The sequence below is a fragment of the Cebidichthys violaceus genome, unplaced genomic scaffold (assembly GCF_023349555.1).
Source record: "Cebidichthys violaceus isolate CVI_PGR_0920_01 unplaced genomic scaffold, fCebVio1.0.p SCAF_12, whole genome shotgun sequence".
Taxonomy (NCBI): Eukaryota; Metazoa; Chordata; class Actinopteri; order Perciformes; family Stichaeidae; genus Cebidichthys; species Cebidichthys violaceus.
Window position 1 is genome coordinate 13,127,356 of NW_027176285.1, and position 121,896 is coordinate 13,249,251.

A 121,896-nucleotide genomic window follows, 5' to 3' on the forward strand; every position below is an offset into this window, starting at 1 on the left:
ACCTGACTTAGTAGTTCAAGATCTTTTTCTAAACCTGACTTAGTAGTTTTGTGGTCTAAACCTAACCAAGTGGTTTCCTGTGAAGACAGAAGTTTATTTTGAAAAGACTGTATGCATGTAACGAGTGGAATTGACATGTGTTGCTTTAAAATGCACTTTTATTTACATATCTAACCGTTGTATGAGGATACGTTGACCTGTATCATATTACATTTCTGCCAGTAGACGCCCCGAAAAGCTACACTGCTCCTTTAAGTACATCACTTTGGTAAAAATACTTTCCACCACTGACAAAAAGTGCTGAAGACACCAAAGACTCCAACACCATGGATGCAGGTCCACCGTGATGTAAATCACAGACCAGTCAAAGAGCCCACAGGTCCACTCCACTGAGAGCCAATGAATGACTTATCACTAGTACTGATTCCATTTGTAGAGCTCAATGAGCATTGGAGGGCTTGAAATGACTGGTGCACTTATACGGTCGTGTTCTTTTACAAATGACCAAAACTAATATTTGAAATTATAGATAATACTATGAAATATCAAGGAATGTGTCAATAGAGAGAGAAAGATAGAGAAAGAGAGAGAGAGAGAGAAAGAAAGAGAGAGAATACAAGGGCATGTGTTTCAGTCTTGTGTGTGAGCATGTGGCTCCTTCATAGTTTTTTTTTTTTTTTTTGCATTGATGTATATTTCGTTGTCCGTCGGCTTAATTTTGATTTATAGTCCGTCCATAAATTAGAAAAATATGTTTTAGAATTCCATCCCACAGAAAAAAAAGAAAAGAAAAGCGGCCTGTGATGTCATTGGGGATTGGGTGATATTTAAGATGTCAGAAATACATATTGGATTAGTGCGCTTTGTTCCCACCCCACCCCCACCCCCACCACCACCCTTTTTGCAACAGCAGGTGTTTAATCATAGCTGATGGCTGGAGCGAAATGCGTTAGGACAGGCCAGGCACCAAAAAACTGGAGCTGCGTTCCCATTGCGATAAATCATACGGCCCATGTGTTGTTACATTCACACTCAGATGCCTCCCCCCACACCACACACACACACACACACACACACACACACACACACACACACACCTCTGTCTCCCCCCCCCACACACACACACACACACACACACACACACACACACACACACGCACGCACAGGTATGTGTACTCCCATCATGACGCGCTTCCCTCACACCTTTCCACCTGCGGGTTAAACCAATTGATCAGCGGTGTAATAGAAGCAATAGTCCATTATCTGAGCCCGACAGTGAAACAATTAAGCTCTAATATTCATTTAGAGCCTAATAAACAACGCCCTGCTTTAGATAAGGTGCTTTGAATATAGCTTGTTTTTCTTTTCTTTTTTTATTGACAGTGAACGCAGCATTAGGGCTTGGCTGTCATTTCCTCTTATTAGCATGCATGATCAGTTGAGGACAAACCAAACTTACAGGCCTCTTTAAAGCTGACATAAATCAAATCCATCATGCAAGAAAAGAACACGGACTCACGCTTTACTGGAGGCGTAATTGATTATTTTAGTTGTTGAAATCACTGTTGTTGTTTTTTTTTACCTTTTATGATTATTAGAACTCCTGTGTTAGACTCCACCTGTAAACCCATCATATCGTCCTGATTGTAACCGTCTTGGTGCTCCTCCCCCCCCCCCAAGCTTCTTTTTTCCCCGGGATTAGCCGAAAAATGGATGAGGGGGTGAGCAGCCCGGGGGAGAGAGAGGGAGACGTTTAGGAGAGCAAACATCTACAAGGTCACCCGGTGGACTGGAACGAGAGGAGATGCATGGAGAAAATAGTGCGTTTTGACACCCGCGCGCCGCTTGATTAAAAGGCAAAGTAATGGGTTTAAACACACGCACCGAGAATGTTGCCCCCCCCCCACCGCACCACCCCGCAAATTACTTAACGGTGCAGTGATGGAAATAAGGTTGTAATGTTCGGTAATGGAAAAGAAAGCCTATATATTCTGCATTTTCTTCTTGTTTTCTGACACACAAAAATAAATTGCCCGAGCTAATAACCATGGCGGAGGGATTTATTTATTTATTTTTTCTGCCCCTCCAGTGATGTTTTTTCTGCCGTTTCATTTATTTAAATGTGTGGCCAAAATGATGAAACATCTTGTAATATAACATTAACATTTGTGACTGTAGAAATAGTAACTATAGTAGAAGGAAAAACACACAAAATGTGTCAAGCTTGCAGTTTCAAAAGGAAGAAGCTGTGTGTTACGGGGAGTCTGTGAATGCCTCACCTGCAGACCTGCAGAGCAGAACAAGAGAGGAATTTGAGAAAACACGCGGGAGGATAGCTTGGGCCACGTGCACGTGGGGAAAACAACCTCAAGCATATTAGCTTCTAGAGAAAAGTGCTAATCATGCATGCTCGCCGCGTGGGAATACTAAATATAGACTTTATTGAACATGGAAATTCAATAATCGAAATGACTCGAAATAAATCCACTGAGGGGCCTCGTGCGTTCCTCTGTCTGTCTGTCCGTCTCTCTCTCTCTGTTTACCCAGGAAGCAGCTCTCCAATGAGTCTCTTAATTCCTCCCTAATTCCGCGTGTCAGGGCCGCGTGCACCCGCTGTCCCGCCCTTTGTCGGCCCCGTTCTCAACCCTCCCCAGCATTACTCAGCTCAATGACACACGGCAAATTGCATTTAATAAATTAGCTTAATGGATTCGACGATCGGTTAGCGCGAGCTCAGTGTTTCCTCTGGTTAAGCAAAACATTTATATCCCACAATCCCTCTCTCTCTCTCTCTCTCTCTCTCTCTCTCGCTCTCGCTCTCTCTTTATCTCGCGCACACACACGCGCTCTCTCTGTTACATCACACACATCTCTGCTGCGATATGAACGCGTGCGTTTTGGTTTCGCCGATTCTGAAATTCACACGTGCACAATAAAAGGTGTCAGTCTCGCGCTCCCTCGTTGTTGTTTTTTTAAACGTCCGCGTCATTTAAACCACGTGCGTAAAAGTGATTCCAACTTTTATTACAGGCTATAAATCACCATCATCATCACCATCGCCGCGAGCGTCATCACCCTCTCGCAGATAGGCCACGCTGACTGCACGCGGTTAAATGTCATGACATGCAGCCGCCTCTCCTCCTCCTCCTCCTCCTCCTCCTCCTCCTCGCGTGCGCGCCACAACAATCCTTTATGGCCTCTGCATGTTTGGTTGCGCAAAACAATCTCATCGGACATTATTGATGTTACAGATGTTATAGTAATCAAATTATCGGCCTGTGAAGGGCCCCGCTGTCAGCGCGCCGCGTGATGAATTATAGTAAAGGTCACAGCCTGCCGGTGCTTTATGGAGGTTTGTACGGTGACGCTCAGGTGAGCGCCTCCAGGGCCGCCTCGCGCAGACACATACACACATACACGCACGCGCACGTATACATGTACACACGTTATTCGTTCAGGTTTAAGGGCTTCCTGCATCTCACGGGAGGAGGGTGGAGGGTTGTTGTTTTTTTTACAACACAACTTTGCATTTACAGGTAATGGGAGCTTAACTTCCCATGAGCCTCTGCGTGCCGAGAGGAAAGTGAAGGCAAACACATTGTTGTTGCTTTTCATGCTTTGTGATCACTGAGATTTTATGTCTTTTTTTGGAAAGAAAACATCCAAAATATACAATTCAGGTGTATATTTTACTACTCTGTCTGTTTACGTCTGTAGGTTTCTACAGAGGGGTTTGTTCATATATCATTCAGAGCCCGATTTATACAACATGTTATTACTAAAAACGTGGAGAACATTCTTATTTTTTATGGGTGTTGACAGTATTTTTGTGGTTTATGGAGTAAAACAAACAGATATCCAATATTCCCTCTTTAAAATCCTTTGACTCTAATGTGTCAACAGAATTAAACCTGGTTTTATCCCATGTTCAGATTGTTCTGGAAATGTATGAAAATCTGTACATATTTAATACAGATAATGCCTCATTAGTATATTAAAACATAACATTTCCGAAACTTGTTATAGAAAAAAATAATTGTCTTAGTGTCAGTAGACCATAGACCTCCATTAAAACACATCAATGAGCCTCACTGTTGTTCCTTCATCCGCTGCTGAAAATAGTCCCCAATAAATGCACTATGAAGGAAAGCTTGTGTTTGTTCAGCCTTCACATGAATAATATAAAAACACACACGTTTATCGGTGTGTTACGACATCAATGCATTAACAGATTAGGCAAAAATGAATCGCCAATAAGTCTGATAATAGAGTTATCGAGTCACTATTGAACATCGCTCAATGAAGCTTCTCAAATGTGAGGATTTCGTGTGTTTTCCTACAAAAACCAGCAACACATGTCAATATCTGCTAGTTACTGCATAAAGTCTTTTCAAAATAAAGTTTTGTCTTCACAGGAAACTACTTAGTTTTAGGAACAGATGGTGGTTTGGGTTCAAATAACTAAGGAAGGGGAGTTACTGTATGTTATTTATCACGATATCTCCATATATGATTTAATCAGGATATGATTCCATTGAAAGATGATACCTTACTATATTGAATTATCGGAACATGCAATGCTGTTTATTTTAACAGCCTATAAAGGCTTAAACCACCTCTCAAATAAGTGAAACATTAGGAATATGAATCAATTACATATTCACTGTCAATCCAGACCACATTAATCCATACCCAATTAGTGTCAGAGAGAGGGAGACAGAGAGAGGGAGACAGAGAGAGAGGGAGAAAGACAGAGAGAGAGGGAGAGAAAGAAAGAGAGACAGATGGAGAGAAAAGGAGACAGATAGAGAGAGAGAGAAAGAGAGAGAGAGACAGAGAGAGAGGGGGAAACAGAGAGAGAGAGAGAGAGAGAGAGAGAGAGAGAGAGAGAGAGACAGAGAGAGAGAGAGAGAGAGTCCTAATCAGGAGAGTAAACTCCGCTATATTTCAATTTGGGAGCGCGCTCTTCCGCTCCGGGGGTCTGTGGCACCGGTGATAAATAAAACGCCCGTTTACTCCCCCTTTTACTCCCCCTTGTTCGCCCGCCGCAGACATCCAAACCGCAACTCGCCACCGGGGCCCGTAATCATAGCGCGCGTGCGGACGGCGAACATAAATCACACGATTGGAAACGCCATGATTAGAGATGCCAAACTCAAAAAAACAAATGCAGCGTGTAACCTTGTCAGCCTCCGTACCGCCCCCACCCCCCACCCCACGCACGCACACGCACGCGCAGGGGGCTGATGCGGGAATCATCTTCAATGAGAGACCAAACCAAAAAAAAAAAAATGGAACAATTGAGGCCAAATATTCAAAACTCAAACCTGATCCCGGTTTTAAACCTAACAGGATTACAGCCTCCTCTCGTGTAATCCCCCTCAGTATTATGACACGTCTGTTATTAACACATGTGACAAAAAAAGAAGGTCTCACGAGCCTTTTCAAATGTTAACCGGCATGTTCCCGGAGCCGGTCGAAGTGTTAATTGGCTGATTGAGTCCATTTATCTAATCCCTCCGCCTCTCCTCCAAACCGCCAGTGGATTTGGGTGAAGTGCTGCACACGATCTCTATTCAAATATCTCCATATGACAACTGCTCCAATTAAAGGCCGCTCGCTCTTCTATTTAAGTCGCCTCAAAAGAGCGCCGCTGTGTGCGTGGCGCAAACAAAAGGATCGTTCCAGAGCATTTAACTCCGCGGAAAGTGACTCCGCGGCTCGACCCGGGGCCCCTCTCAAAGGCTGGCTGTCTCTGGGGGGGGGGGGGTAGATGGTGGATTTAGGGTTTGCAGCACCGCCTCTATTTCTTTTCTCCCGTGCGCTAAAGAGGGGGCTGCGTGTGCGCCACCGTGGAAATGAGATGCGCATTTAAAATCCTCCTCCTCCGTGCGTAAAAGGAGGATTTTTAAATAGCAAATTAGCATTCAGATGAGAGGCCGGTGCGTCATGGCGCTGCGCCTTCAGAGCGCGAGACACAGTTACAGATCATACTTTAAAAAAGTCTAGGATGTTGATTCACTAAAGTGGGACAAAGCACGAGTCTCACGGTGTCAAAAGATGCTGCGTTCACTGACTGAAGGAAGAACAAGATCTCACTGAACAACCCAGATAAATAAATATTGAAGTATGTAGTATTTGTACTGCTAATCAGGCTTTAAGTACAAGTATTTCCATTTTCTGCTGTCTACTTCTCAGAGGTGAGTATTGTACTTTTTATCTGACAGCTTGTGACTTTTCAGATAAACATTTCACATTAAAAACATGGTATAGTATATCAAATAAAGCATATTATTAAAGAATAAACCAGTGGCTACTTAGTTCTTTGGCTTTCCTCTCACACAAACACTTCACAGCTTCTTTTCATGTTTCAGTTCTTTAGGAGTCGTTGATAATAGATAAACTTATCCTTAAAAAAGCAGTTCTAGCTCCACCGACAGTAACATGCTAAACATGTCATATATATCAGTATATCGGTCATAGAGGCTGTTTTTCTGAGTACTTTTAGTACATTTTGCTGCTCAAACTTCTGTAGTTGTCTTCATTCGGATTCTGAATGTTGGATTTGTAACGGAGTACTTTACATTGTTGTATTAGTACTTTTACTTTGAGTTCTTCCTCTGAAGATATTTGATTTATGACGATACAAAACAGGGAAAAGCAACAAATCCTGACAAGATTTTTGAAGCTGGAGTGTTTGATATTTCTACCGTTAGAATCTTTAAACGTGAAACTAATTGTCATCTGTAAATATCTCAGGACTGAAACTATTGATTCTTTTCATTAAACATTTAAAGAAAGTCATGAAACATGAACACGTTTCACGAGATGAGCTCTTCAGATGGATTCATTTGTCCAAAATCCCCAAATATAAAATGTACTGTTACATAAGACAAAAAGAGCAGAAAATTCTGTTGAATATTTCTCATTTCTGCTTGAAAAACGACTGAAACGATCAATCGATTATCAAAATATCTTCCTATAAATCAACTAATAGATTCATCGACAGATCGCTGCATGTGATCTCAAATTTAAATCTGCTGATAATATTTCAGACTTGTGTTGCTTTAAATGTGTCCTGATGAATGACTGAAGACTCAAACAAAGAAGGAACTATTTTAGTATTATAAGGCAGAAAGCTTTGATTATTTTCATCATCGATGAATCATTTGGTCATTAAATATCAGAAAATAGAGACAAATCTAAATTTATAAGAGCTCAACGTGACTCAAAACGTCTTGTTTTGTCCAAAAAGTCAAATTGACTGTCATGTAAAGACTAAAAAACAGCAACAAATCTTCAAATTTGGGAAACTTAGAACGCTCAAACGACCAACCGATTAGTCGACTTGTCCTGCAGCTCTAATTACTCTCAGTCTTTAATGAGTAACGGCTTCTGAGGGGAAATAAAACTCAAGCAAACATGGAGGATCCAACAAGACGCGGCTGTGCTGAGTATGCAAATATCAAAAAATTAAAAAATATGAAGATTTTTTTCCAAACGAGAGTAAATTCCCTGAATGAACAATAAGTCCATTGAAAACCACAAAAAGACACAAACACACACACACACACACACACACACACACACACACACACACACACACAGAGAGAGAAGCACTTCTGATTTCCAGACTCCTCTCTGTCGTTTTATGATGGCTGAGAGCACGCCGAGGCTGATGCAAAGTGTTTGTGGGCACTTTATTGTGCGCTCATCGTCACATACAGGTCTTCATTAGGAGCGTCTCGGGACTTTGGTGAGGGGGGGGGGGGGGCTTTTGTGTGCGTGAATCACTGAGCTTTATGTCTTTTTTTCCCTGCGCCACTAATACGACCACTATGTCAGAGGGAGTCTGTTTTAGTGCGACGCTTTATGGGGCCGGCGGAGCACTTTACCAGCACTCACCTCCTCCTCACCCCTTTTAACTTATTAACTTGCATTAACTCGCTCTAAAGCCGTCAACAGCTCCGCGTCTGTGTCACAAATAAATCTCAGCAGCGGGGCGCTGAATGTGTGAAGCCTGGTTTTGTTTTTTTTGTTTTTTTTACCTCCTCACTATTAATGAAGCCCATCTCCATGTATTTATTTTTTGGGGACCGCGTGATCACTTTTTAATGCACTTGAGTGTTTTTTAAAGTGCAATCAAACGGTAATTAAAGGCTGGCGGTGGGTGTTGACCATAAATGCTCTTTTGTGCTTTCACTTTGGGAGGAACAGAAGCACGAGTCAATTGTTTAATGCACCTGCAAGATGGCCTCTTTTTAAAAAGGTAAACAATGCAATGAAAGCCTCTTAAAAGGGTCTTTTTTGCTTTGCTCTTTGAGTGACAGCACAGAGGCTGTAACGTTACATTTGAAACTAATTACTCAGACGTTATTATTGCAAAAAAACGTCACATATCATAAATACTCTTGATCTCAAGATGCATAACGTTCTCGTGTCACTGAGGAAATGTGGACTCAGAGCTTGAGATGTACGTTTCCGGTTGCCCACAGGAGCCTCATCTCCTCCGGACTGTAGATTGATAAATGTTGGATGCCAAAAAAAAAAAAAGAGGAAGAAAGTGAAAAATCAAATCAGCAGAGCTGAATGTGTCTGTCCCTCTAATGAGCCGCTGATTGAACATTTCAGTGGGGAAACATGGAGTCATTAGTCTCCGTGCTCCGAAGAAGCATTTAAAAAGAAACTTCAGTTGAGGAAGAAGGAGAAAAAAAAAAATCTAATTACAATACAGGAGAAACAGGAATAGCTGTGAAGCATCAATTTAAGCATAATCACTACAATTACTGCTCCCACGGGTCTGCTGGAGTTACTCAGTGATTGTTTTGGGGGAATAAATTGTATTTGTGTGGATATGACACCTTTCTCCTCAGATGTCATGCATCTTCCCATTACCTCGCAGGTCTCGCTCCTGAGTGAGGAGCGTTCGGCTCGTCGAGGGAACATCAACTCCGCGTCGCCGGAGGATTAACTGCGTTAGCGATTTGTGAAATGATCAAGTTGCAGAATCTGTGATCTATTTATTAGCTCCTCGGCAATCAGTGTTAAGAGAGAAATCGGTTTCGGAGACGGATTAGACGTCTTCTTTTGTGTGTTTGGTTAAACTTAAGAAGGGCCAGTTCAACCCGATCTAGTTTTCTAGAAACACCGTCGTGATTCATCTCAACTGGAAGACTTTGATGTTTAGATTTGAGGTGTTTTCTGCCAAAGAAATAGTCCCTGAACCATCGGCATGACTGGACACCACGAGGAGGCCAATGAGGACATGCGTTTTATGTCGAATTGGATAAAAGGACCATTTATGGAGCTCTTAAAATCTGTGCAGGACCCTCTGTCCTCAAACCCTCTGTCCTCAAACCCTCTGTCCTCAGACCCTCTGTCCTCAGACCCTCTGTCCTTAGACCCTGTCCTCGGACCCTCTGTCCTCGGACCTTCTGTCCTCAGACCCTCTGTCCTCAGACCCTCTGTCCTCAGACCTTCTGTCCTCAGACTCTCTGTCCTCAGACCCTCTGTCCTCAGACCATCTGTCCTCAGACCCTGTCCTCAAACCCTCTGTCCTCAGACCTTCTGTCCTCGGACCCTCTGTCCTCAGACCTTCTGTCCTCAGACCCTATGTCCTCAGACTCTCTGTCCTCAGACCCTCTGTCCTCAGACCATCTGTCCTCAGACCTTCTGTCCTCAGACCCTCTGTCCTCAAACCCTCTGTCCTCAAACCCTCTGTCCTCAGACCTTCTGTCCTCGGACCCTCTGTCCTCAGATCCTCTGTCCTCAGACCTTCTGTCCTCAGACCCTCTGTCCTCAGACTTCCGATTCTCATTAAAAAAACGAAATTCTTTTGGATAAAAAACATGTAATGGGGAAAAAATAATGGACGAAATCACAGGAAGATGAGAGAAAAATTGGTTATAATTCTAGTTTCATCATTCTGAACAACAAAACATTAAAGTATTCAAATCTGGAGACATGAATAATGTTCTCTGTATCAGCAAGGAAAGAAAGACTTTGAGCTGCGTTGGTGCAAAAAGGTGATTTCTTGAACAAGCTGATTGAAAAGTAGTTTGAATCAAGTCGACTTTTGGATGTTGATGTTCAAGTCGCCACTTAAGAGTATAATAGGATTTGATATTGAGTTCATCTGTTAGTCAACAGATCTCAAGTTAAACTGGATATCAGTGAGACGAACATTTACCAAAGCAAGAAGGTAAATACAAGACGCTAAGATTACAGAAAGAAAAGGGAGAAGAGAACTGAACTAAATGTAAAACGAGCCGACTAACGAAGAGTCTAAAACTGAAACTACAGTACATGCATACAATATCTTGTTGTGTTTTTTACATAATAATCTGGTTGTTTGATGTGAGATCATGTGACCAACACGTCCCCATGCAGACGGCGTTTTCGTTGCCAGAGGACGTGTATCAATACAACAGTTAAGAACGACACTGTGGTTAAAAGCAAAGTCAAATTCTTCCTAATAACCGGAGTAAATCCATAACGTATCAGGGAGCTGGCAGGTCTGTAGCTCGAGATGCTGATCAGAGACACGCTGGCTAATGAGAAGCTGCTCTCAGTGGTAAGGTCAGACAGGCGTTTCCTCAGCTGGGGATCCTCTGCTTTTATCCCCCCCCCCCCCCCCCCCAACCCAACGTCCCCTCCATCCACCCTCTCTCCTCAAACACAGACCGTGATAAGACCAACTGAACAGGCCCATCATGTCACTGTGCTGCAGCCCAGAGAGGGAAAGAAATCAAGCTGTCACTGGGAGAGGTGAAGGGGAAGAGAGGCAGCACCCTCCGCTCTCCCATTCCCTCCCCAGAGCCTATTATAGCAGGTGCCAACACCGGGAGATGGATCTCTCACACACCACACACCACACACACACACACACACACACACACACACACACACACACACACACACACCCTTTGTGCATCTATCGGCATGAGGACACCCTGTGTTGAGTTCGTTTAAACTCTTCTTCTCTGATCTACACTTTAAAACTTGACAATAAAAACAAGACTTACAGCCGGGCTAGAAGCTCTGCAAGACTGTACAGCTAAATGCTAACATCAGCATGCTAACACGCTCACGATGGCAATGCTAACATGACGACGTTTAGCTGGTATAAACGTTGGCTTAGTTCAGCGTGTTAGGATGCTAACATTTGCGCTAAGCACTAAGGCTGATGGTTAGTTATTGAAGTGTCTTAAAGCTGCATTCTCTCTAGTGTCCATCAGGTGGCGACTCCTCTGGTTGTATAGAAGTCTAGTCTAAAATGACTCTACTTCTCTCTTGATTTATTCCCTCAGTAAACATTGTAAACATGAGTTTATGGTCTCAATCTCTAGTTTCAAGTCTTCTTCAATACAGCATGATGTTCATTTAGTAAATTATGGTTCATTTAGAGTCAAACAGACCATAAAGCAGGGTATGCTTTTGGGGCGGGGCTACGCGGTGATTGACAGGTCACTACCAGAGACTTATTCGGCGTCTCTACGTCACTCCTCCTCAGTCCAAATATGGTCACTTCCTGTTCTCATCAGTTGGAAAAAAGTCAAGATGGCGACGGCGAAATCGCCAAACTCGATGCTTCAAGATGGCGGACTACAAACCGACGGGTGACTTCTTATTTACAGTCTATGGCTCCAGCAAAGGCAGCACAGACAAGCTCCACTACCTACATTCTTACCTTTCACAATAAAAGCCCCAGACATTTATATATACTGTCTACTGTAGAACTAAAATCCACTCGCTAGAACTACAGTCAATAAAATAGCGTAGAGTATTTTAGGCTGTAGAACAGTTCACCTACATTGGTCCTCTGGATGCACGAATCGATTCAAACCTTTTAATGAAAACGTGTCGCTGCTGGTTTTAATAATTATTTATATATTTCTAAATATTTAGCTTTGGTTTGTTTCTAGAAGAGTCCAGATGTTTTCTGTATCAAAGCCTTATAATAGTGAAACAGTGTGTGTAGCTGTTTTCCTTCTCCATTTGAGAAGTATCTTGTAAAATGTGTAAATAAGTTTGAAAACCTTCCATGTGGCAGTGGATCTGTATGATGTGTGTGTGTGTGTGTGTGTGTGTGTGTGTGTGTGTGTGTGTGTGTGTGTGTGTGTGTAATGGGAACAGCTGGCTGAGGGAATGAGTACAGAGGGAGAGGTGATGGATGCGAGTGGAGCTCCTGTGACAGATGAGCTAACAGGTGTTCACCACAGCCCTCAGAGAGACGCTATTTATGAGCCGGAAAAGACAGCCAGACGCAAAGCACACTCCGCCACCGGCCTCTCAGAGCCGCAGCGCATCACGTGTACGTCTGCACAACTTCAGTCCACGGCGAGCAACAAAGCAGGGCCGTCTTTAGGCTCTGCAGCTCTAAGTCCTCATTCATCGTCTATGAACATTGAATAAAGCTCAGAAACAACCCTGCTTTGCTGTGCTGTTACTTCTCTTAATAGCAGCTCTGCAGCAACAACACACAGATGGTTATGACTCTCTTGTAAATATTAATGTTGTTAGTTTATATTCAGCAGATTCAGGTGGGGCTTTACAGGCACAAACCTTCAATGTGTTTATGTCTTATAATAAAACAGATTATATAATGGTTTGTTTTGAAAGGCTGTAACTCAGGGCAGATATAATTCCGCCCATATTCCATGTACTGTAGTACTCCACATTAAAGTCTATTATTCTATCCATTCTATTTACAGTTTTACTTACAGTCCGTCTGTGGAAAACCGTAAACGGTGGAGGTGGAAACTCTTTTAATGGGCCCCGGATCACGAGTCTCTTCTTCACAGATTCATCCAAATCATGATGTCATGAGTTCACGGCCAATTAGCAGAGCTCGTCACTAACGACGTCGTGTTTTAATGACGATAGAGCACAGCATGTTGTGAGACACCGTCAGGTAAAAGATACATATATAATATAGACAAATATTTGTTTTAATAAATTCACTCTTTATTGTTCAGGCAAAGCGGTACAAATAAAAAGACCTTGTTGATTTAAGTCTAACATATAAGTTTTGGTTTTTTCTAAATAACATTTTCACATAGAAGGCACTTCAACAAATGTGGTTGGGGGGGGGGGGGGTGTAAAGGTTGGAATGTAAAACTACTTCAGGGACAGAGGCTCGTGGAGAGCGACTTATAAACTTTACTTGAAGACTTTTCACAAAGTTATTCCTGTGATTCAGGACAATCCTTCCCAAAAAAAAAAAAAATAGTTTCCAGTTAATTCTCCGTGAGTGACACAAGATCAAGCTCTGTATTCCGGATAAAAGTGCCTGAAACGTCCTCAACCACAGAGATAAAATACGTGAAATCTGTAATGAAGTGTGGTTCCCTTTACCTTTACTAAAGGGAGGGAGGGAGGGAGGGAGGGTTCTCTACGCCAGGGCGAGGGCTTGTTTGAGGTCTCGGAGCAACATGGACGCCATGACGCTCTTCTCTGTGTTGATGGTGAGCAGAGCGGCGGAGGACTCCTTCAGCTCCAGCGAGACCAAGACCAGGGCTCCACTGCTCACCGTCCGCCCGGCAAACCTGCAGGTGAGGAAGAGAACGAGGGTCAGTTTAAAAAAAAACAACAACAGAAGACCCAGATCCTCCAGCAGAGACCTGGTCCACCGTGGACAGACCGTGGGAGAACCAGGACTGAGAGGGTCAGACTGTCAGACCCTGCTGCAGTAAGATGAGAGGTTTTCTAAAGGGACTCTGCTGCATCTTTTGCTTGCAGTAACTTTCCTTTCGTAAAGATGGTCCGGTGTATCCTATGCTAAAGGAGATAGGAAAGGAAGCATTGAAGCACCTTTCTTTAGCATTTAGAAAATTCAAGCAGCTGGATACATCCGGGTCATTTCATTCATCTAATGCGTTTAGAATATCTGCATTAAACATAAATGTGAAAAAGTTTGTCTGGGTTCAGCTCGGTTGAAGTTATCAAACAGGTTTTATAAAAAAGAATAAACATATTTCGACAATTGTTCATTACTGGACAGGATGCTTTTATTTGTAGACTGAACTAAGCCCACTTCATTACTTCTACTATATATTTTGATTATTATATTATATTTCTATTCCTGTTACACAGACCATGAAATGAAATAAAATTCTCTTTATCGATGAAACTTTTCCACATAAAACACCTGAACGTGAAGCCAATAGTTGATGCTACATCAATGAACAGTTAACGTGTAACAAACAAGAGATAAAGGAGAGATAGATGCGTTGCCCAGCCTTCACACTTAACTCACATTTCTCCCCCAAAACCCGTAAATCCTCACGTTGGAAAATTCTCCAACACCTCACACCTTGTAATGACTCTAAATGAGTGAGTGAGACAAAGAAGGAAAACGATGTGACAGGAAAAATAGAGAGCCGAGCAACAGACAGTCCATTATTCCAGCTGACTAAAGAGCCATGAGGGGCGGGACACGCCCTCCCTGTCACTCAAACTGTATTTAGTCTGTTTTTTATGGACTGTGGACCGTCTATGAGTGTGTGGGAAGCCTCTGGACCAGTGTGTGGGACGCCCCCCCCCTTTCCCCGTCCCACCGGCTCCCTCCGGACCATCGGGAGGATTCTTGGTCCCCTGTTTCCTTGGATACTGTCCCTGCAGACCGGGGGTAAATGTGGGCACACATGGTCCCCATTGAGAGCGCTAACAAGAGGCAGACAGGGGCTATGACCCGGCGTGACCCTCTTTGAGGAGCGATGGAGCCGAGCGGAGCCCCCTCTGCATCTCCGGGGCCTCACGTGGGCCGACTCCCAGCCATCTGCCTCCATTTAGCACTACATCCCCGCAACAAAGACCCCCCCCGTGGCAGCCTGCTTAGGCCTGACAAACAGCCCACAAAGAGCCCCACTTAGGCCCGACTAAAGCCTGTGAAGAGCCTCCCTGCAGGACGGCCTGTGGGCAGAGCGGCGTGCTGCGCGGCAGGAGCGGCTAGCACGTCCACCAATTAGCACGCACACGTTAAAGAGGGTGGTGGTGGTGGTGGGGGGGGGGCATGCATACACAATGAAACTGGCTCACAAACCCGGTGTGTCTGTGTGCGTCTCTGGGGAGCAGCTAAATTACCATCAACAGAGGAGAGGGAGTTTATCAGAAGGCTCTCAGGGAGGAGAGAGAGAGTCCTCCTCGGGCTTAATTAAAATATTAGCCACTTCAGCAGGAAACACAAGCCATTCAAGACGAGGATTAATTTCTCTCAAAAACATCCAACCTCTTTGCTTCTTTAAATAATTCAGAGGTTGCATATCAATTCAAAATTACTAATTGTGGGAGAATTAAAGAGGCGTCCTCTGTCGTACTTTAAAAAAAAAAAAAAAAAAACATTTGAAAATGTTTTATCCCCATTCAGCACGAACATGAAACACTAGTGTGTAAACATGAGGAACATCCGGTTCCCTTCGCTCTGCCCCCGCTGTCAGCAGCTTAAGGTGTCTATGTGGTCCCTGTGGCTTTGCTAATGGATTTAGGATATAAATCTATCATTTACTCGGCCAGTTAACACTAGCCCGAGGCTGCTTTCATTCCGTCTCAGGAGACGCCGCTCTGGGCTGTTGTTCAACGTGTCGTAATAACAGCGAGTGAAAGAAACTAACTCTTCTGATCGCGTTTGATTTCCGAGCGCATTTTCGCTCTTGCGGGTTTTTGTGGTACGAGCAGATCTACGTCACGATCTAACACAACATCGGTGTATTTTTTTTTTTTTTGGGGGGGGGGGGGACTAGAAAGGGGGACAGATTAAGGACAAGCGGGCCTTAAACGGGTCATTGGTATTCTCCTGCACTCTTCACATGCTGGGCTAAACACTGGATTAATTGCAGTGTATGGAAAGAAAAGCAAAGCATAACCCCTGGACTTAGAGCAGGCGGATTGGCATCGATCGGCGGGGCTGCGGCTAAGCATCGCTCTCCAATTATCTGTGATTCTCCTCAGTGCAGAGAGCCTCTGTGTGCCATCTGCCTTCCCCTCCACCCTGCCACTGCAAACACAAAGTGGGCTTCCACCTTTACATTCGCCCTCACATCGGAGACGACGCAGAGGATTCTGCAACCAAGAAAGCAGGACTTAACCCGCGACGAGTAACCCCCCCCCCCTCGGAGCTGGTTTCAGAAAAAAATGATTCTTTTTTCACAGAAATCAGGAGCTCGGGAAGGCTGAGGCCAAATGCGCGGCGGCTGGGTATCAGTGTTGGATCCTGGTGTTCGACCAGGTGGACAAGTGTCCTTCAACCGAGTGGTCAGTGAGGCCAGAGCGGAGCCCCCGACACATGCGAGAGCAGACTCAGACCAGGCAGATGGCCAGAGCTATTAGCCCCAATTAGAAGCAGGAACCCTCCACGCATCTCCAGAGCTCGGCCATACGGACGGACTGCAGCGACCGGAGGACGAACAGACTGCAAGGGATGATGGGAAATAAGACGGGGGACGAGAACTTAACTCAACGAGGACTCGAGGAAAAACACGTTAGCGAGCTCGACGCGTAAATTCCGTTTCTGCGTCGAGCTCCCTCTGAAGATGGATCATAAGCCACACTGTCTGCTGAAGCAATCCATAATAAAGAGAGCAGACGTTTAATTAGTCAGCTTATAAATGATAGTCAATTACATCTTAAACAGGAACAAGAATTCAACTTCCCCAGAAAAAGGGGAAAATACAGTGTTTCAAGAAGCATCGTTTAATTATATCAAAGTGTAAAGTAAAGAGAAAGCATAGCTTATAAATCAACGGCTGCAGGTTTCTTTTTTTCTTTCTTAAATTAGGCTCTAACCAGAGGGATTGGCAATGCATGCAAAATTCGATCAAATTTGCTTTCAAACGGACTGAAAAATAGAGCACATTTATTCTATTCCGCCTGTTTAGACATAAACAAGAACAGCGTTTTCTACATTTGCTTTCCTGCTTGATTTATTGCCATCCTCCTTTCCAGCAATCAATTTCTGTGTTTCAGTGGCATCCCCCCCCCCCACCACCACCACCACCACCCCATCACCACCCCATACCCCACCACCCACCTCCCCGTCTCCGCTCGGCCTCGACGCCAGTTTGGGAAAAGCAGTGCTGCACCCTGCTGATAAACAAGAGGAGTGCAGGGATGCAGAGGTGCAGGAGGGAGGCCGTTGCTTTGTTAAACAGAGCCGGTGTCATCTCCAACACCGAGGTCTGTGACACTCAGAGTGCCGGAGGTCAGTTCAGAAGCACCGGCGACGTGCGTCGGGTGAACTGCATCATTCATGTCGAATCCTTCATTTCTACATTAAAGCCAAACTCTGGCTCCTCCGAGGACGGACGCACTTTGTGGGGTTTTTACCCGGATTAGAGGGGAGCTTTCTCCGGGGAGATCAGAGGAGAAAAAGAAGGTCACACATCACATCTAATGCAGAGTGACCTCCACAATAAACTCTCAGTGGGTGCATCCGATCAGATCGATCACTGTGTGTGTGTGTGTGTGTGTGTGTGTGTGAGATTCAAAGTGTGCACACAAAAACACCATGACTAAAATTACCGGCGCTAAAACGATTAGTCGACTGGCAGAAATTTAATCAACAATAATTAATAGTTTCACTCATTTTATCAAACAAAACGTTCTCTGGTTGCAGCTCCTTCAATGTGAGGATTTGTTGTTCTTCTCTTGTTTTGTTATGATTGTAAATGTAATATTTTGGACCGTTTGGACATTTGAAGACGTTGACTGTTTTTTTTAATGTTTTCTTACATAAAATTTTCGTAAAAATAAAAAAGAGAAATAAAAAATGGATATAATCGTTGGTTGCAGCCCTAAATATTACACCATTCTTGTTTTCCAAGACTCGTAAATAAAGCCTAAAGTACAGTAAGAACAGTTAGTGAATGTTACTGTTAAATTCTTTGGTCTGGAGTTATGAAACAAATAAAAAAGAAAGTAGTTTCCAAACAAAATAACTGGCCGATCGTCCGTCAAACCAGCCTCCAAAACTCACAGATAATCAGTTTACTGTGATGGAAAAGTAAGAAAACCAGAAATATTCACATTTGAGAAGCTGAAACCAAAGATTCTTGCTTTTAAAATGAGTTAAATGATTTACAGATGAGCAAAACTGTAGCAGATTAACTCCATTGACTAATCAAATAATGGCAGCAGCTCTAATCTTAAAAACACAACAATCACATGAGGTTATTGTTTGAACATGTTCGGTCACTGGCTCCAGATCAAGAGCACAAACGGACCGATTTAGAGATCTCTGCGACAGCATCTCAAAGACGAGGCTGTCAGACCTGCCGGCTACGTCTTCTCCATCATCTCTAATAAATGGACCTCCCAGGGACAGCGCGGGAGAGCCGGTCATCACCACAAGACAATATGGAAGACGGTGTCTTCATTACTATAAGACCACGGGGCAACGCTGGTGGGGGGGGGGCGACCGTCTTCCTCTTTAGCCGTCACAGAGGTGGGAGAGAGAGATTGATAGCGTGGCGTCGTTTGAGCCATCGGTTATTCTGAATGAAGTACGGGCTTATTGGACGCAGGCCTCTCCCGCTGGCCTGCATTGATTTCCACTCACTCCTTTCGTCTCTCTGTGTCCTTGTGCTGCCGTCTCCCCCTTTTATTCTACCTCCCCCGACTTCCTCCCTGTCCCTTCCTTATTCCTACACGTTTCCTCTGTTTCAGAGACATGTAATAAGAGCGAGGAAATAAAAAGGACGGACGGAGAGGGAGGGAGGAGGACACGGAGTGAGAGACAAAGAGGAAGTGAAAGAGAGACAGCGGTGCGGAGGGAGAGGCAGATGGGGGGGGGGGGGGGGCAGGGGGGCGAGGTGAAGGAGAGAGACAGAGCAGGAAACAGAGGGAGAGAGGGAGGTGTAATTATCTATCAGGTGTTCGGGTGTGCGTGACAGAGGAGGAAGCTCATTAGCACACTCTGTGTACACCAATTACACAGCCAGGCTTCTCAGGGCATTCCCCTGGCATGTCTGTGTGAGGCTCTCACTCTGTGAGACTCACCGTACAACACAACGGCAACGGACAAACGCACGCAGGTACACTTCACATTATTCATATTAAAAACTAGAATTACCGCCTCATGACTCGCGTGCTTCAACTAACCCGTCACGTAGCAGTTTACGCCCATGTCTGTCCAATGTGTCATCGTTTTATCTGCTTAGACACGTGTGTGAAATTGCCATAATTAGCTTAAGAATTCTTGAGTTACGGCCAAAAAAAAATGGTGTTTCTTGTTGTCACGGTGACTTTTGAGCATCAAAATCTCATCAGTTTTTAAGAAATTCCCCCCAGGCGTCGCTGAGATATCACGTTCACGAGAATGAAATGGACGAACACGATGAAATCAAATATATATATATTATCTGAGATTTTAAATTCACGAGGAAAAAACAAAAACAAAAAAAGATCTCATCACACAACAGACGCCGCCGTTAAACACTGCGGTAAGGTGAGCCGCCGAGTGTAAAATTAATGAATTATATTAGTATTCATTCATGCTTATAAAACACAACAAAAGAACATGAAAGAAAACGCGTGTACGTGTCTTTCGTCCATCAGAGAGGACATCTGCAAACTTTAGGATTTATCTGATAACTCGTTGGTAAAATGTATAAAAGGTCTAAGATGAGGATGAAGTACGATACATACTGATGTCAGTATTATAGTTGATAAAAGGACATGAAAGAAAACGTGTATATGTAGCTTTTAGGACCTTCGTCTCGCTCAGGATTCATCCTTAACATAAAATTACTTTTCACTAATCTTGGACAATATTCAAGTTGGTGAAGGGAGTTTTTTCTCTGAATATTACTCTCCTTATTTTGCCTACAATGGCTCTAAAATGTACGATACTATCACGATACAATATTATTGTGATTTTAAATTGGATTATTGCGATAACACATATTGCGATTTATTACCCTTTTTTTTCCAATTACAAATACGCAGTTTGTCTGTTTTCCACACGGTTCATCTCACTTCAATCATTCTTATTGCAGATAAATGAGTTCGTCAGTCAAGCAGACGGACTGACCGACACTCCATCTTTGTTTTGACCAACTTCCTGCCAAACCCGCTGACTTTACACCCACGACAGCACCAGAAAATCAAAACTCCAAAGCACCATGTAGGACACTAAAGGGGCGATCGGTCCCCTAAGGTTTAATCTGTGTCTCCGTCGGTTGGACGTGTGTAAATGAGGAAGTAGGACGGTGACGGTGAGGCGAGGACGGCTCACCTGTGGAGGATGTTTTGGCCGGATGAAACCACTCCTACGTTGGCCACCGACAGGACCTGCTTGTTGACGGTCAGGCTGGAGGTGTTTGCTGTTGCCATCGTGACGGTTGCCGAGGTCTCGTTCATGCCCAGGAGCTTACCTGACGGGACGAGAAACCAATCAAACAGGAGCTCAATTCTGTCACTACTGTAGATTCAATGTGTCCAGTTTAAACTAAATACATAGCAGACATGTTTATCCTACCACTATCAAGTGTTATGGATAGAAAAAAGAATATTTTGGGATTAAAAAAAACAAGATAAAACTGATTTTGTTGGTGACTAAAATGAGGAAGAATCTTGAATAAATGCAAACAGATTGAGAAAAAAAACCTCTCAATTGAAGACAAATGGCCAGTTCATGTGCACTTAGTAATGAACAAGGACTTTAGAGAAAGAATGGAGATAAATATGCACAAGTTAGGCAGAAATAAAAGAGGTCTTGAAGGCAAATATAATGAAAAAACCTGTAAACTGAAAGAATTAATTGACTTCACTCAATTGGTTTAAAGCAGCAATTTGCGAGAGAGAGAAAAGGTCCGTGGAAGCAAGTTGTTCCACTTCTGTTTTGTGCGAGGTGTACTCAGCAGAGCTCAAAACACAGCGAATGAAGATTAATTAAGGCAGAAGCAGCATTAAGCGTGCACTTAAAAAGGTACGAGTGTGCTCTCAGCTCTCAATGGCTGCCTCACTGTGGAGCTCTACAGGTGTGTGTTTGTGGAGGAAACACCAGTAAGTGCTTCATAAGAGGCTTTGAGAACAATGGTGAGGACATGTTTATTGTTAGAGGCAGGCTACTAGGATTTAATTTCACTTTATAAATATAACTTATGAATACTGCACGCAATAGAAAACTCTAATTTAAAGATTTTAAAACCTCCATGTTTGTCACCGAGCTGTTAATAGCTCTTTAACATTTAAATCAAAGTTAAAGGAAAGCTCTGGTGTATTTATACACGTCACAAATATAAAACTGTAGTTTTCTTGGAGTCAATCCCACATTGACTGCTGCTGTAAATACTCGCTGTGTATTAATCCGCAGCTGAAAATAGTATTATATTATTATTAATATTAATTAATTAATATTATTTAAATAATGTCAGCTGTTTCCTGTCTTATGTAGGGATGGACTGACAAATATTTTTTGGGGAATTTGCTGATAATAACAAAAAATATTGCCTATGCTTTACTCACAATACTCTTAATTTCAGAAAAGATTAAGGTTACTTTTGAAAATACATGAGATAACTATTATTTCACATCCATCAGTATTGAAAATTGTATTTTCAGACAAAATGAAATCAAAGGAATCAGTTATTTTATCACTAATCTGACTAAAAAAGCAATAATACACACTTCTTAACTTTAATGACAACAAAAACTGCAGCAAATCTGCCTTTTCCAGAAACATTTCACACCATATATATATATATATATATATATATATATATATATATATATATATATATATATATATATATCGCCATGTGCATATATGGTCAACGTGATTTTATCAGCACAGCTCATGTGCATCAGAGACGTATTAGCAGGGCAACATGTGACGTTTGTATGTGGTGATGGTCACTGTGCTCTAGGCTTATAACGAGAGGGTTCATGTCTGTTTCTAGAACACTGAGGGAGCCCACCTTGCTCCTTGCTGAAGTCCTGCTCCGTCATGGTGCTGGGCATCAACAGCTCTCCCACAGCGGGCTGGATGGACACACTGAACTGGTCCTCCTTGGTGCTGAGGGAGCAAAAACAACAGTCAGAGAAAAGAAACTTATTTACAGGACGTCTAACGTAAAGCGTACGATAGAGTCCTAACTTCAGGTAAATGAACGACCAGCGTAAACATGATGAAGGCGCGTTCATGAGAATTGGACATTAGCATAATTAACGCAACCAATAATAATAATAACATAAGGGTGCGCGTCCTGCCCCATATGTCCTCGGCTTTCATAGATCCATAGAGGAAATAATTTTAGACAATATTAAATGCATACGACTCCGATGAAATGAATAAATTGTGTTTGAACCGAAGAGAAAATTTTAAATACGAGAGTTTTAAACATGTTGAATTAAGAAGGAGCGCTTATTACCTGACCTTTAAACATAAACTAAAGAGATAACTTCAAGTAAATCAGTCATACTACCGTTACATAATCATTGTTTTTACGTATCTGCTACTTTTACATCATATCGTATCATTATTGTGTCGTATTGTAAAGGAACTACAGATGAACATTAGCTCTCTAGAGAACTCATTTACGTTGAGGTGTGAACTGAAATATTGATAAATGTGTACTGTCCCTGGTAAATAGGTAAATAGAAATAAATAGAAAATTGGTGAATCACTTATGAACAAATCTGTTCTTGCATGAGGCCCAACGTTCTGTAACTTAAATGTATCTTAACGTGAGTAAACGGACGATGACGTGTGACATAGTGTGTGTGTGTGTGTGTGTGTTTTGTGCACTTGTGTCTATTCGTGCTTTGTTTGTGTATTAAATGTTTCTCCTCTGATTGCCATTCACACGGTTTGCAAGGCATTTTGGGTCGGATTGATTCCCCCCCCCCCTTCATCCTGAACAGATTTTCTGATAAGGTTATTGAGCGGCTGAGCGGCGGCGCCGATGGCATTCAGCGGCTTGATTTGAGCCGGGGCTGATTACTGGCGTAATAATTGTTATCCCAGTGAACCCGGATCAATCGCGGCTGATGTCTCACCTGGGAGTGCCGGCACAGAGCCGGTAGGAAAAGGAGAATTACCACAAAACAAATGAGAGAGAGAGAGGAGGAGGAGGAAAAAAAGGATGCAAATGAACGTTAGAGAAAGAGGGAGGGAGATGTGAATCTGGAGGGAAGAGGGAGTGAACAAGATGTATAACTGAAGGTTGGAGAAGGAAAAAGAAAACGTGATATGAGCGGATGTCAGGTCGTCTCACCACAACTGGAAGTTGGCTGCTTGTGTCGAGTCGCTGAAGTCAATACCCATGGAAACCGTCACAGAGGCCTCTGGCTCCAGCCGCTCTGAGAAAAAGAAAAAAAACAAAAAAAAGAGGGAAGGAGAAGAGGAGAAAAGGAATAGTGAGTGACAAGGGCACAGTGTGCAACGTGAGGAAGGATGGAGCAAAGGGGGAGGAGGGAGGGAGGGAGGAGGGAGGGCAGCAGCAGAGTGGAACAGACAGGCATCCACACCACTTGTGTTTTCTACTTCACAAAGCAAGGCCACCGTGTGTGAGAAATCTATCCTTCAATCTCACCCCCCCCGCCTCCCCACACCTCTAGCCTCGGGAAGGAAAACACACACACACACACACACACACACACACACATATATATGAAGGACTAGCATATTTTCGAAACAACAGGCTTGTCAAAGAGAGCATCAACATCAAGAAGAGATGAGGTGAAGGAGGAAGACGGAGAGTTAAGTAAAGAGCCCCAAAAAAATGTGCTGAAGAGAAAGTCTGGACAGCTGAATGAGAGAGGAAGAGGAGGAAGAGGAGGAAGAGGAGGAGGTGGTGGTTCAGGATGAGAAGAACACAGACAGACAGAAACATCCTCCGTGGAGCAGAGCTATTTCACTGTACAACTCTTTCCACGGACGGAGAAGAGACTCCAGAGGAAAAACCCTCAGAAAACAGAGTCATCATAGACTCACTTCCAATCCAGCCTTCAATCTGCTCCAACAGACATTTCCTGGCCTTTATTCTCATGTTTTATAACAGCCTAGAGGTCGGTGTTAATATAAATCATCAGATAAACTATTTGAAATAACATCTGGAGAGCATTTCAACTGATGATTTACCACAACAAATTGTGGGCAAAGATGCGACGGATGTTTAAAACGGATCATTTTACTGTTGTTAGCGGCTGTTCAAATACGTTCGTTTGATCATTTGACCGCTCACGTTTCTTGCTCTTTTAACTTCTTGCGATGTCAACATGTTGACAGGTGAGCATAATGTTATTATCACTGATAGGAATGGCAACGCAACAGAAGACAACCAACGCTGCAATAAACCGGAATAGTCCTTTAAACCACATTAAACTCACAAAGCTACTTGGTGTTTAATGTATTCATTTTGGTCCATTATCCTTTCCCACCAAAATTTGCACGTATATGCAAGTATTTACGGGAAAACACGCAAAACATCGGCGATTGACTCCTTTCCTTTTTGCCTTTTACAATGATTAGCAAAGTAAAATGACTGTTTTCGTCAACGGAGTCCGGTGGCTTTGCAGAGCGCATATAACGGCTGTTTCTTTCCACATCTAACTCTGTGAACGAAGGGTTTATTTTGACAAAACCAGACCTGGTGTTTGTTTGAACAGCGGAAAGACAAAAACGGTTTTGATAAGTTCTGTCTTGTTTCTGTCGAGTTTGAATTAAGTGTGTTTCGATGATCAGCGACTTGTTAAAGACTGAGGTTATCCAGTAAGTAGTTTCTAATTTTATATATATATATATATATATATATATATATATATATATATATATATATACACACGATTTAGGGAGACGTCAAACAGCGAGCAAATCACTAATACCATTTCATTTTAAACAGCTAAATTACTGGTTTTAAGTAAAGCAATGTGCAATATTTCTGACTAAATACAAGCCGTGCTATTTATCATTCCTCGACAAACAAACAAACACAAAACAGCATTATACAAACGCTTTGTCTGTCATCCTCTGCAACTTATCAAAACCAACTCCAGCCAGCAGCTCACAGTAGCCGGGCTTCGATCGATCCGAATTACCCACTGTTTGGCTGCTCGAGTTCCTTCAATGCCCGATCAATCGCCTGCAATCGACAGTTTTAACGTGCTCCACCGCACACCGGCGTGAAGGAAAGAGGGAACATCTTGAGGGAGCGCTGCTCTCCGTCTTATATTATACGGAGTGCAGCAATCACGCAACGGTGTGACAAGAAATATGGAGATGGCGCATGTTTGTTTCGGCCTGATCGATACTAATGAACAGGGATTAGCCCGAGTAATATTGGCTGTTTTCAGGTTGGGGGTGGGGGGGTGGCTGAGCTGATAGCAAACAGGCTTTAAAATGATCATTTAATATCTGCCTGAGAAAACTATCATGGAGCTGTGGAATTTTCAGAAAGCCATCATGAATGGATGAGACGACACATGTTGCACAGATGGTAATAAATGTGGTTGTTTACATTATAGAAAGGGGGAAAAGAACAACCGAGGCGTCCTGAATCTAAACATTTTATAACAATAATGCGTTTTTAAATCTGACTTTCTTGTGAACCTGAAAAATGGAATAAAGAATAATAAAAATCAGAAGATCCCTAACAATTATTTGTATTTGCACAGCAAGTAAATGACAGAGAGATTGAGTAAATATAGAAAAGACTTAATATCAAACATCACAGGTTGGATAATGTTCATAGAATGTTGCAGGAAAGAGCCCGAAAACCAAGCTGAAGAGATTTTAAGGTTTTGTTGGACTGAGGAGGAGTGACGTAGAGACGCTGTATAAGTCTCTGGTGGAGTCCTGTCAATCACTGTGTAGCCCCGCCCCTAAAGCACACCCTGTTTTATGGTCTGTTTGACTCTAAAAGGACCATAATGTACTAAATGAACATCATGCTGTATTGAAGAAGACTTGAAACTAGAGATTGAGACCATAAACTCATGTTTACAATGTTTACTGAGGGAATAAATCAAGAGAGAAGTAGAGTCATTTTAGACTAGACTTCTATACGACCAGAGGAGTCGCCCCCTGATGGACACTAGAGAGAATGCAGCTTTAACACACTTCAGCAATATTATTGTTGGTTTGTTGACAGTAAGACAAATATAAAATATTACCAGTCTAAAAATGTTATAACACAGTTACCTGCTGTACATTTACAGGAGTGGCCCTCGTACTCACCGATGGTGTTGAAGCAGTGGATGTTGAGGCTTGCAGGGCTTCGGTCTCCTATGTGGATCTCCTCCAGGCTGTGGTCTGAGCCGTTGGTCAGTATGACCTGTACAGCCACCATACTGGGCTGGTACAAACAGGGCTGCCTGGGGAAATGGTACTTGGCTGACAAACCTTTTCCAGTCATATGGTGAAGCAGCTCGTAGGTTTTCACAGGGCCGAAAGCCGGAGTGGTGACCTGAAGGGAAGTACGACAGACGGGACTCAGCAAACATGGACTCTATTATCCCTTTCCCACCAAAATTGGTGATTTGAGGAGAGCATATTAACTGTATGTTTTGTATGTTAACAAATTATAATAATTACCCAAATCCCTGTTGATTTTATTTACAACATATTCACTTCCAAGTTAATAACTGCAATTTCCCACTAAAGACAAAAGTCAGGTGTTAATGGGTATTTTGTCCAGTGGGAATGAGGCTCCAGTGTGATTTTGTGCTCCATGAAACTTCTTGATTATCAGACAAATAACCTGCAGTATTGCCTGGATTGATCCACGAGCAACTAAGCGCTGCTGGAAACAACAGCCTACATTGCTCAGAAGCCTCAGGCTCTCCACATCAACACAATATCCAGGGACGCCTTGCACATTACGGTGCAAATGCATTCACACAAAAGCACAGATTAATACAAGAATCTCCGGTCTTTCCATCACACGCAATTCTCCCCGTGTCCAATCAGCGGGAAGAAAGCAGCACTTCTGAGTGAAGTGGGACCGAGGGTTGACTGGTAACTCCCCACCAACCCTCCCTTCATTAAGGCCGTGGGCTAAAGACGAGCCCATTTAAGAAATGTTCTCAATCAGCCCAGTTAGAGGGAAATGGGCTGGATGCTCGGTCAAACCAGGCTGAATAAAAACAACCTCTAATGAATAGAAACACAAGTGCCTGCATGGGCCAAACCTGCCGCTCGCAGGGGCTTTTACCTTTTCAGAGGCAGGAAATCACATTACCTCTGAGAGTTACGGAAAAGAAAGGAGGCGGAATGCGTCGGTGGTGGCGTTTCTCTTTCTCCCGAAAAATTAACATCTCGTTACTCAGAGGAACATTGTTCACACTTTACTCTCGACGGCGGTGACTGTCAGCTCTCGTCAGGAAGAGGAGGTCGGCCCACACAACACAACGCAACACATTGACCTGTCAAGCATGACAACACCCGCATTAACGTGAATTAACTCCACACCTCCACCACTCAAAATAATAAGAAGCATCGCAAAAAGTAGGACTACAGTTTCTTGAAGTCAAAGAGGTTCGTCTGCCTTGAGTGACGGCACTAATTAGTTCAAAACATCAGGACGAACGAAGCCTTTTCACACCCTCTAAAACACTTAGCACCTCGATGTATTCATACGCTGACAGAGGCAACAATAGCGCAAACGAGGATGAGTTCAGAAACTGGAAAATATCTATTTACCGCCTCAAAGTCTGACTTCTCAAAGAAGTTGTAAGAGTGACAAAGAGAGCAAAGCAGTGAGAAACAGCAAATGGAAGACTTAAACGATTAAGCAGAGGGTGTGAACTAATTAAGCTAATTGAATATGACTAATAATATGATATGAAGAAACACAGTGGAAACATGCAGGCGCTGAGTGGTGTCAGTGTACATTGTGTTGTTGAAGCCGGACACGCTGGCAGCGTGTTTCCGACTCGGGTCAGAAATGTACGAGGCATCCGACGACCGAAGTGTCACGATGTGAGCGAGGATGAAGAATCGGTTTGACGCACGACAAGAAGCCGTGGAGAGGAGTTTCAGTGTGTTCGCTTCACAAGGCGAGAAGTAAAACACCATCAGTGTAGTTTACCGGCAAGACAGGAGAAAAACAGCAGGTTTTAGATACATTTACTTCGGAATAAGACATAAAACATGACGCTACTTCCATCAACATTGAGGTGAATTGATCAAAAACTGCAAAATTGTAGAAAGTTGGCTTCATAAGCCGGAGTCAGAGTCTTCCTCAACCCTGTGTACTTATTCTTTGACTCGACATTTACAGGAAAAGTTGTCTTTCAGGTAAAGTTCTTGTACGGATGTTCATGTTGAAGGATAAGTGTACCGTTCATGAAAACGCAAATACGGGTAAATAGGAACGCCTGGACGACAGCAGAGATCATTACGTCGTTGTATTTCACCTGAAGTCTTCTAGAAATCTCAGTAAGTCTGTTTCCACCACGTATTATTTGATTCATTTGTTGAATTCTGAAACGCCGCGGGGCTCTAACTCACAAAAGTCAGGACTACTGCGGATACAATAAGTAAGACATGGCTCCAAAATACAGTTGGTGGTATGTTGGGGTAGAAGTCTGGACGCTGGACCTGGATTTACAGTAACCAGGTCACTAAAGTGCATGTAAACCCGCTCTCCGATTACCCATGAAGCACCACAAACTGCGGCCTCCAAAATGGATGCATTAGTGTTAGCTAGGTGCACATAATCAACTGGCAACTGAGCTTATTTGTGACTTGTTTCCCCAAGTTGTACGTCTTTTGGCACCAGTACAAAACATCTTTGAAACAATCCTCTGCAGAAGTGACAGAATAAACTGTCCGATAGCCGTCCCCTCGACGGTGCAGCAGCAGCAGCAGCGTCTCCTGAGCCCAGACCGGCCCGAGCGCCTGGGAAAGGAGGTCAAACAAACATTTGTTGACGGGCCGTAACGCCGCCGCGCCTCCCGTCACGCCGCCCGCCAGCCTGCATATTTATCGGGCCACTTTTTGAGCGTGTCAGAGCAGTCGTCGTCGATAAAGCCGGCTATAATGTTTGCCACCCCGCCGCGACGGAGATTTACCTCCCTGACAGACACATCCTGCTTCAAGGTCCTGTCTCGTCGTCCTCGGAGGACGGGACGGAGGCTTCAAACGGCTTATTATCACCAATTTGACACAGTGGACGGTTAAAGCCTGACACAAGCCCCCCCCACCCCCTTCACTCTTCCATCCATTGTTGTCCCGTTACACGAACACCTCAAGTGTAAATAAGAGAAGAAGAGGGATGTAACCTTGACTTCTCTGTCAGTCTCCCTTTCTTTTCTTTTGGCTCCCCCGTTCTCCCGCCCTGGACAGGAAGGAGGGAGGTGACAACGAGGGGAGGGAAGTTGATTGAGAGGCTCTATTATGCATCAACTTAAAGGAAGCTCCCGTGATGGATGACACAGACACCAGTCACCTTCAGAGCCCCGGACGCCACGCTCCCAGCATCCTCTCTGGCAAATGACCTGAAAATCCCGCTGACATATTCAAAAAAAAAAAGAAAAGAGAGAATACGGGGGCTAACCGGGGAGCCGGGTAGCCTTGTGCCGTGTGCATAAGAGGGCCAATTTAAAAAGAAAGTGGCGTGGGGAGCACAGAGATGTATGGGCATATATTGAAAATCCATTTCTGTTTTTCAGCCACCGTCTGCCGCCAACACCGCGGACAGGATTTCATTATGCTCTACAAGAGTTGTGAGGATTAAGGTAAGGGACATGTGTTTGACTTTAGGGCCTAATTGTTCCCCTCAGTCAGGAGATGACAATTAATTGAGGGGCGTCACAAAGACCTTGACCGCAAATTGGATTAAGTAAATGTTACTACAGCCATCGAAAACTACTTTAATGTAACAAGAAGTCTCTCCGGCGCATATAGACAGAGGTTACTTCATTTATGCCAATTTGTCAGTAAATTAGGTGTTTTAAAATGATTAATTTTTTGAAATTTTCCATTAAAGGAGATTAGGAATAATAGAGGATTGTTATTCAGAAACAGTATTGTCCTTCATTCAGCTTTGCAAGTATTGTTAGCAAACTGTTTCTTTGTATTAGCAGGATATATATTAGAACTAAGGATTGTTTTCAGTATCCATTCATCTGCTGATTAACATCGTTTAATTAATTAAACGTTGAAAAAACAAAAAAAATGCCCAAATTAACTTCACTTCAAACCCAAATATATGGCAATGTTTAATATATATATATATATATATATATATATATTAAAAAAATATGTATCTTTCTAAGACTTGTTTTGTATATTAATCACAAAAGATAATTGTCTAACTATCATAGATCACCACTAAAGTAGAGTGTTTAACTTCACTTGTGAATGATCAAAGTATATTATAAATACAGTAACACTGGCTACAGAACATGAAAGAAACCAGTGTACTTTTCTGCTACTTTATACTTCTATTCTACTACATTTCAAAGGGATAATGTACTTTTAGCCTGTTCCATTATTGAATCCTGAAAGTCTTATTTTCTTAAAGCTAGCTCTTAAATACCATTGTGGTCGTTTATTTTATTATTTTAATATAAGTTAAATAGCTTCATTCTTCTTTTAGAATACATTTGTCAGTTGCAATCCATAATTTTGACTTATTCTAAGTAAAACTTTAAATGCAGGAGTATTTTTGTTTATTTATCGTTTCTTTTACTTCCTCCCTGGAAGTCACCGGCTGCATAAAACCAAGGCGTTCATGTCGGCTCTTAACCATAAATAAGACGCAACATCCATATGTAGCATCACATTTATGTCTAGGACCCTGATTCACTTGCTTACAGTGATTAAATGGTTTTTAGAGACAAGCGGACGTCTCAGCTTTTGCAGCCGACGATGAAAACAAACGGATGATAAGCAGGATTTTTAGGGACCGCCGTCACGACCTCGGGAAATAACAAACACTAGGAGACAGAAAAAAGATGAAATGCCAACACACACACAAATAAACACACAGTCACACAGACAAACACATAGTTACTAAAACGAGGTAATGTAAAGAAATGCTGCATTAAAACAAAGTATCCAGCCGGAGCCCCGTTTCTGTGTGGGCATTTATTCCTGTTTAAGAGGCAATCTCCTCCGTTTGAGTGGCAGCGGGAGGTTTCGGAGGGCAGGCCGCTGCTATATTCGTGGCGCTCGGGGGTCCTTCTGCTGATTCATAATTAGACGTGAACCCACGGAGCGCCCACTACGGGGGGAGGTCAGAGGGGTGAGGAGGGAGGCGGGGGAGGCGAGCCGGCGGCCGCCTGATGGACACCAAATGAACAAATTATGATGGCCCCCTCTGGGCGTGATGGGGTCAAACGCCGCGCGCCCCGCCGCTGACAGTTCAATTTCCCCCCAAAGCAGCCCCATTCGCCGACCGCTAATTATGAATGAAAAGTTATCAGCCTCGGCCGCCCCCGCCGCACACACGGACAGCGGTCGGAAGAGGTTTCGGGGCGCGTTAAGGGAGGGAGAGAGTGGGGGGGGGGGGGGATTTAAGAGGCATTTGTGAGAGATCCTAATGTCAAAATGTTATTAGAGAGAGCGGTAGCATGCAGAAACTGGGGAGGAGGAGGAGGAGACAGAAGAGGAGGTGGGTCAGAGACAGTGACCAGGGTTAATCTAAATGCCTTTGATAACCATGCAGTAATTCTCTAAAAGGGCCCGAGCGCTCAGCTGAGACAGACTCGCTGCCTCTGTGGGCAGATTGCTGAGAAATAGAAATGACACAGGGGCCAGTGTGTGTGTGTGTGTGTGTGTGTGTGTGTGTGTGTGTGTGTGTGTGTGTGTGTGAGGGTGTGAATAAAGGTGAGGTTATTTACCCTTGTCTATGAATCCCGATGCCCATCATGTATTTATGCATAGAATTGACTCTAAATCAGATGTTGATGTGCAAAAAGTTCCCTGTTTTCTAATCTGCATTTCTATTCTCTATTACTCCACGGCCTTCACCTGAGGAGGGGGGGGGGGGGGGTGACTAACAAGACTTGCGCTGCATAAACGCTGGTCTGAGAGCAGCTGTCAATCATACTGACAGACAGGCGCGGCACGCTCAGAATACAGAGTAACTCGACACAGAGCTCGAGTGCGGGACAGAGAGGAGGGAGATGGTGAGAACACGTCCGTCTACATGCAGGCAAACTCATCGTCCCCCATGAAAAGTTAACACAGAAGCACCTTTAAAGCATCGTTAACGTAAAGCCTTTAGGTTTTCCATCACACACACACACACACACACACACACACACACACACACACACAGCAGTGTTTACCTTTAAATAGACTGGAAATGAATCTGAATAAGCAGCGCAGGCTGAAACTGAGGCTAAGCTAATTGGCTGTAGCTCCATATTTCTCATGAGAGAGTCGTATTGATCTTCTCATCTAACTCTTAGGCAAGAGAGCAAACAAGCATATTTCCCCAAAATGTCAAACCTTTGCTCTCTAATGTAACTCTACAGAGACGGACGTAAAGAACTTCAAATGTACCACTCCCTTTGGAATTGAGATTACGTTCAGAATATTCTCAAGAAAAGGTTCAAGAGTCGGGTAATAAGGCAAAAACTAAAGCGGGATTAAAGCTTTCCACCGTCCTTGTGGAGAGAATAACCGAGGCTTGAGTGGAACAAACTTAACTGAATATATAAAATAGGATAAAGCCCTTAAAGGGACGGGTGCTCTAAATTATCATCCGCTATGAACACAGTGACACCGGCATCAGATAGCTGTTGTTAGTCTATGTATAACAAAATAAACCACTAATACATAAATGTATTTAAGAAGGAAAACACAATGTATTCAAGTTCAGACCTACAAAATAAAATCCACTCATCTCTCAACTTTGAATCTGTCTGAGTATCGTAGAAGAACACCTTTTAGGTGATTAGTTGGCTAAAAATTCATGTTTATCAATGAATCATTTACTTAATTGATTGCAAATGTGATATATTTTGGTTTTTACTCCTTGCAAAAACAAAACCTTGTGCTCTGGGCAAATCTTTAACTGATTACATGATTCATAAAAATAAAAAAGTATCCACAGATTAATTATAAACTAAATGAATCAGCCCTCCTTTTTATAATTATGCGTAATCTATTAACAGCAAACCTCTTGAATAATTCAAATTCAAGTACATTTTCAAATTAAAAGCACATGTCAATCATGTAAAAACAGACCACAAATGTTCTGATTTAAAGCCTCCAAACAGCAGAGACACAACACAGACACAGCAGCAGCAGAAACAACGCTCTGGACATTTATTTCCTCCCGAGGGGGAAGAAGAAAAAAAAAAAATGACAAGATACAAAACCTACAGATGTGTAGAGTCGCTCACATACTGAGGAGAGAAAGGAGCCGTCACACTAGGAAAGGTCAACCATCAGATATACACAACACCGAGACACAAGGGACACAACATCTGACAGAGAGAGATAGAAGGTGACGAGAGAGAGAGAGAGAGAGAGAGAGAGAGAGAGAGAGAGAGAGAGAGAGAGAGAGAGAGAGAGAGAGAAAGAGAGAGAGAAAGAGAGAGAGGGAGAGTGGACATATAGATGAGACACAGAAATAGAGTTCAAGGGTGTGGGAGAGCAAAAAGACAGCGAGGGGTGAGAAAGACAGACTATAAGAGATACAGGAAACAGGAAGAGCAGTTGTGCCGTCCTCACAGGCTATAAATATAAGAAGGCAGAAAAGGTCAATAGTCGGCGTCTGGGAGCATAAAAATGTTCCACAAGGGAGAGAAGCTCATTCCAGCATCTCATACGCCGCTCCGCTGTTTCTGTCAGTGTCAGACAGAAAAGGAACAATCGACTCTCAACACACAGTGATGGAGGAAATGTCACACACACACACACACACACACACACACACACACACACACACACACACACACACACACACACACACACACACACACACACACACACACACACACACTAACCTGCATGGTGGAGGAGATGTTGGAGAGAGAAAGGCCCTCGAGGTCGGACAGCAGGGACGAAGAGACGACCGAAGACTTTGGTGCGTTCAGGGGCGCAGGAGAAACTGAAACACAGAAGCTTGTTAAAGCCACTACGCGTTGCTGTCTGACACAGTGTCGTTTTTTAATACAGCCACTAGGGGGAGACAAAGACAATAATCTTTAAATTCTACACACAGTGGCTTTAAAGCTATTTGTCAACTAACATATCAATGTCCGCACTGCAATTAGGTTCAATTAGGTCGTTTTACAGGTGTGGATAACGCAGGCCTGTACACTCTCAACATTTTCAATTAGTTTCAGTGACATTTTAATTCATTTAAGAATAAAATCAGGATTTTATCTGAGGGCAGATGGCATTTTTCCCCATTAATACGTAAATTACAGCTTTATGTTGCAAACGTTACATTTGGTAAAACGTGATCTATATACGCAAATGTACGCTCTGTGTTCTGCACTATGAGTCAGGATTATTGCTAAAAAACAATGCATAGACTGATACAACAATGATTCCTCTCAGTCATTAGAGTCACTCTATAAAAACCTCTATAAAAACATGGCGACCATGGTGACAGAAAGCTACGAAAATGGCGGACAGAGCGCCGCAAAAAACAAATTAATGTTTTTTTTTAGGCTATTGCTAACCTAAAAAAAAGTCTATTTGTGTTTGTAAGCAGGGCTAACAGGCTAAAGTCGTGGAAGTAACACTTTTACATCAAGGAGTGCTTCACTTGAATGATTAGATTATTTAAGTCTTACTTATCGAGAAACGTTTGTTAGGCTTTGGGTTAAAAATCCTGCAGATTATATATTACAAAATATAAAAGGGAAAATGTAAGCTTTAATCAAGGTGACAACATTGTTTTGTTGAAGGGTCAGATCAGGCCCACAGGCAGCTATGCACCACTACCTTATAAAGTTAATGTTTTCTCTTAATGAGTGTAAAAATTGCCTATTTACACAGATGCAAATCAACACTGGCAACACAAATGTAGTGATGTTTTTGCGGTAAAAGTGGAGATAGACTCACAGTCGTCTAGATCCAGCAAGGAGACTTCCTTCTTGGACTTTCCTTCCACCTGGAAATCAAACACAGCAACATGACGATGAGCAGCAGAGAAGAAGACGACCACTTCAAAACAAAAGTAATGAAATTGTGCGTTGTGAAATGTTTCAATTGTGCTGCCAGTGTCTCTGGAGACATGACACATCCCCCCCCAAAAAGCAGATACTCTGCATTTATATGTAGCACGTCTGGAATCTTTTTCTTTGGCCAGTCATGCACAGTGTCGTGTCACAACCGATACACGCCACCCCGTGCGACTGAGGCGGGCCTGTCAGGTGTTGACTTGTGGGAATTACAACACGCGGCGCCACAATAAAAAACGCATTTAAAACATACGAGCGCTTTTATCGCCCTTTCTCCACACGCTCCTAACCGGCCACGGCTGCTTTCACGTCGCATAAAGAACCATAAAATTCCACTCTGCGTACTCCGGGCTGAGCCGACGGGAAGGGACAAACCAAACAGGAGGAGGAATAAGTGAGGTGAAAACAAACAATAAAGTTAGAAGCCGCATCTTATCAGATCTGCTCTGATCGACGCTTGGTTGGCGGTAATAGAGACGGAAACCTTGTTAGCAAACGGAGGTCTGAGAGAGCAAGAGGAGTGGGAGAAAGATGCATAATTCATAGGCCGTGTCCAAATGACAAACTGTATGAAATGAGAATTTCATAGTGCAGAAAAAGGAAAGTGGAGGGTGAGAGATAATGTGATGAGCATAACAGGTAAGAAGAAGGAGCCGGTGAGGGCTGAAAGAAAAGCGGACGAATGAAACACAACAAAATTATATCCCGCTAAATAAATTGTGATTTTGACGCTCTCGCCACGTGTGTGTGTGTGTGTGTGTGTGTGTGTGTGTGTGTGTGTGTGTGTGTGTGTGTGTGTGTGTGTGTGTGTCAGGAACTACAACTCCCAGGAGAACCTGGGGTTTCTACAGTTGAATAGCAGAGAGCCAAAACAAGAGCTTCTCCTTCAACCCTGTTTGCATAGATATCAGATTCTACACGGGCGTAAACGGGTAAAATTGTAGAATACTTGAACTCAGGGATAAACATACATTACAGTATGACACATGCATGAAATACAATTGCATTTAGCTACAAAGATTATATATATATATATATATATATATATATATATATATATATATATATATATATATATATATATATATATAGCAGCTTTTAGTTTAACAAAGAAGTCGAAATTAACGAATATTTCAAGAAAAAAAACTATTTCCAAGATTAAAGACCTAAATTTATAAGAAATATAACTTCGATATTAAATTGGAAAATTCACGAGAAAAAAAGTCACAACTGTACGAGATAAAAACATGAATATTCTCTGAGATTTAAATGGTAAATTCACGAGAAAAAACCTTGAATATTTTCTGAGATTAAAGACGTACATTTTCAAGAAAAGATCATGAATATTCTCTGAGATTATTAATTATTATTAAATTTCCTGAGATTTAAGTCTCAAATTTACGAGAAAAAACCCCCCTCACATCCCTTCAGTTGATTGGATCAACTTCATCACACATGTCGTGTATTACTCCTGCACTGGACGAGCTCATCACATTTTACTGAGCAATCGGATTCAGCAATAAGGAAATACTTGTGATTTTAGCCCAGAATCACAGACATTGCCGTGAATTGGGCCTAATCAGAAGACAAAACACCCGTCGTATGTAACTGATCCATAGACTGGAAACAACCTCAGACACCATCCTCATGAAGTCAGGAGAGCTAAAATCATCGGGTGATTAAAGCGTGGTGCAACAGGTTTCATATTTGTAGTTTTTCTTAGAAATTGTTCTGTTACTTAGTTAAGCCGATTGTTCATCTGAGATCCAAATGGACTCGACCAAACGCACGCCGTCACCTTGGGTTTGGACTTCACGTCACTCTTCTTCTTCTGTTGCGTTGGGGGGGCGTCTGAGTCGGAGTCCTCGTCCTCGGAGTCGCTCTCTGAGCCGGAGGAGCTCTCGGCCGACGAGCTGCCGTCTCGGGCTACAGGTCCGTTTCCGTTTTCATCCGAGTCGCTGAAACACGTGGAATCAAAACAAGGAACAGAATACAGACATGACACGAATATTACTGCACGTTTACTTTGGTTTTAATCGCATCTACAGCTTCCATTTGAACAAATAGTCTGGAAGACATCATGCATAAAAACCTATAATTTGTTTTAATAACACTTTATTTTTGTTATTTCCACCCAAACTGAAAGCTGAAGCGCGGCGCGGTCAGAACAACAGCGATCAATCTGTTGTTTTTGCTCTGTGAAGTTAATCCAATGTTGCGTTCACTCACAGAGATTTTCTCCATCTTTCTCCTCTCTCTTTCACTTGCCTCCGTCCCTCTTCAATTTGTCCCGATAATGAGTGTTTACTCCGCCTGCCTGGGATTTTCAGCCGTTAAATTAATGAGGGGAATTGTGACGGTAACTGGCTTTTTAACTTGGGCGATGATGAAAAGCCAGTATTAATTTGGCCTACAGATTTCATTTGCTGCGAACAGGAAAAAGTGATATAAATCACTGTGGGCCTGATTAGGCCCCTGCCTGAAATGACTGGGCCATAATGAGGGCATTATGCTGTGTTTGTTGTGGAAGCACTGGGGTGAGCTGCTCTAATTACCCTGTGTATGCGTGTGTGTGTGTGTGTGTGTGTGTCTGAGCGCCGGGGTGAGTTGCTCTAATTATACTCTCTAATGGAGAGAACAGGGTCAGCCGGCGGCCTGTCACACGGCGGAATCAGGTACGATTCTGTGCGAGTCTGTGTGTCCGCGAGCGAAAGCGCTCGCAGTCGAGCGCACGAGAAACTACATTTGCCAGTGTGTCACCGAGTGTACGTGGGCATATTTGGCAGTAATGACTCAAATCTCATTCATTGGCAACACCGGGCCGCTAAATGACCAATCAGAAGTCATTATCCATTAGCCATGTAAATGTGGGTTACGCTACTGGAGGAAAATTCTCCTTGATTAGTTTGTTAATGGAACTCACGCTAACGATATTCTAGCAGCTCTGCCAGCTTGATGTGTGTCTCTGTGTGTGTGTGTGTGTGTGTGTGTGTGTGTGTGAGGGACAGATACACACATATATAAATACATATAGAGAACAATAGGTGTGTATGGCTCACAGACTATACGGTTAGCTCGTTCCTCTCCTCTCTAAAAACACGGATTTCGATTCAATTTGGTGAATCTGTTGACTGAGATTTGGTTGTTTGGCGTTTTGCGACACTGTTATCTGGTGTTGTTGAACTCTCATTGTTCAAAAGGGACATTAAATGATCATTACTGATGTCAAATATCTCTTCAATATCGTTGCAATATCTGTATCGAGGTATTTGGTCAAAGATATTGTGATATTTGCCTCAATTCAAAGCTTTCTTTATTTGGGTTGTCTAGCAACATCTAGTTTAAAAATGTTTCTTTTTCTGTGTTGCCTAAGATTTACGGATCCTTTCTGTCATTTTGATTCCCAAATGCCCAATGTATTTGTTTCCTACATTGTGATGTACTATTGGTATTATCTTGAGACAGACTAGTGTGCACTTAAAGTAACTAAGTACATTTCCTCAAATACTGTATTTAAAGGGATCTTTTGTGTTTGTACGGTTCTTATCCGTAGGCAGCAGTAGATGTCGGTTGGGCTGAGCAAAAATAACATATTTTAGACACCTAAGAAAAACAATACCAGTTAAAGTGTAAGCTATATTTTCAATATTTCCACAGCTTTATTTTGCCGTCAGAGAGCTCTTTCTCTTTGCAGAACACGGGAGTTGTTGGTCTACCGCTGCCTTGACCTGTGTGTTCGCTCGTGTTATTTTGGTAAATATCAACCAATCCTTTAAAAAACACCAAAAAAAGTCTCCTTTCTGTCGACGAAAGGAGATAAAAATCCAGCAAGTATAAGAGTCGCAATCCTGCACGATGTCAGATTTCTCCTGACAAACATAATGAACGAAGTGCTGATGAACAGAAAGAAGTAACATGACAGAAGGTGGGCTGTCACATAGATTATAAAAAGGGCTGAAGCTGTGAACAGATGGAGGTTTGAGCTTATTGATGCAGCAAAGCACTGATCACATTTGTTGTTGACTACGAGTCTCGCGAGCGCACGCACGCACACACACACACACACACACACACACACACACACACACACACACACACACACACACACACACACACACACACACACACACACACACACACACACACACACACACACACCTGTCTGATTAGTTAAGGAGGTAAGAAGGGAAAGAAACAAGTAACATCTGGACATACGGGGAAGAAAAATGATGCTTTCAGGAGTTTAACTGTACCTGAAAGCAGCAGTCGTCTTGCCATTCTTCTGCGGTGCCTTCTTGGTCTTTTTCTTCTTCTTCTTTTGTTCGGATTCAGACTCACTGGAGCTCTTTTCAGATCCACTGGAGCTCTTTCCAGAATCGCTGGAGGTCTTGTCCGACTCGTCGCTGCTTTGCTCCTCACTCTCGCTGCCCGACTCTGTACAGACGTCAAACATCAGCCCGGTGAATTCAAGCTACGAGTCTCGTGTTTCCACGTTTTTTTTGGAGCACTTTTACGATCGGCATTTTTTTCTATCAATGGCGGAGTACGCCACTCTAACCCAGGATTCAAACTGCATTCACACGCACAAAAAATAAATAAAAATGAGGCATTGATATCACCGTTTACTCTGCTTACTAAAAACTGAATCAGAGCTGTATTAAGTTAAATGACCTACAACTACTGCTTCACAGTAAAAGCATCGCACTGGCAAAACGGAGGTTGGCTTTTATTGTGAAGCAGCTTTTGTTTTCAAAGATAGAACTGACAACGATCGTTCAGCAACAAATGTGTCTACAAAACCACACACGGCCATTTATTATTAGTTTAGTAAAATGTTGAAGTAATGAAACAAGAAGGAGGAGCCACAATGAGCTGTTGGACACCTCAAATCCTCAACAAGGCAACCGACTCCTATGTGCTCTGAAGTTTTGTGCAAAACTATAAATCATATCGATAAAAATACGCCATTATTAACTGACTTCTGTGTCAAAAGTTTGTTTGGCTGCACTGCAAAAAAGATCCACCTGTTGCCTTCCTAACAAAGTAGCTGCTCTCTTGAGAGTTTGCTGCTTTGAATTCTGGGACATGTAGTGTTAAACTGCACCTGTCGTTACCTCCGGCGACCACAGGGGTCGACAAATCAATCAGAAATCTTAAGAATTATAACTTTAACTCACTAACAGCACGACATTAATCTGTCAGACAAAAACACAAAGACAAACCTTCACTGCTGCTGCTGCTGCTGCTGCTGCTGCTGCTGCCTTCACTGCTCTCTGATCCTTCCTTTTTTTTCTCCTCTTCATCGTCCGAGTAGAACTTCTTCTCAGTGGATTTGGGTTTCTTGGTCTTCCCAACTGACGGTGCCCACTCTTGCACCTGATCAGAAATAGCGGAGGGAAGTGAGGATTAAATAAGTTATTAACAAGTTATTCAGTGGTATATCGTCTAATAGTTTTTTGCTTTGTTGGTGTTTAATGTGAAGAAAACTAATTTGCTCACAGACTCAACTGTTCACACAAAGCATGGAGTGAAGCATGGAGACGTTATAGTGGATATGCACACCTCTCAATCGCTTCACTAAGATCTAATGGAATAAGTCAATTAACTCAATTAAGTCAATCAGGACAACACAGAAACGATACCTGGGAACTCGGTAAATCTGTTATATTAACCTTATATTAAAAACTAGGACTAAAGGTAAAGTTGAAATGCTCATTGTGTTCTGCTTTATTGTTGCTTATTGTTTTATTTGGATCCCCATTAGCTGCCACAAAGTAACGATTATAAAGCGGGTGCTCAGAGGAAAAAAAGAGAATCAATAATATCCCTCGCTGAAAAACAAAGTTTTTAACTTTTGTTCTTAAACTTATACAAAAGCACAAAAAGTTTGTGTCTGTGGGCCGAGTGGAACAGAGGAATGAATGTTAATTTCTCCAACACACACCGATACGTTCAACAAAAACGATCATGTTGTCGGTCTTTTTGAAACATAAGTAATAATATAAGTGTGCAGAACAGAACGGTGCATCGGGCTTCTCGTCAGTCAAACTACACACTAAAGAGTTGAGGTCTTCTTTAACGCTCAGTTCTTCTGAGTCTAGGCTCAACATTTCCTTCAGCTTCAGTTACAGACCTGAAGTTATGAACTTTGGTCTAAGTTCAGAAGCCGTCTCGTCTGTGAGCGAACCGACCTCACCTCGGACGTGAAGTCACGAGCAAAAAAACCTCAGAGTTCTAGAAAATAGTTTCTATCAGTTAAACTCTCTGAACCCCACAAACACACCGGCAGGTTTGAAAAGCATGTTTTCTTTGCTTATCGTCTGATTTTTACATTTCCGACAAGATGAATCGTGTGTGACGAACGCTTCCGTCAGGAAATGTAACCAAATAGTGACATAGTATTTAGTGAAATAGTTAAAATTAGATATCAGATGTTCTTCCTCCGTCTCTGTTTTTATTTCTGGAGTGATTTAGTAGAATAAGTAACACCATGATTGTTAGTGTGTCAGGAAGGTGGACTTCTTACTGGCTCAATGACCTCCACGTTCCTCACGGACTGGTCAGGAGCAACAGCTGGCCAGTCGGAGAGCTCCTGGTATCCAGTGGCTTTACTGTTGATGCTGTGGGAGAGAGTGCCCAGCTGGAAACGGTCTCGATCTGAAAGTAGAGCGAAAAATGACAACAACAAAAACAATGAGAGTGGTGAAAAGCAAGAGGGGGAGGTCATTTTAAAGAGATGGAAAATAAAATAAAAGATAAAAACAAAAACAAAAGGAAGTGTCAGCAGATAGAAGATGATTCAAAGTCACCCAAGTCTGGACCCAGTGGTCACTGTTTACATATAGAGATCTTTAATAGAAGATGCATCATAAACTCTCTCTCTCTCTGTGTGTGTGTGTGTGTGTGTGTGTGTGTGTGTGTGTGTGTGTGTGTGTGTGTGTGTGTGTCCAAAGCAGGAAGCTAATCAGTGTCTGTGCCTTTGGGAGGTGTGCTCTAAAAACTGTGCTTTGCAAACCCCCCAAAAAATAGCGTTCAGTTGTGAATATTAAGAATGACAGGGGTGGTTAACGCTTTCCATAAACATCCAGTGGGTGCAAACCGCCTCTGAATTTTAATGTTGTGGGAGGCAGTTTCTGTCCCTTTTGTCAAGGAGGGAGAGAGAGAGAGAGAGAGAGAGAGAGAGAGAGCGGAGAAGAGAGAGAGAGAGAGAGGAGACAGCTAAATGAGGGAGATTTTTTTTCTTCCTCCGAGTGTCTGAAAAAGGTTAGCATTAGCTCAATAATTTACCCATCTCATTAGTCCAAGGTAAAGGGGTCTGACCTAACTGCCCTTCAGAGACACAGACACACCAGAATAATAAAACCACCGCCTGAATCAACTTTGCATACGAGTGGAAATAAATGTGAAATAGAGGTCCAGTTAATATGGATTCAGTGATTGGCTTGAGATGAATTACCAAACAGGAGAGGAAAGGTATTCAATCTGAAATATTCAACGTATTTAGAGGATTTAATATGGGCTGAAACAAGAATAAGAGGTTGGTGTATGAAGTACCTTTGAAGGCGGACTCGAGCACCGGGGCCGGTTTGGGGGCCAGCAGGATGCGCCGGGCGTACTTGTTGAGGGCGCCGCTCTTCTCGTTGGGCACTATGAGCTGCCGTATGAAGCGGGTTCGGTCTCTGATGTCGTAGCTCTGGTCGTATTTGCCGAGGTTCAGGATGTACTGGGTCAGCAGCTTAGTCTGGGAGGAGGGACACAGACACACACACACACACACACACACACACACACACACACACACACACACAACGTGTAAGACAGCGGACAACAATAAAAGGCAAGCATTAAAAGAAGAATAGATCGACATTTAGCTAAGATATGCATTTGTCTGCACACCAAGTAAACATCAAGTCAATGAGCAAATACAGAAGCTGCAGCATTTAATTCCTCGCAAAACCACAACTTTACAAGATACACAGTAACACTTTCTATGACGCCCATAATGCATTGTAAACACATTTATAATCTGCCATAACACTGTATAATATACATAAGTATTATACTTCACATAGTGTAATAAATTCTTACCTTCTTTATCGTGCATCATAATGTGATTGTAAGTTACTCTAAGTGGTCATTGTTTGCTTAAAGTAAGGTGAAAAAGAATCTTATTAAATCAACACACAAAAAGTTGTAAAATGAATTTAAATAAAGATATCTATAAAATAAAATGTATTATTGTTATAATGGCATTATGTATATGTATGTGTGCTTATAACTATAACTATACAGAGGTATAAGCAGATTATAATGCATTATAAGTACATTTATTATGCATTATAGACATGGGCACTGAGGTGTTGGTAGGTGTGGTTTTAAACTTTGGATGGAGCCACTGGTTTCCAGTCTTTATGCTAAGCTAAGCTAACTGTCTCCAGTTCTGTACTAAAGGAACATACGTGAGTGGTATCGATCTTCTCATCTAAATACGGGCAAGAAAGAGAATAAGCATATCTACTAAAATTAACAACTCGTTCCTAACATAAAGACGGAGGACTTGCACTGACACATATTATTCAGGCAGACATAAAAACAGCAGCATTAGAACCCTGAATTGTCTTTAGCGTCTCCCTCTCTCCTTCTCTCTCCTCCAGCGACACATTACGAGGAGCAGGAGGTGTAATGATGTGCTCGTTTGAGGAGGCAGCGTCTGGGCTCATAAACCCGGCTCAGAGGCCAGAATCACCCCCATCACCGCGAATGGGCCTGTAAACACAGAGCAGCGCTCGGAGACGCTCCATTACGTCAAAGCTGTCTCATTCACGGCTCTGCATTTAAACTGAGCATTTAGCTCCGAGGTTGCAGAAGTGTGAAAATGTACCACGAGACATTGCAGTGTCTTGTGAAATAAAAATTAAATCCATATTTAGATAACAGGAATCTGAATCATCTCTCTTTTTTTTGAATACTTAATCATGCAAATGCTAATTGCGGACATCGGTAGCGTGACCGCAGCACCATAACTGCTCAACGTCCGGGTGAACAAATGTCTCTTGGTATTTAATGTACCTGCTTGGAGTTGGTCAGGTAGAGTTTGGCTGCGAGGTTGACCGTCTGCAGCTTGACGATGTCCTCCTCTGCCGTGAAAGTCTTTGCCATCTTACGGAGCACATCGGGGGCAATTTTCGGCACCCTCTCACAGTACTCTCCCATCAGCCACAGGATGCTGGCTCGGGCCATGGAGACCTGCAAGTTCAGGGGACAAATACAACCGCTACTCAGATTACAAGCACAACACGTTTGAGCATTTGTTCCCGTCTATGAACGAGGAAACGCACCGTGATGTTGTCGAAGAGCTTGGCCATGTGCTTGATGATCTCACTGTGCTGGGTGGGCTGAGTCTGAAGCAACTTCTTGATCACCACCACGCTCTCGGCCACCACCGTCTCTGCAAAGACAAGACAGGAAGTTCTCATAGAGAGACAGACGATCACAGCACCATGAAGGGAGAGTCTGGATGTTTTGAAGTGGAGTAATACGAGGTACGTATGAGGAGAGGCGCTCTCTTTTAATTTTACCTCGCTGTTTTACCGCCGTCTTGATCGGTTATTTTGTACGTGATATTTTGTGACTTTGGTGTTTTAAGTTTGGATTCAGTAAAGTCACACAATGACACAAATAAACTAACCGATCGAGGCAGCAGTAGAACAGCAACTTGCGTGTTCTGCGAGGTCAAATTACTGTTTTTGTCCAAGGAGTCTGCTGGCTTTGAAGAGAGCAAAGATAACGGCTTCAGTTCCCTGTCTGACAGCAAAACATTCTAAATATAGACACAAACTGATATAGATTTTCTCTTTTTAGGTGTCTAAAACACATTTTGCTGCTGACCCCTTGGCTTCTGTGCCGATTCTCCAAACCTCAGGGGCGTGCCGACCGCCATCTACTGCAGGTAATACACCGATGATATACAAGCACCTCATTCAACCCCACTTCAAAAAAAAAAAAATCCAAACTATCCCTATAATATACAGAAGAAGGCAAACACTCAGATATCGGTTATCAAAGAAGGCTTTTTACCGTCTCTGTTGGAAAGCAGCAGCACCAGACCGCTGAGACAAGTGTCGGTCACCTCGGAGATGTTGGTGGCACACCGGCCGATGGCTTGAATGGTGGCTGCTGCGAACGCTTTGTCCTGGCTCTTCACGTAGGTCTGAACAGGAGACAGAAGAGTAATGCCATTTACTCAAGGTGGACTACTGATGTGACTTACTGGTAAACATTAAGAAACTAAACACAAACCTGGAACTCCCTCAGGATAGTGGAGATGTTGGCTTCATTGGCCAGGTTGGTCAGGATCTCCAACTACAAGAATCACAGTGGAGGGTTAAGAAAAGAGGGTTTGAATAGAAGAGACATTGCTATTAACACTCTTCCATAAACGTTACTTTAGCTGTATTGCTTCCAGAAAGCTTAACTGTTCCACTTTTAGCCTCGGTTTTCTACATTTAACTTAAATTTAAGAGTAACTTCAGTGTCACTATGGAAGAAGAGATTCATGCACTTATGAATCCGTACTCCGTTCATAACAGCAGTTCTTTGTGTAACGTCACAGTTGATATAATTCATGCATTTTATTCTACCACAACCAATCTGTTGTCTACAAACCTGAAATTATCCTGCAGCTTCCCCCCCCCCCCCCCACAGGTTTAAAGAAGGATAATACGCAACCATAAGGTGTGAAATTATTTTCTAAACGTCATTTCACAAGCTCAAAATCTCATTGACCCTCATTCATCCTATGCAATGAAGTAGTATTTACCTTCAGTGTTTTGATGTGTGTCGCATCTGTAGATCTCACATAGAAACTCTTCATGAAGGGCTCAAACATCCCCTGTTGGGAGAGAACTCGTGTTATTAGAGGAGTCTCTCGGAGCATCAACGTTTAGAGTCCTGCGGTCCAGCAGACTTACCTTCCTCTGGATGGACATCGTGGCGATATTCTGAAGCACGATGTACTGAACCTCTCTGTCCACGAGAGAAAGACAGCAGTCAGACGTGGACAACATGGACGCAGAGATGGCAGAGGCAGCATTGAGATATATATATATATATATATATATATATATATATATATATATCGCATTTGTTTTTGCATTACCTGTGGCTTCTTAGTAGTCGAACCAGTGACTTGGTGACAATGTTGACTTCATGCTTCGGAGCCAAATGCCAATAGAGCTGAGCGACGGACATCACCACCTAAAACACACCAACACAGTGGGAACTTATTTGAACCCCTCTTAAAAACATTTTACAGCTTGTAGGCAGTGGTGGAGGAAGTATTCATATCTGTTACTGGTGTAAATGTACTAATACTACACTGTATAAATACTCCACTACCGGTCAGTGTTTTACTACTATATGTGATGTTTCAACACGTCTGGAGATACGTGGTTCTTACTTGACAGGAAGGACACGAAAAACTGTCGTCTGAAAAGTAACTAAAGCCGTCAGACAAATGTAGTAAAAAGTACAAAATACATCTGAGATGTAGAAGTATAAAGTTTTATAAAATGGAAATACCTTGGTACCCTTAGTTACATTCCACCACAGTGTTTTTGCTTTTCAGTCAACTTTACATGTTACTTGATTTTATGGTTTTTATACACTCACTTAAGTGCTTTATTATCATTATTATTACTATTACTGTTACTGTTATTATTACACCACCAGTGGTTTCTTTTCCACCTGCGTATCCGAGCTGAAATTAAATTCCTTTGCATGCATTCCTCTACAAAAGACACGGTGACTCGATGAAGGTAATTTTTCAGCGGGGCTTTAAATAGCAGTTGGACGCGTGTCCGTCGTTGCAGGCAGAACGAGAGGGTTCAGGCGTCTGTATGAAGATGGAGCACGTCATCGTGTTGTCGAGTGTCACATTTTAATCAACACTTTCATTTGGGAGCATTTTTCCTGCCGCTGCTACACAGCGACAGAGACCTTGAGGCTCCAGGGTGATGGAGATCTGCACTCTCTATGTTTGTTACCGGGTTGTTGTTTTTTTTCCCTGCAATACAGCAGGTACGTATGTGTGTGCATTATCCTGTTTTTACGCCGTGTGTCCAGGTGTGCGCGTTGCATTTGTGTATGAAAAGGTGTCTTGTAATGCATCACTGCTGGGGAAGTGAGTTTTAAAGTGTTTATACGTCCATACGGGACTAAACTAGTTTTAGTGTAGCTTTTATCTCGGAGACGGTGCTGAGATACGAGCAGAGGCCTTGATCGATGTTTATATCTCCAGACAGCTTAAAAAGCAGCACACACACACACACACACACACACACACACACACACACACACACACACACACACACACACACACACACACACACACACACACACACACACACACAATAACACACACACAATAACACACACACAATAACACAAACCTGCTCCTAATGGCTCGACTGTGGCTGTGTGTGTCTGTGTGTGTCTGTGTTTAAGTGTCCTGCTAACTCACAGCCGTGTTCCTGCTCTGCAGCAGAGGTTTGGTGTTCCTGAGCAGCAGTCTGTGGTCTGGATCCATGATGTAAGGCTTTGCCTCCGTCTGGTCTTTCTTCTCCTCGGAGTCGGACTCATAGAACGCCTTCTCGTTGTTCTCGTCAAACATGGCCCCCTGACGCACAAAAAGGCACAATGCGTCACAATAGATCACACCAAAAGTAGTGTTTTTTTTCGGTGGGTTATTGTGAGCTAAATAGCTTTCTTTACAAATTTGTAGAATTGTACTTTTAAAAAGGACAAGTCTGGTGTTATTCAATATTCTTCTTAATGTCAACAAATCCTGTGGAAAGACAAAAAACAACAATGCGTTGATCAGCCTCTAATTACTTCATTTTCCCCAGCATGTTTTTGACTTTTTAAACCCCGACACCATTACTTCCTGCTTAAGATGTTGACTTCAAAAGCGGGTCTGGAAGACGTAGTTTTGCTTTTGAAAAAGGCTCAATAATTTCCCAAAACAGTTGGGCACCATAGTCTTTTGCAAAAGGTACTCAAACAGGAGGAAATTCAACAAAATACACGTGTTGGGGACTATTTCCTGCAGTAGATGAATACACTATTGTATTTGTCTTTTTAAAAAAAAGACTAAATAATTTGTAAATGGTCACTGTAGTCTCATTCAACAAATATGAGGAATAGTGCATTTGTTGGGGACTATTTTCAGCAGCAGATTAATCCACATGTAGCAGGACTGTGTGCGTGGGATTGAGTTTGTGTTCATGGTGAAGAAGGTGAGGCTCATTGATGTGTTTTAATGGAGCTCTATGATTCAGAAAAAGAAGAGATTTGTTAAATTATTAAGCATCACCACAGATCAACATGAGTCACACAGAGTGATATTACTGATTTAGTTTGATGTGTGAGTAGTTCGAATGACCGTGATGATGTCTGTGCAGCCTGCTTACCAGCAAAGCTGCTTACAAAGTGAAATATAAGAAGTAAATATATCTATATATATACGGTATATTGACACTTTATAGATCTGGGTCTTGGTCACCTCCTTCCAGGGACTGGTGAACTGCGTCCGGGCGTAGCGCGTCAGCATGGAGATGATGACCACCTGGCCCCACTCCTCCACATCCACCAGCAGGTTACACAGCTTCCTGTAGTTCTTATGGATCAGGTCGATGCGGTCCGGACACACCTCCTCAAAGGCCACCACCACACTGCCGGCCACCAGCTACAGAGGAGAAGGAAGAAGAACAGAGACAGAAGCCGACTCGTGAGGGGAAACGCTGCTGTTTTGTGTTTCTGTCTCTCCGGCATCAACACTTAAAGTTGAAAGGATGTGAAGCAGCTTTATGCTTTAGCTCTTAAAGACTCTAGAGGAATCAAATGCTGGTTAACATATAACCATGGTAAAGAAAAAAACATTATGATAGCACTTAAAAAAAAAAAAAAAACACAATACCAATTTACCACTTTGATTACAATACACACAGTTCAGCCTCTGAGTAGTTAGCTGATAATTAGAAGGAAGCGCTTATTTTACCCGATGAAAGAAATCCATCAACGAGAGGTTTTCATATCTGTCCAGTAAATTATATATTTTTTTTCCTCAGGTAGAAAACACACACACACACACACACACACACACACACACACACACACACACACACACACACACACACACACACACACACACACGCAGTATGCTGACTGGCTTGACTCTCTGTGAGACTGAGTGAGTGACATGGCGGCGTATTAATATGCAAACACCATTATCTTGGGCAGGCGAGGGTGAAGAAGAAGAAGAGAGAGGCAGCAGAATCTGGTCTTCCCAATTAAAGCCTTCTGGCCCCCGGTGGCCCTGCGGGGACCCGGTGCATTTACCCATCAGCATTGTCATGAGCCTGCATTGATTGTGTGTGTGTGTGTGTGTGTGTGTGTGTGTGTGTGTGTGTGTGTGTGTGTGTGTGCACGGCTGCTGTCTGTAGATTCTCTGAGAAATCCGGACCTTAAAACCGAGTGACGTTCACACACTGACACTGATGAATGGATCGCTGGAGGATCAAACCGCTACATGTTATGGTTTCACTCTGATGCATGAAGTTACATTCATCTGGTGACCCACAGAAAGTCACGTTTCAACAAAGAACACTCGCAGGTTCTGTAGATCAGTCCCATGATGGTACGGGTTTCAGAGAGGTTTTTGGAGGCGGCGCTTTGTTAAATTACGTTGCCTCTTAGTGAGCGGTGTTTGTAATGTTACGTCCAACTCATTTATATCAATGAGGGCCGGCTAAATAACAGAAATACATCTCCGTATAATGCATTATAGTTCATCAGCAACACAAACTACGTCCTCCTCAATGATCCTCCAGTTGGATCAACATGTTGAATGAACATTCATGAAGAGAGGATTTATTGTTGTTTTAGACCGCATTAGTTTAAGCTAAACTTACCTAATAAACTACGACTGAGTGCTTATCTACTGACAGCCAACACATCTCGTCAGCTACTAAGAATATTAAATAAATAATTAGATTTGTAAGTATCACCTGAATGGAGATTTGCAATTATGTACACTGGCATGCCTCTGCATACATTAGTAATATTAATGTGAGGACATGCAGTTTATGTCACGTTGAGTACAAACATCACCGTATTCTAAAGCTGCCTCTAATGAGTCTGCTTTGTCTGTTCTATTTGTCTCTCGCAGGATAAATCATGTTTCAGGGAGAGGAATAGTGCCGTCTTTCTTTGGAAAATACACTGTATTCAGTTTCTGTAAATATCTGGATTAATCTGAGAGAAGAGAGAAGCTGTGAACGATATTGTTTTCTATTGCTTTGAGTACAAACGTGTATTGGATGAGTTCAGCAAAATTACACAGACATTTTTCACAGCAGACATTTTGACCTTAAATAAGGAAGTGTGACAGTTTCATGGACCTGGTGAATACTATATTACTCAAACATCCAAATTAAGAAGCGTCTTAAAGCTGCATTCTCTCTAGTGTCCATCAGGGGGCGACTCCTCTGGTTGTATAGAAGTCTAGTCTAAAATGACTCTACTTCTCTCTTGATTTATTCCCTCAGTAAACATTGTAAACATGAGTTTATGGTCTCAACAGCATGATGTTCATTTAGTAAATTATGGTTCATTTTGAGTCAAACAGACCATAAAGCAGGGTATGCTTTAGGGGCGGGGCTACACGGTGATTGACAGGTTTCTACGTCACTCCTCCTCAGTCCAGACGTGGTCACTTCCTGTTCACTGGTTGCAAAAAGCCAAGATGGCGACGGCCAAAATGCTGAACTCACGGCTTCATGACATCAGTCCACAAATCAACTACTACTACCTATACACAGTCTATGACCCAAACCCAATACAAAGGAGGTGGATAAAATGTCATTTGAATAATCACTCTGGTTAAAATCACAAAACACGATACAAACCGTTTCTATAGGGTTCTAACAGAAAGTTCCAATAAAAAAACGTGTTTTCAGGGACTGATGTACAGCATAAACAAAACCATGGCTCCTACATATCCATGTTAAAGGGGCGTCACAGCAGCTTGAGGCTGTAGATAAACACACTCAAAGCAGTCAATTTATAATACACATACTGTATATATGTATATATACTCAGCATGTACTGGCGGCGTGTATTTTTACTCTCCCAAGGCCTCTGCTGTCTCTGAGGCTATTACAGGCAGCACTGTTTCTGAGCATGTGTATCCTGCTGCAAGGCTTTGTGCATTCTCCAACCAACTTCCCCCATTAGACACAGCTCCAAGGTAAACTACATGCACCATCAACAAAACTGACACCCCAATCTATGGAGTTCATACGCCGCCTCCCCCCCCCCCCGACCACATTATCTACCCTGCGTGACAAGCCGGTAATGGAAAAATCACACTAAGCAAATGGTTCTTCTAATAACAATAAATTTCCTATAAAATTATGAAGGGGCCCAAACCGTTTCCTTGCATCTATTTTGCTATGAATTCTAATTAGGGTGCCAGAGAGGCAGAGAGTGCTGGGTCATCACGCCAGAGACAACGTGCGCCTTTTTGATTGATGGCGCGGCGCGGGGTCGGCCTATCCTCCCTCCGCTCCTGCTCTCTTCCTCCTCCCTCCTTTTTCTCTTAAATTAATGGGCATCTCACCTAGCCCCCTGATCATACTACACCCCCCCCCCCCCCCCCCGCCCCTGTTCTCATTTCAATTTTGCAGAAGGTGCAGGGGGGGGTGTGGCGGTGGGAGGGATCGATCATTTATCTTGTAATGGCTGGATAATAGATCCATCACGGTAAAACAGCTGCACAGACTCCTGTGTTGTCTCTGTCGTCAGGCCTTCCCATTTTCTCTTTAAAACCAGGCTGCCTTATAAGCAGCCCACCGTGTGTCACAGCCATTTAACCAAACAGGCACATCTGTAAAGGTAAATGCCAGGAGGCCTGGACGGTGACACGGACGGGAACAATAACCAGATGTTTCCTCCTTCTGCAGGCAGCGCGCTGACATCGGCTAACTAGCATTTCACTAAATGAATCCACTGCTTTGCAGGTAAAATATTCATTATCATATCGATACGGAAAAACAGTTTTACAAACCTAACGATGTCTGGAAAACTGGCAGTAAGGTGTCTTTTTAAAATGCATTTTTCTTGGGAGCAGGACAAGTTTGGTGTAATAAATAACATTAGGACTATGGCTGTGTTTGATATCACATGTTAAAATAATTCATTGTGAGAATGACGTGTAATCGAGTTAGTGGTGCGTTCCAGCTGCATATTATCAGGATATCGTGTATGCAAGAAATACTCGGAATAGCAAGAATTTCTGAGTACGAGACGTGAGCGTACTGGGAATACCCAAAATGCTTTGCGGCTCTTAAGACTGTCCAATGGGAGACTGCGAAGCAGACGGTTTAAATAATTAACCGTTGTCTGCAAACTCGGGCTCGATACATTTTTGGCCGACTTTCTGATCTTCTACTGTTCCACTGCATTTTTCCGTATCGTTGTTTTTCCAAGTTACGAGTACAACGGATTGAATCATTAGTCCTTAACTCAGTCGGCAGTGTGCAGCACTGAGTGAGTAGTTAGTATGCAGTTTGTGGAACGGAATTTCCAACTCAACATAGGACACTTGATGGAACTGAGAAGGTGCTAAATTTGAAATTCTTGGAATATCTGTTGCCTCCACACGGCTCTCAACATGGCGACACCGAGAGGGAGAGTGACTTCATTCTGTTCTACTGAACAGCTTGATATACAAGTTAAAGTTATGTCTTACTGTCAATGTTAATTCATACAAGCTTATTTTAACTTAACTTCAGACACATGCTACTGTTCAAAACACTTGTTATATGTGAATATTTTCTGTCACTTTTGTTTATTTATTTTATCTATTTTTATTTAATCGTATTCAAATATTTCTGTGTGTTTATGTTTTGTCTGGGTGGGTTTGTTGTGTACTATTCTGTGTGATACTTCTTGTTTAAACTCTTTAAAAAGAATCATGTATTGACAAGTAGGTTTCCACACATCAGGAATTTGCCGCGTTGTTTTGGTGCATAACCATAAACCTAGTAAGAGAAAATTTTAAATAAAAAGCAAGTTCTGCAAAAGTCAACAAATATAAATATAGAATACAAAAACGTTCAGGAAAAAATATGTACCTGTGTAAAATATCGGCGAATAAATGTGCACAAATGATCAATATAAAGTATAATCCACCCGACAGCTTCATTTAATCCCTTTATCTTCCTCCACGCTGCTTTCTGTTCAACATTTAAAGTCTGCAAAACCCACGCTGAGAAGAACCCTCATGACATCATCAGGGGCTCTTCTCTCAGGCTGCAGACCCCAACAGAAGACAGAATATAAAACCCGCTTTCCTCCGGCGGTGCAGCCTTAGTAAACTGACCTTTATTATGTGTGAAATCTGAGATGTTCCCCCCTTTCTGTGTTAAGCTACACGACGACAGCGCCGAAGGAGCCTCCTCACAGAGGAACGTCAGCAACTAGAAATAAATAAATACAATGGCGACAACACTGACCATCTTCTAAACGCTACATGGTGTCGCCCCAGCGTCAATGGAGAAGAAATCATTGCTTTCCACCGTGTTTGTTTTTTTTCACCATTCATCACTGACTGATGGTGCTCTTGCGTCCGTGTGATGATAGTGCCCCCTCTCTCTCTCTCTCTCCGTCCTCAGCCTCACAATGTGAGCTCCAATAGGGGGAGAAGTCATCTGTCTTCGTTAGCGTCCGGGGCTAAATATGCTATGCATCTGGTACTACCCCCCCCCCCCCCACATTTTGGCCTGAGCCGCTTTGTTTTGTTTGCATAATGACAAATATACGCTATGAATACATAATTGTGCATGACTCGCACGTACAAACACGGGCACACTCTGCATTCTGTCGCCTAACGTCTACATATTTGAAATGTGGCATTTAAACATGCTTAGTATTCACTGTGACCCCCTCAGATGAGTGTGCTGCCTGCTGACTTCTAATGGGCTGTTTGTGTCCGACCGGGCCCTAAACACAGAATCTGAGAATCCAACTCATTTACGGTCCAGTTGTGAGAAGAAGAAGAAGAAAAAAAAAAAGAAGAAGAAGAAGTTGGCCTTTGAGAAAATTAAGCTGACACTAGCATCAGTGCGAAAATTCCCTCCAAATGGACACTTAACAAGGAGCATCTGAAGATGTGTGGGTTTAAGTGGGTGTTAACAAACCATGGCATTGCCGAATGAGCTGTGGGGATGGAGAGCCGGGAGGAGAATCGCTTGACTGCGGCGCCCTCCAGTGGCCGGTGTTCTGCAGCATGTAGCTCACTGTGTAGTTCAGCCTGTACTTACTGTGCTTTTGTCTTTCAGGAGTTTCTCTATCACTTCAATCAGCTGCTCCTTCTGGTCGGGATCCAGGCTGAAGAAGAGGGAGGGAGGGAGAGAGGGAGAGAATAAAGCTCCAGGTCTAAAATAATGATCCAAACTTTCAAAATAACAATTTTTTATATTAGCGAAAGCCGTCTTAAAGCCTCGTGACCTCACGTGAAGCTTTGGGTGACCCTTCAGGGACCCCCGGGTTGGGAACCAGTGGGTTTATTCTGCAGTGGGCTATAAATTGAGATTTCGTACAGGTGGGACTCATCCAGATGTTGCATCATAACTTACAGGTGCAGTGTTGTACGGTTCAATTCCCACAGAAAGAAGTGTACAAAAGGAGTAGATTAATCAAATTGCTTTGGTCGGTTTTTTCGAGTAAAATGTCCGAACGTTCACCGGTTGTGGTGCTTTCTACTTTTATTTGTCATATCTGATTGTAAACTGAATATTTGGGGGTTTTTGGACGTCCTGATATCAACCTTTTAAATCAAATATGTAACTGATCAAGTCATGTTCAGTTTCACTACTTTGCTCATATTTGAAGCACTCTGTCATTCTTTGATTCATGCCAGTGTGACTAAGACTCAGCTGATAAGAGCGAGACAACTGCCGGGTAAAACCCCTTGTATCAACACGGGCCAACATTTACTGGAGCTCAGGAATGAGCCGGTGAGGAGAGCCAGGCGAGCCGACGGGTGCAGCTACTGGACCTGAACAGGTCGGGTGCACAGAATCGTTACCTGTAGAGCTTCTGGATCGCGTGGGCCGACGTCTTCCTGACATACGGGGACAGGTCGGCTGCCGCCTCCTTGATGGCCAGCATCATGATGGGGACAATGATGGAGACCCGGATACTGGACAGAACCCTCAGCGCGCTGGCCCGGATGAACTGGTTTGGCTCCTGCCACGAAGATACGGGGGAGGGGGGGGAGAACCCACATGTGTCAGCGTGTGAAAGAAGGTTTTCTACTAATAATGATTACTGTATCTGAAGCGTGTCACAGAAAATGCGTAGATTAGAAGAAAAGAGCATGTTAGCGGTGATGAAGAGAGAGAGACGGACGTAGAAAAGGCTACCTTCAGGGCCCGCTGGAAGGTGCTGATGGACAGCAGAGCCAGGTCCTGCTGCTCCTCTGCATACCTCACCAGGTACACATACACAAGCTTCTTCAGCTGCAATGACAATGACATCAAACAGCGATGAATTGAAGCAGCACAATGGGGAAGGAAACAATGGAGGAAAACCAGCTGTGTTCTAAAAGCTCAGCAGGTTTATGTGAGAATAAAAAAAGGACTAAAATGAACAAGAAGGAAAGAAACAACGGGAGATTTGATTTATTATTTCAAGGAGGAGAGAGAAAGTTGTCCCGTCTCGGCGCCGCTAGCTGCAGACTCGACCCAGTGTTGTTTCAGGCAGTGGGTGAGGTTCTGTACTTTTGTCCCTTTTTTTTTCCCCCAGAGAGAGCCATTGCATCATTGGCCTTCGCCGTCCTGTGCTGTAAGCTTCCACGCCTCTTCTTCTTCTTCTCGCAGGAAAGCCTGAGATAATATTTATTTTGGCTCTCCGACGAGTTTAACTGGAGGTCTGCTCGTCTGCCGATTCCCATCAGCAATTCAGAGAAGAAGAAGAAGAAGAAGAAGAAAAAAAGCTGAACTAACAAGAGCTGATTTGAGCCTATAAGACTGCAGGTTCATAAATATTGGAGCTGGAATAAAAAAAAAAAAGCGGTTATGAGGAATGATGATTTACTTCAGGAACTATTTATAATTTCATTTAGGAGCTGATTTGAGGTGGAGGTCAGGGGTAAGGTTACATCTCAGGTACAATCACCAGAGTTTAGTTAGTAATCAGCACCATGCTTCCTAATGCAGCGAGTATTGACCTGCAGCAGCACACACCACAGTTCTCAATCATCGTTCTGGTCATTACCGCTGGAATTAATGGCATTACTCACGATGAAAAGGGAGGCACAACCCATCTGCCCTCAAGGATCTGGTTTCTTTGACCACGAAGCACCCGACTGATTTCATTCTGCAGCAGGCGATTAAGGGCTCTGCAACTCGCTCGGCATCGAATGAGATTTTATTTATAACACGTTCCCTCTCTCTCTCTCTCTCTCTCTCTCTCTCTTCTTGTCACTTTAACATTTAAAAGCAACACATGCATGCACACGCGGTCGCGCACGATACGTGGCGTTAACATGATGTGCAGCAGTGATTAAAGAAAATAAAGCGGGCCGATATTAAATCACGCAAACGCGGTCAATAACCTGCGTGCTCTTGTGCTGTTTTCTAATTAGCGATGGGATCAATGGCTGCTCGCGGTGGACAATGAGAGAAGAGAAGAGGCTGGGAGCGAGAGAAGAGGCCATTTTTAGAGAGATACACTAAAGGTGAGTAAAGTAGAAGGAACCGAGGGAGAGAAGGAGGGAGAGGAGCTACCTTAGCAGCTGGTGTATACAAGGTGGGAGAGAGGAGACGTGACTGTGGGCTCTCTGCTGCCAATTACATCCACCCACCTGCTCCTCCACCCTCCCACCCACCCATGAGGTGCTTTCGGCTGCATGCCTTGCACACCAGCGTCCGGGCTCCAGGCTCCCCCCCCCGCTCACATGCTGCCCCTCACGCCGCCTGATTATTCTGCCGCTGCTAATCAATATTCACAGGCTCCGGGCATGGGAACCCCTCTTGAGCTGTTGCTTAGTGTTTTGGTCATTCGCTGGAATAGTCTGAGCACAAGAGTCCTGCCATGATTTAGTGGAGTGTTTTACACCGACACACAGCTTCTTACTGTATCTTCGTGCTGCTGCTGCTGCTGCTGCTGGACTAATTTGTGATTTATAGTAAAGAAAAACTAGCTGTGCTACTACTGATGGAAAGGGGAAAAACCTTTTCTCTGATAAAAAAACAAATAAGTCAAACCAAAATAAAAAGTAAAAATGTATCCGGCCACAGCTGGGTAGATCTGTAGAACAGACAACTAGAGTTCCTGCTACGGTCTCTTAGTCTTATGACATCACAGGTTTAAGTGACTTAATGGTCTTAATTCCAAGATTACCTTGTGACAACATTTTAACATCTACCCAAGTAACATCTACTCTGAATTTCTGAGATCAAATCTTCACGAGGAAGAATATCTGACATACGTTGAGATTATGAAGTCATACATTTGTGAGAAGATAGTCTCTGAATACTTGCGGTGCCCTAAAATTGTATTTCTTATCTCTAAACTGATACAGTTTTTAAAAAAGCTTGATTATTTGTCTGGATGTAGTCTGACATTATCAGAATTTTTTTCCTACACAATTCAGTGGTAGTTATTGTTAACTGATAAAGGACACAGGTAGTGGTTCTTTAACAAAAAAATAAATAAATTGTGACTTTAAAGTCGGATAATATTTGAGTTTTTCTGGTAAAATTAAGACTCTAACATCGGAAATTCTGAGTTTTTTCTCTGAATACTACCCTCCTCCCCGCTCCTTATATGTATACAAGATATTTTTTCCTCTTTCTTTAGATTTCTGTCTTTGGGTATGTATTTTAGTTTTGTTTTTATTTGGCTTTTTTGACCCATGTACCATCCAGGTTAGGAAAAGAGAGCGGTGTAGAAAATAGAAATAGAATATTTAGAAATAAAAAATGTCCAACAACAAGGGACGGCTTTAATCTATATGAACCACTTACCTTTTGTTTATTTAAAAATATACTGTGTATATATATATATTAATATATATATATATATATTCAACGTCATTACTCTAGTGTGACCATTTCTTTTAAGTTTGTCTGTTTAACTTTGAACAAAAACTTAATTAACTACAAACTAAATTAAGAAAAAGCTTTCCACACATACTGTTGTTCTGGATGAGGAAGTTCCCTCAGAATATGCACACGCCGTGTCACACGAGATTTAAATGAATCATAACCACCAACATTATGACAACAGTAATGATGCACTTCTTAATACCGTCATACCTCGATGTTCTTACTCGCCACGTTCTTCACAACAGCAGGAAACAGCTCGGATGCATTTTTCCCTTTGGCAATCAGCTGAAAACAAATCAAACGACAAAACAAATTCATCCAGCTGAGAGGAGACACACACACACACACACACCAACAATGCTGTTTTTTTAAAAAGAATGTGTGTGAATTCCCATGATGCACTCACCCCAACGACCCTTTTCATGGCCTCCAGTTTGAGCGACTCCTTGTTGCTCTCCAACATCTCTTTAAGGTCTTCATTCCTGAGGACAGAAGATAGAAGGTGGTCAACATTAGCACGCATGCTAAGCACCGCAGAGACGACTTAACTAATCCGTTTCAAGAGCAGGAGCTCGACCAAAGGTAGTGTGAAAGCTCCGTGTGCACAACATCTGTGTCAGCTCCACAGATTACAGGGTCACACCGGCTCCTATAGACCAAACATTATATTATAGGAGTCAAACAGCACACTGACAACGCAGCCAATCAGAGAGCAGGGATGTCATTCCCACCGATGCAACAGCAGCAGCATCACACCAACTTCTGCTGCGTTTCCTGCACTCACTTTGACAAAGCTCATTCCTTGGCTAATGCTAACAACACGTCGTCGTTGTACACAAGTTGTTGGTTCCAAAACACCAAAATCGGGTCAACATGCTCTGGTTTATGACAAATACCTGCAAAACTAACGACATTCCAATCATACCTGTAAATAAATCAATAACGCTACACGATAAATAGACGGCTTCAAGTAGATGGTACGATATATTTATACCGCTTCAATACTTTTTGAGATTCAATTTCAAGTAAAATGATTTGCAACAATACAAATTCTGAAACATGATTTTGAAGTTTGTTATGCCTAAATGTATCTCTACGTAAAGTACTAAAGAGACGTGGATTTCTCTTTTTAAAGGTTTTCAACCTCGAGTATCCAGCTGAACATTATGAGGAGCCAACCTGAACTACAACTGAGAGGTAAATAAAGAGAGTTTACGGTTTGTCCCCAACTCATGGCTGTGGGAGATCCGACTACAGTACCCGGCTTTGAGTGTCTCCTTGGGGCTGCTCTTGGTGCGAGTGAGGGCCTGCTCCTCCTGACTGAGCTCAGTCTTCAGAGTGAGCTGTAAGTTCTCAGCGGACATCAGCGCCGTCCTCATGGCTCCCGCCGCCTCCGAGCGCAGAGAGAAACCAACATCCATACCGGCTTTCCTCCACAGCAATCGAAAAAAAAAAAAAAAAAAAACCTTCTTCTGTGTGTTTATGTTAGCCGGTCTAAAGAACAGAGTCCACAAACACCACTGGCTGTATTTCAAGTAACTCAAGAGTGGAACAGGTCATTTCTTCCCTTCAGGCTGTGGTCCCTGTCATCTTGGCTTTTGTTTACAGTTGTCTTCTTGTTCAAAAAGCTATCAATATTGAAGGAGAAGCAGCGCCGGCTCCACTGGCCTGTCATTCACAGCTCCCTTCCTCTTCTCTTGGGCAAAAAAACCCCAACTAAATAAAAGTCACAAGATGCCCCGTCAGCTCCGCTAATGGCAAGTCATCCTCATGCTTGAGGGTAGTGCCTGCTCTCTCTTCTTCTTCTTCTTCTTCTTCTTCTTCTTCTTCTTCTGCTGTAGTCCACGTTTGTTCTGAAACTACCTGCCGGTCCAACGTTGTTGCTCTTATCTCGCTGTACATGAAGATTGTCCCGTTGGAAACACGGATATCTCACCTGCCTCCCGGCTGTGATTGTGACTCTGTCTCTGTGTGACTGTGGTCACTTCCCTCCAGGGGGAAAAAAAAGGAGGGCCTTATCTACACTGGTGGGTAAACACACCGAGCAACTTTTCATCACCTCCGCTGCACAATAACCCACTTTGCACAAGCAGGACTCCGCCAACAGGACGGGCCGACATCAAAGATAACAGCAGTGAATGTCAGGAAACGGCCGTTAAGATGTGAATGTTGCAGAAAGAGTTTTGGATGGTGCAGGATTTGCAGGATTTGCTTCCTACCCTTTCTCTGGGAGACTCCGGTCTCCTTCACAAGCTAATAAATACATCACACGATCAACATTTCAACGTGTTCGAAATGTGGCGGCGCTATCTTTAGCAGGTCGGTGCAAAGTGTATTTCCCTTTGGGTTCTTGAATAACTGCCGACTATTATTTGTGACTTCATCACGGATCTCAAACCTTGAAATATTTTGCAATTAACCAAAATTCTAACAAACCGTTAATAAAGCAGAGTTCTTATAATAAATCGGTTTGTGTATGCAGACTAATGACAAAAGCAGAAAATTCAATATTATTGTTTAAACCTGATTTTTTTTTGGGGACACTTGGATTCTACAGAAACAAGCTAAACACAACAGTGACATATTAGCATGACGTTGATATAGCATCCTTCCCATAGACCTCCAGTAGACATTCAGCAGCATTTTCATTTATTTGAAGATGTTTTTCTGGCCATCTGAACTTTCTTTTAGCTCGGTTTTTGGTCTCCACCAACTCTAGAAGGAAGTATCCGTCTCATTAGCGGCTAAATACGTAACTTTTTTGTTGTTGTTGTTGTTGTTGCAGAAAACAACAATGTAAGAGTAGTGAGTGAGACGTCAAACAGTAGAGTTCAGGGCAGGAAAAACATTGAAAATAATTATTCCTTTTTATGTATGGTATTACTACTTAATGTACTACAAAAAACTAAGTGAAAAACAGCACCAAGTTAGCGATAGCAAACACCACACCGCATCCCTCTCAATCTCTCCGGTCTCCAGTCAACAAAAAGCCAAACGTCTGCATCACTTCAGGCTTTTTTCCATCACTGCTGAGATTTATTATAACATCATTTACTCATGGCAGTTTCCTAATGAATATTTATCACAAATGTGCCACATGTGTATCCATCTCATTTAATGCCATGATGTTATATTTGTGGAGACAAAAACTAATTTGATTTGATCTCTCGTATTTCAATGCAAAGTTTTGGTTTTGAAGATTCTTTAGGAATCGTATAAGAGCTTTATTTTGTTTATGCAACCAAATGTGTCCATTAAAGGACAGAGTGAATTGACATTCGCTAACATCTGCACATAGAAGTGATTATAAAACAAATAAAACCAAAAGAGATTTGGACGATTACCACAATATAGGTACAAGACAAACGTACGATTAATCTGCTCTCATTTTACCTAAACCTATTACACCAACCAGAACACATTCACTGGTCACTATCCATGTCGTTTGTGACATTGAACGTGACACACCAGAGAAAACAAAGCAGAAAGACAGACTCCTCTACTGGCAGTGGGAGGAAGTCGCCCACTTTAGCAGCCTTTCCTGTGTTTAAAAAAACAACCTGTGAATATTTCAGAATACTTAAAACTCTTTTGATGAATCAACACTAGATGCAGCGTCTGAGAAAAGACAAACGGGGCTGAGAGTAGAACGTGAAATTAGGTGTTTACAAAAGAGAAACTGTGAAAACAGAAACTGTATACTTGTCTTTATGTCAGAGAAGGAATAACTCACACAGATCTCCTGAATATTCTTAAATAACGGGGAGAGGGGGGGAATGTAGTCGTGGTTTGGCCGAGCATTGCCAAGAAGCCTGGGAAAATATGCACGTCGTCCTTGTTCAAATATTTGGATCCACCTCTCTAAAAGTTTGCAGTGATTGTGAGCAGTCAGAAAAGGGATTTTAAATCAGATAACGTACATGCAGAGACCAGCTTTACTACAGCAAGGTGTTTGCTAAATGGCACATTGCTTTATGTACTAAAAACTAAGTGTTATTTAAATAGTGTAATTGTTATTTGAGGGGTTTTTTCCTATAGCATCTGAGACAACAGAGGAGAACATCAGCAGCAGCAACATAAAATATGAGTATAATGATGTAACTGCTGCCAATAGACTGAAAACAATAGAACGTAACAATACCAAACATAAGCAGGGGAATAATGACGTTATATCAAAGTCAATCTGCAGCGTTTCAATTCATATTTTCCTACATCAACCATGAAATATGCCTCATTTCTACAAGGAGAAAGAAAGTCTCTTAGGCCAAATTACACCTAACTAACAACCCTGTTATGAAGATCAAGTTCTAAATCCTAACTTTTAATGCAGCTCAAATGCAACTCTTTATACAAGCAAAGCACTATATCCCTTCAGTCACAGATACTAAATCAGTCACATGCTCCATGGAGCTTTCAGTCAGTCAGAAGAAGCCTTTGAGACGACTAAAGTGCAGGAATGTTGCCGTGCTCTTCGCATGTGACAAACACTCAGGAGGTCCAAATAGCAAAAGCTTGATTTGACTGAAGCACAACAGGCTCTCCATCCTGAAACACGCAAACTTTAATAATTCACAAATATGCAACAAACAGGAACAGTGAGGAGGACTGAGCGCGTGCGTCGTGAATTGTGTCGGACGGACAAACAGAAGCATCATTCATGTCCTTATAGTTTCAACCCCAGTGTGGCCTAGATGCAGGAAAACATATGACCTAGCCATGCCTGACTGAGGAGACGGTCATGTGAGACGGATTAAGAGGTTCACTTCAGCATATTCAGCAACATTTTAACACACTGACGAAATCCTGCTGCAGAGGTCACTCTAAAAAAAGCTAAACCAGTGACCTCACGCACATGTTTTATTACCTGCATTTCTTGTTAAAATGAACAAATAAAAGCCTGTATTTTGTGCTAAAATACTGACTGGGCACTTACAATCTACCCCTGTGGAGCTGGTGTGGTGTGTTGCTTTCTTTAAAACACATAAACCAGAGGAGCTAAGCTGCAGAAAACACTGATTTTACAGGAAATTAGAAAACGCAGAGGACGACTGCGCTGATGATTGGCTGCCCTCCAGTGGCAGGTTTCTGACATGAAACTCAAAAACATGCTGACAGTCCAGTTTCAGTTTTATACAAGCAAGGAAATTAATTAAACGCGGTTCTGACGAGCTGACCGTGACGTGAAGTTAATATAGAAACTAAGAAACTTCTTCTCCTCTGAAGTATTTGACAGTTTCACCTGGAAAACACCCACAGAATCCTACTCTAAGTCCAAAGGGACGTGTTGACAAATCCTAGTAGTTTACACTCTGAATATGGAAGTTAAGTGCAGATCATTCCTCTCCTGCATTTATCCACAGACATGCAAAATAATGACACACGCACACAAACGATGGCGCCTATAAAGCAGGTCAAACACGCCACAGTTCTTATTAACAGAAGGCCTCGTTGCTCTTCTATATAAAAGCCGATAACACAAACCTCTGATCCAAACAAAAGACATCTTCCACAGGTTGTCAATGAAGAAGGAATCTGAACTAACCTACAGATTAATATGTTATAATATTCTATATCAGTCACCAGGCTGCCAATACACCTCCCACACACAAAACCTGTCAACAACATGCGATACTGAACATAAATAAACCACCGATCACAAGTAGAAACACATCACCGCCAACACTGTCATCTCTACAGTAGTCAATAAAGTTTTAACTTCAAGATGAAGCTCAAGCACACCCTCATACACTAAAGGCAGTTCACCACAGTGTCATGAAGCATGAGGTATCGTATCGTTTGAACACGCAGCCTCATGTTACGCTGCTTTAATACACATAATCATGAATGAAACAAAGTGTATGCAAGATATGTAACCTGTGAGAAACCTTTCCTCGCCGTTATTTATTGACACTCTACTCATTGCTGCAGTGTGTGTGTATGTTTGCACGGTGGTTTTATTATTGTGTCATGCATACGAGGGCTCGTAAAGCACCATAAATTCATACAAGACAGAGTTAAAGTCCTGCAAACACCTGAATGGAGGAAGAATAACAGTTCTCTACTGTGAAAAGTTAAGAGATTTGTTTACAAAGATAAACACTTTACAGTATATTAGGTTCACCTCACTAAAACTAATGCAGTCTAATAAATCCTTAGGTTCAAGAAGGAAACTGTATTAAAGAGCACTTTGTGGTGCTGCTGGACTATATGGCTTCATACTTGGAGGTGTGACTAAGCTTTAGTTTATCCTCATTTATATGCATACTAAGTGGGCAACATATTAGAAATACTTTTCAATATGATGTGATATAGTATTCAAAATAATCATAGTTGTATCAACCTCCTCCTTCAACAACAACAGGACAGTTATAACCTTCATGAGAGTGTGATTTATTGCAGTAATGTTGTATTTGACTATTAGTTGTAGCGATAACATAATACTTTAAGTAACTTTGTACTGAACGGTCTTGTGAATTTTGGCTTTATCTTCACGGGCAAACACAGGGGTGAAATAAAGCAAAACGTGTCCAAAAAAACTTTTAAAATAAGGATACTTTTGTCAGTTGACAACAAAAAAGGATAGTTATAACCGCCATAAGAGTGTGATGTACTGCAGAGCATGTTGTATTATACTATTAGTTTTAGATAGTTGTACCAAATAAACTGAGTATATAACATGGCTATTTAAGTAACTTTATACTGAAACGCAAAGCACGTGTCCGATAAAACAGTTAAAATAAGGTTATTTTTGTCAGTGTTAACGGTCAGTCGCCATCACTGACTAGCTTGTTGATGCTGCTGCTTTGGCTTCTTCTGGAAGTCAGCTAACGACACACTAGTTAAGACAGAAGTTCCCCGTTACCGTCTAACTTCACCACAAACGGACGGAACACGTGCTAAGCTATCTTACTTTTTAAAGTCTGCGCTGAAGAGTCCAAAGGCAGCTCCGGAGGTGCTGGAGGAGGTCGTCTCCAGTCCTTCCACGGCAGCCTCCGCTCCTCCCTGGTCGTTGTACAAGGCGACCGTCGACATACTTTTAAACAAAAAGTGTCCCAGATACGTTAAGTTATCTTCGGCTTTTAAAACTGCGCATAGACGTAAAGAGACGCGAGTGTGGCGTATAAAATTCCTGCAAAAAGCCAAAACTTCTCCGAGATTTCAACCAACTTTTTTTTTCTGCACATACACACAGTACCGGAAGTGTGAGCTGGACATCTTGGTGTCACATGATAGGACGGGGACATAGATCTAGAGTGGCTAGATAATAACTGTTTATGGCTAATCTCATACAGCGCCTTGGTACGGACGTCGCGTTTAGAATATATAGATCTATGCTGGAAACGCCCCCAGAGACTTTGTGTTGCCAGGGCAACAACGGTTCTTATCGGAGAAGATAGAAAGAGAAGAATTTGCGTACCCGTCTTACGTTCTTTACGTAAAACAACCAAAAAATGCTGCTTTTGCCTGTTCATAGGAAAATAAAAGTACTCCCACTGTGTAGAAATACTTTGTAACGAGTTAAAGAATGTAAAAAGTTAAAGAAAGTATTTGCGTAAAAATATACTTGAAGTACCAAAAGTACTTTGCAGAATGACAATTAGAGTATAATGTATTATAATCAAATTATATATAAAGCTCTTAATCTACATTAAAACATCATAAATCATCAAAATACGATTATACGTGGGATTATGAATCATATTTCCACAAAGTAATTCAATTTATAGAATTAGTGTGTAAAAAAAAAATACAATATGTAGTTATCAATTGTTATGGAAAAATATTACTTTTAATTAAGTAAAATATGTGAGCATTTTATGCTGGTGTATCTAGTATGTAAGCTAATTTCTGCCAGCAAAAAAATAAATACAATTAAATAAAATTAAATAAAATTAAAAGTTTCTATTTTTTTTTATTTACAAAAAAAAAGAGAAATAATGAGATAGAAAGTCTAAATTATAAGATACTTTAACACAACATAGAAGCAGCTCGTTGGCAGGTTACCCATTTGACATAGCAATGGATTGTGAGTACATTCAAGACTACTTTAAACGTGGTTTTACAACAGATGAAATACTTCAATTGCTTGCTAATTCACGTGGGATTGTACTCAGCAAATGCACCCTTGAAAGGATTTTTTGAAAAAGATAAATATTACAATATTCTTCTTGTATATTCTTTTTGTAAATACATTTTTTTATTTTATTTTTTATATATATTTATATATATATATATATATATATATATATATATATATGTACGAATATATATATATATATATATATATATATATATATATATATATATATCTTATAATTTCATATAATGTATTTGTTAGTTTTTTGGGATTTTTTTTATTTGTTTGGGCTTCCATAAGGGCTTGACGTTTTAAAATAATAAAATAATAAATTAATAAAATAAAATAAAAAATGAAAAAAGAAGGTGACGTAACTTCCGCCTGGCGTTTCGTTGTATCGCACGTGATCCGCTGCTGGTGACCAATCCCGATAGTATCTCTGGTCACAGTCAACACTTCACCTCCGGACCGTGTCTTGTGTCTGTCATCTATCTGGCGTCCACCTCAAAGAGAGTCGGGGTTCTGGTGTTTTTGGTGGGGAAGTTTTTTGTAGTTTTGAGACTCTACGGAAAGTCAGAATGTCAGATTTCGACAGCAACCCGTTCGCGGACCCGGAGATCAACCACCCGTTCCAGGTATAACGTTAGCTAGCTACGTTAGCCACGTTAGCATCTTAGCTCGAGCCTTTATTCCACGTTACTCCAGCCAAGGAACAAAGTCGTACATGTATTGTTCTGTGCTGTGATGAAGCTAACGCTACTTCAGTTTAATACTAGTAATGACAGCAATTAGCAAAACCCCGTTAATTCACTTGTTGGTAGGCTTTAGTTACAGTGTTGTCACTCAGTGTTGGTTCACTCTGGTGTGACATAACATGCACAGGTACCATATACAGTATAAATGGGAGTGTTGTTTTCCTGATTTGACTCGACATTACATAGATTTGTCTTTAGATTAGATTTCCATAATGTACATTAAATGTGTTCTTGCCTAGATACATTTCAAATATGCGATTAAAACAGTAGTTTTTGTCATTTATCTCTCCAAAACAGAGAAATAAATGAGAGCAGAACACACATGTTTCACACTCATGCCTTCGTTATGCTGTTAGCTTTAGTTAGGCTTTGAACTACAGACTGCTAATCGTGTCTTGTCATGGAAAATGAAAAGGAAAGCATGCATCTGATCATGTGACTTCCTCCGTCTCTATTTCCTCATCATATCATGTGTATTAAACATGGTCACTGGGGAAGCAGCTAATTAGCATTTGTATTAGTTACACATCTGTAACATGTCAACATAATAGTTATAATAATTGGTTGCGGCCCTGTTGTTTTAGATTAACATGCTTATACACTTCATAAGTTACCAGAACTGATTTATAAAGATTGTCCCCATCACAAAACAGAACAAGGTATTTATGTTTTAAAGGTGTGTGTGTGTGTGTGTGAGAGAGAGAGAGAGAGAGAGAGAGAGAGAGAGAGAGAGAGAGAGAGAGAGAGAGAGAGAGAGAGAGAGAGAGAGTGGAAGATGCTGACGGCACAGTTTGACCGTACAGACGCGCGGAGAGTGAATTATTCATGGAGCCTCATTAACATACTGACATGACTAGTGAACCCCGGCTGCTCTGCCATTTCTCTGTCATTTATTGGCTCACATTTCTTTCCCTTTTTTTTGGGGGGGGTTGCCTGAGGAGAAATGGAGCCTTGTTCCCTTCTCTTGAGCTATCGTCAATACTTCATGAAGTCATATGGTGCCGTCATGGGCGACATGTGGTGCTAGGATCCCCTCTGGCTTCTTTCCTGCTAAATTTCATCACTCCCGATCGTTATCACCGCCGGGAGACTATGTTTTCGGTTCTGAAGTGTGTGCATCTCTGTGTCTGTCCACAGCTAATCTCTCACACTGCTGGACCCATCGGCCTAATATTTTTTTTTTGTGCTCTTTTATGACGGAATGCTCCGCGACCCTATTGTGGTTGCGGTGATTTTAAACTGTCGACATGTAGCATGAAGCTGCAGTTTAGCTGCATGGATTAAAACCAGAGCGTAGCTGTTGTGTCACATGTGCCTCTGATACGCTTGTGGTCTAGACTCTGATGAATGCACTTTTCTGGTTCACTCTGTTTTGGCCTATTTCTCTGGATGGAGGCTAATTAATAGAGAATTTAAGCTCTCATGTCAATTAATTAAAAGAACAACAACAGCTTTCCTGTCCAGCAATTAGCCCCTCTGCTAGGTGCAGGAGAAGACCTTGTTTTTGATGTCCAGGATGTATTCTCGTCTGGGTGAGGTTCCCGTTTAATCGAGAATAACTTAAAAGCTAAATTATTAGTTCATTGTAAAATCCGTGCGATCTCCCCGTCCCCCGTGCTTGATTAGACGGCCTGTTGCACCTGTGCCCCATACGTCTCACCTGCCACACTAACCTACACTGTCAGCCGTGGTCAACTTGGTGTGGGCTGCAAATATAAACAGACATAATTAATGGCTCCTATAATGAAGCACAGTTATCACATTGTGTCGTCGTAGCAGCTTAATCACATGTGGCCACACAGGAACTGGGTTTCTGAAACCAGCAGTGTGTGTGTGTGTGTGTGTGTGTGTGTGTGTGTGTGTGTGTGTGTGTGTGTGTGTGTGTGTGTGTGTGTGTGTGTGTGTGTGTGTCACTTTGCAGCTTCTCCATCAAATACAGTACAGTAGGTGAAGTGGTGGATTAAAGGCCATCAGCTAGTGGGAGAATGCAGCACAAAGCCTGTTTTATTTCCGGCTACATGAGTCTGTGCCTCATTAGGTGACAGGAAATCCATTCACATGAAACTAGTTTTCAAACAGGCCGACGTGCAACAGGTGGATCGTTTGATTTTTCACCTTTTTGTAACTGTAGATTTCAAGGTGAAAACGTGGTGAATGTGCATGCGCTTGTTTGGCTGAGCAATAGGGCGACATTAAACTTTAAACACAACATACACTGAAATATTCACGACCCTGGTCTGGTGACAAGTTGCAGCCTGTGTGCCTTTATTGTGTGTGTGTGTGTGTGTGTGTGTGTGTGTGTGTGTGTGTGTGTGTGTGTGTGTTGGGCAGCGGAAGAGATGCTCTCAGAAACTTAAGAGTCAGAGAGACAGCGAGAGGACTGCAGTGAGACAGGATAAGGATAGCGCTGCAGGAAACCGTCAGGTTGGATGTTAATCTTGAGCAGCAATTTGAATGAAACTCGTGTGTGACTAACGGCCGCTGATGGTAAGCTAAAGCTATAAGAAAGCTATAAGAAAAAGAAACGTGTGATAATGTTGCTTAACTGGTTGATTTTTATTTTTCAATAGAAGCAGGATATACTGAACTATGTGCTGTAGCCGGTAGTGGAAAACACCCCATAAGTAAACATGACCGTGAAAGAGGCTGAACAATGTCGGACCGGTCCTGAATGTCTCGGCGTCCTCCTTTATTCCACTTAGTGTGTTTACATGGTGCGTACTTAAACCGTCTCTGTGAACAAGGTTGTGTGAATTTGCTTGTCTTGCAAATCAAGAATGAGCCTAAAAGCATCAGAAAGTGCTTTAGCAGCGCTAGAGGAACACAAAGTCTCTGTTTTTATTCCTGTCTTCAGCAGCCAGAAGCGTTCGCCTCCCCCTCTACTTCTGAAACTCACGTACTTGGTTATTTATAAACGTCTTCCCGTGAAAATTATTGGAATCATCCCGTCTTTGCCGGTATTGAATTATAGGCCTGTTGCATTTTGAATAAAGAGGGTTGTTTGGCCCTCAGCTGACAGAATAATGGAGGGTTTCTACATTAACATGAGCTGTTTTTACTCTGTAGATGTTTCCACCGCTGTCCTCGGGTTAAAAACATTTGAAGAGCGATTCGTATTCGTAACATTTGAGTAATTTACTACTTTTCTTTGAAGCTTCTACAGTTTATTGAAAGTGTTGTTGTTCTCTCAGGATCCATCAGTGACACAAGTACGACAGGCGGCTCCTCCGGGGCTGGAGGAGTACAATCCCTTCACAGATGCCAAACCAGTGAGTCCTTTAACAACCACTTCATGCATCTAATAGATGTGAACGGCATGAACGGGACCCAGAGGATTGATTTAGTCCTAAAGAGATCCAGGTTATTTCTGACTGTCATGTGACGTGATGGCCCGTGAGAATATATTGGTTTTAATTAAAGATTATGTAAAATGATTAGTAAATCACTCCTAGATATCATCATACAGTAGGAATCACACACAATTCTGTGAGTTTTGTAACTAGAATTTGTAATTACAGTAAGTCATTTTTTTTTTCAAATTTTCACTTATAAAATAAAAAAAATTGAATTACAATTAAAATAACTGTTGAAGAATTAAATGAAAACGTACCCCCACATTTTTGCATAAATTCAGTTTTGTTTAAATTCAAATGCATTTTTCGCAGCATTATCAAGACTATATGATTCAAATTTTATATTAAAATTGCACAGATCTCATGACACGTTCCATAAGATATAACTGTAACATAACAGCTCTGATTAGTGGTCATTTCCAACCTGAATGTTTTTTGTTTTTTTTTGCATAATATTGTTTTTTTAGTCTTTGATTAAAGTTAGCTTTGTTCATAAAAATGCAAACGCTCTAAACATTTATTTGGCTTTCCTTCTTTTCATACTTACATACAACTAAACTTGATTTCAGCATCAGTAATCAAGTCATTTTGAGGCAAACAGTGCGCATACTGTCGCCAGTTACAGCTCAGTTTTTGTATTGTTACTGTTTAAAAGGCCGGCACTACAAGAGACACTCACCAGTTTCTAACTCATTTTGCAGTTTCACACAGCATGGTAACTAACAGCATGTATGTTTCCTCCGTAGACGCCTCCGGGTATGGCGCCCAAGGCCGCGGCGCCCGCCATCAACACACAGCCCGCCATCATGAAACCCACGGAGGAGCCTCCAGCCTACTCGCAGTCTCGGCCGCAGGTATTGCTGACCTCACGCAGCCATAAACACTGCCTTGTTTTCTTCAGCTTCATGCTGGCCGGTCCACTGAGAAGCGACATTTCTACATCGTCACCGTGCTGAAGCTGTTTATTTATTGGTTTGCTTGGTTCGTGCCGAGTTTGTGGACAGGAAAGTAGCTCCGCAGGAGATTTCTGCTGCTTTTGTAGCTGCTGAGTGAGACACCGACTCAGAGAGAAACCCTGGCAGCTGGAGGAAACAACTTGTGATGTGATGGTGCATCTCATTTGTTGTCAGGCTCCTGGGAACAAGTTCTTGTGAAGTCTCTCCTGCTGCTGCTGCTGCTGCTGCTGCTGCCTCCTGTAGAGAATTGGATTTATTCCAAAAGTAGAATCAGAGAATTACAATTGAGCAGAGAAAACACACGACACACACTTATGTACTTCTACCAGTGTGTTTATATCAGGCGGCAACCTCCGGTTCTGAAAAGTGAAGCCAAGTGAAGTGACTTAAAGCTGCATTCTCTCTAGTGTCCATCAGGGGGCGACTCCTCTGGTTATATAGAAGTCTAGTCTAAAATGACTCTACTTCTCTCTTGATTTATTCCCTCAGTAAACATTGTAAACATGAGTTTATGGTCTCAATCTCTAGTTTCAAGTCTTCTTCAATACAGCATGATGTTCATTTAGTAAATCATGATCCATTTAGAGTGAAACAGACCATAAAGCAGGGTATGCTTTAGGGGCGGGGCTACACTGTGATCGACAGGTCTCTTGCCAGAGACGTATACGGCGTCTCTACGCCACTCCTCCTCAGTCCAAATATGGTCACTTCTGTTCATTGGTTGCAAAAACCAAGATGGCGACGGCCAAAATGCCGATTTCGAGGCTTCAAAACCGCAGTCCACAAACCAACGGGTGACTAGGTACACTTCTTGTCTACAGTCTATGGTTGACATTTATTTCATATATATATATGTATGTGTGTGTGTGTGTGTGTGTGTGTGTGTGTGTGTGTGTGTGTGTGTGTGTGTGTGTGTGTGTGTGTGTTTGTGTAGGATCAGTCCGGAGCAGCTGCTGAGCTGTTGAGGAGACAGGAGGAGCTGGAGAAGAAGGCTGCTGAGCTGGACCGCCGGGAGAGAGAGATGCAGTCACTCAGCGCTTCAGGAGGTCAGAATCAGAACACATATATTGTTGTTTTAATACATACAGAAACAGAAATGTCATTTCATACCTTGATAACGATACATATCAGGATACAGCATGTTTTATTATAATGCAATAAATAGATTGTCTCCATGAAATAACCACATGTTCTGTAGACTCAATGATTAAACATGAACTCACGCTTCTTCTTCTTCTTTGTCTTTTTTGTTTCAGGCAGGAAAAACAACTGGCCCCCCCTCCCGGAGAAGTTCCCCGTGGGCCCGTGTTTCTATCATGACATCACGGTGGACATTCCTGTGGAGTTTCAGAAGACGGTCAAGATCATGTACTACCTCTGGATGTGTGAGTGGCTTTTCTTTTATTCCTTTTATTCAAACGGTCTGTTGCTTTAAGGAAATCCTGAAGGATCTTTTTCACGATTTCTGTACATTTTACAGGCCAATCCAATCATTTTGTGGTCTAAAAACAACCCTTTGAACAGTTAGTTGAAGCCCCGCAGTCATCAAAGTATTCAGCATTGAGCCTCCTGGAACCTTTAGCAGTCATAATGTATCCACATATCAAGGATGAAAGGGACATTTTATACCCATGAGCCTTGGTTTCTGTGTGAATGTTCAAACTGGAATTATTGCAAAAAGGATTATGACGTCAAATCTTGCAAATAGATGTTATTTTGCTTGTCCCCCCCATTTAATTAAATTCAATTTATTTTGGTATAGCCCAAAATTGCAAATTACAAATTTGCCTCAGAGGGCTTTACAGTCTGTACACTTACTTACTCTAATGAAACTAAACCAGAAGGAGAGAAACCTTTGTTCGCTCCAGCTCCAAACTTTCTTTTTTAATGAGTGTCAGTTCCTCTGTTCATACGCGCTGCTTCCACCGACACGTTGTCGGCCTTTGCTGCCAAAATGAAACACGTCCAACTCCTAGAGGAAGAGGACATGATGTAGTCTTTAATTGGATTTAATGCAATGAATGGCCTGGTTCAAGTTGATATCACCATATATTATGATTTATCCACAGAAGTGTAGATCTGAAAATAGAACTAGTTTTGATATTATATAAATAATCTTAAACAACACTAGTTCATATTTTTTTTATTTATATATATATATATATATTACATATATAATATAATATATATATTATATGTCTATATTATATTAATTATAATTATAATTTTTTCCAGGATATAAATCTCTGTCTATAAAAAGATAAACAGACAAATATTATAATAATAATTATTAAAAAGGTTTTTTTTATATTAAAAAACACAAAATCGTTTTGTAAATAAGTACCGAGCTGTTTCTTTTTCCTCCTGTGATTTTTTGTTCATCAAAATACTGACTTACTTTTACCAGTGAACTGCTTTTCCTCCCTCTACCACCTAAAACACAATAATTACATATTTCCATCTGGGACTCGGGGCGCGAGCGGCTTCGAGCGTCGCTCGGCGGCCTCGTGACGGGCTCACGTGGTGCAGTCATGTGGCCCGGTGGAGTGACTCGGTCAGATGATTGCTTTAAAGGTTTCTTTTGAGGCAGAATCGGAGCAGCAGACGCTCTCCTCTTTTAGTTTCTCCTCAGATAAAAGCAAAGACTCTCACTTTCTGGTGTGTCAACGAGCAGCCCGGTGTCATATTCCACACTGAGATGTCAAATCCCTTCAGTTTCACACACAAGCTCTGTTGGTAACCTGCAAAGCCTTTAACCACGCAGGCACATGTTAGGACCCCGAGAACAGAGGGTAATAATGAATTATTGAATAAATGGGTTTGTGCACGGCGCTGCGTGTTGAAATATTAAGAGTCGGCATGCAGCAGACACTGGACACTGGAAAACAGCCGACTCTACAGGCTCTGACAGATGCAGGGACACCCTCCAGCTTTCACTGAGATTGCATTTTCCAACTTATTTTGACTGATACACACATTTGTTTTTCCCACGTATTTGCAGACAACATCAAGTCTCCTCCTGTGTTAACCTATATTATGCAGACATACAAATACAAAATGCTCACGTAAGGTAACTACTTCAGCTTCAGTTACGTGTTAAACTTGCCATAATTATTAATATCTAACATGTTCCAACAACACTGACCGTTCCATCCTCCTTTAACAGGTTTGGTTGGATGATTCTGTCCCTGAGACGATCCTGAAAACAGGCACAACAGGCGCAAATCTGACTTATTTCACAAGTTGCAAAAACAACATAATATTTATATTTGTCACGTTGAAGGAATGTTTCTTTGTCCTCAGAAGGTTGCGTCACATCAGATAAAACGTTCATTTCTGGCCGATAATCTGCCGATAACGACGACGTGTCGCTTGTCACCCGTGCATCGCTAATCCAGCTACTTCCTGTCCTCATGCTTCAGTTCACACGGGGACGCTGCTCGCTAACATGGTGGGCTGCCTGGCCTGGTTCTGTGTGGACGCCACGCGCGGGGTGGACTTCGGCTTGTCCATCCTCTGGTTCATCCTCTTCACGCCTTGTTCCTTCGTCTGCTGGTACAGACCGCTTTATGGAGCGTTCAGGTACGCGACACCAATGTATTCTGACCTCGCATGAGCGAATGAAAGAGTCCACCAGTGTGTTGTTCACACCCTGTTTTGTTGTTTTCTGTCCCACAGGAGTGACAGCTCGTTCAGGTTCTTTGCGTTCTTCTTCGTGTACATCTGTCAGTTTGGCATCTACGTGATGCAGTGTATCGGCATCACCAGTTGGGGCGCCAGGTGAGAAATCAGGGCAAATAAATCGAGGAAATAATTGTCTAATAAATTGATTATGAAAATAATTGTTAGCTGCAGCTCTAGTGTGTTTAATGACAACATTTCAAGTTCAAACACGGAGCAGGAGTCACAGAAAAGACCAAAACCAACAATGTGTTGTTCTGTCTCTCAATATTTTCTGACTTCCCTTAATAAACAAATATGTCAGCTTTTATTTTGAAAGAGCCTCAGTAACTATCTCAAACAGCTGGACACCGTAGCTTTCAGCAAACGTTACTCAAACAGGACTTATTTGCGTATTTTGTCGGGGACTATTTTCCGCCGCGGATTGATACACATTTGACTGCTCTGTTCAGTGTTTTTGACAGCAGGACTGAGTCGTGTTTCACGTCCTCCTTTTAATGACTCCCTCCTCTGTAGCGGGTGGATCTCAGCTCTGACCGCCCTGAATCGCAGCATCCCAGTGGGCATCATAATGATCGTCATCGCTGCTCTCTTTACCTCAGAGGCCGTCCTGTCCCTCATCATGTTCAAAAAGGTAATGCAAACAAAAGAGATGAGCAGCAGTGAGGGACCAAAACATTCACAACTAGCATCACAAGTCAATCGTTAGTCGCCCCTATGGAGTTGAACATCTCTCCTCGTCCCCCTCAGGTCCACGGGATGTACCGGACCACCGACGCCAGCTTCGCGAAGGCCCAGCAGGAGTTCGCCACGGGCGTCATGTCCAACAAGACGGTCCAGACGGCCGCCGCTACGGCCGCCTCCAGGGCCGCACAGGGAGGCTTCAAGGAGCAGATCTGATTGGTTCAGAGAGCTCGCTCATCTCTCCGTCCCACCCACCCGCCCTTCCTCCTCCTCCTCCTCCTCTTCCTCCTCTGCTCACACCCAGCTTCCACTAGAGCCAACTGCCCTGTTTGAACACATGGAGAGAGCCCCCCCCCCTTCAGCCTTCTGACAATATCCAGTCAAACGTGATCTCAGTCCACCGCCCTGAACAGGATTCAAACAGGGCGGCGGCTCTCATCACCCACGCTGCACTCCTGCCACTCGACCAGCGTGCTCTACTTTGTTTTCTCTGTGTGTGTGTGTGTGTGTGTGTGTGTGTGTGTGTGTGTGTGTGTGTGTGTGTGTGTGCGTCGGGTCTGTCCTCTGTAGACGGATTCTAATGTAAGTCCGACCCTTTCCGTCGTCACCTGGGCATTTCCCACTAAAAACCCTCCCCAGCATTAATGGCTTCCCTTTGACTCATCAGCCTAATCGCTACTTTCTATTTTTAGATTAATTCATCACATGTAGTAGCTGGAGTTGTCTGTTAACACACGCTTGCTGCTTTCCACGAGCCCATCACGTAACACTGCTGCCCCCCGGTGGAGTGACCATGTACTGCTGAAGATGAATGCTGTGCATTCCAGTTCACTGCCTTTTGCCTTCTACTTTCTTTTATTTTGAAAGCGCGTAGTCTTACTTCCTTAAAAGTGATGCGTCACCCAAAATCTGTGAAGTATATCAAAACACCTCATTATCCCAGGAAACGTATTCAAATTGTTCCTGCAACGATATTCCAGTTTACAGTGATGCACCACTGTGGTTCAGGCTGAAAAATACAAACAGATAAAATTAATTCCGGTGAAATTTTGTGCATGTGTTCATGATCCCCAGAGGATAAATCATGTCGACTTTGGGGATCCCCTGACTTTTCCTTTTAGCGCCTTTCCTCACAACTATTGGATGTGAAGAAGGCGCGTCAGGCGGTTATCACGGTAAACGTCATCCCTGCTTAGCGATAGCATGTTAGCATCGTCGCTGTGAGCATGTCTGCACGCTGACATTAGCATTTAGCTCAAAGCACCGCTACCAAAAAAAACAATGACTGGAGTAATTAATCTGTTTTCAAATGAACTACGCCGACAAGAGGTGTTTGATACACAAAAGATTATTGAGGACTTTTAGTTGAACTGTCACTTTAAAGTTTGCTTTCGAGTATTTTTAGTTTTCCTTGCTTGAAGTCTTTTGCCCGTAACGGATAAAACGTATCTTATTGTGAAAGGACGCCAAGTTGCACTTTAAAATCTTTGTCTGCACACTGTAATCTGTGCAAATGGAAGGATATTTATAACGATGACCGCTCGCCTTCCCGCTCGTTACTCTCCATATTTACTTCACGTCACATCCTCCAGCTGAGTTCAGCGTAGTCTTCACATGAAGTAGATGGATTGATGGCCCTGATCCTCCGTCCCGTTCAGACGCATGTTCCTACAGCTTATCTTCTGAAGAGGAAAGTGTAACTCGTCTCCAGCTCTCCTCGTGGTGCCGGAGAATTACCTCAGTTCTACTCAGGATGTGCTCTTCACTTGCATGACGACGTTTAAAAGATGATATGTATGAAATCGGACCCTTAACTGGCCCTCCTGTTTTTAAACACGTGTGCTGTAAAACAATATATATATATATATATATATATATATATATATATATATATATATATATATATATATATAAAGATGACAAAAAAAATGGGGCCAGTAATGTTGATGTGGTGTTCTGATCATTGCTTGCATATTCATAATTTGACACGTGTGGATTGACGATCACTGAACTCCAGCAATCAAATCTGAAGGGGATTCTTTTATTTGTTAGGTCTAATTCATTTCCAGTGTGTAGTCATTAAAAGAAAACAAATATCAAGAGCATTTTACTGATGGAATGTCTTTGAATGTGTCCGTTTCCACGTTGTTCGTGTCTGCAAAGCGGTTTGAATGCGTCTGTTGTGTCTCATGTTTTAAACCAGTTAAGCCTTCGTATGTATTTGATGTGTCGGAGTGTAAATAGAGGGTGGGGGGGGGGGGGCAGAGTCTGGCTGTGGGTCTGGGATCCTTCTCGACTTCCTGGAGACTTTTCTTCTTTTTTTTTTTAAAGCTTCCTGCAACATGCCTTGTTTTGCTCACTTCTCCTTTTCTTTTTCTTTTTTTTTTTTTTGTATTTCACACTGGCTTCATTTGAACCAGTGCATGTGTAACCCTGATGTACAAAACAACAGGAGATTATTCCTTCAAAAGAATCAAACCGAGTGGCACTTACAGTATTTAGCTGTTATTTTGTTTGACTTGCTTTAAAAATAAAACATGTTCAATGTGAGAAGAGACGTTAGATTGCGACGTGAACTGTGTGCCGTGCTGTAGATGGGCTGTGGCTTTAAGCTGTGCTTCATGATCAACATGTGGTAGAAAACACTGACGATTAATCCATAAGCATCTCTGACTATACAATTATTAAATTATTGGAAAAATACATAGTGAGGGATGTTTGTATATTTTGTACGATTTCCAGGCGGTCGTCTTATTTGCTCGTGTGATTTAAAGATGCACTCCGGTTTGACTTTCAGTCGCATGTTTTGAGTTTTGTATATTTATTGTATTAACACTGAATAAAATTCTTCTTCTTCTGTATGAAGTCAAACGTGTTCTGTATGTGGTGCACACGACACCAGGCTTCACGCTCTCTCTCTCTGTGTAGTGAACGGTGATTTAAGTGAGGCTGCACCGGCTGACGGAGGCCAGACGAGGTCAGCAGTCATCAAAGAATGTGAGATTAAACGCGACGCAGATTAATGCTGCTGGCTTTAGACGAATAGAAAGTTCCCAGATTTAGAATGAGTTGTTCAAATAGTTGCAAACCTCTAACGCTGAATGTCACGAAGCCATGACGAAAGAGATCGACTGAAGGCAAATAATGTTATTTAAATCAAGAAGATGATGATAATAAACCCCAAAACAGCCGAATCGGGGAAATCAGTGGTGTAGGGAGAAGATGTTGCTTGATGGGAACACAATATTATTAATGCACAGGAGTGACGATGATGAATACTAACCACTTTAATATCCAGGCTGTCGCACTTGGAAGTGTAACTAGCCGCTAATCACTTCATAAAATATGAAATAAGATGTATTTCCCATGTCCTAAAATGCTTAAAGGATGATGACCACAGAAGGTCTAAATGTACTAAAGTGTAAAAGGCCGTCTGTCCTCGTTCTCTGATTCTTCGTACGATAAAAAGGGGGAAAATCTTTTTTGGCATTAGAGCTTCTGCTGCTCTCTTCAGCCTGCACGATTTGTCATGTGTGCCTAATCTGGAAGTCATCAAGCGCTGCGTTTAGTTCTGGAGTGTGCTGGTGGAGGGAGGAGGCTCCTCTGTAGTCCACATGGAGGAACGAGGTGGAGGTGGGGCATCTTTAAGTGGTTATAATCAATACTTCTGTCATAATAATCTAATATCAATATGTGACAATATCAGCTCCACGGAGCTTTACAGTGACTCTCAGCTCATTGATCATCTGCTCGGCCCACAACATAGGGGTCGGGCCCCTCCAGAGGGTCCCCAGATAGAGCTGAGGGGTCGTGAGATGATCAGCGGGAGAGAAGAAGAAGAAACAAAGTTCTGATACACAAATCTGTACTAATATTGGGATTTCTTCTTTTTTTATATATGTATACATTGAACAAATACATATTAGGAACTGCTGGTTAAATAAATAATGTTAAAAAGAGTTAAAAAGAACAATATTTACAGCTGAAATGTGCATCGGAGAAGAAAGTGGAATGACTTGTACTTTTTTCAGTCTGTTCTCATACAGTGTTGGTAGATATACCTACAACATGAGTGTGCTGTACTGTGTAGAACTCCCACCAAGTCAATTATGTAATCCACGTGAACCAGGAAGTATAAAAAACCCCGAAAACACACACGTGGGGACAAAGAACGGTTGCCTAAACTAAACCAAGTTGCTTCCTTTGGAGACGGAAGTTTATTTTGAAAGGACTGTAGCGAGCAGACATTGACACGTGTTGCTGGACTGTTGTAGGAAAACTGAGGAGTAACTTCTTAGTAAGAAAGATATCATAAGAACTTGTTGTATGAGGATACTTTGACTTAGTTAAATATGAGGCGCGCACACACACACACACACACACACACACACACACACACACACACACACACACACACACACGCAGAGTTCTGCATCAGTGGAAAAACTGATCACCCGCTGGCTGGAAAAAGTACCCACCCCCACCTCAAGGGCCAAACCGAGGTCTCAGCACCAAGCTGGCTGCTCCACTTGCTGCATCTCCTCCCTCCTCCTCCCCTTCCCTCCCTCCCTTCCTCCTCCTCCTCCTCCTCTTCCCCACAGTTACTGCTTCCACAGTATAAAGAACTGAAACCTCATTTTCTTCTCCGTTCTCTTTATTCGTTCGGGCAGAAGGACACCAGCTACGACTCGACAGACTCCCTGAAACCAGACGTCACTAACACACAGCGACACTTCACGTCCTCCTCGTGCACGTCCATGTCTTTGTGCACAGGTTTACGGGACGTCCGCTGGATGAGGACCAGACGTGGACCCTGCACGGGGGTTCAGCTCACTTCATATCAGGACTTCTTTTTTGCAGGAAGAAGAGAGGACAAACGGAGCGCACCACGGAGCTTCAGCGTCCTCGTGCGAGCTGTGCGAACAGTCGATACAAAAAACAAAACGATTCAGACAACAGTACATTCTGTCGGGCTTTTTAAAAAGGACGTCCACTCTGAGCTGGAGCCGTTCATTCTGAGTAGTTTATTCTGACTGAGTAGTGGTTCCCTTGTTGAGTTTAACACTCACACGTGGCAGACAGTTAACAGGTTGGCTGCTCGTGGTCTGGTGGCATAAAAAAAAAAAAAAAAAAGGCAAGAGTGAAATCATCAGCCCGGCCTATCATTCTGCGATCATCGCTATGTACAAAATATATATATATAATCACACTTATTTACAGAACACGCCTCTCTGGGCGTCCACACGGTTAAACACGGAGACAAACACTGAGGAAAAACAAAACTTGGCACTTGTAGATTTCTCCCACGTAAACACAAGACGGAGACAAACAAAGAGTCGGTTTTTAGTGGTAAACAATGCGGGGGCCTCCATTTCACAGGCCGGCCTTATTAAAGACAGAAGGGCAGGTGGCTCCTCTTCTTCTTCTTCTTCTTCTTCTTCTTCTTCTTCTTCTTCTTTTCCCGACAGGACCAAAGTGTCTGGGCCCCTCAGAGGAGGCAGATGAGGCTCTTCCCCTCCTCGATCTCCTCCTGCACCTTGTCGCTGGAGGTGGCGATCTCGGCCTGCGCGGAGAAGACGGCGCAGACGAAGGTGAGCACGGTGCCGCCCATGGCGGTGTAGAAGGCCCAGCCCATGGAGCAGAGCCCGGCCTGGTACGGAGCCGCGTCGGCGCCGCAGTACAGCTGGACCTTGTCCGAACCCCAGCCGGCGGGGTACAACATCAGACCCAGGATCAGAAACAGACCTGCGAGGGAGGGAAACGATTATTAAAATACAATAAGCATAGAAGAGCATAGAACGGCTGCTTCTTTTAACATCTAACTCCTCCTGCTGGCTTGGTTTTACGTTTAATACTGAATAACCTCCACATTAACACAGACCACCGTCCTCTCACTTTAAACCAACGTCTCTGATTAAAACATCGCCGTCTTTAGGCAACCCCCCCCCCACACACACACACACACACACACACACAAGATCAAACGTGCTCGAGCTTCTAAAGGGACTGCTGCGAGTTATCGTCGTGACCGCCACCGTTCTCTCTGGTACGAAAAACATTTCCTGCCGTCGCGGCATTCAAAGCATCCCGTCGGGCCGAGATGATGAAACGTGGGGAAAGATAATCCCAGCGAGGCCTCCGGTGAGGCAGGAAAGAAGAGACCCTGAGCCGGAATCTTGACCCACGTGGCCGAACAACAGGAAAGAGGTCTACGAGGGGCTCCCCCCCACCCCCCTCGCTCCGGTCTCTGGCTGACCCTCCAGGCGTCCTGGATGGAATCACCTCCTGTCTCACTTTGACCCACTTCTACTGCCCGGGACCTGAGTTCAACACCAGAGGAAAGAAACTGCTTCTTTCTACTTCCTCTCCTCTAAATAATACAAAATATAATCAACTAATGAATGGAACTCTATTGTTTTTTGTTGAGGCAGACGCAATAACCGCAAATTTGCAATACAGCCTCATTGCCCTTCTGTGTTCTCCTTTAACAGATATACAGTAAAACTCACATTTTTGTCATTTGAAAAGAAACAATTTACCCAATTATAGCCAAACAATAATCATTTTTTCTACGACAATAAATCTGATAAAAAAAAAAATCAATAATAAAGCCAATAATACGGCATATTTCACTGCTGAGCACAATAATTATTACCACAAGGGAAATTCTTTCCCTGCGTCAGCACTAATCCAATTATAGAGTAATTAAACTCTTTTACAAGCTGCAGCATTTAAGTGATAAACACATGCATCAATACATATAATCCAGTCATATAATTCTGCATTATTAGTACTTTTACTTTGGGTTATTTAAGTATATTTTAGTTTGTTGTTGTTGCTTTTACTGCAGTAAAACATCTGAGTACTTCCTCCAGCACTGTGACACTCTGCTCTCCTTATAGATTACACATCAACCAAAACCATAAACCCTTCAGTCTTCAGGTAATTCAGCGTCACGAGGTTTCTGCTCTGCAGCCGAGCCGACCAATCAGAGCTCAGGAGGAAACGTTTACAATAATACAATTACAGACAATAAATGAAGCAGAAGGGGGATGAGAGAGGCTCGGTCTAAACGTTTAGGTCTCGCTGCTTTGCTTCATAAAAAAATACAAATGTGGAGGTGAAACTGTCTCCTCTGCCTCTCTCCTAATCTCCTCTTCTCTTCCTCCCTTCCTCCTCCCTCTTAAAAGCACCCAATATCATATTAAACAAGGAAATGAAAACTAGGTCATAAATTCTTTCCACATGTTGCCTTGACGTCCAGACCGGCCCCGGTGATGGATTGAAGGTATGGTTTTAATTCACAACCCCGCCCCTCCTAAGACCCCCCACAAGCTAGACCTCCTAACCTAATATCCCTCTGCGCTCCACCCTCCCAACCCCACTACTCCCTCTACACTGGCTCCTGTCTCCGTTAACTTCCAAACTGTCAATTCCCCCCCATCAATCCATGCCTCCTTGCCACCAACCCCCCCATCCTCCTCCCCCTTTCTAACCCTTGCTCCCACAGCCTCCACCCTGTAATACAGCACAGCAGGTCTGCACTCAGCTCCAACAAAATCTTGGCCACCCCCTTTTTCCTTTCCAGGAAAAAAGACAAAAAAAATAAGAAGAAGAGACAGCGAGAGGGCAAAGTAAAAATACTGGCAACCGTTTTCTCTATCAATCAATATTTACTATCGTTTGCTTTATAAAACAGTGAGCAGCCCTGTCTTCAAATTGTCTTGTTTTGTCAACAACTCTCCAAAAGTAAAATATATTTCATTAACTATAATGTTAAAAGCAGGAAATAGAAGCTGGAGCCATCAAATATTTGGTTTGCATTAAAAAAATTACTTAATTTATTGTCAAAATAATGTCAAACAAGTAATGGATTAACCTATTATTACTTAAATGTTCTACTTTAGTTTTGAATTTGCAGATACAGGTGGTCTTACAATCACTTGATGACTTATGAATTGCATTTCCAATAAAAACATGTTGATGGCTACACTTACAGTTTTATATAAGAAGCAAACAGTTGCCAGTTTGTTATTGGCTTTAACTACAGCAGCCCTGCAATAAATCCTACTTTCATGAATGTTACAAAGTTCAGTTTTAGAGGCGCTGAGTCAGCGTTATGATCGTTTCAGAGGCTGTAATTTGTGCTGCTGTTGAACCGTTTTGTGTTATACTATCAACTGTTTTCTAATATTTTGTGGACCCCACAATAGTGCAACAGTGCACTAGTTGCAGCCAGGTGTATCTAATGACCTGGTAACTGAGAGCATGTTGAAATCAGGTTAACCATTCGCTCAAAGCTCTACTTTAACTTTTAGTCTTGTTGCATATTATTTGTTCTTAAAGCTGCATTTATTGGCATTTTATTGCACCAAGCTGTAAACGCGGCACTGACATAGCATCGCCTTCTGAGGTTGACTTGGCAAACATGTTCGCTAAGTCACTTATTCACACACCCAACAACCCACAAACCAGAGAGACAACGAGAGGAGGCTGGTCTTTATGGCCGTGGTGGAGGTCTCACCAGGTGCCTCCAAATCAAGGTAACGACCCGCCCTGACTGCAGGATCCTGCCGGAGGCAAACATTTCACTTTTTACTGATTATACCTTCGTACTTTTACTTAGGTAAAATCCCAAATTTTAGACACAAATAACTGGTTTTAACTAATTGTAGATATAGTTTCAGTTGTAGAATGTTTGAACACTAAGATCAGACTTTAACTCTGAGCTTTAAAGCTGATTGTTGTGAGAATTATACTTTAAGCTTTAAAGCAGCAATAATACATTTTTTTGTGACTAACGTTAGTCAACGGTTTTGTATTTCAGACATTAGCAACAGCATCAATAATTTAAAGTCGTGTTTCTGTCCTCCTGATGAACTTAAGTCCGATGTTGTCTCTCTTTTAGCTCTGTTTTTGGTCTCCACCAACTCTTGAACATTGAAGTGAATATATAATAAATAGAATCAACTGAGATCTGGGTAATTATAATAATGTATTAACGTAAAAAACATTAATATGCTCTCCTCAAAGCCACCAGACATTTTACCACGTTGATCATCGAAACACACTTCATTCAAACTCCACGGATACAAAATAAAATAACATATTAATAACGTCTTGGTTAGTCTTTCCACTGTTCCAACAATCACCAACTTTAGTTTGGTCGTAATAAACCCTTAACTCACTGTGTTAAATGTGAAAAAAACAGCCTTTAATGTGCTACTCAAAGCCACAAGTCTCCACTGACAGAAACGGTACATTTACCTTGCTATTTCTTGTAAAACACACATTATTCAAACATTTTCATTGGTTACTAACCCTGCCTCTGGTGTGTCCAAGAGGTCGAAAGTTAACACCGGAATAAAATCAGAAAGGTATACTCGTCTACTGGCAAAGGGAAAGGAGTCTATTTTTAGCAGGTTTATCCGTCTTGTCTCTGCATATACACACTCATTTTTCAACTGGTTTACCTGGTAGTCTAAGGGAGTGTTCGGTGGGTTCTTAAGAGCTTATTTGCTTAAAACAGCTGCTGCCTTCCCAATTAAAGAAGTAATGACTTACTTTATTTACCCATTGTAGAATTACAGATATATGACTGTAAACAACAAGGGTTTCCTAATATTTCCCATTTGCTCTTCATTAGTTATTACGAAACGGCCACACCTCATTATAAACACAGATATCCAGTAAAAGCTATTAAAAGCATTGGAATCCCATTTTCTTATCAGTCAAAGTCAGCAGTTCTGTTTCCCTCTTTTGCGTCGCACATCTTCTTTCGTGTCAGAATCAACAGGACACAGGAACGCTGCTTAAATTCCCGTAAAACATTTAGTTTTTTTGTTTACCCTCGGTTCCAGCCTGGGGCTGAGTCACGGTCAACGGTTAAACCTGTGACGAGGTCTGTGACTCACGGCTGGAAGGGAGAGTTTATGGCCGGCAATAAAAGCTTTCGCCACCGAAGGCAACAAGAATCTGAGACAGTTTTACGGCCGAGTTTGTTTGCCGTCTTGTCTCTAATCCCTTTTTGGCTGAAGTTTAACACGAGTGACGATGAGTGAGGACGGCGTTTCAGTGAATGTGCAGAGAATTCACTCACAGGTATAGTCCACAAGAAGCCTTCAGGGGGCTCTACAAATGTGAGCCTGCAGCATAGAAAGTGTGACCCTCAGCGTCTGTTTTAGCCATTCGATTACGTAAAGCAAAGGGAATGGCTTTACCTTCAGCTGAAATCTTAAAACCACCTGAAACTGAGTCCAGTTTAATGACATGTGAGACACTCTGGCCGGCGGAAAGTGTGTCATAGGGGACAAAAGAGTAAAAAAGTACAAGTGACATCAGTGCGAGTGAAGATTAGGTTAATGGGCTTTTGGAGGCTCCAGTGCAATGACGTGACCATCCCCTGGCAACGGCAACGCAATCTTCCCATCTGAGGTCAATCACTTCCCTCCAAACATCTGCAAGTCTGGCTTCAGTTTCCTCATCACCGGCGGGTCGGCACGAGGAGTGGAAATAGTGATTAGCGGGGAGTCGGTGTGGTGCGGCGCTGCCGGTGGATATCGGCGAGAACGATATCATTCACAGGCCTCGAGAGAAGAGGACACTCAAAACACACTGAACTGATTGATGGACTACATTTACATGCACACTTATATTCAGAATATGATGGTATTTAGAATTTGATACAGGGTTTTTCCCGATGTAAGACAGTACGATATGCTGATATTATTCAGGTTTTAGGAGCATATCTTTGGACTTTGCAAAGTCCCGCCCCCAAAAAGCAGACTGGCCAATCATAGCGACTAGGATCCGACAACTAATTGTCTCTGCTCCGTACAAAATAACTCCGTACTAGTCGTGGTTAAATGTTAAATGAGGTTTGAAGGAGATATACGTTTCTAAAACATTACATTTCTACATAAAAGACCTGTGGAGCTAACATTAGCAGAATACGTTAGCACATCATTAGCTTGTGTTAGCACTTCTATGCTACGCTAGCTGCTGAAGGTGTACTGAATGTATACACATGATTGTAACAGTGAATAAAGACCTACCCGGCTTTACAGGAACACTGTTGCTTAATTTCATTGTCTTCCGTCTCAGGTGATGTGGTGGTTCACTTTTACTCTTTTATCTGCATCTTTAGCTTCTATCTTTATCTTTTTAAACAGTTTTAGCTGCTGAATCACTTTGACATCCTGTAAATATTGTATATGTAGACTCTTCTGTCTGTTTTTCCAAAGATAAATATTTCTTCAGAAAGTGCAGTTAGTGACAGTGTGGGCTCTGGAGTAGCAGCAGGGGGCGGAGCTTAGCAAAGGGTCAATCGGGGTTTACGGTCAGCTCTGTGCTCGAACCAGCTGGCCAGCAGTTTGCAAGGATGAAAATAGGTGAAAGAGGTGAACACCGTTAGATGTCAGGTTCTCCGTCTTATCTCTTCCTGCGGTTGAAATGAGTGAAAGGTTATCGGCCTCCAGCTCCACAGGCAACGAAGGAAGCACTCCCGCCTCCTCAGCAGCTGTTTGAAGCTCCTCTCTCGCCCCCTTTCCTCTTCCTCTTCCTCTTCCTCATCGTCCTCACAATGAGGAGACTCAGCGGTGCATTTCCCCACTTTCATTACTGAAGCTAGACTCCCAGAGCTTTATTTAGATGGTAAATATAAATGCAGGTAACACTATGCTGGGCTATGAGTATACTCCATTTCTACACTTTTCTGAACAGAGTTACGATGAGAGTATTTCTTTTTTTTTGTTATTGCATTTGCAAAAACAAAAACACAAGACCAACAGTATTATTATTTGTCTTCTGCAAACGTTAGCTTGCCCGGCTAACTAGACATTCACTGTGTAGCACGCAAGACGAGTTTAAGATAACGTTAGCAACTCTGTCCTGGTGTTTTTCTAATTTGCTAATTTAACTCATAGCATTAGCATAGCATTAGTCCTCAACCTCAAAGCCTTTTCTCTTGTATAAATGAAGTATGTCTGCAAATAATCGTTACCGAAAAAGGTCGTGGAATGAAATAACTTTTTAATTTAGCACAACCTAGCCTTTTAGCATAATATAATATGATATATTATTAGTATTGTATGTATCTATCGAGTGCAATTTCAGTTGCATTTACATGGTTCTTATTTCAAAGCTAGTCAGTTGAAAACTTAGGTATCGGCAGGAAATAGATTCAGATTACAAAATACATGGTCGTCTGCCTGCTGGAATCAAAAGACCCAAAATCAAAGATTGTTTAAAAAAATTATTACAAATTGCTGGTGCGAGAACAGGAAGCTTGAAAGGCGTAAGAACATGGGTCAAACTTATACTCCAAATAAAAAAATATGTTAATTATTGATCGCCTACAATCTCACAATCAAACCGCTCCTGCAACATGATTCACTTCTCTGCTGTTGGTGTTCATAGTTTCCGAGTCAAACTCCTCCGCCTCCTTATAGCGCAGAAGCTAAACTGAAAGTAGCATATTTAGCGATCCTTTGGCGGAACAGTATGTAGAAATAACATAAAAATCTAATATTGCCTTTAAGGAGTGCTGCTCATTGATTTGCAACATCGCCCACAAATACCTAACGCAGCAGAGATGCAGTATGAAAGGGGAAGTTACAAATTCATATTGTCTAAACCCTACATCTGACTCAGTCTAACTAATAAAAGAAATAACACTTATTGTGTCCTGACTAAACATTCACATTAAGTTGTTCCAGGCTTTTGGAGCAGAGAGAGCCTTCCGGCAGACACTCATGATTTAAGCTCTCTCTCAGGTCAGCAGGGCCGCACTGAGCTGAGTTTACAGCTTGGCATGTCCTTCTCCACACGCCCACCTTTTTTCTGTTAGGGCCTGCACCAAATAAACAACAGTGGGGGAGGACGGCCATATGACCACCACCACCACCACAGAGCTGTGGGAGACAGAGGAGGTTCAGCGAGCATGATCTCATGGCCTCCTCCCTTCCATAACTCACCACACTGAGTCAAAGTGGCCACAACCAAAGGACACACACCCTTCACACACAAACACAGATACGCAGGCGCGTTCAACTCTTTTGGGATCGAGAGTCTCCAGCTGACTTGGTGGAAAGTAAATATTTGGGTGGCAGTTGCTCCGCGGGTGGAAAAAAAGAAAAAGAAAACCTTCTGACCACCTTGGGGTAAAAGTTCACTGAAGGCTCCGCGAGAATCGAACACATCATTCTAGCGGTGGGAGCTGTGGCGCTCGTAATGAACGTGCTCAGCTGAAAGTAGAACTTTTAATTTACCTGGATGAACGTCGGACGCCGCAGGAATGAAGAGAGACAATTAAAGGTCGGACGGACCGAGTTGGCTTCCGAGATTCCGGTTCTCTTTGAATCAGTGCAGTCACAAAACACGTCTTTCAGGATGTCGGATTGACGGATTGGACCACCCAATTCATTTCTAAGGCTGTTTGACCACCCGACAAACAGTTCTGATGAACTATACTGGCGCCTTTAGACTATTTGTTCAATGACACACACCTGAGTCTGTTTACCACCTTCTGTACCTGAAGAACACGCATACTGTTTTCTAATCTAACATAGTAGAATAGGCAATCATTAGAGCCGTGCTCACCTGCGATCCCTTGCAGCAGTCCGCACACGTTGAAGATGCTCTTCTTCATGATGCTCTGGAAGCACATGGTGAAGACCGAGATGAACGCCACGGCACACAGCAGCAGGATCCCCGCCGCCAGGAAGATGGACGTGGCCTGCCAGAACCCGCTGGCAATCTCCCCAAAGTGTATCGCGTACGGCCCGCACAGTATTCCGCGCTTCAGGTGGGGCAGTTTTATGCAGCGGCCGTAGATGCCCAGAGTGGGCCTGTAGGCCTCTCCGGCCGCGGTGGCCCCATGGGGGCCGAAGACGGCATCGGGCGTGCGGGGGAATCCCACCAGCCAGTCGGTGCTCATGAAGGCGATGAGCTCGCCGAACGCGGCCACAATACTCAGCAGAGTCCACAGCATGGAGCGGCAGGTGACAATGACATGGCACATGCTGACGGCGGCTGGAGTCTCGTTGGAGGCCCCTTCCAAAAGACCCGAGAGCTGAGGGCGCGATGCTTCTCCGGCGGAGATGCGAGGGCGAGTGAGCACTTCACAGGAAAGGAGTTAGGTGACGCCGCCGAACACAAAAGGTTCCCGTCAATGATTCACAGTCTGCAGCTTCCCTCTTTTTTTCTCCTACTCTGCTTCTCCTTTCGCTTCTTATCTTCTGGCCGGTGTCGTTTCGCCCCACAGCTCTTCTTCCTCCTCCTTGAAGTCGCCCTCCTTGTGTCGACTCGGTCTTCAGACTTCTTATTCTGTCTGGTTTTTGGCGTCTACATTGTATTGAGGTTGCTCTCCCTGAGCCAGCCCGCTGGCGTCACATCAGACACACCTAAGAGATAAAACAGGGACAAGAAAAACAGGGGGAGGGATTTAATTGCGTGTATAAAAAAGAAATGTAATTGCATGTATAACAAGAAGCTCTAAGTCAGTCTTTTTATTTGAGGAAGTGCAGCTCTCCTGTTTCTGCAAATGCAGAATGAGGAAAGTGTGGAGGAGGAGCAGAGAGGGGAGCAAGGGATCTTCAGCAGAAGGTTTAATGACTTGTGTGGGGATGTTTTCGTTTGAACTGGGCCTCTTCTGTTTTTCGCTGTGTTTACGTTAAAAGGATTTGTGATCAGGGCACTCGTCGGGCGCTCTGCTCCCAGCGGAGCTTCTCGACTGAGGTTGCGAAGATGAAAACTAGAAAAACATTATGCATGTCGTGGAGGTGGAGGTGGGAGGGTTAAAAAATGGAGAAGCGGATGCAGAACAGACTAGGAAAAACAAGCCGGAGGACTCTCATCAAGCAGCCCACTCAGCTAACCCGGGGTCAGCCGACGGTTGATAACACAGCGGCCTGTCCTGCTGTCCGCTGATAACCTCAGTGACATCGACCCCGCTGCACTGCTGACTCAGTGACACCAACGTACAACGAGGAAGCTGCGAATGGTGTCGGTTCATCAAAACAAGCCAACTCAAGAAAAGTGCCGTGAGATAACTTCTGATTTGGCGCTGTATAAAGTCTTTTCCATTGTATAACCGTGGGCTTTAAAATGTCCAGTCCTTGACGTAAGTGTCTCTGACTGAGTTATAAACTGACCTATTTCACTAATACAAAAATGACATGCAAATTATGGGCCTCATTTTCACACCTTGTATGAAGTTGTTTTGCCTTAAATGAAGCGACTCGTTTAAAGTGACGCCTTTTTTTTCCGATGACAAAGAAAAAAAAACACACATTCCAGTAAACGGACGATAAAGAACCTTTTCATCATCCCTTATCTAAGGCCCCGAGGATCCCCGGAGGATCTCGAGAGATCAAAACACTACTTCTATTTAAGTTATGAGATTTCATCTATGACAGACATTTGCAAATTTGACCAGAGCGTACATTGAAACTGCAGACGTTTGAAAGCCTTATACAGGCATTTGTGTTATAAATGCAGCTCCGGGCTGAAGCTGACAGTTGGTTCTTTTCTTTCTTCTCCCTGCCGCCTCTCGGGACTCCGTTAGTCATTCTCCGACCAGTGTTTTGGCAGCGCAGCAGAGGGACCCGGGGGCCTGCTGTTGACACGTGTGCCGCCCGCACTGCGAGGTTTCCATCGCTCGCGTCGTGCCCCTTAAAGCGAGGGGTCGCTGGAGCCACGGCCGTTCCCTTGTGGGACGTCCCGGCAAAGTGTGTGAGCGAGTTAGAGCGTCACACAAACTTTGATCTTTGTCGTCCTGTCGAGATATCAACAACAGTTCTTTTTTTTTTCTCCACCCCTTCTTCTTCTGATCTGTGGTTTCTTACAGCACAGGGCGGTGTGTGTTTGTGTGTGTGTGTGTGTGTGTGTGTGTGTGTGTGTGTGTGTGTGTGTGTGTGTGTGTGTGAGCTAACGTCGAGTGTGTTTGGACAGATGACATCATAAGAACAGGCAGACAGCCGCCTCTGTGGATTTGAAACCAAAATTAATTTTATGAATCACAAACTGTTCTCGTTGCGTCACCGTGAACAGATGCAGGAACAGATGCAGGCCCGCGTTCACTGGCTGGACTTTTTTTGAAACTCGTCCCACCCCTAACCCCCCACTTCGCACAGAAAGACCGTTGAGTCCCAGAACTCCTTTGACGAGACTCGTGTTTGACGTCAGGATTTAAGACAAACGCGGCTTTAGGGTCAAACATTTGCCGGCCGGTTTGCGAACGCTAATTCCTCACTGACAGGAATACTGTTGGAAAACACTTTGGAGCTGAAACAATTTGAACCAGCTGGGGAGATATGGAGCTTTGAAGACCCTGACACTTAACCTCTGACCTTGCTCGGCTGCAGAATGTTTGCATCACGTGCCTGCTAGCGGGTCTCAGTTTGTCGAGAGCTGAATGTGGGTTAGTAGAACCACCAACAAGTCTGGACAAGTCTGGTTCTATTAATGTACCTGGTATTCATCACAATGCTCCCAGACAGGCAGATTTGTTTCAAGAACAGAAGTTTCCCCAGATAGAGCGCAGCATGGTAGTCCACATATGTGAGGCTCGAGGTGGATTTATGATGTCCTTGATAGTCCGGGAGTAACCCGGGGGGGGGGGGGGGACCCAGCATTATTTGAGGCTCGGTTTACATACACAGAAGAGTTTACAAGCTTCAGACTGCACCCACCACCCCGTTGACCCCCAATGCTGATCCACATGCATGCACACACTTATGAGACTCCCTGCCATCTGACACATGCTCCCCCAAAGAGTGAGCTAGGCTTCACTCATCTTGAATAACAACTAATCTATGGTCTGTTAAAGATGCCAAAGAAAGACCATTAAAACTCGCACTAAAACAAACAAGTCTACAGCTGAAGCTTTGAGCTTAATGCTGATGTCGGGATGCTAACAATGCCAATGCTAACATGTTGATGTTTGGCAGATATGTTTAGTATGTACACCGTCTTAGTTTGGCGCGTTAGCACACTAATATCTGCTAATTAGTGTGAGACAGAAAGTACAGCAGGTATTTGGTCAAAAACCAAAGTATTCGAAAGATGGGTCTGAAGAAAAGTCAGGGGATCACCAAAGTTATTATAATTCATCCTAAGGGAGAAATTAATGTCTGTTCCAAATGTCATGCCAATTCTTCTAACAGAGTCCTGCAGAGATGACGTATTTTTGTAGGTCAACACCGGAATGTAGCATCGCCCTGGTTCCCCACAACAGCGAGAGAAAAGGAAGTGCTGACTCATTTTTGGACTTTTAGCCCTCTATAGTTGTAAAGACCATTCACACAAAACCTCATGGAAAAGTAAGAAGAAAGTCCTCTGGGGATCATGAATATCTGCACCAAAGTTCATGGCAATCCATCAATTAATTATCAAGATATGTCACTATTAGACAAAAAATGTCAACTTAATGGTGGCACAACAGGAAAATTCTGGGGATCACCAAAGTCTTTAAGATACAACCTCTGGGGATCATAAACATCTGCGCCAAATTTCATGCCAATCCATCAATTAATTATCAAGACATGTCACTATTAGACAAAAAATGTCAACTTCATGATGGCACAACAGGAAAATTCTGGGGATCACCAAAGTCTTTAAGATTCAACCTCTGGGGATCATGAATATCTGCACCAAATTCCATGCCAATCCATCAAATAGTAGTTTAGATATATTTCAGTCAGGACCAACGCTGCCAACCCCTTTCAGCTGCGAATACAACTGCTGTTCAAAGTGTCCACTCAGCCTTTTCTCTTATCACAGCAACAACACAGCAGGAAACGCCTTTCCACGCTGCCACTGACCGGAAACAATCTACATGTCTATAGACAAGCCTTGACCGGAGCAACGCGTCACCATGGAGAGCGTTTGTTCAGAGCTGGATGAGGAGTTTACGGAGCGTTTATGATGAGCATCTACAACCTGTTACGATTAAAAGCATCTACAACTCATTCGGATAAATATTATCCAACGGCAAACAGCTTCCTTTTTTGTGTGTTTCCCTTGCATTGTCCAGCCTCATGTGACCCAACAAGCAAAGCAATTTTAAAACAAAAGGGAGTCAAAAAAAAACAGTCCAACCTGTCTCCATTTGTCTTTGGGTAGTCCAGCTCTCCTGGAGATGTGGCTCCTCTGCCCTGACTCTCCTCCTCTGCTCACACACTTTTAATGCTTCTCTCTCAGACTCCTGACTCCCGGACCCTCCCCTAAGTCCCTCCCCCCAGTCTCCTCTGATTGGCTGGACCCCCGAACACTGGAGCCACACTTCTTGAGAGAGTCCACATGGTGGCCATATTTCAGTGCTGAATCTGGGTTAAAATAACAAGAGCTGGAGCTGCAGAGGGTCTCTCCTCTTTCTCGGTTTCTCTCACCTTCTCTCTCTCGGCTTTCATTGCTGCACACTTTCAATCAGCCAAGGACAACATCGTATTATTACAGCCAAAATGAGAGTTACATTTTCACGTACAAAAAACATATGAACCTAAACTACACACCATTGAGTTTGCTTCTGTAAAAAAAACATTCGGTTAGTATACTTGTAAAAGTGGACTAGTTCAATATTTTAGTTAATATAAGTGTACTTTATGCTACAGAACTACTGTATCGTTATGTGTTATTTTGTATACTTAAAACGACCTCACAGAACAGTGAAAGTGCTCTATTGCTATTGTTATTTTAATATGTATTACAAGGAAACAACTAGTGTGATCTTTATGTGTTACTTTAAAGCAGTAGTGGAAAGTACATTTAATCAAATACTGTACTTAAATTTTGAGGTACTTGTGCATTTCCATTGTATTCTACTTCTACTCCACTACTTGTTGTACCTTTTAATAAATAAATAACACACAATATAAATAAACAAATACATTACGATGTATTATTATAGATGAAGACTTTATTGATTCTTTTGGTGAAAGTCACAAGATACCTGCTAGTATTTAATAATTAAAATTAGCTCCAGCTGCACCATGAAAGTGATAAACATATTAATTCATCATTATTATAATCATATAATAAAATATATATTATCCGGAAATTCTGCACGGTGAGTACTTTTGCGTTTGGTACTTGGTGCTAATACTTTTACTTGTATTTCTACACTGTGGAATTGCTATTTTTATTTAAGTAATATATCTGAGTACTGAGCTGGTACGCAGTATTATTTTGAACATCATATAGGACTTTGGACATTGCCAGTTTAACATCATATTGTGTCCTTAAAAAAACACAAGAATACATGACTAGTGTGTACTTCTAAAGCATCTATAGTTCACAACTAGTTTCTGTAATTAGTTTGTATGTAAAGTTTCTGCCTGGATGCCCAGTTAACTGACTGATAGAGCAGATGCTTCACTGTCTGACTAACTGGATCACCTTTCTGGCTGATGGGAGCAAAGCGTCCCAGGACTGCTGACAGCAGCAGTGGGATGCATTCATCCAACACTGCAGTCGGCTACAGCGTTCGTCCGACTGTTGTAGTCGCTCACACACGGGGAGAACAAATGAGTTCCATATGAGGACGGAAAAAAGAGGGGGCCGACTCAAACAGGAAGAGAAGCCGATAGGCCAAAAGCATTTGAAGGCAGCGTGGAAAGCCCGAGGAAGAGGCCTTTCTTATCAGTTTGAATGGAAGTCAAAAGACAAAAATAGTTCCTTTTTAAACCCAGATGCATTTATCCTAAAAACCTTTGACCCGTTTCCAATAAATCCTGGTGACTCATTCTCACCCTGTGGTTGTGAGTTGGATGGGAAGAGGTTAATGGACCTTTTTAAGGCCACACTATAATGTCTGGAATATCACAAAAAGAGCCTTTTCTCTGTTTGCAAAGCAGCACTGCCCTTAGATACTGTTGTTATGCCTGTCACGCTCTCCTTCAAGTTTACAACTCAAAACTCACAGTCATTTCTCAAACAATGGCTCCTTGGTTTCAGACAGAAGTAAACAAAAGCAGACTTTCCATTTCTAGCTGGCAACTGCAAATTTTGCCGGCTGAAACGTTTCATAAAGAGATTCTTTTTTTAAATGTTAAATGGACATTTTGCCCCTTTCACTCAAAGCGCTCTAACACTGTATGAAATTCACCCATTCACACACTGATGGGAGGGGCAACCATGCAAGGTGCCACCTGCCCATCCAGATTTGGGGTTAAGTGTCTTGCTCAAGGACACATCGACATGGGCCAGGGATCGAACCGACGATCTTCCGATTGGAATACGACCCCGCTCTCCCTCTGAATATCCAGTTTATAGCTATATGAATGATATCGTGCTAAAAGACTGAGGCTAATGCTAACATGTAGCAAGCAAAAAGTTTGAAAAACCATTTGACAATCCATGCAGAAGAAACAACATTATTGTTGTTAGCCTGTTTGGCTTCTGATAGCCTAAACATTTGTTTGTAGATTAAAACAGTATATTTAGCACCAGTTGACGATCCATGCAGAAGATTAAATAAAGAAACAGCATTATTCTTGTTAGCCTGTTTGGCTTCTGTTAGCCTAAACATTTGTTTGTAAATTAAAACAGTATATTTTTCGCTTTTAAGGTTAGAAGAGAAAACTCTTTTAGGATGAGGATGTGTTTGGCAGACGTAGCGTTATCTCAGGTAACGTTGCTGGAGTGTAAAACGTCCCCTTTATCTAGTAAATAGCAGGACAGAGCTGCTAACGTTAGCCTAAACTGTGCTAAAAGTCTGAGGCTAATGCTAACATGTAGCAAGCAAAAAGTTAGCACCAGTTGACGATCCATGCAGAAGATTAAATAAAGAATCACCATTATTCTTGTTAGCCTGTTTGGCTTCTGTTATAAATGTCCTCTTTATCCAATAAATAGCAGGACAGAGCTGCTAACATTAGCCTAAACTCTGCTAGTAGCATCCAGGCCAATTAGGCATTATTTTAAAATAATCAGTAGCTCCTCAGCCTTGGGAGTAATGCTCAGTTACTGTAAACACTAAGCTCTCTAAGCAGCAGTTTGAAGCTTATTCAAGTCAAACAAACTATATAAAATATCTCAACTGCACTTATATTCTCGGGCCGTATCTGAAGCCAACCTGACTGTGAGCGGAGCTCGTTCTCACATCTTGTTGATGTGGAAATACAGATACAGATCAGACACAGGCTGACCACATATCGTCTTACAGGCTAATGGAAAGCCGACGGTGCTGCACGAAAGATGCTCCGGGAGATTTCCCTTGTGCAGCCCTCGAGAAAAAAAGCGACGCAGAGCAGACCCTCACTTCAAAAGACCAGAAGATCTGAGGAGGCCGATCCTCAGCACATACGCACACATGTACACATGCCAGGTTAAATCATCATTGGTACCGATTCGACAGAGCCCGGATGGTAATCCATCTGTCCTTGACAGACTGTGATCAATGGCATGTTGTAGATCTGAAGAGAGGGGATGAGTGTGAAGCAAAGCAGAGTGAAAACTGATAACAGTCAGATAACAAGTCGGGAAAAAAAAATGCAACTGACAGTTAAGGTTAAGAAGCGGATGAAGATATTTTATGAAGTGTACTTAACATGAAACATCTTGTTGTGTTCTTACTTTGACTTGAAACGATATTTAATTTTTTCAAATATCCCTGTTATCATCAGTACTGGTGTATCACAACACCCCTGCATCATCCACAGTGCAAAATACCAGCTGCAGAAGTCTTCCACAGACTCTATACCCAATAAAGCCAACAAGGTTTAATAGATGCAAGCCAAGACCGTCATCTAGGCTATACACACTTTGCATACACATCACCAAGGAGGGTTTCATTAACATTAAGGCACAACCACCCAACAACTGTTCTGCAACAGAATCCACACAGCAGACTCGTCTCTGTTTCTATTAACCGACCAGGCAACAACCTCCGGTTCTAAAAAGTGAAGCCAATGCTCAGGTGCCTTGAACCTGCGACTCCTCTTGTTTTAACAAGACGTCAGATTGTATAGAAGTCTATGGGAAAATGACTCTACTTCTCTCTTGATTTATTACCTCAGTAAACATTGTAAACATGAGTTTATGGTCTCAATCTCTAGTCAATACAGCATGATGTTCATTTAGTAAATTATGGTCCATTTAGAGTCAAACAGACCGTAAAGCAGGGTATGCTTTAGGGCGGGGCTACCTTGGGATTGACAGGTCGCTACCACGGCGGCGTCACTCCTCCGCCGTCCAAATATGGTCACTTTTGTTCACTGGTTGCAAAAAAACAAGATTGGCGACGGATGACGTCAATGGCAGTCAGGCCTTCCCAGAAACAACTGGGGATTTAATGGCAATAAAAGAGGAGACACCACCACAACAAGAGTTTTCTGTTTTCATATTCATGAATAAACGTTTTGAAGTTTGAATAATGAGTACTGCTGGACATAGTGAACTACTAAAAAGCATTTTTAGTGACACTTGCAAGTGAAGGTTTTTCCACAGACACCCCAAAGTGTTGCTGTTGAGGCTTTCAGGGAGTTTCAAGTGTCAATCAAGTATTTCGCACATTGGTTCCCATTTGCTTAAAGATATTATCAGTGTTGTTGCTGTATTGCCCAAATCATATTATCTATACCACATATATGTCTTCACCAGAGATCATTAACACAATCACAATTCACAGATTTCAGATGGTGGCCTGGAGAGAGGACGTACAGTTGGGAAAAGGTGCATCAAGCGTCTTTAAAAGAAGTCTTTTCTTGACATCGTAAAACCGAGTCATGAACATGACAACGACGGAAACAGCAAAGTGTTCTGTGCCTATAAACCCGTGACCTGGATGTTCAGAGCCGGGCCAGGAAGTGATTTCACACTACACAAACCAAATGCTTGATTTTTGGCTCGTGTGTCGGCGCATGATTCCCAGATGTGCCTCGCAGATATCTGAATGACTTTTTTTTTTTTTTTTTTTTATCTCCACGTGTTTTCAATCCGAGTGTTACGTCAGCGTCCAGCCACCCTGAAGAGGCTACGCAGGGTTCATTGAGGAAGGAGGACGGACGGGCGGACGGATTATTTGGCTCCGACGAGTTTCCAGTTGAGGAAAAGGATAATGACTCCCTCTCTGGGGCGCTCAATTAAATTCCTAGCTGAGGAGCGCACACCTGATGGTAGCATATGGATGTAGACAGCATGCCCTTTCCTATTCTAACTTGTCAAATGTGCAGCCTGAAAGCAGATCCTGAGAGGCAAATGGATTGTTGGGGAGTCTCCACTGCCGTACGTTCGCTTCTCCGTGCAATCAGAGAAGCCCGAGCTCAGCTTGAATCCCATAGAGGGAGCAGCTACGACCATCTGGCCACTTCAAGACCCATAGACAGATGTTCAACATCTAGCTCACAGTCTGGGCAGGGCTGGGTGTTCAGTACCAACTGTTTCCATACCTCACTTTCAGAAATATTAACATGTTTTCCTATAAAAAAAAACTTTTGTTAATTATCAAAAAGAAGGCAATGGTATCTTATGTTAAAAGTTGTCTAAACACAAGAATCTTGCCTAAATTTTGATTTATATCAACTCAAAAGACAAATAATTCAGAGTTTTCGATGCCCAGTGCTACAGACAGCTTTAGGTCAACAACATCCAGCCCTCGTACCGTCTCCTTCCATGACTTTAACATAAAAACTAACTCACTGAAAGAGACACATTTCATTGTAAAGCTGCATGAAATGTTTTTTCTGTTGCAGCGTATCTCCACTCACAACCTCAAGATCCTGTTCATACATTTGGACACTGATCCGTTTGTGTAATACGACAGCTGAGGTCAGGAGACAGATGCATTTTCCCCCAGCGGGGTCACGCCACATCGTTTTTATCCATTAACGCTCTTGTCAACGGTGGTCGCAGTCAAACATGCCGTGGTGCTGGAGAGATATCTCTGCGGCGTATTTCGCTAATTTATTAACTTTCTGCGGGGGGGGGGGGGTGCTGCTGGAGGATAAACACACGGATGTGCTGAAGGTGAGGAAATCCCAACACTGGAGACAGGAGCGTGGGAAAGAGAGAAGGAGGTGGGGGGGGGGGGGGGGGGTGTTAAAAAGGAATAACGTGAGCGGGGGAACAGGTCCCACAGCTTGTGGTCAGCAGGGAGTACACCTGCGAGAGGTGTGGAGCTAACAGAGACGCAACACCTCCGGCCGGGCGGAAAAAGTTGCAGTATATGAGGGGAAAAAGAAAACAATTTCACCGATCCCAGGAGTCCTTTTTTCAGTCCAAATACATACATGGAACATAATAAAAACACACATGTGGACCTGGGCACACAAAACACTCTCACACACCTCTATTGGTTCCCCCTGGAAACATCTGTTTATGCAATCCGACTGGCTCTGTGTGTGTGTGTGTGTGTGTGTGTGTGTGTGTGTGTGTGTGTGTGTGTGTGTGTGTGTGTGTGTGTGTGTGTGTGTGTGTGTGTCGGTCTGATCTGAGCGGAGCAGGAGTCACTCCAGTAGGAGGGACGGGGTAACTCTTCAGCTGTGCCGAGGAGGAGGAGGAGGAAGAAGGAGGAGGAAGGAGGAAGGAGGAGGTCAACAATCCCTCATCTTCTCATATTGACCAGGACAGCCCTCACGCGGCGGGCCCACAGCGTGAAGGTTAAGAGGGTGATGGAAAACAAAGACCATCTGAGATATCGCAGCGGTCTCAAAGTGGGTGGCCAACTGGACCAGACGGGGGGGTAGACATCTTGTGGACGGATTCTTTTGTGTCCAAATAATATGAATTTTATGTAGGATTTTTTACATACTAAACTTCAACTTTTTTGGAGATACTATACCTTTTTTTAAATAATATACTATGAATTTTTGGAATATATTATACTATAGTTTAATTTTGACTTTATTTGAGATACTAAACTATGACTTCATTTGACATACTTAACTTTATTATTACTTTTTTTGACACTGAAATATAACTTTGTTTATACTATGCCTTTTACTGTACGATAACTTTTCATGACAGTTTTTGCAAAATACTATAATATGTCTTTTTTTCAACATACTACACTCAGCCTTTGTTATGAATTTAGACTTTATTCTATTATGTTTTGGCTTTTTATGAGTGGCGTCTCGTTTGAGCTGAGGATTAAAGAGGCTGAGGAACATCCACAGAAACGGAGATAACATCCATCACAACGACACGGCACCCTGAAGGAGCGACAACAAACATCAACCACGACTGTTTGTTGTGTGCAAAACCAAAACAGAACATGTGTGACCCTACAAAAAGTACTTTATCACATTGTTAGCCATGCTAGCAGCAGACTGAAATACATCACCAACAATTGGATTTTGGGCAGACATTCATGGTCCCCTCAGGATGAATCTTGATACGTTTAATGATCCTCTACATGTTTTTAATTTAGTGCAAAATATTTTTGACTGAAAATACCTGCAAACTCGGCCGCACTTTCTCTTAACTTCTAATTAGCTAATGTTAGCATGCGTGAGTATTTTGGTAAACATTGTACACATTACACTTGCTAAACATCAACACGTTAGCATTAGCATTTAGCTCAAAGCACTGCTGTGCCTGAACACGACTGCAGACTCTTAGTCTTGTTAAAAGGAACCATTTTGGCAGCCGACAAACTACAAATCTCAAATATTATTGTTGATAATTGTACAAACATGCTTCCAAGCATCACTTCATTTACATTCATATTGGAAAACGTATCAGATCCCAGATATTTGAGATTTGCTGGAGGTTCACTTTTTTTTATCGTTTAAAGAAATAGTCCTCGTAGTGATAAATAATGAAAATATTCAACAAGTTGAAATATCAATTTAAGAAATTTGGGGCTACATTCTTCACACCTACTTCCTCTGACTGCTGATGGACTGGGGGGGGCGACACTTCTCCTCTGTCCCAGCACTGTTAAGAGAGCTGCAGAGTTTGGGGGCCCTCAGGTCTAACACTGTCTCCATTATGCTTAACCATTTCCAGCCCCACCTTAGCCCTGCACACAGCCCCAGGGACCATAAACACTGGAGGGGGGGGGTCCTTCCACTTCAAATCCCCGTGCTTTTGTTTCCCAGGCCAGACTCAGGAAATCAGTCACTGTGCTGAGCTGGGTGGACGGGGTTTGGCCCCTCTCCTCTGGAGGGCTAAAGGCATTGTTCCCACTGTGTTTTGTATTTGGGATGAGTGCAGTTTAATCCTAACTTCCCTGTGGCTTTGACACAAACTCCCCCTGCAAACTGAGACCTCTTTGGCTGCTTCATCCCCCCCCCCCTCGGGGGACAAGAGGGGAGACGTTGCTGTTGTGGGCAACTCCAAGCTTAACCTGATACCCCCTCGTCAAAATCAAAAGTAAGCACCGGCGAGGAACGTTGGCACCGGACTCTCTCGAGTTACGCATAATAAAAGTATCAAGTGATATCACCCCCCCCCCCCCCCCACTCGCAGGCTCTCTGCGAATCAAATGCTGACGGCGCGCGTAGGAGGTGAGGAGACAAGGGATGGAGACAAATGAGGGGAGACGCCGAGTGAAAAGGAGACGGCGAGGGGACAAAACGAGGAGGTGGGAGGCTGAGAAATGAAGAAGCGTGCTGCTTTTGGCAGAACGGTTTTGGGGGGAGTAAAGTGAGATGAGTGAGCGCTTTCACTTCCAGACAAAGACATGATTGTCGGAGAGTCACGCTTTTCTTGTACAAAAAAAAAAATCACAAAAAAAAATCACAAAAGACCTGTCAGATTCTAGCGAAACATTGCGATATCCTGCAGACACAAAAGGGGAAATATGTCTGATTTACAGCTGACATGGCAGGATTTATTAAAACTGTCATGTCTCATATTTCAGGAATATGTGAACCGAGGATAACAGCTGTTCAACAAACTTCCTGATAAGATATAAGAGTGGCAGCCTGTTCCCATTAATGTGTCCCAATATAGAGCATGAAGACAAAGGAGGTCCAGTCAAAGACAAGTGTGAGATAACAGGAAGTGTCTCCCTATTTTCGGAGCAAAGGGACAAACGATTCTTCTGTTTGTTATCTTAGCGGGGGGGCGTTCCACTTTGAAACCTTCACAGGTGGTCCCTGCTCATTAGCTCTCACTCCGTTGTTTTCCTCCAAATTGGAAAAACATGGCCACCCCGACAACGCCCACAACTTCCTACTCCATCCAGATAAATACACCGGACAGATTTCATGAGTCAGCGGAGGCAGACGAAGGAAAACCCAGCGTGAACTTCACCTTTAGTTGACTAAAGGCGAAGGTGGCAGCAGCACAGATGAGTTAAAACAGAGGTCCCAAAAGATGGTTCACAGGGTAGTAAAGTAGAAAATATACAATTAGACACCAGTTTATTAGAAACAACTCTCAGTGTATTTTAACAAGCTGCAAAAGTTTCCTTAAATTAAACCAAAGCTGTTCATTTATTACAACCTTTGTGATTGTTTGCAGGGTTGCCGCATTAGACTAGTTTTAGCTAAGTGTTCCTAATAAACTGGCAACTGAGTGTGTATTGCAATAGACTCTGCTCTGACATAAGCATTATTTTGTATACTATTGAAAAACTTCACCTTTAAATGTATCCAAATAAATAAAAACCGATCGGATGAACGGTTGTCTAAAACAAACACAGACACATACATACCGACAGATTCCTTCATCGATATTTAAATGTGTACAGTTCATTCAATGTTTGCTTTACCTTTGTTCAGATTTGTTGTCCTTGTTTTTAGCTGTATGTCTATTTCTATGCGAGTACATTGAGAGCAACGGTGACACAAATTCCTTGTATGTGTTCAAATACTTGATAAGCTGAATTATTCTCTTTAACAATAAATATTCACGACTAAATAAGGAAGTTGAAGTTTCTAAAGTATTACTATCAAGTATAAAACTCATCAGGACTGTGTCGATGTGGATTGATCAGATATGATTGACAGTGGCAGCAAAAAGCAAACAACTCTTTTCACAACTGTACATTGTGCCTCAATGTGAGAAGAGCGCAGAGAAAACTGTTCTAACTTTCCCAGATGACTTTGTGTTAGTGTAGGAAAGCAGTGACTTTAAAGCCGTGATGTTAAATAACACCTGCGTGGAACAATAGGGGTCCTTGGGAACAGCTGGTATTTCCACCAATAACAGGCAGGTGCCAGGAACACCAATAATATCATAGGAAGAAAAGCAGGAAACCGGTTTGTTTTGTTGGTCTACACAAGTCCAAAGGGTCCTACATCTGCTGAGGAAGAGCTCTACACAGGAGTCAGCTTAGATACAAATAAAGGGCACCAACCTCTTGTGTGGACGAATTCTTCCCTGAAATCCCGATGATGTAAGAGTCCTCTCCCAACTCTTCACAACCTGTAGAGACAGCGGGAACAATGCAACCATGAGTCCAAATCACAAAACCATACCATCTCCAGAGAGCAACCGTTCAGTCATAGTTGGCTCCGCAGCTTTTAATGAGCATCTTTTTTTCTCTTCTTGCTCGTTGGTATTTTCCGTTTTCCTAACCTGACGATCAACTGCACCTGGAGAGAACTTTAAAACTGTTTCACATGTTCATAAAACAAAACCAAAAAGAGACGCTGATGTCTGCATCGCTCATTTGACGTGATGCGGGGTTCCTGTGGGGGAAAGTTGCATAATGTTCAGCACAACAAAACACATTATGTGTATTACATAATGCAGCCAAGTCACTAAGAGGGATTTAAGTCATAAATCCTGTGTGAAAGGTGTTTTTAAAATGCCACATCACATTTTCCCACAGCCTAGTTTTAAATCTGGCATCAACACAGATATTCAAATATGAGTGAAGAACTAACCTGAACTTCAACTGCTTTATGTACAAACTCTAAAGATTACCACAAAGTGTACTAGATGATGGTCAGAACAGTTGCCTCAGTAACGTTTGTGTTGTGTGATACATCCCTCCGCTGTTTTTCCTGAAGTTTAAAGCAGCACAAATCAATATTGATTGATGCGTTTTAGCATCTTTCAGCTCATTTTGGTTTTAATGTGGCACGCAACTTTACAGTTTTTTTTCAATCTCACCAGTAAAAAAGCTTTGATAAACCCAGGCGGCAACCTCCACTTCTGAAAAGTGAAGCCAATGCTTCATGTGTTAAAGCTGCATTCTCTCTAATGACCATCAGGTGGCGACTCCTCTGGTTGTATAGAAGTCTAGTCTAAAATGACTCTACTTCTCTCTTGATTTATTCCCTCAGTAAACATTGTAAACATGAGTTTATGGTCTCAATCTCTAGTTTCAAGTCTTCTTCAATACAGCATGATGTTCATTTAGTAAATTATGGTCCATTTAGAGTCAAACAGACCATAATGCAGGGTATGTTTTAGGGCGGGGCTACATGGTGATTGACAGGTTGCTACCAGAGCCGTATACGCCGTCGCTACATCACTCCTTTACAGTCCAAATATGGTAACAAAACCAAGATGGCGAAGACCAAACCGCTGAACTCGAGGCTTCAAAACAGCAATCCACAAACCAATGGGGGACATCACAACGACAAGGTACACTTCTTATAAACAGTCTATGGATAAATCATCGGTACTCTACATGCCCAGCATCAAACAGCTGATGACCAACTAGCTGGTGAACACAGTATTATTATCGTATGTAGCATTTAGCAGTAACAGAGCCAGATATTTTCCCTTTGGTGGAGTTGGTGGAGACCAAAAACGGAGCTAAAAGAAGAGTGAATATTGGACTGATAGTCGTCAGGTGGACACAAACATGATCCCAAATGAATGATACTGTTGCTCTGTATCTGCTGGATGTTTTATAGGCAACTATTTGTTCACCACAACAGCTTTATAATGTGATGATATGATATGAAAAATCAATCATGATGCTACAATCTTGCATTTCATAAAAGTATAATTATTTCTTTTAACGTTAGGGTAATCGATCGCTTTGAAATAGTCTTTTCAAATCTTTCAAATACTATTACCTAATCACAGTATCAATATATAAACATGACGCAAGAAAGCAATCTGTCCTTTAGAACTAACCAAGGAAAACTCAACTGGACCACTGACGACTCCAACGTTACTCTGCCCTCCACATACATCACGCTGTAGACAATTAACTAATGGCCAACTCTCTTCCCCCTTTTTCTTGGCACCGTTGAGGCTTCATTTTAATGGATATCGTCCAGAGAGAGCAGCACTCAGCTCTGGTCAATAGTCTGAATTCAATAGTCACAACATTAACAGGATTGAAGAGCTTTCCACTGACAGTAGACAAAGTCACTACTGTAGGTTTACTGTCTCCACAGGAAGCTAAAGGTCGAGGTTTGTGCAAATAGACGAGTGACATGTGACAGTGAAGGACATTGTTTCTGTGAATGCATCTAATCAGTGGCCTCAGGGCTTTATCCACAGCAGAGCCTCTCACAAACACAAACACCCACACACATGAATAAGGATGGGTCAGATACCCGGTTTCACTTTGGATCTGTGAGCTCTTTCGCCAACACATCCCATTACCGAAGCTTTCCTTCACGATAGATAAGATAGAAAGTCTCTGTTTGTCTCATTTGACACCACGGGGATCTGCAAAAACTAGAATTACCGCCTCGCAGTCGCATGCCAGTTTAAAGAAATTCTCTAAAGAATGGACCGCGAGGATGGAAGACCCGAAAACACAATTCCTCTGGTCTCAGCTATCGATGGTACGGACGCATAAAAAAAGAAACAGTGACGTTTACAAACACACGTCACCTCAGTGAATCGTGCATGCAGAAAAATCTATTTATTTAGGTGGTATTTGCTGAATGATGCTGTTGAATTAATATTATTTCCACTGCGTTGTTTTTAGTGAATAGCAAACACTGTTTTCACTCACAGCAAAAGAATAAATGAGCAATGACAAACTGAACTAAGAGAAGTTTTTGTTCCCCACCAAACATAGATCAAAGATCAAACCTCCACACCTGACCTGCCCTACAGGTTTGGACCCCAAAAAAGGCCTCGAGGTCTGTCAGAAAAAGTGCAAAGTGATACTCTGATAAGGAACTATAACTTATAATCAAATAAGGTATAATCAACACTGGCATCGGGTTTTTGAACAGTGGAAAAACAAGCAGTGATTTTGCCACAAAAACTCAGGAATGAGCTTGAAATAATACACAGAAATTCCCACAGAAGCTTCACTGGGATCCCTGCACTAATAAACAGCATACCAAGCACACAGCAGGCCTCTTAATCATTGAGTTCTATACTTTTCAATTCCTTCAGCTGGGAAGATAAAGAACCCAATAACACCGACGGCACACTGTCTAAACACCTGACTCTCCTTCTTCTTTTTCTCACGCTGTAATCGGGCGAAGAAAACGAGATGAAAGCAAGAACCCAAATTTTACAGATAAGTTCCATGAAATTTAAAGTAACAGAGAAAATGGCAGGAACAACATAGCTGCAACTCGTGAATGAAGGATAATGCGATATATATATAAATTGAAAAGGGGTTCTCCCAAAGTGTTACAATCCAGCTGCTATTCCGGCCCTTTAAAGTGATGCCAAAAAATGGCCCAACATAAACTGGTTAAAGCACTGTTTTTTAGGAGCTGAGCTGTTGAACCCTTCCACAGCTGGGGGCAGACCATTATGTGGGGACTGGGGGGGTGTGTGTGTGTGTGTGTGTGTGTGTCTGTAGGTGTGTTCACTGCAGCCAGGTCCACCACAAAAGGCTCTTTCTTATAGTATTTAAGGGCTGTGGGAATATGGGAGCTGGATGGAAAGGAAGTATGCGGTTAGTTAACAATTTCAAGGAACATTTGGTAAATATGCTTTCTTGCTGAGAGTTAGTTGAGTAAATTGATACCTAAGCGATTAGCTTAGCTTAGCATAAAGACTGGAGGCAGGGGGAAAACAGCTAGCTTGGATCTGTTTAAGCACCAGCACGTCTCAAGAACACTAACTATCTTGTTTGTTGGGGTTTTAAGGGGGTTGTGTGCCGGATTACTTTTTTAGAATTTGGCGGTCCCAGTGGACAAAAGCGGTAGTGTTTCCAAGCACCAGAGTCCCTTTAAATCATTGCATGGCATATTGAACAATGATCACAATAATGGTTTTAAATGATAGTTGCAGCCCTACTCTTGACAGAGCAAGGCTAGCTGTTTCCCCGTTTACAGTCTTTATGCTAGGCTATGCTAAATTAGCTGTAGCGTAGCATTCAACAGACAGATATGAGGATGGAATTGGTCTTCTAATCTAAATCTCAGCAAGAAAATACTTTCCCAAAATGTCAAACTAGTCCTTTGAGTGTTTCAGTAGCCACACATGGCGGATGTTGTTTAATCTAAATCAAAGGTTGACTTCATTAAGACACATCAAGCTCTAACATTGCATCCTCCATAACCGTCTGTATCTGTTTAACATTCATTCCTCCAAACCGCTCTTCTTCTTCTTCTTCTTCTTCTTCTTCTTCTTCTTCTTCTCTCTTCACTCTCTGGGCAGTAATGAGAGGAATGTGAGGCTAAACAGAGAGCGTTCTCATTAAAATAACCAGCTCAGGAGCCCCAACGTCCCTCAGGCCAACATACACAACACAGGTGTTAAGACAGCAGCCGGTCTCCAGCTCCATTCGCTCTCCAACACTAATTCGCTTCTGCAAAGTGTTCAAACAGGCGATTTATTTGGGAGCAATCGCAGAGGGAGCCGCCAGCAAATATTTACAGAAGCTAATAAAGACGGATATCAGGCACAAACACAGGTTGTTTGTGCACCTAAAAGGTCAAATACATGTTTATCTAAAGAAAGACAAAATGGGATTTTTATTAATTACAAACTACGTGTCACCATCTGTTTCTAGAGTTTACAGAAACACAACATATATATATATATATATATATATATATATATATGTATATATATATATATATAAACTCCTTATCTTAAGACTGGAGCTGTCTATATTTATACAATACGAAACAGGCTTGACCAAGAATGACTTCATCTTTGTGCTCGGCAGCCAGTGTGTGTGTGTGTGTGTGTGTGTGTGTGTGTGTGTGTGTGTGTGTGTGTGTGTGTGTCACTGGAACATTTTTACAGGACCAACAAACTGTTGCTGCATCAGCACCACACAAACCGCTCCGTGGATTCAGTATCATCCACGTCCTGTTAAATTAAACACAAGTGACAGCTGATAATGATGCTGTACTTTGTCATGTAAAATGTATGGAACGTCCAAAAATTATTATTCTTGAGGATAATAAGCATTGTCTGCTCCAGCTCAGCTGGGCAGCTGCATTACATTTACCACACATAATTGTTTCGGAGCCAGCGCTGAGACAGCGGGGCTTTGAAAGCCTTTGCCAGGCGCTCTTCAAAGAGAGGAGGGGAAAAAAAACGTTTGGGTTCCTGGAGCCTGTGCAGCTTCCGCTTTGGGTTTGGGCGCGAGCTTCGGCTGGCCGACGGCGACAATGCTGCTCCAGGATGCCATGACGGGTCTCATGAAAATAGTTTACGTCCTTTTAATTGTTGTCTTTAATCGATGCCTCAATGTTACTGAACTGAGACGGGTGGGACTCTCCCGGATGACGCAACAATCCTATAAATTTATGTTTCAACCACCAGTTTTAATTATTTCAACTTTGTTTTCTCCGTCATTTTAGCACTGCGGCCAAGTCTAAATACTGCAATACCCATGAAGCTCTGCCACTGTCGCCGTGAAGAAGAAAGCTTTCAGAGCCATGACTCGGCAGTCCTTAATCACATTTCAGCAGTAAATTCACAGAGAAACAAAGATTTTTACTTCTGATTCCCAAGATAATTTATCCCTAGAATTCTTTAAGATGATTATCAGTACATAAAAATCGATTATTCCCCTTTTTTAGATGACATCACACCACTAAGGTCCAGCTCTATCTCCTCAGTTAGCCCTTTAATTCCCTTTGACACAAGCACACGCCCCCTTTTCCACCTCCGCAACAAAAACACTTAACACAGCAGTTACAAAAGGACTCTCAATCTGTAAAGTAAAAACACAAGGTGTGTTTTCACTCCCTCGGGGGGGGGGGGGGGGGGGGGGGGCATGCTGATTACACACTCTGCACTAATGCAATGATTATCCACACTCTATCCAATTTCCTCTCTTGTATATATAGTGTGTGTGTGTGTGTGTGTGTGTGTGTGTGTGTGTGTGTGTGTGTGTGTGTGTGTGTGTGTGTGCACTCCTACATGCATGCATATACAGACACATGTGTGTGTCCGGCCTGTAAACCACAGACCGCACACAGAGATGACATCACCTCCCAGTGATTAGTCCGTTATCTCAACGTTAAACTCAACAGATGGCTGCAGAGGGATCGTTCAGCGAGGCCGCTTTATAAATGTTATTAGAGATAGACGTGCTTTTAAGATGAAATATGGAATCAAAGAGGAGGAAATTATTTATTTTTTTTATCTCGTTTTCTTTGTTCAGATGTGGTGACTTCATCTTTGCCGACTCTCCACATGATAAAAGACAGGTGTATTAAGTGCTCTTTAATGTGGAGAGGAGGGTAATTTCTCAGGGTTGGATAAGAGCCAAGTTTCTACCAGACATGATGACAGACGTAATGGATAAAGGGGTTTCACATGAGTTCAAACACACACACACACACACACACACACACACACATACACATACACATACACATACACATACACACACACACACACACACACACACACACACACACACACACACACACACACACACACACACACACACACTCCTCCCAGGACTGTATGTGTGCTGCGGCCTCGCCAAATTGTGTTATCACGTCTGTAATTGTCTTTCAGAGGCATCATCTTTCCTGTCTAGCCTCTGAACCTCTGAACCCGCGGTGATAAAGATTCCCACTCAGTGTCACAGGCTATTGGCCCCCAGGAATCTAACGGCCCCCGCAGCAAACGGGGGCCATAACGTCTGCGTTAATGTGCCTAACCATCCTGAAAAGAGGATAAGTGTTTACATTATCTGGCGAGTGCATGCCTGCCATTAAGCGGCCTGAGCTGGGCCAACGTCGACACTTAAAAAGGCTGTTGAGGTGTCTGCTCGCTGGGAAAAACAACACAAGTCTCCTCCTCATCGTCCACGAGAGGAATGTGGAGAGAGGGCTTTACAATCTGTTTCAGTCGGGCAAGTTATGATTGTTGTTTCATGGCAGCAAACATGAATAATGACACAAATGCCTTTTGGAAGAGCTCCATTTCAGACCTATAACAGACCAGGTATTTTGAAACGTACGCACTTTGGAGACCGTTTACCAAAACGCTCTCTTTAGGAATCAAAAATGGAGGCTTAGTGTGGAAACAAGGGCATATTGGAGGAAAAAGAAAAGCATATCAGTGTGGAAGTAAACTCCGGACAGATGGACAGAATAACGGATGGAGGTCAGAGGCAGCCGAGAGTGAGTGATCTCTGGGGCAGCAGGGCTGTCAAAGGGAAGTCACGCTGCTGGTGGAGGGAGGAGGGGAGAAAGGGAGGGACGTAGGAAGAAGAAGGAGGAGGGGGAGAAAGAGAGGTCACAAAGGCAGCTCCAGACGCCTGCCCCTGGGAGACGGATCACGGATGTCTGACCCAGAGTCGCTCCAGTTAATTGTGAAACAAAAGAGCTTTACCTTCTCTTTCTACTCTCTGTCTCCTTACTCTGTCATTACTGCCCTCTGTGATTCACTTCTTCTTGTTTACTCTCCCTTCTCCACGCAGCGAGCGACGGCCTAATCCCCGCTGTCTTCAGATGTGCAAATACCACTTAGCTGCAAAGACAACAGCAAACAAAGAAATGCCTCATTCTCTGCAAGTATTCGTGTCCAGAAGGCTTTGGACGAGTCAAAGCTAAAAAAGGGTCAACCACGTAGACTCACGTTTTGTTTCTGCAGGAGCGTCACAACCGCAGTGAACTATCGCTGCTTTTCTTGACATGATACGTTTAGTTCAGACAGTTGAGGGGCTTTATGAGTTCATTGTAAGAGGGAATTGACTCTTGAGTTGAACCTAAAACTGTGTTTATTTAACCGGCGCCACGTCGGTGCCGATCTCACCTGAGATTGGATCAAACAGGATGCATCTGTGGACGAGCCCGTGGCGGTGAAAACTAGCCTGGCAAATACCAGTTTGATTCAATTACGCCTGCTCCTATCAGCTCGGAGCTTTGGGGTGTTTCGTGTGATGGAGAATCAAACCTGATTGTCTTTCTTGTGGTGTAAATTATCTTGATTTACTGGTGAAAACATCTGAAAACAGGTTAATTTGTGTTTGTGCTGAAGCCTTCCGTGACTGCGTGGTTCTCACAGGTGCTGTAACATGATCCCTTTAAGTGAAGGGGTCACTCTCACCTGGAGAAGAGCAGTAAACTCAATCAACTCACAGCTGCAGACACCGCTGGGCCGACCTCTGCTCTGTGACACAGAGGGAAGATTCCTGAGGTTTTACACAGAATTTAACCCAAAAGTTTCACAATAAACCCTCTGAAGTTTTACATTAAGCCCCCTCCACAAACTGTCAGGACATATGGCAAAGAAAAGTATTTAACACTTTATCGAGGTAAGAAATTAGATTTTTTTTTCTATTCAGTTGTTTATAATCTATTGTAATTCAAATATTAAAATATCTGTTCATACATTGTGCGTGTGAGTAGCTTTGAGGGGGCTTTAACCACGTGTCATTGTGCAATCCTGTACTGTACAACGACAACAAAACCTCAAACGTAAGTTACAAACGTTAGCATGTCCGGCTAAGAAAAAAAACTTCCATGGAGCATTTCATTAACTCACAAAACAATATTTGGGTGTAGAGTTACAGGTGAAATAAAGCCCATTAGCTGAATCAACATTATCATTGTAAGCTGCACACTGTGGCAGAAGGGAAAGCCTGACAGGCATAGAAACGGTCATTAACGGTCGACTACTGTGAATACAGTTAGTAATGTGAGCAGGATTAGGTCAAACCGGTGACCTGCTTTATATTCAGCATGAGTCACCGCTATTAAAAACTGATGCAGGCCAACGCAGGATGCATTGGAAAGACAGAAGGAGCGTTACGGACCTGCTGCTAAGCTCCGGCTACCAGAAAAGTAGTGCATTGGTTGTGGTAAATGAGCGGTGACTGCACACCAAAATACGGTTTCCTTGGAGCTGGTGAAACCGGGACCCAAACACAAAGAAATCAGGCCTCTGTGCTGAGAATTTACAGTAAAAAGTGAGTGAAAGTGAAAGGACTCTGTATGACGAAGGGACCTTATTTTGGGAGCTAGACTCAAAATGAAACTACGATAACTTGATTTTATGCTAAAAGACACTAGAAGTTAGAAATATAGACACATACACTTCATATAAAACTCATATCTGATCTAACACACGTGACAAAAAGTAGACTGAGATTATTTCATCCCGTACATGACCTCTCTCGATGCAAACAGCCCAATTGATACGTTTATGACAATCAAATGTGATGACTTTCTGTTTTGTATCACTGTAAATTGAACAGACTCTTGGAACTAAACATTTTCGCTATTCTCTGACATTTTATTAAAAAGAATAGTTCAATAATGTTGGGGGAAAACTGCTTATTTGCTTCTGTCTGTGCACTAAATATGCGGCGAAAACTAACACACAGTTAGCTTAGCTTAGCTTAGCATAGCGTGAAGAAGGAAGCAAGAGGCAAATTGTTCCAGATGTGCATATCTTTGTGTAAAAGTTGTTGTTCATTACACTGCGTACAGATTTAACAAACAAGATACAAAGTGTTAATTAGTGAGCAATGCCTTTATTTTTGTTTTTAACCTTTGGGCAGAGCCCTGGCTAGCTGTGAAGCTAAGCTAACCACCAGCTGGCTCTAGCTAAAAAAGCGAATAAGAATATTTCCCAAACTATTTGTTTCACCAAAAAGAAAAAATAATTATAAGCTTCAACCTTTGTGTGAGTACGTAATAAATGAATAGACTCCATCTCTTTGTTGTCATTGTTTTCTTTCTTTAATATAAACTGGGAACCGACTGGAACATGAAAGCAAATTGTGAATTTCAGCTGTTGTCACAAACACAATGTGCAATCTAGTGTAATCTGGCTCATGCAGTTTAAAGCCTTTTCCATGACCTAAGCCAAACTGAACATTCGACACCGCCTTATCGCACATTACACACAGACGGCCTATTGTGGTGGGTCGTAACCTTTTTTTCGCGATTAGCATACAGCTGTGAGGCCGTGGTCTCCGAGTGTGCTCCGGTTCCAGCTTAATCAATATTCAAACACGTCTGGTGCAACATTAGCTTAGACAGGAAACATGGCGGGGAGGAAAAAACACAGGAGATGCAAACGCTGACTGAGAGGCTTTAAACTGAAGTGAACTGAACACAACCGGCAGACTTTAATGAGCCTGCAGTTGCTCGGGGACCAGATAAAGTGCTGGAGGCCGTGCAGCTGCAAAACCCCACCGTCCGTCTGCCGTGCACTCCCCTGAGACTGACCCCCCAGCTCCGCCACAAAGGAACAAAAAACCCACCGCAGATTCCTTCTCCTCATTTCACCCGGCAGGAGGGTCCTGCCCCCACAAGTCATTCTTTGGACGTCTCTTTCTTTTCTATAATGGAGGCTATGTTCCACGCAAGCCTACCTTCAATAGATGGAGGGGACAAGTGTAGGGTGGGGGCTTTGTTATTGTGAGGAACCCCACCCTGCTGGTTTCCCAGTAAACAGCAGGCCGGAGAGCCTCAAGAGCTCTACTTGAGGTAGATGTACCCCCAGGAGAGGCTCATCTCTGGGAGCCACAGGGGGGCCCAGAGGACGGGGAGAGAAGGGGTGATTAGCTCCAGCGCTGCCCAATCTAATCAGTGTGCATGACTGCCCCACAGTGTAGCATGTAGGCGTGGGGGGGGGGGCTATGGAGGGCTGGGAGAGTTAAATCAGTTGTTTCAGAACAGGGGGGGGGGCACACGCAATCCAATCCACTATATCCCGTATCTATAGATCGAGAGAAGAGCGAATTTGTGCTAATATGAATACACTGATATGGGACTTTGATCCAATTCCGACTCGAATAGCTGGATCGGCTACAGGGGGCCGATCTGGTATCAGATCAGAACACATCGGTACTCTGTATCGGCCAATACCCAAAACCCAGGTATCGATATATCGGGATTGAAGAAGTCGAATCGGTGCGTCCCTTATTTGTACTGCATCACCTTATGTCATCTTGAGTAGATAAACCAGCCGTGTAGAAGAGATGTACATTCAATAAACCACGACATCGTACTATGCAGGTGTTTTTGAAATATACAGTATACACATGATAAATACTATTTAAACATCAGTACAACAAGCAGAATGTACGCTGGTCTTTCATATAAGATTCAATGTTATACGTAGACTACGACTATCAGAACAATACGAACTTTCAGGCTCCCAATGCAGTTTAGTTCATGATCAAATCAATTCAAGAACAAGATGTTTGAATTAGTTTTAACTTCCTCAGACAGACAACAGTGGAGCTCAAAGCCTCTCGGACGCCTTTCTCCTCCTCTGTATATGCAGACGGTGACACAGACTTTTCCAGTACCGGTGAAACAGACTATTTCTGACGCTGCTTTATTATAATAAAAATAACACAAAAAAAAGAAACAAACTCTGACACACACGGCTGCTTTCAATTCACTCAGAATGACTCCTTTCAGAAGCTTGGAACGGAAAAACCTTCTAACGTAATGTGACCCACTTGAGATTTGTCAGAATTTTTAAGACCGTCTTCCTTGCATTACGTCAATTTTATGGCCAAATAAACAATCTTTAGGGCAACAAGACGCGTATTTCAAACCCTCTGTGATGTGTTGCTTTCATTAGAGCACTTCCTGGATGCTCCTGTATAAAGTTTTATTGACCGCACTCATTGAGAAACAAAAGAATACTGTGGTTAAAATAATGATGCCCCCCCCCCTCACAAAAAAAAAGTGCTGATTGTCAAAAACAGCTGGGAAAGTGAATATTCTAACTCGAGTGTAGTGAAACAGTAGTCTGAGGAAATATGATGCACATGAACCGGCCTTGTTATCAGGATTGATCCACAGCGGCGCTCTGCCCTGACAAACTGTAATCCAGATGTTCGTCCCAGCCGGCCGGAGTCATCTGGTTTGACCCCTGACACGGCGAGCAGCCGTTCGATTAGTGGATTTCACACTCTGGTCACGGTGACACCGCAGCGCTGGCTTTGGTTTCAAACTCACACTGATAGTGCCCAGGTCTGATTTCCATCAGCGGGGGGGAAAAATGTAACGCTCACAGATGCATAAAAGCGTTTATTTAGGCTCCAAATGTTTTGGATATGCAGATCAAATCGTCCGACTAGGAGACATATACTGACCCCCTCTCCCATAAACTGCAGCCAGCATCCTGGATTAATGACAAAAGCACTGCCATCAAAGCCCAAAGAAAAGCACGAAACACAGATGATGTGGTCTGTATGAATGGTAGTTCAACTTTTCTCTTTTTTTCTGTTTATGAAAAGTTTCACCAACTGGATCATCTGCACCAGGCAAAAATGAGTCTGGTAATATTTAATTTCCATGCTTTGAAGGTTGACCAGTCTGTTTAGGAAAGGAGAGTAAAATAAAACATTAAAAGAACTTCTCCAAAAGCATCTGCGCTGCCATGCTGCCAAGAGAGAGAAATGTATTTTTTCTTGCGGCGCAAACGGAGGGTCGTAATGAATGAAGCTTATTTTAATGGGCCAAACACGGAGCCCTGAGGCACCACGTGCAACTGGCGCATAACCCCAAACCACGGACGGTCCCTCAGAGTGGACAAAAAAAACCCGCCATCTTTAATGCTAGTCACTCATTCTGGAGATGACCTAAGCGTCATTAAACATCTGAAGCTCATTTGCGTGCCTTCAAAATTACAAAGAAATGGCTCAAGCTAATTACAGAATACGGAGTCACAACCGAGACCACACAGTGGCTACAATGATGTAATAAAGCGACAACAATACATGTTAAACAACAATCCTTTAGCACAAAAACTACAACAGCTGAAGTGTTAATCTGGTAGCGGAGAGTTCCACGTGGAAAAAGACGGTTCGTGTGGCTCTGAGCTTTCCTACCACAATGGATCGGTGACTGGGGTTTGGAACAAAAACACTACACGCCTCATGAACACTGCGTCTGTTAAAGCATTGCAATAAAGAGCATCACACGTGGAAAAAAAAAATAAAAAAAATCACTGCTCGTTGGAGAAAAGCAAAGTAGGGTTTTCTATATGCAAAATGCATAACATGTGTTCCTGACTTTGGTTACCTCATGGTCCAAAGACTTCATACATAAAAAAAAAAGGTCTTTGCCCTCAGGAGCCCTTTCTCTTTCCCACATCAACACTGGTTTTACAGGTGGGACCTGTTCTCAGGTTCACTGTTGAAACACAAAACACAAAAGACAAGAATCTGTGTTGCACTTTGTCGAACCGTAGACCTCCGATATGTCGAACGGGGCCAGGATCAGGTGTTTGGGGGTCAGTGATGCTTTCGATGGGGCTCCCATGGAACGTTAAACGTGGTTGTTTGTAGCGCTGAGAGAATTACACGATTCATTTGAGTCATTTTACAAGAAGAAATACAAAACACTGCCTAATTCCAGCTTCTCAGCTGTGAGGATTTGTGGTTTTTCTTTGTCTTATTTGATTGTAAACCAAACTTATTCGGCGGTCGGACAAAATAAGACTTTTAGAAACATGATCTTGAGCTCTGGAGACATTATAATGGACATTTCTCCCCATTCATTGACTAAACAAGAGCATTAATGTTTCATATATGTGTCTGTCCATCTGTAATAAACCTTTTACTAGAAAATAATACACATGGTGTAACAAATCAGATGAATAAAGGAAAGGAAGGAGGTCTTTATGTTGCATTTTGCACACAGCAGCTGCAACTAATCATTAATTACATCAGAGCTGAGAAGCTATTAACTGATAAGAAATTAATCTGCAACTAGTTTGACAACGGACATTGTTTTGTTTAAGCTTCTCAAATGTGAAAATGTGACGCTAACATTAGAGTAAATTGGTTAATTGGGGATTTTTTTCAACTTAAAAACCTATTTCCGCTCTAACATATATCCATTTTGAGACACTCATATGTATAAAAGCTGTAATAGTGAATGAATTAAAAGTGATAAACTGTCACTCTTGGATCGCATACTACCAGGAGGGGGTCATACTGTGCTGCAGCCTTGCCTGGCAGAGCATCAGTCTGCTCGGCTTTCCTGCCACGAGTTTCCCCTTTAACGCAGCTCCGGGAGCAAAATGCCAAAAACGTATTGAAAAAAAACAAACGTGGAGACACTTTGGTGAAAGTCACAATTACGCGCGGCTGAAACACTTCAACGTATACTTGTTTCATGCACGAGTACTGCTGTTAGTACTTCTTCAAGAGAGAGTTTTTCTACTTACGTGTAGCTGCTGGCGGTGTGTGTTTTTGGGGTGATTTTCTTGTTGAAGCGACGCCTCTGAGGATCTGTTTGTTGCGTCTTCTCTGTGGAGTTTAAGTTGTCGGGTTTGATCCGGACTCTTTTTTTTTTTTTTTCCCCTTCAGCGTCTCCTCTTCATCTTCCACGTTGTCTCCGGGAACCACAGCAGAATGAATGGTTCCGTCCTCCTCTTCTGCTCCGGGACAGACTACCGTTGGGATGGGAGTGACTGCTGCCCCCGTCCACCAATCACTGCTGCTCACACTCATGAGGACGCATTATTTATTGAACGCCACTTCACGAGAAATACTCTGGGAGAGACCGCTGCTGGGAAATGTGTGTTTCTTTTTTTAATTGTTTTCAGATTAAATGAAGAAATTAAAAAGATGAATATAAAACCCAACAAATTAAAGGAACAGTGCGTGGCATTTAGGGGCAGGAATGGAATATAACAAAGTGAAAGTCCACCACAGCCTTAGTTCACCAACTGCATCATTTAAAAAGTGCAAAAAAAAATCCCCAAAATGCCATATTGTTTTTGTGTACAGGGACATGAATTGTCTGCTATTTCATGATAACATTACGTTACAAATAAAAGTTAGATTTAGGCAACAAAACCACTTCGTAGAGATTAGGACTAACATCATGGCTGGGTTTAAAATAACTACGTAAAGTTAGGTTTAGGCAACAAAACCTTCTCTGTCGTCAGCTTCTCAGCTATGATGCTTTACTGCCTTTCTCCATTTTCCTTTATGATAAGAAACTTAATTTATTTGGGTTAATGAAGACATCACCTTGGACTTTAGGAGATTAAGATTTTGTAAATTAACTGATAAATCAATTAATCACAAAAGTAATCAGCAGGTTAAGATATTCTTCTACAACAATAACACTCAAATGTATTAAAGAGGAAATTGAACATTTAGTCTGACAGCAGTTGTTGTCTTAGCGTCTCTGATTACCACTCACCCTAAAGACACGCTATACTCACACAGCACTACATGGACATTTGGGTTGTCTCCATGTCACATTCTCTCTAAATCTTAGTCTTAACCTTTACTGGGAGGCTAACAGCTGAGCTAAAGACTCACAGCTCACACCAGGCAATGCAGACGGCTCACATTCTAGAACGTCCAACATGTCTGTCTATACAGCTGCACAGCTAAAAGCTGTTCTTAGCATTATTTCCAGCTGCATGTGTCCACAAAATGCATGCACCTCCCAGTCCCAGTCTTTTATTCTCGCGTGAGGATGTGCAGGAACGGTGCAAAACAACAACAACTTCTGTGCATTCATGCAAGCTTTGCACGACAGTGAAGGAGTGTGAATGGACTATTCTGAGACTGTTGAGACTGGGAGGAGGACGACTGGAGCCAGGATCTCAGGCCGGTCGAATGAGACTTGAATGCAGTGAAAACACACAAGAGTCTCATGACGTGGTCCGTGTGTTTCTGGTCAAACAGCAGTTATTGTCAATAACAACAGCCCTGATGTTATCCATCCAGCTCCTGGGAGCGTCGTTAACCCGGACTGAACTTCTACTTGACAGTCAGAATGAAAGCACAACAGAGTACAATAGAAATACTCCTATTATACGTCATGTATTGTGTAGTTTGAGCTACAAGCTTTGCTTCCCAATCTGAGATCTGAATGGATTTGAAACACTAACTGATTCAAATTCCTGCATGAAAAGATTTTTTCCTGTTTAGATTTTGCACCAAATAAACAACGACAACGTAGATTATATTGTTATATTGTGTGTATAATGTCATTGTCTCTCTATGTTAACATTCTACATTTTATGTTATTTTATTTGAGTTCATTTTCAATTTTATTTGTTCGATTTATTGAGTGAAAGTGCCACAAGTAGTTTCATGGCATAGCTATTGTAGAAGGACATAAAGATCAGACCTATTCCCCCTTTTTTGTAAAATATTCAATATTTCCTGGAAAAGTTTACAGAGTAATTTAAACTGTGTTACGCACATATTCCCTGTACTTCCTTAAGCATTTCATTGGTAGCGCACAAAATGTTTACACTGTAATTTAATGGATTTAATCTAAAGTGTTACTGAAGATGTTTCCAGTCCTTGTTGGAGAATAAGGTAGAGTAGACTGAGCCCATGCTCTGCTAAAGACCTTCAATCATCCTATTAACCAAGGAGGCATTGAGCTTGAATCTTCTAAAGCTCTTCTGTCTGTAATTACTCTGAAAAGTGATTACATGCTTCAGGAACAAGAGCGATGAGTTGCACCTTCTGCCCCAGAAACAAACTTTAAAATAACATAACAATTTCAGGGTTCCAGTCTAATAACGCCTCCATGAATGTGATCTTTTTTTTTTTTTTTTTATTATCTGTGGTGGTCTTCCAACACTGTGAGGAGCTTTTCTTCTTTGTTAGGTGTGATGAGCTGTTGGATTTCCCCCCTTTCGAGGCTCAAGGTTCAACACATTCCTGCCTGCGCTGGTCAGTATGATTTTAATCTGTTTTCACAGGCAGCACAGACAGACACAATCTTGTTTGGAATTCCAGTCCCACCTCACGTCGGTGTCTCCTTGTGGACACACCAAAAGGGGAATCAAGGGTGGCAGCCGTTTTCTTTTTTTAAATGCATGCGTTATCCCACATGTGCTCACCATCACAACATCTGCTATCATATCTTTTTACGCTGTCATATCTTTCAGGGCCATCACACTGGTGGCACACATAGCTTTGTCACAGCTGAAAAAACAAAACGTAAAAGAGTCAGGGGTGGGTGGTGGTGGTGGGGGGGTGACGTCAGAGCCGACGAATCCCATGTGTTGATTCAGCAGAGGCAAATCAGAGTGCGTTTGTCACTCCGCGAGGCAGACTTCACAGGGCAGAGTCAAAGTGCAGGATTAAGTGTGAAAGACACACCAAAACCACTTTGGAAAAAAAAAAAAAAAAGGAGACAAGTTGCGACACTCATAATGACAAGATGGACGAGCTTGTCAGGAGGAGTAGTTCACCACAAACCAGGGCACGAGAAGTGCAAAAGTGGTCTGCGAAGTGATACTCACAGAGCGGGTAGCAACGTCTAATTAAATGAGCCATCCCATCATCTTAAGAAGCAGAGTTTTGATTGCAGAGTAAACTAACAGAACAAGTGACAAATTTATAGCCTCAGCAATGTAAAAAGTGCTTTCTCAGAAACATAAAATCATCATGTGGTATTCTGGTAGTCGCCCATTACCAAAATCCCAGTTTTAAATTCCACCAAACAGACACTTTGGTAGAAAATGGTGGGGCTCTTTTCTTTTTTTAAAGCACGTATACACTTTAGTTCAAACAGACACTCACTCAAAATGAGAAACCACTGATTCTTAAAAAGCAAAAAGTAGTTTTTAAAAATGTAGGCATATTAGTGGCATCACACAGTAGCCTTGGGGCGGCCATATGGAGTAGACTGTTACTAAATAAATAATTCAGGGGAATACGACCCAAAATCTGAAAAGACGCTCATTAATTAAGCATCAAAGTTCCATCTGGGTCTAGTTTGACACCTTGACACGCAAATCATAACTCAAGGTCCACTTACAAGCTTTTTACAAGCATCACAGTCTTCATCACAGGACTCACAGATTCTAAGGATGAGAAAAGTTTGCATGGACGATATCTCCGAAACTACTGAGCAAACGCTCCATCCAGTGATGAAGACCATGTGACACGGTTGAAAGCTCCGTAAAAAG

General features: G+C 42.6%; 3 protein-coding genes across 5 annotated transcripts; 1 reads left to right on the forward strand and 2 right to left on the reverse strand.

The window, feature by feature from the left end:
- Positions 1-12,944: 12,944 nt before the first annotated feature.
- On the reverse strand, positions 12,945-65,466 carry ap3b1a (adaptor related protein complex 3 subunit beta 1a). 2 transcript variants are annotated; one of them, XM_068706511.1, is made up of 27 exons: positions 65,176-65,466; positions 58,672-58,747; positions 58,476-58,550; positions 55,578-55,673; positions 55,241-55,401; positions 54,474-54,540; positions 48,653-48,835; positions 47,612-47,767; positions 46,250-46,347; positions 46,062-46,116; positions 45,911-45,982; positions 45,391-45,453; positions 45,169-45,301; positions 44,430-44,539; positions 44,161-44,337; positions 42,646-42,832; positions 41,618-41,748; positions 40,314-40,467; positions 39,345-39,525; positions 36,890-37,049; positions 34,973-35,021; positions 33,904-34,007; positions 26,174-26,402; positions 23,214-23,298; positions 21,915-22,012; positions 20,231-20,369; positions 12,945-13,547 (listed from the first exon to the last, which is right to left on the reverse strand). In XM_068706511.1, exons 1-27 carry the CDS (start codon positions 65,295-65,297, stop codon positions 13,394-13,396), a joined length of 3,315 nt encoding a protein of 1,104 aa, XP_068562612.1. In that variant the 5' UTR covers positions 65,298-65,466; the 3' UTR covers positions 12,945-13,393. The 2 variants fall into 2 exon arrangements, with proteins under 2 accessions (XP_068562612.1, XP_068562611.1); XM_068706510.1 differs by lacking the exon at positions 65,176-65,466 and adding an exon at positions 59,526-60,248.
- A 1,319-nt stretch (positions 65,467-66,785) lies between these two features.
- LOC137869247 (secretory carrier-associated membrane protein 1-like) lies at positions 66,786-77,618 on the forward strand. The gene is made up of 9 exons (XM_068706512.1): positions 66,786-66,977; positions 70,289-70,366; positions 71,197-71,304; positions 72,341-72,452; positions 72,663-72,791; positions 74,829-74,988; positions 75,085-75,186; positions 75,604-75,721; positions 75,838-77,618. The coding sequence occupies exons 1-9, from the start codon at positions 66,921-66,923 to the stop codon at positions 75,985-75,987; spliced, it is 1,014 nt and encodes a 337-aa protein (XP_068562613.1). The 5' UTR covers positions 66,786-66,920; the 3' UTR covers positions 75,988-77,618.
- A 2,789-nt stretch (positions 77,619-80,407) lies between these two features.
- On the reverse strand, positions 80,408-118,485 carry lhfpl2a (LHFPL tetraspan subfamily member 2a). Of its 2 annotated transcripts, XM_068706514.1 has the most exons (4): positions 118,168-118,485; positions 104,018-104,085; positions 89,371-90,173; positions 80,408-81,516 (listed from the first exon to the last, which is right to left on the reverse strand). In XM_068706514.1, exons 3-4 carry the CDS (start codon positions 89,789-89,791, stop codon positions 81,260-81,262), a joined length of 678 nt encoding a protein of 225 aa, XP_068562615.1. In that variant the 5' UTR covers positions 89,792-90,173; positions 104,018-104,085; positions 118,168-118,485; the 3' UTR covers positions 80,408-81,259. The 2 variants fall into 2 exon arrangements, with proteins under 2 accessions (XP_068562615.1, XP_068562614.1); XM_068706513.1 differs by lacking the exons at positions 104,018-104,085; positions 118,168-118,485 and adding an exon at positions 93,871-93,946.
- Between the last annotated feature and the right edge of the window lie 3,411 nt (positions 118,486-121,896).

Excerpts from the sequence above, each read along its gene's own strand:
- ap3b1a (XM_068706510.1), bottom strand. The coding sequence starts at position 59,686 with ATGGATGTTGGTTTCTCTCTGCGCTCGGAGGCGGCGGGAGCCATGAGG. Across the intron at positions 42,833-44,160 it reads ACCTGACCAACTCCAAGCAG|ACTAAGCTGCTGACCCAGTA; the intron begins GTACATTAAATA and ends CCCTCCTCCCAG. Across the intron at positions 37,050-39,344 it reads AAGACGACTGCTGCTTTCAG|CGACTCGGATGAAAACGGAA; the intron begins GTACAGTTAAAC and ends CACGTGTTTCAG.
- LOC137869247 (XM_068706512.1), top strand. The coding sequence starts at position 66,921 with ATGTCAGATTTCGACAGCAACCCGTTCGCGGACCCGGAGATCAACCAC. Across the intron at positions 66,978-70,288 it reads AGATCAACCACCCGTTCCAG|GATCCATCAGTGACACAAGT; the intron begins GTATAACGTTAG and ends TTGTTCTCTCAG. Across the intron at positions 74,989-75,084 it reads CCGCTTTATGGAGCGTTCAG|GAGTGACAGCTCGTTCAGGT; the intron begins GTACGCGACACC and ends TCTGTCCCACAG.
- lhfpl2a (XM_068706514.1), bottom strand. The coding sequence starts at position 89,791 with ATGTGCCATGTCATTGTCACCTGCCGCTCCATGCTGTGGACTCTGCTG. Across the intron at positions 81,517-89,370 it reads ACTGCTGCAAGGGATCGCAG|GTCTGTTTCTGATCCTGGGT; the intron begins GTGAGCACGGCT and ends CCTCCCTCGCAG.